The sequence below is a fragment of the Lytechinus pictus genome, chromosome 13, assembly GCF_037042905.1.
Source record: "Lytechinus pictus isolate F3 Inbred chromosome 13, Lp3.0, whole genome shotgun sequence".
In the NCBI taxonomy this organism is placed as follows: domain Eukaryota; kingdom Metazoa; phylum Echinodermata; class Echinoidea; order Temnopleuroida; family Toxopneustidae; genus Lytechinus; species Lytechinus pictus.
The window spans coordinates 27,888,881-28,023,138 of record NC_087257.1 but is presented as its reverse complement, the minus strand read 5'-3'; the positions used below and the strand labels follow the sequence as shown (position 1 = coordinate 28,023,138).

At 37.2% G+C, this 134,258-nt stretch overlaps 5 protein-coding genes and 1 pseudogene across 5 annotated transcripts; 2 read left to right on the top strand and 4 right to left on the bottom strand.

Moving 5' to 3' along the window:
• Positions 1-16,190: 16,190 nt before the first annotated feature.
• On the bottom strand, positions 16,191-29,201 carry LOC129275187 (uncharacterized). The gene is made up of 13 exons (XM_054911978.2): positions 28,747-29,201; positions 27,261-27,459; positions 26,011-26,161; positions 25,586-25,719; positions 24,409-24,547; positions 23,573-23,668; positions 22,844-22,974; positions 22,482-22,567; positions 21,552-21,705; positions 20,919-21,017; positions 19,741-19,899; positions 19,416-19,511; positions 16,191-17,906 (listed from the first exon to the last, which is right to left on the bottom strand). The coding sequence occupies exons 1-13, from the start codon at positions 28,857-28,859 to the stop codon at positions 17,844-17,846; spliced, it is 1,620 nt and encodes a 539-aa protein (XP_054767953.2). The 5' UTR covers positions 28,860-29,201; the 3' UTR covers positions 16,191-17,843.
• Positions 29,202-38,522: 9,321 nt separating this feature from the next.
• LOC129275188 (adenosine receptor A1-like) lies at positions 38,523-44,513 on the top strand. Its single transcript, XM_054911979.2, has one exon. It carries the CDS (start codon positions 39,769-39,771, stop codon positions 41,290-41,292), a length of 1,524 nt encoding a protein of 507 aa, XP_054767954.2. The 5' UTR covers positions 38,523-39,768; the 3' UTR covers positions 41,293-44,513.
• A 1,993-nt stretch (positions 44,514-46,506) lies between these two features.
• On the bottom strand, positions 46,507-58,163 carry LOC129275189 (SAP domain-containing ribonucleoprotein-like). Its single transcript, XM_064108146.1, has 7 exons — positions 58,064-58,163; positions 56,096-56,254; positions 54,273-54,352; positions 53,638-53,713; positions 52,884-52,955; positions 52,441-52,551; positions 46,507-50,883 (listed from the first exon to the last, which is right to left on the bottom strand). Exons 1-7 carry the CDS (start codon positions 58,085-58,087, stop codon positions 50,842-50,844), a joined length of 564 nt encoding a protein of 187 aa, XP_063964216.1. The 5' UTR covers positions 58,088-58,163; the 3' UTR covers positions 46,507-50,841.
• A 13,376-nt stretch (positions 58,164-71,539) lies between these two features.
• LOC135156399 (uncharacterized) lies at positions 71,540-83,872 on the bottom strand. The gene is made up of 4 exons (XM_064108790.1): positions 83,787-83,872; positions 79,019-79,118; positions 78,120-78,164; positions 71,540-76,981 (listed from the first exon to the last, which is right to left on the bottom strand). The coding sequence occupies exons 1-4, from the start codon at positions 83,814-83,816 to the stop codon at positions 76,884-76,886; spliced, it is 273 nt and encodes a 90-aa protein (XP_063964860.1). The 5' UTR covers positions 83,817-83,872; the 3' UTR covers positions 71,540-76,883.
• A 7,555-nt stretch (positions 83,873-91,427) lies between these two features.
• On the top strand, positions 91,428-101,881 carry LOC129274674 (aqualysin-1-like; annotated as a pseudogene).
• A 5,323-nt stretch (positions 101,882-107,204) lies between these two features.
• Positions 107,205-124,817, bottom strand: LOC129275191 (aqualysin-1-like). Its single transcript, XM_064108745.1, has 8 exons — positions 124,441-124,817; positions 119,577-119,717; positions 118,012-118,141; positions 115,526-115,638; positions 111,108-111,249; positions 110,574-110,758; positions 109,323-109,494; positions 107,205-108,095 (listed from the first exon to the last, which is right to left on the bottom strand). The coding sequence occupies exons 1-8, from the start codon at positions 124,549-124,551 to the stop codon at positions 107,956-107,958; spliced, it is 1,134 nt and encodes a 377-aa protein (XP_063964815.1). The 5' UTR covers positions 124,552-124,817; the 3' UTR covers positions 107,205-107,955.
• Positions 124,818-134,258: the final 9,441 nt, after the last annotated feature.

Here is a 134,258-nt window from a genome sequence, read left to right as displayed (position 1 = left end):
AGCGACTTTAAGAACAACTGGTGATCCTTTCTTACGCGCTAAACCATCGTCTTTGGCATGTATGGTGTATACCATTTACCAAAAGAAAGGATCACCAGTCGTTCTTAAAGTCGCTCTTATCTTACGAGCAGCTTTATGAAACACCCACCTGGAAGGCCAACTTGTAACCCCGGGGGGCCGGGGGGGGGGTGGGCTACTCGAATTATAACATGATGCCTATGTGCCACACCAAAGTCGAAAATTGGGGGCTCTGGAACTTAATCTTGGTCTTAAAATGGGGGTCTCCGGAATGGCTCTTGGATCAAAGATTGCTAAAAATGCAATGCTCTGGAACTGACCACATAAAAAAGGGGATCTCCGGAACTCATTAGATCGTTGGCGTAATTGGTAGCGGCTAGATTCATATCGGGCTAGCGCAAGCTAGCTGCGGGCGCGTGTGGAGCTTCGGGGCTCCGCCGCTATGGCTCTGCGCTGATCGAGCTCGCCGCTCCGACAAGCTCAGTACAGTGCTTCCTCTATACTAGCTTGCAATGCATTTTTGAATTTTGAAAATTCAAGGAATTTCAAGTAAACTTAAGAGGAAGATTTAGGAAATTTTACGGAAATCCATGGAAATTTGAGCAAAAATCCTTTACCTTTGCCAATATTACCTCTGCCATTCAAAAAATTCAAAAAATTTGTTATATTTCAAGGAAAATAAAAAAAATTGAATTTTAATAAACCTCTGGACGTCAGACTATTGAAACCACCGTATATGTAGGCTCCTACTTCTTAAAGTGTCTTTACATGCCGGTTGGTGCGCTATACATGCTTTTGTACTGGGCATACTGACCATAATATATCTATGCTACTGACTGAGTCTGACATGTTTTTATGTAAGCACGCACAGTGATAATATACAAATAATGAATGTTTATGAGTGCAATGGACAGAATACTTCATGAGGTGAAAGATGAAATATATAAGACTAAGTGAGTCCTTTCCATGCAGTCAGTTTTTACTTAACTGCAGGTTTTACTTTGCATCTATTTTCTTTCACCAAGATCATATAAATTATGATTATCAATCTTTTTACCAAAATTTGTATCTATGTGAGGACAAATTCCAAAACCACTCTATCATTCTCGGGGTCATATTCGTCATTCTTTGCAGCACTGCAAAGTATTTTGAAATTGTAGACGTATTTAAAAAAATGGTCCTTGGAATAATCATAGCTTATTAGCTTCATAAAATTACACATTAGTGGAGCGGTTATGTGACAAAAATGGCCAAGATGCTCGGATCTGGCAGAAAGTGTGAAATTTGGCATACAGGGGTATTTTTGGGCGCTGATTTCAAAAATTGCCGGCCCCAAGCGATTTGACCATCGGGTCGGCCGCCATCTTGAAATCCAAGATGGCCGCCATGATATATTATTGCAATCATTTTCTCGAGTTTTATATGAACTGCGGTATTGAAATTTGGCATATAGGCTTAATTCGGGGTGCTGATTTTAAATATTGCCGGCCCCAAGTGATTTGACCATCGGGTCGGCCGCCATTTTGAAATCCAAGATGGCCGCCATAAGAAATCATTAATATCATTTTCTTGAGTTTTACATGACATGTGACACTGAAATTTGGTACGTTGGGGTATTTTTAGGCACTGATTTCAAATATTGCCAGCCCCCAGCAATTTGACCTTTTGGTCGGTGGCAAAATGGCCGCCATCTTGAAATCCAAGATGGCCGCCATGATATATTATTGCAATCATTTTCTCGAGTTTTATATGAACTGTGCTAGTGAAACTTGGCATATAGGCTTAATTTTGGGCGTTGATTTCAAATATTGCCGGCCTCAAGCGATTTGACCATCGGGTCAGCTGCCATTTGAAATCCAAGATGGCCGCCATGAAAAATCATTGAACTCATTTTCTTGAATTTTACATAATATGTGCCACTGAAATTTGTAGTATATCGGTATATGGGTGAGTTCATTAAAAAAATTGCTGGCTGCAAGCTGGCTGCCATAGAAATATTGCAATTATTTCGTTCAGTTTTATATGATCTGCGGTATTGCACTTTGACATATAGAAGTAGTATGGGGAGCTTATTTCAATATTGCTGGCCCTCAGCGATCTGATCCCCTGAGTCAGGGTTATACGGGCGTAATTACAACTCGCAGGCCAAAGCTTAATTCTCCATTTTTAATTTTGATATTGCTGATTGACAAAAATGAATGAATATGATTGATCATCTAACACTGATTCTAGGGAGGGTAACTTTACTGAACTTCCTTATTTTAAATTGGGAAGATATATCACCACTTTGGAACTATTTTTATACTGGCGGAAGAAGTATTGCCATTTTACTGTCTCAAGTGATGAATTTGATCCTGTCAGGTGTAGTCTTCATAAATGCCGATTTATTTTTAAAATGAGCTCGTCGAGATGCCAGGTAAAAATGGCAGAGGTAATAATGGCAGAGGTAAAAATGGCAGAGCCGAAAATGGCACAGGTAAAAATGGCAGAGGTAATAATGGCAGAGGTAAAAATGACAGAGGTAAAAATGGCAGAGGTAAAAATGGCAGAGGTAAAAATGGCAGAGGTAAAAATGGCAGAGGTAAAAATGGCAGAGGTAAAACTGGCAGAGGTAAAAATGGCAGAGGTAATAAAGGCAGAGGTAAAATGGCAGGGGTTATAATGGGAGAGGTAAACATGACAGCTCTAGGTAAAATATGGCCAGTCTTAATTCCTCATGCAATGAATTGTCAAAAAGCCCCCGCTTGTAAAATCCTGAAGATTTTTCCACATTTTAACATTGGTAGTTTGGTACAGATCCATTTAAGCAAATGACGATATAACTGTCGAAAAATATTTCCGCTTGAGTGAGCACCACTTACTTTTGAAAAGTTAGTGAAAAATGGGGTGCTGGTTTGTTAAAAAGCCGAGAAAAAAAAGTTTCACTCCAAAATGAAAGGGGATTTGGTTAAGGGGGGAAATGACACAGAAAATTATTTAAACTGAATGAAGTTCTTTTAGGTCAGAAAAAGAATTACAACAAAACTAATAACAATTAGATAATAAACAATGTTTTTTCTTCTGTTTGAAAAATAACAGAGATTTGTATCAAATCTCTACATTTCAGCATACCAAGCTAATTACCAAGAGGATGCTGCTCATGGTGTACAAAATACCCAACAGCACTTCCGCTTCCAAGGGTTATGACCATCAAGCCGTTTATATCATATTGGATGCAGTGGTAAAGTTTCAGGGTCTTCTTTTATGCAGAGAATCTGAACCAGACGGTCTCCCTCGATCGACCTCAAATTGGTTTACCAGTCAAAACAAGATTAGTATTGATTTTCATAATCAGTTACATATTCAGTGCCAAGCCTGAGAACGCATGCTTATTGTCATTCAATTATTTAAAAATAATAGTACAGACGACATTACAAATAAGGACATAATATTTAACCACAATCATTCGTGATAATTTCAACGTCTAAGCTTTCTTCGCTATGTTCTCTATGTTTTTCCCTGCCCCTGTCTCTCCACCTCTATTATGTCTACTCTTCCTCATTTTTGCATCGGTAAACCTGGCAAAACTTTAGATATAAAAAAACCAGCCAGACAAAAAGCAATGTTATCAAATGATGAATGAGAATAGTGCAGTTTCATTTAGCTCCTGATAAATTGAATGAAAAAATATCTGTCGTTTGATTTCTTTTTAAAAAGTGTTCACGGTACACCTCCAACGAATTCGTAAATTGCATTGTTAGGCCGATGAAGACATAATGATGATGAAATGCCTAACCGTGACATGCACTTCTTAATGTATGTACATGCGGGGGCTTTTTGACAATTCATTGCATGGGGGTTTAAGACTGTATTTACCTAGAGCTGTCATTTTTACCTCTCCCATTATAACCCCTGCCATTTTACCTTTGCCAATATTACCTCTACCATTATTACCTCTGCCATTTTTACCTCTGCCATTTTTACCTCTGCCATTTTTACCTCTGCCATTTTTACCTCTGCCATTATTACCTCTGCCATTTTTACCTCTGCCATTTTTACCTCTGCCATTTTTACACCGAGCCGGTCGAGATACCCTTTTCTGGTCAGATATGGAATGTCAGACATATATCCTATCCACTGGTAGTAAACATTCAATTCTCGAATTTCATCCTTATTTTTTTTAGAGCGCCTCTTTAACACAAGAGTCTATGAGAAATGTTTTAGGCCCATGATATCTGAGTTGCAAAATGGCAGACATCTTGAAATTCAAGATGGCTACCTTTAAAAAATATTAAAAAAATCAAGTATCATAATTATAACGTAGGTATTATTTTGAAATTTGGTATCTGGGGATATTGAAATTTCCCCCAGTAATCTGTCCAATAGATATGCTGCAAAATGGCTACCATCTTGAAATCTAGAGAGGATCGACTGTCATGACAATTCATTAAAATCATTTTCTTGAGTTTTAAATAATTTGAGACATTGCATTTTAGACATACAGGCAGGTTTTGGCCTGCTGGTTTTAGAATATTGCTGCCCCAGTGATTGATCCACCGGGTCAGCTGAAAATGACCGCCACTTTAAAATCTAAGATGGCTACTACGAAATATCTTTCAAAAATGTTTTCCTGAATTATATATTACCTGTGACACTGTAAATTGGTACTATGAAGCAACAAGTGGAACGCCTCTGGCAGTCTCGCCTGCATTACGCAATTTAATATAGCAGCAGTGCTAACTTTGAAAACTACTATAAAATAATCATTCACAAAAACATCATTCATATAATGACATAATACCACGTTCATTGACCATAAATGACATTTGAACGGAGACTTAAGACTGTCAACTACACCCATGTCTACATTTCATTCACTCTATCCATAAACTTTCGAAGATATGATGGCACTTCAACAATTACCCCAACATGGCCTAAGTTTATTGACCTTAACTGACCTTTGACTTGGTTTTGTGACCTGAAACTCACAGGGGATGTTCAGTGATGCTTGATTACTGTTATATCCCAAGTTTTATGAACTAGATCCATAAACTTTCAGAGTTAGGATGGTAATTCAGCAAATAACCCCAACACGTCCAAAGTTAATTGACCTTTAATGACCTTTGACCATGGTCATGTGACCTGAAACTCGTACAGGATGTTCAGTGATACTCGATTACTCTTATGTCCAAGTTTCATGAACTAGATCCATAAACTTTCAGAGTTAGGATGGTAATTTAACATATACCCCCAACACGGCCAAAGTTCATTGACCTTAAATGACCATTGACTATGGTCATGTGACCTGAAACTCGCACAGGATATTCAGTGGTACTTGATTAACCTAATGTCCAAGTTTCATGAACTAAATCCATAAATTTTCAAAGTTATGATGGTAATTCAACAAATACCCCCAACTTGGCCAAAGTTCATTGACCCTAAATGACCTTTGACCTTGGTCATGTGACCTGAAACTCAGGCAGGATGTTCACTAATACTTGATTAACCTTATGTCCAAGTTTCATGGACTAGATCCATAAATTTTCAAAGTTATGATAATAATTCAACAAATACCCCCAACTTGACCAAAGTTCATTGACCCTAAATGACCTTTGACCTTGGTCAAGTGACCTGAAACTCAAGCAGGATGTTCACTAATACTTGATTAATCTTATGCCCAAGTTTCATGAACTAGGTCCATATACTTTCTAAGTTATGATGTCATTTCAAAAACTTAACCTTCGGTTAAGATTTTGAAAATAATTTTCCCAACATGGTCTAAGTTCATTGACCCTAAATGACCTTTGACCTTGGTCATGTGACCTGAAACTCAGGCAGGATGTTCAGTAATACTTGATTAACATTATATCCAAGTTTCATGAACTAGGTCCATATACTTTCTAAGTTATGATGTCATTTCAAAAACTTAACCTTAGGTTAAGATTTGATGTTGACGCCGCCGCCGCCGCCGCCGCCGTCGGAAAAGCGGCGCCTATAGTCTCGCTCTGCTATGCAGGCGAGACAAAAACTTGTATTGTATGTTAATTTCAAATATTGATAGATAATGAACATATAACACATAACACACTTTATCTGCCATTTTAAATTCCCATATGACCCATCATGACACAAAGGACATGATTACCTAGCTTAATTCTAAATATCGATTAATGTGGGGGAAAATAAGTACAATATGATAGCACGAATCAATATTCATGTATGGTATAACTGAGTGATGGCAATCCATTTATTATTGCTATCAATAATAATAATAATAGCCAATTTTTATAAAGCGCTTTTCCCAGAATGGCCCAAAGCGCGTTACAGCATATTATTACCCCGGTCATTGGATTCATTTCAATCCCGCACGAAAAGTGCACAATTTCCACTCCCTGGGGAGCATTCCTTGCATTCATCGCAGCCTCATTATGGCGCTGGCAAATTCAAACATACAATATCTTTCGCATCCTACCGGGTACCCATTTAGCACCTGGGTCGAGAGTGGCAAAGTGTGGATTAACGCCTTGCCAAAGGACGCTAGACCGCGGTGGGATTCGAACACACGACCCTCTGTTTACAAGGCGAGAGTCAGAACCACTACACCACGGCTCTTCCACACTCAATCATTTATCAATCATTTATATGTTAGACGGTTGGCAGTGAATCTTACATATCTCCAGGAATTACTTTGGAACGATTCATTTGATAACCATCGTGTGACAATGGGAGCATGTTCGCCTCACAATCGGGAGATCGGGAGTTCGGGAGTTCAAGCTCCGACAGCATCAGACCAAAAGATGTTAAAAGAGGGGAGTTGGCGGTCAACGAATTAAAGGGGAAGTTCACCCTGACAAAAAGTTTATTGAAACAATATCAGAATAAATAGTGAAAAAAATATTGAAGGTTTGAGGAAATTCCATCATCATATTTTAAAAGCTATTGGAATTTCATTTGGTGTATTTGTGACGTCAGATGCAAGCAGTTCCTCCATGTTTCTTATAGTACAAAAATCAATGAAATGTAGCCTCCTCAAAATAAAATGTTTTTTTATTGAACCCTCAGTATATCAACAAACAAATTATTTCACATCCGCTCCAGAAAGAAAAAAATTACCCATGATGAACCATTTATGCATTTTATATCACACAACATAATGGGGCAGCTGCTCGTACAATATGACGTCACAAATCAAAAACTTAAAATTCTAATATCTTTGATGGATCCACCAATATCTTTTTTATATCATATTTTCTTGTGTTTTTACAACAAACTTTTCTCCGGGGTGAACTTCCCTTTTTACGGGATAGAGCAACGTCCAATGTGGCGCTGCTAAGTTGCTGCCGGGCTCACGATCTCCAGTTTATGGGCAAAATAAATTTTCGGAGCATTTCTGTTACTGAATTCTATTTTGAACAATAAAATATATATCATTATCATCCATCATTAATATTAATTTCATCATCATCATCATCATACCACTATATAACCATCTGTACTGCAAGTCTGGAGCAGTTTTCTTTATGTCGATTTGTAATAAAATATTGCAATTATTGGAGCAATATTCTAAAACCAGCAGGCCAAAAACCTGCCTGTATGTCTAAAATGCAGTGCCTCAAATTATTTAAAACCAAGAAAATGATTTTCATGAATTTTCATGACAGTCGATCCTCTCTAGATTTCAAGATGGTAGCCATTTTGCAGCATATCTATTGGACAGATTACTGGGGGCAATTTCAATATCCCTAGATGCCAAATTTTAAAATAATATGTTACGTGATACGAGATAAAGTGATTTTTTTCAATGATTTTTTTTCATGGCAGCCATCTTGGATTTCTAGATGGCTGACATTTTGCTTCTGACTCAGGGGATCAGATCGCGGAGGGCCAGCAATATTTGGAATAAGCACCCCGCACTCCGGCGATATGTCAAAGTGCAATACTGCAGATCATATGCAACTCAAAGAAATAATTTACAGCCTCTCAACAAAAAATGATTGTTCCGGATGGTTATTATTCAACCAAAGCCACTTCAAATGTGTAACTGCAGAAGATGCTAGCTGGTTTGTGTATTTATGGTGCTTCATACTTACGTAACATCTATATCAGCAATTAAGGGTGCCAAAGTATTATAATCCTTGCAACGGACAAAGATGTGGTTGTGTTGAAATTGTTTTCAGTGTCAATACAATGGGTTTTACTCACCGTTATAATGTTGTATATCATTCAAACTTGGTAACCATATTGGAATTAAAATAGCATATATTTATTATGTTTTTTTCATTGATCAAGGATGCAAAGATCAAGTTTTTCTCCAAATTCAAAGTGTTACAGGCATGGGCGGAAATCTGTCCCGAAAGGTAGGGGGGACAACAGGGGCTGATCCAGCCTTCGCCAATAGGGGGGGGGGGGCGAAAACATTTTCAGTCATATGTTAATCCCCGATCGGCAGCTCGAAGGTAATTTTTGTCTGTTTCATTGAAGGAGTAGTCCTCATGGTCACTTTTTAGCTTTATCCTTATAAATCAACATAAATATATGATATCATTGTCCTTATTTATATAATGCGAGCGCGAAGCGCGAGCAATTTTTTTTGGGAAAATTTACGTATTTTTTCCCTAAAATTTGAACATTCTGGGCAATGTTTGTTATCCTGAAAAAGATGTATATACAACTAAATATTTGCTACGACCGCGAAGTGCGAGCAGAGGTTAACTGATGGAAAAGGTACATGTTAAAGACTGCTAATTAGCCATGAAGACGTTACATATTTCAACAATCAAATAACGCGAGCGCGAAGCGCGAGCTGAAATTTTTTGAAACTTTTACCTAAAGACTGGAAATTCTAAGCACTTTTTGTAACTTAAACATATAATAGGTATATAACTAAACAATTCATGCGAACGCGAAGCACGAGCGGAAGGTTTTGAAATTTAGACCTAAGAACGAGACACTGTTCATGTTTTGTAAATCATGAAAAGGATGAGTAATTGGGGTCTTTCGTACACCCGGTCCTTACATTAATAAAGCGAGTGCAAAATGCAGCCAGAAAATGTTCATATACGTTTAATTTGAATTGATCGAAAGGGTACTTGTTAAGGACTGCTTGCACTTAGCCATGAAGAAGTTACATATTTCAACAATCAATGCTAGCGCGAATCGCGAGCTGAAAATTTTTGACATTTTTTCAAAAAGAATCGAAAATTTTAATCAATTTTTCTAATCGTGAATAATAATAATGCTCAATTCTTGTATAGCGCATCGCACATAGCATAGCATGTCCCTATGCGCTTAGTGAACAGGGTAGCTATATAATTAAACAATTGATGTAAGCGAAGCTTGAGCAGAAAAATTCGAGATTTAGACCTAAAAACGGGACACTCTACTCATGTTTTGTAAATCATGAAAAGGATGAGTAATAAGGGATCTTTCTACATTAATAATGCGAGCACAAAGCGCGAGCAGAAAAATTTTGATATTGTGATCTGAAACTGGATAATGATTTAAATAGAGAACAAATAGAATATCTGAATAAACATGAGCGTGTTTCAGATTTAGACCTAGAATCCCGGCATTTTACACATCTATCAGCGAGCGCGAAGCGCGAGCTTAAACTATTTGATATTCCGATCTGAAAAAAAAGAGTCAATTTCAGCTATATATATTTCAAGCATTTTGTAGGAAAATTGTGAGGTGGATATGGATCACACTTAATAAAGAGCTAATATTTATCATTATTATTTGAGTTTTGACATAGGACCGGGACATCCTTAGGACAAGTCATATGAAAATGATGACTATCTTCCTATTCCTCTTACTAAGCGCAAGATGAAACAAAAGGGAAAATTTAATCATTAAATTGATATCTTATTTATTAATGCATAATGCGGGCGAGAAATCTGATGATATTATGGCCTGAAAACTGGACATTTCAAGCACTTTTGTAATTAGGAATAGAATGCATCAGTTAAAACATTTTAACCATCAATGCGAGCGCAAATCGCGAGCCAAAATCTTTGATAAACTGTCATGAAAATCAATATTGAGACATACATAAATCGCCAATCAAAATACGAGTAGCACTATCTGCTACGTTTTGACAATCAGACTTGAAAAGGGATATTTTCAAACTAAATGGAATACACAAAATTAATAGGTACTGAATAAATCGAATTTTGCGAGCGCTCAGTGCGAGTAGAAAATATATAATATATGTCAATATTCAGACCATAAAAGCTGTAACTTTTACAGATCACTTTTTTAAAAATCCGTTTGTAAATCACACAAAATAATGAAAGTTTGATTTCCGAGGTGAAATGTATAATGTATATTGACTTCCAAACATGATATTTAAGCTCCATATTGAAAAATCACCTAACAGGCAATGCGAGCGCGAAGCGCGAGCGAAAATTGTATATAGTGACATGAAAGATTCTTTTTATTTTCCAAGTTTTCCCCTCATCTTATTTTATTCACTCTGGAAAATTTGACAAGCAAAAAAAACAAAGGTTTTCGCCCAAAATGTAAGGTCATTTAGTCCAAAATACACGTATTATTTCGAATGTGAATGATGCATTTTTCTCCATCATAAAAGACCAAAAATAGTAGGGGGACATTTGATATTGTGTACCCCCTACTATTTTTGGTAGGGGGGACACGTCCCCCCTGTCCCCCCTGGGATTTCCGCCCATGGTTACAGGCCATCCGTAAGACTTGAGCAAATTATCTTTCATGGCGGCCATCTTGTATTTCAAAATGGCAACCAAACAGGGGTCTGACAATAATCAGTGCCTAAATATATGCCTATATGACAACTTTCAGGGCCAGAGTTCATATAAAACTCAAGACAATTATCATTGCTTTTAATTCATGGTGGTCATTTTGCCGAAACCCAGTGGTTACATTGCTGGTGGCCTGCAAAAATCAGTGCCACGTACTTCTGTATGCCAAATTTTTGTGTCATATATAATGTAAAATCCAAGAAAATTATTTTGATATGGTTTTTCATGGCAGCCATCTTGCCGCTGAACTGATGGTCAGATCACTTGTGGCTGGCAATATTTGAAATCAGCACCCCAAAATAGGGAATCTATTTATTGCCAAAGTTCAGAGCACATGCAAAATTCAAGAAAATGATTTTTAGTGATTTTCATGGCGGCCATCTTAGATTTCAAGATGGCGGCTTACCTGGTGGTAAGACTATTTGAAATAAGTGCCCTAAACTACACCTACGCTGTATATGCTAAAATTCAATACCATAGCTCATACAAAACTAGAGAAAATTATTGCAACGATATTTCATGGCGGCAATCTTGGATTTTAAGATGGCGGCCGTTTTGCCGCTGACCTGGAGGTCAAATTGCTGGGGGCCGGCAATATTTGAAATCAGTGCCTCAAAATACCCCTATATGCCAAATTTCTGTGTCACATGCCATGTAAAACTCAATAAAATGACATTTAATGATTTTTCATGGCGGCCATCTTGGATTTCAAAATGGCGGCCGACCCGATGGTCAAAACGCTTGGGGCCGGCAATTTTTTAAATCAGCGCCCAAAAATACTCCTGTATGCCAAATTTCACACTTTCTGCCAGATTCGAGCATCTTTTTCACATATCTACTGGACTACATCGGATCTGCAGTTAGAGTGCAGATAATAAAAATCACCTTATACCTACAGCTGATTTATCACCTGTTTATCCATGGTGACGTCAGCGCGCTCAGTATAAAAATATGCACAGAAACATAACTGTGGAACGTCCTTAAATAAATCAATACTTTGTATCCTTTCACTAATAGTATGAACATGGTAGCAACAATGGCAAGAATAGTCTATACCCTAATTCCACCTTGTTTATACTAAGACTAAGTGAGTCCTTTTCCTGTATGCACTCAGTTTTTACGAGATTGTGTATTTTACTTTGAATTTATTTCTTTTACACAGAGCAAAGATTTAAAATTGATGTTTTTTAATGTTTTAAGCTCATCCAAAGATTATATAGGGAATCCAGTAATTCATTTATGGATTCAGTTATGGCACAATAAACCAAATGACCTGAATGGAAGAAGGAACATAATACAAAGTTTTGAATCTGCTCTGCTGCATGTCTGCATCATGAGGACTTCACACACTGTATTGAAAGTGAGCTGTGAAGTGCATTGTTGCCAAAGCTATTCAAGGGGAACGTTTTAGGCAAGTCAAGTTCTGGTTCTTCTTTGTACCAAAGATCAGCTATTCTACATGCTCGGTGAAACCATGGACCTACCACAACATGGTGAAACAAAGTAAGCTCGTACCACCCAAGTATTGGGCGATTGGCTTGAAACATCAATTCAAGGAATTTTTTCTCCAAATTTAAGGATTTTTTTAAGCTCAAACCCCGGGGGCCACTTTCATTGACGATATCGATTGGATACCTCGGAATAAGAGCGTCAAAAACACTAAAATGAAAAAAAGTGTATATTTCGCTTGGAAAACTACGTGTTTACGATCCATTTTGCGAGGGTATAAAAAGAATAAAATGCCTTATAAAGGATGTAGAGTTTGCCCCAACACTAGGACTAGGGTCCGATTTGAGCGAGGTGTGTGGGGTGGTATACTAAACCCGATGAAAGTAAAGATTAAAAAGGACTGGGGGAAGGCTATCATGCCCCCCCCCCCCTCGACGCTTCGCGCGATATTTCTGATTTCGCTACATACGGGTATAGCAACGCGACGTCACGTGACTTTTTACGAGACAATTTCTTACCGAAAATAGCTAATTTTTATATTTCGTGTACAAAGTCTATGGGAGATGAAATTAATGAAAGGGTGATTATTTTTCGTCCCAATTGGTCTGCTTAATTAATTTAGTTGTTAAATGGTCTGTAATAATTTCCATTGAAAAAATAATGAAAAACAAAAGATGAAAAACACAGAAAAACATACATTCTATAAACAAAGAAATACATAGGGAAAATTTTGGCTTTCGCAATTTTTCTTTGTGGAAACCATGCAAGACCGTGGCAGGTTATGAGTTAAATAAGATTTCAAAGATGACATCTGCAAAAATGAAGAAAATTTGAAGAGAAATTGGGTGTTACATGTGCAAATAATGTTTTTTTATGATCAATTTGCATATTCTATTCATAATAAATATTTAAAAAAAAAATCAGATTTTTTAAACACTAGCTTGTTGTTTGTGGTAAAGAATGTGCGTGCCAAATTTCGGTGCGATCGCAGCCGAGATCAGAAGGGGGGGGCATCATACCCCCTCCAGTCCTCAATACTTCTCAAATAGCCCAGTCCTTTTAGGGTTAAGCTGACGTATGTGATCACGTCCGTGGCAAACTATCTTTGTACTTGTTTTGGGATTCAATTCAAGGAATACATGTCAAGGGTATACCGTATACCTTGTTTCCAAATATGTTTTACACGCCAATACTTATGCATTTTCAGAACATGGAAAATGTTTAGAATGCTTTTCGAAACCGGTATTGTCACGCATGGTATCCACTCGTCAATGGAAGTGCCCCCCCCCCCCCCCGGGGCTCAAACAATGAATTCCATTTTTTTTGTGGAAGCACTGACTCAGCTAGTAGTTCATGGTGCATGGGCGTACGTTGGAACGAGAAATCACAAAAATGAGAGTCTCCGGAACGGGAAAAATAGGAATATATGTGGCTTTCAGCTTGTTAATGCTCTGGAACGGAAATTTAGGATGAAAGTTGGGGTCTCAACCGTGGCACATACGTATCATACATACATTTATACTAAGTACCCCACCCCAGGCTCCCGGGCTTGTAACGTCGTGAACACTTTTTTTTTCTTCACTATACTCTTACCTTAAACTATTCTTCTCGACAAGAACTCGATGTGAAGTCCTTTGGCCTGAATCTCTTTTTCGTGTGAATGTTTTATTCGAAGGCTCTGCCTCAGTCGACACATCCGAACCCATCTGTAATTAGGACACCCACTACTAGTACTACTCTCTAAGATTCCAACAGCAAGTCCTTCATGTACCCATTCAAGAATAAGTATAAGATATCCAGCCTGACTATCGAATGCCTACCAAGACCTCTGCAGTCCTATGTTTATTTTAAGCCTCATATACTCCAAACAAAAACAATATTTCTCTTTTTTGGGTGACGAGTAACCTTGGACCCATTGGGTACAGGTAGGCAACAACTGTTATTGTGGTTGGTTTACAACCGCGTAGCCAGGATTTCATTTTGGAGGGGGCGGTAAATGCACGCGAAGCGTGCCAACACTTACAGAGCGCGCTCCCTAGGGGGTGGGTGCAGGGAGGGGAGTTTCCCCCTCCCGCGCGAAGCGCGAAGCTTTCGGTGTTTCTTAAATTATAATGAAAAGGAGCCGTCTCTCCTGTCTCTAGTACCTATATCAGCTCCAATTCAGTTGACTATATTTTGATTTGGAACCTTGTTTTTAAAAGTGATTGTGAACGCACACAAAGGGATAAATGGAGGAAATTAAAATAATATTTACCCGCGCGAAGCGCGAAAGCTAAAGCGTTTTATCAAGTTTTTTTCTAAAGAAAAGGGTACCGAGATAAGGGTATTCCCTAAGTTATACTGAATGCTTCCCTTGGAAAGATCAGATTTGATTACAACCAATTTAGCGGCAGTGCATATCTTTAACTCGCAAAACAAGAAGGGTATATGCCGGGAGGAAGATATTTCTCCCCATGCAGAGCAATGAAACTCTGAAATTTCAAAGTGCGGACGTTTCATCAAATGCATATATCTCTACGCCATCGGCTCTAATTAAATTGATTTTCTAAGATTATTGAACTTTATTACAAGGAAAATAGTGCGCAAAAAGTTGAAACTTCTGTGATTTATTGAAATTATATAAAAAAGGATGATGTATAAGTTCTTTGATTTATCCTGAAGCGCTTAATTTTGAATGATAAAGAAACTCAAGTGTCATTCAAAATTTCAAACTGAGGGCGCAAAACAGGACAGGAGATGAATGTGCAGGGAAATTTTAATAGAATTTGATTTAAAAAATATTGTACTTTTTTTTATTTAATATGACACGAATTTTATACCTTCCTCTTTTGAAATTAGGAACCTGTTTGCCCCCAAATTATGATTGTTTAGTAATGTGCTGAAAAGCGGGAGAAGTGGCCTATATGGAGGTGACGGCAGAAATTGATATACAGATTTTACCCGCCCGAAGTCGACCCGACCAGAAGTTGCGCCATCAATTTGAAAAAAAAAAGAGATAACTTCATATACTTCGGCCTAACCTTACTCTTATTCCATGTCCTAATGTATACATTTGAACTTTAACTGGCAAGAAACACATAGCTGAGGTCGAAAAACAGGGTTAGAGAAAGGGTTAGGAAAACAAAGGAGAACTGCAATATTGTCATTTAACCGCCCGCAGCGCGGAAGCAAAATTCATATATATAAATTTAGAGCAAGAGTGAAGGAGTTTCTCGTTTGAGAAAAAAATAGAGAATAAAAAGAAAAACCCACAAAGCTACCTTTCTTCCCTTTTTTTTGGGGGGGGGGGGCGAACGCCGCCACCGCCCCCCCCCCCCCCCCCTGGCTACGCGCCTGTTGGTTTAGCAAGTGTGCGCCTAACAGCCTGCACGCTAAAAAGCTATGAATCCAGTGACCGGGTCATAATAATTGTAAAGCTCTTTGAGCAGTCGTAGATTGATAAAGCGCTTTATAAAAGCCAATTTTTATTATTATTGCATTGAGGCCAAATGGCGACAATGCTCAATGTTCATTATTCCTCTTCCGCAATCTTCTACTTTTTCTTCCGCCAAAACCTCATTCTTTTATAGAGTTTGTGGATTCTGTCCTGGCCCCGTTCCTCATCCAAACTCTTCCGAATTTGGTAGGAATGTTGTTATTCTTCCATATCTCCATTATCCTGCATGCTACAGACTACTAACAACCTGCTTTCGGTTCTATAAGAGCTGCTCTTTCATCTGCTAACATGTCCAGCCCTTCAAAATGCCATCTTCATGCCCTAAATTGAAATCTAAAATAGTCTTCCTTCAAAAGCCAAAATGGAATAATGCCTAAGATATTATTTTGTTCATTTAAGCAGGGGATATAGTTCAGTCGACTCAAGATATAAATGATGTAAACAATTTTTCGGCCTGCCATAATTTTAGCACAAAACTGGAATTCAGAATACGGGTAAATTAATCGAAAGGAAAAGTCAAGTATAAGATATTATCATTTTGTCTTACATAATATATCATTTATTGATGAAAGTTGACAAGAATGTGTTTCGTAAATTAGAATCCACTTTTAACTCTCTCTCTCTCTCTCTCAGAAAAAAAAAACAACAACAAAAACATATCAATTAGAAGCTGTTGGGACTTTTTCTCGCATTATTAACCATGCAGGAATTTATGTTCTCTCAGCATATTGCACTGTTAACAGTGGATCAGAGACATGGACGATCTTCTATGAGAGGGCGCTCTTCACTTCCGAATAAAAAGGCAATTTTGTTGTCAAAAATGTGAAGGTAAATGTTTTCACTCCAAAATTAAAGTGATGAGGGAGAGGGTGCTTCAGCATCGCTGCACCCCTTCCCATGGCCCTGCAGGACGCGGATTAAGGTAAGCAATGTATTCAAGAAGAATGAAACCCTTGGAACAATTGAACTTGTTTGAATAAAAACCATAAAAGTTGGAGTACAATTAGACAACCAATGAGCATTTGCAAAAGTCAAAATTACTAATTCTATGAAAATCCTCCGAAAGGCAAAAAAAAAAAAACCCGAAAGATTTGTGATGTCAGACTAATACAGCAATATTCAAAACTGATTGAGAGATGTGCTTACACGGCCATGACATAAAAATGAAATAACTATAAATGTTGCGAATACATATTATTTTGTCGAAATATACAGGTTTAAAATAGAAAAGCCTCAGTGGATGCATAAAAACATGTCAATGACAAGCAAACATAGACATATACTGATATAAAAAGTGGTAAAATTACCTTTTAAAAAACACATTGCTATTAAGAGCCCATAATTATCCATGAGACGGTCATTTAGAAATACTGAAATTGTTATGGTTTTGAAATTCTTTTATTAGTATGCATGGTAATATAGGAATTCTCTTACGATATTTCAGATTCAGAATTTGGCGAATACTATGATACATGTGTAAAATATCGTTTTACATGTACGTGATATACAATAATACTAGTAAGCGCAAATAATTATATATAATTATATTAACTACAATTATGCAATCTTAAGAAATAAAGTAAAAAATTTGTCTGGAAGTCATATCTTGTTAATATTGTGAATCTTAAGTCCCAGTCTCAAACCATTAATTAAATTCTGTACTTATGATCTGGAAACAAAATTACAAAGTATCAACATTTTCCATGTTATTCACAGTAGACGCCAGATTTAATGAAGATATTGTTTCAGTATGGATTGACACCCCCGCCCCCCCAAAAAAAAAAATATTCACTTCCAATGAGGTAGTAAAAACAAAGTTCTGACGTGATTGGAGGAACATTACATAATTCTGAAAATAGTACGATAGTCGAGGACTCCAATAGCAGACAAGAGGGAAAAATCGGCTCTAATAATACTTTTGGCAAATAACGTCAGCTCTCTATCTATTTCCTTCATTTCTGCCTTCTCTTCCTCTTCCTATTTCTCATTATTATTCTCGTCCTCTTCTCCTGCTTTTTAAACTTTGGGAGTTCATGGTGATTCCTTGGTAAAGTTTTCCCTAGTAGCTTTATTCTTTTGATACACGAGGAAACGTCTGCAGTCCACGACGTCAGACTTTTCAGGATTTTTTGGACACCCTGGACAATTTAATACTTCATGATGAATATTTCAGGATGTTTCCCTCACAATCTTGTTCCTTTGTTCTTCTGATACTTGAGGAATGTCTGGAGTCCACGACGCCCTTGCTGATTAGACAAATTGAGAGGAGGGTAAAAAATACAGAAATTAATTAAAGCAGGGACAAAAGGGTGATTGAGATGAAAAGTATGAGGAGATAGTAAAGGGAGGAAGTGAGCAAGGAGGGTGTGATGTTGTGTTTTGTGTAAGAGAGAGAGAGAGAGAGAGAGAGAGAGAGAGAGAGGGGGGGGGGGGGGTGGGTGGGTGGGAATATAATTATTGGTAAACTTTAGTTTATGAATGTATCACAGTAAGCTTACAAGCATTGTCAGCAACCCATAACACAAAGAATCGTAGTTAATATTGCCAATTGAAATTTCAAATGGTGATTTTGATTGGTTCATAGTGTTGATGCTGAACAAAATGCACGTAGTAACTGCTACTTGGACTGAGTTCGTGTTTTAGAGCCGAAGAGGCTCGAACATCATGGATATTGATGATGTGACGTGGTCATAACTACATACTGTCGGCGCATATTACCATAGTCATGTAGTGAGATGATGCATATTTCTATAACAAGAACAAAAATATCAAAAGGAATTATTCAATCACACTATATTTTTTATACCAGTATAGGCGTCATATCCATCTCGTTAGAGATCCTTAAGGCGCGCAAGTGAAGGGAGAGCAAAAAGAAAAGGATCAGAAATCGTTGATAAAAGGAGATATAGAGGTAAGTTTTTAGCTTAATCTTAAGTGTTTCGATACACTTGCTATTACCATGATTATGGATCTCTTGTGGGAGAGAATTCCATAGCGAGGGCCCAGGCATAGATAATAATAATAATAGCTGGATTTATAAAGCGATTTTTGCCTGAGGATACAAAGCACTGCTATTATTACCCTGGCTTTAGCTCGAGCTACCATCACCGGCGCTCAGTGCATGCAAGGAATTACTCCTGCTGGGTACCTATTCACCTCACCTGTGTCGAGTGCAGCACAGCGTGGATACATTTCTTGCTGAAGGAAAACACACCATGGCTGGTATTCGACCTCACGACCCTCTAATTCAAAGGCGAGAGTCAGAACCACTAGACCACGACGCACCCACATAATGAATGCCCTTCCCTCAACTTTTTTGTTTTGTTTTCGTATGTACATGATACGACTGGAATAAAGTAAAAATTACAATTCAGATGTTCAGTGTTTACATGTTCAACGCCTAAAACACTTATGCTGCTATAATGTATTAAGTCTTTTACCAAAAAATTCTATGTGCACATAATGTCTGTCTATACAGGACTTTTTATGCAGGACCATGATGAAAAACAGTGTCCTGATCTTGTTATCCTTTTTAATTACATTTGAATAAGGATATAATTCACATCCTACCGGAAAGAGGGTGGCAATTATTGCACTAAAGTGTCTCTATATACAGAAAGAATGTCTTGAAGACTCGAAATGAATGCATTCTTTTTCACTAGATTATCCATTTTATTCTGACGCTTGTTTGATACAAAAATAATATCTAGGACATTGAAAATGAAAGTACCATATAAAACCAAATACGTGATTACCTCTACTAAGAAATCCAGGTCTTCCTTCGCTGGTCTGAAGTCTAAGGATTTGACATACACGGTATTGATAAGGACTGTTCTTTCAATATCATGGCCCTACATATGAAATAATAATGAAAAAACAGCAAATGAAATACAATTTTCAGAACATAAATTAGATAACAATTACATCTCATTCAATGAACAAGGCATTGTTCTCAGTTGATATTGTTTACTAAAATCCTTTCACTTTTTTTTTTATAATTGTGTACACCATTGTCCTCTTTTCAGTAGGTCTACCATTACATTTGCACAGGTGAGAATTTTAATAGGAAAAGGGACTGACCTCTAGGAAAGCTCTTTTTACATTCATGAGAAGCATATTGAAGATACCAGCGAGATACTCAGTCGTGTTCTTGATCTCATGATGTCCTGTTCCAATGTGATGGGTTTGGATTCCTACGCCTTCCTGCTCAGCTAAAGACATCAGCTCGTTGAAATCGATCTAAAAATGAAACAAATTCACGATAACCTGTAATGTACTTTCATTATCCCTCATGTCTGTATAGGATCAATGTAACACAACGGGATTTGCGAAAATATATGGGAATGAATATGGCGGAGGGAGTGAGCTGGGGCATCGCTATAGTGGAGAAAAGATCATTAATAATAATAATATACAAAATTTATAGAGCGCTTTATACAAAAGTTTCAAAGCGCTAAGAAAGAAGGGGGGAAAATACAAGATATCTCAGAAAAAGAACAACAAAGGAACTGAAAGTGAAAACCCCATTACGAAACATTTATTATACGTACAAATAAAGAGATAATCGCTGAATACACAACTTAAATATAACGGGTCGATAATCATGTATGTAAATTTAAATAATCCTAATAACTAAGCTTACAATCCGACTTAAACAATCTGAACACAATATGATAATGCAAATTAACTAAGGGGGATAATTTCATACAGAACACAAAAGAAGCAAAAATAGGCAAGTGAAACTTATTAAAAGAGGTGGGTTTTAAGGAGGGACTTAAACAGTTCTAACGATGATGCCTCACGTACATTAATGGGAAGATTGTTCCAGAGCTTCGGGGCAATAACTGAGAAGGATCTCAGTTATAAAGATAAAAATCTCATAAAGATAAAAAATTCCGTTAAAACAGAGCATTATTACGAATTGAACCCGATTTCTTCATTCGTAGTCAGAGCTGGCTTCCTCTGATAATAATGTATAGAACTTCGTTTTCTCCAACATTCGAAACCTTCAGAGAATCATTTAAAAACAAAAAAGGGGGACTTTGTGTTCCGAATTCGGATATTAGAAATTTTAGTAAGCTTTTTGTCAGGGTTCTGAATCCAGATTAGAAAACGTGTAATCTTGTACAGTTGTATGAGTGACTGAAACTAAAAGGTATATAGTCTATAAGTTATGTGGTACGTTTCTTTCGAGTCGTTCGAAAACCAACAAAAGAAAATGGTGAAGCTTTGCATGAGTGATGATTTCATAAACATACCTCCCCATCAGAATTGGCATCAATACTGGCAAATATTTCCTCAACAGTCAGGTCTTCGCCGAAGAGAACCCGGGCGTGGTCAGATGTGAACTCTTCATTCTAAAAATAATGAGAGACGTAATCGAAACATTTATAGGAAAATAGAGTATCGGGTGTGATATACTTTATCAACAAAAATGAAGAGAAGAAATTAAGAGAAGAGAGGAATCACAACTTCTTGATTAGTGTCACTTCAACATCATACTCGTAGAATGTGACTTAGAGAGTAAAAAAAAAAAAAACTTGACAGAAGATAAATGAAAGATACAGTCCTTGCCCTAACACCGAGACAATTATGTCATTCTAAACCATTAGCCATGTTTCGAAATTTATATTTTTAATCCCAACCGAGCAAATGTAATGGTTCTTGTTCTTAAAACGAGGCTTACGATATTAGATAGTTCATATCCGGAGCTAGTAATTTGGTATTGGCATGCTTTGTAAATCCGGACCATATGCCTTCAGGAAAAGTGATTTCTGGTGAAATTTACATGAAAGAATGTTTTAGATATGGTTTAACAGTCCATTTTCAATATTGTCTATGGATTGTTACTTAGCCTACACAAATTTTTATCATATAGACCATATACTTACATCATTGAAGGCTTTCATGAATTCATTCTTTTTAATTGTGGTTCCTCCCAAACAGTTCTGATCCAGAACTTTGAGAAACCTCGTCATTGCGTCTGTCACGAGACGATGCTGTTTACAATTCAATTCTCTCTTCATTTTCACTTTTTGGTGTGCTCTAGATGGAATAAATGTTAGTTACACAATACAATGCATAAGAGTGGATATGAAATGTATCTGTCATCAACACGAACGAAGAACTTTCTTTTAAGGTAAAAGAAACGACTGTAGTCGGCATTGGTTAGGTAGGAGACTGCTGTAACGGATTTACAATTTTTGTGGCCTGCTACAATGGACCCGCTACAGAAAGAGCTCTGTTTGAATACAAAGAATCGAGCTCAAGTCCCATTTACAGAGCCAAGAAAATTGAACTGCACCAGGACGAAACCACAGAAAGTTACAAAAACCGGAGTCACACAGGCTTCTAGAAAAGAAAAGAAAAGATACAAGAGCAGAAGAGACCAAAACCAACTTGGTTACTTTTTCTTTTGATATCTTCGTTATTTTATTGATAGTGTTATATCTGCATAGTATTGCACAGGTCATAATTATGTAAGAAACGGGAATAGATGATTCTACTCTCGCCTGACAATATGCTCCCATTGCCGTATAAGAGGCGCACCATTAAGACGAATGATAGTGACAGATGTCGTACAAGCACAGCAATTCATTCTCATCATTCTGGTTAATTTCGGAAACTTGAAAGCATACATTCGTCTTTACCATTGCGTCGACAAGGGCTTCCATCTAATTACCCCTAAATAGGTGGCACTCGAAATCGATAATGTCCAAGCATAATAAATTTGGTGCTTCAACCGAATTTGAATGTTAATCAATGACTCCCTTTGATCCGAATTTTCAAAGGACAGTCAATAAAAAATAATAAAAACTCACCTGGCAAGTTTTGTGTCTGGTATAGGTGCTATTGGTGCTTCTAGGTCGGGATTGGTCGCAAGTACGTGGGTATCATAATCACTGTACTGTTGACATAAAGAGAGAGAGAGTTAGGAGGTTATAACATTTGAGACTGCATGTGTGGTAGATCTTTGGATTATTCAAGAAATCAGGATAATTAGGCGTATGAATCCTAATGCAATATACTTTTATATTTGGTTATCTTGAAATACAATGTAGCTTGTTTGAGAATACATTCTCGGGAGAAATATGTGCTTCTCCAGAATTGACATTTAGTTTGCATTATTCTGTTTAGATAAATACGAACAAGCAATATTTACAAATAATGGTGTCAAACTTACTATGATCATGCCAAATGTCTTGTCGTTGAACATCCCAAATCTCTCTTTCTTGGTGAGAAGCTTGGCTGCATCCTCCAGGGGTTGCATTCTCTTCAAGAGAGAGTCTTCAGGTTTCATAGAAAGCCACCATCCTATCAGAGAACGAAATAAATCATATCATTTCTATGAACTGTAGTTAGAATTCACAGTTTTCTTTAAAGTGACACGGCGATATATAAGAAATACTATTGATCAATCATCGTGACTACCGCTAAAGTGATTAAGGCTGCCTAATTCTGGTTTACTCCGATGACGGCCTTCTTCCCGTTCACGAGTAAACAAACTTCTATGACATATGCGCTTGGAGTGCTTTCTAGACATGCTAGAATGGCGCTCGCTGAGATTTTTAAAGTGTCGTTTCGTGGAATAAAAAAGTTGCTTCCAAAGTTATCATTTCTAATTCGTTTCCCCGTTTGTAGATAGCCGAGAGATTCGATTATTTTACAACCTTCCCTAAATAATATTTAAAAAAAAAACCTTTGGCCGTTTCGCTGTTTGTAAGTTGTGACCTATCACACGACTGGGAATCCTTTCTCATGCTTAAATGGATCACTACGTTGCTGATTGTATTCTAAGAACATGTTCCAATCTTGGAAAAGTTGTAAGAGCAGCTTTATGAAACACCATTACCCCCTGATCATTATGTATTCGGGCTGAGTGCGTCAATGTCGGAATAATGCATATATTTACCATCAAAACAATGAACTGGATAGTTACACAAAACACCACCGTCGATGTAGAGATCAGTCCGGCCCATATGTTGTCGCTTAACAGGAACGAATACAACTGCATTACGAAATTCGAGAAGAACCAACGACAATAATGAGATTGATATAAAGTGTGAAATATGAGCTCATATGCTTCCAATAATTAAAAAAGCGTGAAGTGTGTGTCGTATTTGTACTTGTAGTTTTCATTAATTCTAAAGATTTACTGTACTTTAGGTTAAAGTCTCCTACGTTTTTTTTTATTACCTCCAATATATTCGGGTTGTACGTTAATGGTGAATGTGATTCTTGACTTTCTCGATTGTGAGTCTCTCTCGCTTGCGGTTTTAACTTGGCTTGAATGCTGATATATAATTTAATGCTCTTGATCAAAACGCCATCTCTTCATATTCACATATTTTCTTGGGGGACACCATTTTATTATATTTACATATATCTTTGGGGTTGTATTTAAAGTCCCGAACGATTGCATGATAGAAAATACATATTAAATAACCGTTATCCTAATGTGTCATCATTTTCAAGTACGTATGTGGTTTGTGCGTTTTCTACATCATTATTTACATACGCTGACTCGCACACACCCATCCTTAACGTATACCAAGTCCATAGCCAAGAGGGACCCCCGGAAGAGAGACTGGTGGAGTCGAGGGGTTCGAAAGCAAGAACAAAAGGGGAGGGGTGGAAAAGAGAAGAGAAGAGAAAAAGGCTAACGACGCCACTAAATCAGTACAGGCACAAACATACATAAAAGTGTATATTATGTAGGCCCTAACCGTGAAGCCTTCTATTCCTTACATGGAGCAGATATTGACATCCTCACTGCTGTTCTAATTGGCATGTTCGGAGTAGTCTTGACGTGGCAGTACTCCTCCATCATTGTACTTAGATTGGTCACCACTACACATAATTCTTTCCCATTCTGATCGTAAAGGTCCTATGATAATGATATGAAGAGGAATACAAGGAGGACATGAAGGAGGGCTATTAAGGTTAAATCCAATTTTTAGGGGTTGGTGCTAAATAACATCCTGTAACTAGAAAGCTGAATATATTTCAAAAAGAATTAAATACGGGTTCTAAATCAATTTCAAAGACCCGTTTAAGGAGCAAAGATAAATTGAATGATTTTTTTTTTGCTTTGCTTTAGTGAGCACCTATATAAACTATCCTTAATTACCCCCACATTAAAACAAATAATTGCACATGACTACGTACAATTATTTAAAGGATAAGAGAGTCATCGTATGTACTTCAATGAAATCTTAAAAATGTGAATATTACTATTACTACTAATCGAACGCATCCGAGAATGAATCAACAATGGTACGCCAGGCTTCGCGATCTGACATGAGCGCTGTAAATAAATCATGTAACAAATTATTTGTATCTCTACATAATTAAGTAATCAACAAAATTTAAAGGTGTCTGTCCTCTGCTTTTATGAGGGAGGCACAACAAAAGTACATCAGTAATAACTTCCCTCTTACTACGGAAACCATGGAAACAGTGATGAAATCTCATATTACATTAATCATGTTGGTGGAGATAGGTGGACGGTCTCCTTATATTTCAATAATATATTGAATATTAGGGCTCCACTAAGACGTATAAATCAGCAAAATATGAGATTAAAAGGGACAATTTGGTGCTTTACACTGTAAAAATATTTGGTAAAATTTTCAGCTCGAGGTTAATTGTGTGTCCAACTAATTTGGGGGCAGTATTTTACCCAATGCAGGAAGCATATTGTCCAGTAAGGTTTAAAAATAAACAGCACCTACTTTAGAATGGGCACAATCTTCACCACACTGGATGAATAAACATGCCCAAAAGGAATGCCCAATGTTGGTTGGACACACAATTACCCTCATGGAGCATTTTACCCAATATTGCAAAGAGTAAAGTAACTTATGTATTACATTTTTATGTGCATATCAACAGTTGTTCAAATCTACCGTTTGGGCCAACGAACCTTGAAAGTGGCGTTTTCGTCTCCTAACTTTTCAGCAATGGCCTCACCAAGCGCCGTGTAGAAAAACCTCCCAGGATGCCATCCCATGTACCTATATAGGTTTGGCACCAGGCTTAATTTTCCACAACTTGCGTCTTTAAAGATTAAAAAATTATGAATTGAGAATAAAAATGAAAGTTGAATGATTACTTTTCTGTCCACAGGTTGGAATAAAGGTCCTAATGCATATCACAATATTTTTTTTTTGCAGATTTTTTTTTCGTGCGAAGATTCTTATAATGTGTACGTGAGCGAACTGTCTGCAAATCAAAATTTCTTGAAATAAACTTGTAAATGCAAAGAAAAATGACATTTCGTCATGTAAAAAGTAAAAATCTCTTTCCTTTATTTTCAATGTTTATTAGATCATATTTCTATGTTGTTACCTAAGAGATCTGCAAACTGAGGTCCGTCGTTCACAACGGATAGAAATTTGCTGGACCCATGGCCTATGGCAAGGTAACATGCTGTCACGGATCCTACGCTGGAACCGGCGAATCGGCGTATCTTGCACAAGACATTGAGTCGTTCCATTTCCTAATTGACGAATAGAAAAAAAAAAAGAGTATGGGAATTAATAGAAAGTAGTTGTAGTAGTAGCAGTATTAGTATTAGTAGTAGTAGAAGTAATAATTATAGTAATTGCTTTTTCAAAAAAAGTTACAAAGCGCTTAGTAGGAGTAGTAGTAGGCCTAGTGATTGTAGAGTAGTATACTACTCTAGGTGAAAAAAAATAATGTTCAGAAAATGGTACAAGCATGAAAACTGGTTTTTCAATGTTTCTCCTCTAAGAATTAAACAAAAATGGATTCACAACTGATTTAATGCATTCAATAGTCATTGCTGCAACTTATTGTAAGGGAGTCAGACACATGTATAAAAATAAGGAATGATAATAATTTCATGTAATAAAAAAGTGGGGACACAGCCCACCTAATATGCACGACGACGTGCTTTTAACTATTTTAATTAATTGCTAATTTCTAGAATTCAATAACCTCGTTATGTGTTTGATGAAATTTTCAGCACTTTTGTCAGTGAAATTTACTATATATACTTATTTCCAATTTCAACCAGGTTTACACCTTTAAAGCCCCCATCACACTTATTCCGAATCAAGCAGAATTGGCCTGAATGAAAGGACTATTGTTTGACCACCAGTTTCTCATTTAAATCTACTTCGAACACCGTTCGAAATTATCCCTCGAATGTTTTGAACATGACCAAAACCTTCGGGACGGCCAAAAGAAAAGACAAAAATATTTCGAATGCACTCAGAATGCAGTCAGGATATTTATAATGCACCTAGAATGTCCAAGAACGTAGCACGAATTATCAATCTGACTCCATTGCGGTTCATTTTGACTAGTGTATGATGATACACCTGGTCAATTTACTGAATTTCAACTCCAGTTTGGTGAATTCATAAGTTCCTCCCAAAAATTTCTAAATTTTTTGAATATTTTTTTCTTTCCAGCTTCTGCTTGATTCCTGCTGATTCCGAATAAGTGTGATGTGGGCTTAAGAGTAGAAGGAAAGTGATAGATGATCCACGATAGGCTGCGTGTGGTTTTCTTTCGTCGCATTTTACTTTCCAATACCTTTACCAGTAAAAGAACAAGTAGCTATTGCTTACCATGATGGCGCCAATGTATGCATTTCCCTGGCTTCCGCCGCCTTCCAGCACGAGGTTTTCATAGGGGAAATAGATATCATCGTCTTCAGAAATACTTGTTAAGGCACCAGGGTGAAGGCCGTTGGCGGACTTTGTTGGCTGACTGGTTGTAGTTGATGCATCGTGTTTTTTCTCTAAGACAGTTAATCTTCTTTTGAATCTGATGTAATAAGGATGAATGCAAAAAACAAAGGAAAGACTTCCATATGTCCCCTCCACTAATTAAAAAAAATAATTCTCCAAAACCCCCTTCTTTCGTTCTCTTTATCTTCTTTTTTCTTCTTACTTCCGGTTGGAGCTTGGATTCGAACCTCTCGCTGCTGATCAAGGCATCTCCAGTCTGTCGCCTTACTCACTGAGCTAGCAGGAATTGTTGAAAGCCATGGGTTTCATAACGGTTATCGTGTGTGTGTGTGTGTGTATTTGAGTTTTGTCAGACGTGTATCTATCAGATATGATTATTTACGTCTGGGACCGACCTTTAACGTCACCATCCGGAAGACGTTACCAGGGTTCAAACCTCGAACCTCTGCATCAATTTGTAACTTCCCCCACAGCTTGGATTACAGGCGCACGCCACGACGCCCAGTTAGTTATCTTCTTCTTCTTCTTTCCTTGGTTGGCAACCAGTCAGGATTGACTATTATTGCCACAGCTTTTGTTCATTATTAACAGCTTATTATTTTTTTTCCTTTTCTTTTCTTATTTTTTCTTTTCTTTTCTTCTGTTATTCTTTTCTTGTTATTTTTTTTTTTCCTTTTATTTTTTCTTATTTTTTTTTCTTTTTCCTTTTTTTTCTATTCTTTTTCTTTTCTTTTCTCTTTTTTCTTTTCATTTCTTTTTTTTCCGTTTCTTTTCTTTTGTTCTCTTTTTTCTTTTCTTGTTTCATTTTTCCTGCATTTTTTTCTTTTTTCTTCTTCTTTTCTTTTCTTCTTATAAAGACATATTTTATTTTTGTCCTTTGTATGCGTTCTGTTTCTTGCAGGACGTTTATTACCGATATTACGACTAGTCTACTCTCTAAGAGTATTGGGTATTCATTTTTCTGACTAAATAAACCGATGCCGTTGGGAATTACACACACTCGAGATTTTGACGGAAAAAAGCCATGTTTTGGTATGTATCCAATTTTTCCTTCCTAAATCTCTTAGATATATGTTAGATAATTCTTAAAAAACCTTCTCCATACTTTTTTTTTTCAATTTTAGTGAAGGGGACATATGGAAGTCTTGCAAAACAGGAACAAAAAATAACCTAGCTCTTTGTTGACGATTTTTTTCAGACCTTTCACTATAAATTTATCACAGGCTTTCCAGAATATGACGGTGCTGTACTAGTTGAATATAAAACAAAAAATATAAACTTTTGATTCCTTGTTGAATAAACAACATGGTACATGTAACATCTTGAACAATATTTTTGTTTTGCTTCACTATTATACTCTTACCTTAAACTATTTTCCTCGACAAGAACTCGATGTGAAGACCTTTTGCTTGAACCTCTTTTTCCTGTGAATGTTTTATTCGAAGGTTCTGCCTCCGTCGACACATCCGAACCCATCTTTAAAATAGAAATCAACCTTGGTTTGGGACACCCACTACTACTCTCCGAGATTCCAACAGCAAGTCTTTCATGTACCCATTCAAGAACAAGTGAACGACACCTTAATTGACCTCTGTAGACCTATCACAGACGTCCGTTGGCTTTTTTTAGGTATGCCTCAATAAATCCAAGCATAAAATACAAAATAAATCTCCTTCTTAACATTTTTCAAAAGACTTACTCATCAATGGCAATAGTATTGACCGAAATGAAGGGATTTTCCAAATGACTGAACGATACACATGAAAGAAAAGCATACAATGAAAGCAAACGCGGGATCAGGTACGTCATTGTGGTGAACATGGTGAAAGAGGATGAGCTTGGGGTATTGTCCCCTAATCATACGTGAATGTAGGGAGTATCAGGGGGCTTTTAACCATGTTAGTAACCACCTGGTTAAGCTGTCTTGATATCATTGATGGTAAAATTGATGATGATATTGATATCATCACCATCTGAAAGACCTGATAGAGAAATGTTGATGAAATGTCGGGTTATACTTATAAAAATCATGCATGGTGAGCAGGGATCCGAACCCCGGATCTCTCTTGTGTCCATTCAAGCGTCTTTTGACCCCTCGACCAGGCCTCCTCAGTTTGTAGGGGCGTCGTAGCTGGCCTAACCTATGCGCTGGCATGAGTATCAGTGAAAATGCCAGATAGTAAAAGCATATTATACAAACTAAATTACCGGACGGGATATTTTGATTCTAATTCCAAGCTAAATGTTTGAAAATTTACATTAAATAGCAATTTTGTTGATTTTTCTAATTCTATTACCTCAAAGTTAAACACCTTTTGTTACTTGGATAAATCGACTAGTGTTTGGCTCTCTGAGTCAATCGTAATTAGTTTTCTTTCAAAAATGAACATGCTATTCTCATGAAGAGAAGACTCGGATTTTATCAAAAAGTTCAAAATAAACTATTATGTGTTTCAAATTAAACATCACTCATCAGGCCTCTGTGAGCCGGATCTGTGAGGAATGCAAAGTCATGAACGTTTTTGAAACTACTAATTAACGTTATATTTTAATTTGTTCAAAATATGAAAAGAGAGACGCATTATGTTTAATAAACTGAAGATGAATGACCGACTCTTTAAACAATGTTAACTAACCCCATCATATACTTGAACTACTATGTTTTATATGCGACTAACCGTTTGGTTAGCTTGCATGCCCTCTTTCACGAGCAATTATGTAGCACGTTATTAAGTTTGTCATTCTTAAATTTTTATTTGGCGAAGATATGTAATTTTGTAGGACCTACTAATAGGTGGATGGGTGACTATTTTATATTACTAATACTACTACTACCACTACTACATCTTCTACTACTGCTACTGCTACTACTACTGCTACTTCTACTACTACTACTACTACTACTACTACTATACTACTACTACTACTACTACTGCAACTACTACTACTTCTACTACTACTACTACTACTACTACTACTACTGCTACTACTATATATACTGCTGCTGCTGTTACTACTTCTACTACTACTACTACTACTACTACTACTACTACTACTACTACTACTACTAATACTACTACTACAACTTCTACTACTACCTCTTTTAGCATTCATCTTACAAATTTAATGATTGGACATCACAACTCTAAAGACACAGATTATATCATGGTAATTTTGATAGGGCACCTTATATTATTAAATGTCCATGTCAACCCGCAACATTATAATGAAAAAAAAAAATCGTTTTACATCCTCCGTAGTATAAATGTTTTATGAAATACGCATTCATGGTATGATCAAGCAATGATTTGGAATAGTGATAGATGTATTTGGCATGATATACCACAGCTAATGACAGACTGTAAATTAAATAGTGTATACCCCCATCAGTACCGTGTCTCTCAACACCTGTGTCTCTTCCAACATCTGAGCTGAAGGAAATCCTGGAAATCATGTTTTTCATGCTTCTTGCAGTGTGATCGACATTTGTGTGTGTGTGTTCTTCCAAATAATCAGACTTTCCTTTTTTCTCTTATTTTCTTTTCCATGTTGACCTTAATAAGTCATAAAAGGGAAAGGGCCACATGACACATTAAAACAATTTTTATATACACCACTGTCCAAAAAATCATTCAAAATACCCCTTTTTTCAATTCAATTCAAAATAACATTTATTTTCTTCCATTTTACAGATTTCGAAATTTTTCGTTAACATTAATTAATACAAAAATCAGTTTGTTATGAAGAATATGAATGTGTACATGTTAGGCTTAAAGAAGAAGGCGTATACCATAAAAGCTGAGGTTTGTGGCGGGATAGACATAAATACAATTCAATATACAATACAAAGGAAAGGGCAGAGAAAAGGAGGGAAGGAAATGGAACGAGAGAGGGAGGCGTGAGCGAGGAGGTGGGCATGAATTACTAATTAAATTAGAATGCTCAACAAATGTATCAGTGGGGGCAAAATATAAATGCCGCAACAACAATTGTCCATGGTTCATATTATCATGTTATCTTAAAGTCAAAAGGAAACGTAAGATGGAAAATATTCATATATAGGATGACAGAAGCAATTTTTTCATTTTATACTTAAAGATAGTTGTCGATAGAGATTTCTTTTTTATGCAATCCGGAATTTTGTTCCATATTTTGGGGCCAGTATAACGAATGACCAAATTACAGTAATAAAAATATGGCAAGATTAAAGAGCAATAGAATGTACGCAATATAGTTTTAGGCAAGTAAAAACTTAGGCGATGCATTATTCCAATATCATTTGCAACCTTGTTCTCAATTTAATTTATGTTAGGTTTCCATGTTAAATTACTATCAATGGTAACGCCAAGAAACCTAGTATTTTCAACTCTGGGAATAATTTGGTTGTGAAGCTTTGCCACTACATGAGTAAGATCAATACGCCTTGTGGAGTTACGGAATATAATGTAATTGCATTTTTTTTAATAGTTAATAGTAAGCTTTGCACAAAACCATTTACAAACATTTTTTAGTTCAGTATTTACAGTTTCACACAAGTGATAAAGATTTTTATCAGAATAAACAATAATTTTTTGTATCGTCGGTGTATATGATAAAGGAAAGGAGATTTGACGATCGATAAATGTCATGAATAAATAAAATAAACAACAGTGGGCCAAGTAATGACCCTTGTGGTACTCCACATTCAATTGTCCTAAATTCAGACTGAACGGAGTTATAAATGATGCACTGTTTACGATCTGAGAGGTAACTAGAAAATAGGTCGAGGGCAATGACGCCTTCACGAATCGCACTTAGATAGTGCTCAGGAAGATTTGAAATAGGGTTTTGTCATATCTGTAAAACATGTATCCCATCACACTTATTTTTTATTGTTGTTAAAAGAGTTTTCATTTTATTGGTATTGTGCTATATTAAATTAAGATGATAAAAATACGTAAGAAGAAAAACTCCACAGGCCCTTATCATACGATAAATACAGTGCATTGTTTTTTACTACAAAACACGAACTTCATTTACTTTACCGGTATTGGGCTAATGGTGCTTGCCTTACCGTATATTATAAGTGTTTTCAGTGATCACGTGATGTTATGTCCAATGAACAGAATTCCTCGATATAAGATTCCTCGAAGGATTTTCGCTTTCGGCTGATACGTCTGATCCTATATTGACTGACTATCTTTACCTTAATATAACTTGGGCTTTTGAGGCACACTTGCTTGCCCAGATTCCATTTAAATGGTTCATTAACGATTCAGTAAAGAACTAGCTAGTACTAAGTTTACAAAATGTTATCGGTTGCAAACAACTAGCATGACCATGGGAGCATTTTCATGAGGAGTGTTGCCAGTGATTTTCTCAGACTTAGCTGCTCTCCGCCAATCAGATGCAAGGATATTCAGTAGCTTATAACACCGTTCAGTGGAAATCAATGACAGAAATCTTCATGAAACACTCCCAGATCGACACACAATTCATCTTTGCATGTCGCTCGAAACTTCAATACCATGCAGCGCCATGCCGTGGGATAGCCCTCTGATGACCTGAATGGATTTTCGAGTGCTGGTACTCTATAATGAAAAGAAAATGATTCGAGACTCTCATGCTATTGTGAATAATTCATATAAGAACCGGATAGGATGGAAACCGTGGCCTGTCTGCAGGGTGCGAGTGTTTCTTGTCGATGTTGGCGTATCCGGGCGGCAAACAGGGGCAAAGTCTGCCCGCTCTAATAACCAGCAGAACCTTGTAAATACCCATGGCCCCTACAATTTTTAATCAGTGACAAAAAAAAACAAGACGGACGAAAGAAGGAAAATGGTCATACAGCCTCTTTTTCCTGCAGTTGAATATGGGTATTCGGAAATATCCACTTCCTAGCTGACTCAAATGAAAGTTGGTGATCTATAATAACTGAAGATCATACGAATCGATAAGTCATTGGACACACTAAGAAATCCCGGTGCAAATGGGGTGTACGATACGTGCGTACACCCCTTAATACCATCGAGGTGCAAGTTAGCTCTTATGCGAGAGTCCGTGTCTGTTGTACACCCATGTACTCTTTGTGTGCACCCCACCAGTCTTGCTGATAGACGTATGGTATAGATAGAGTTGATTTGTGATCGAAGATTACCCGAAATAACAATGCACCAACGCCACACTTTACCTAAGTGAAATGATTTGTTAAATATTTAATATTTATGTGATGATAATTGTTTCAAAAACACATTTGATTACACCAAACAGTAAATTGAGCTACTTGAATCACAATTATCAGCACAAGTAAAAAAAGAATCGGATTATGTCTCTAGAGACCTCGTCTGGTCTCAGCGCTTCTCGCTGGCAGAGCGGGAAGAATCTTGACTACAGATAAAACGAGGCGAGTTCGAGTCCCAACTAAGGTAATTAAAAAATCGATACAGAAAGTGAATAACATGGGGTAATAATAATTGAAATGTAATGTAAAACGCTGTATAACTGTAACTATTATTAGTTTATTGTAATTAAAAATTAAACTACCTAAGCCTCCCTTTATGATAGTTCCACCCCCCCTCTCTCTTTCTATTTCTCTTTGCCTATATCACTCTCTCACTCTCTTCCTATTTTGTCTCTCCTTGTTTTCTCTCTTTAAAATTTGAAAAGTCATCGGGGGTGGGGAGGGGGTAGCTAATCCGCCCCACCCTTTTTATTACCACTACTGGTCAATTTTATTCCGAAATGGAATGCAATGCCATAGGGCGTTAGGCCATTATCATGATTATGCCACAATGAACACTTTCAGTCATTATAAATTGAATAACTAAAATATTGATATGAATCGAAATAATGATGTCTCGTTAACAAACAAGTATGAGGACTCATATTATTACTATCAATACACGATATTACACTTCTACGCGTTGCATATGCCGAACAAACATGCGCATCATGCTTAACGAATTACATGCATTTTGAAAAAGAACACACCAAATTAATAGCAATAAAAACAATCAAAAATAGAGCAAAAATGATAAAGGCAGTTATCTTTCAACACTATGCCTTAATATTGATAATACAAATATATCAGGCTTTGAGTAAGTATAGCAGGAATTATTTGTGTGAGGTTGGACTGGCATTGCTATTTTAGTAATTAATGTATATATTAAACGAGAACTTACCTGAGTTTGATCTTCATTTTATGAAGTAACGGAGAGTCTATAGGGATTATTATTTACGAGCAATTATTTATTACATTATTTACGAGCAAATTCGCAAGTAATACATAATTTTATTGTCAATAGATATAGGCCTATACAAGACGCACACTCTTACACACACACACACACACACACACACACTCACTCACTCACAGACACACACAAACGAGAAAAAAAGTATGTTTTCATTGCCGAGCAGGTTGAACTTTGCGAGCATTTTGATACTGAGGATGAAGTACATGTATAATATAGGAACCTAGACTATAGGCGAGGTTCAAACTTGCACCCCCAACCACCCGCTGCGGGTCTGCGCAGGCGCAGTGGCGAGTGATAGGTGCAACTATGGTTACATGGGCCTAATTACAACTTGCAGGCAAAAGATATTCATTTGAGCCAACCCATTCTCAATTTTTAAATTTGATATTGCTGATTGACAAAAATGAATGAATATGATTGACAATCCAACACTGATTCTAGGGAGGTAAACTGAACTTCTTTTTTCCAAATTGGGAAGACAATATCACCACTTTGGAACTATTTTTTTTACTGGCGGAAGAGGTAGGGCCATTTTACTGTCTCGAGTGATGAATTAATGTTTGATCCTGTCAGGTGTAGTCTTTATAAATGCCGATTTATTTTTAAAATGAGCCGGTAAAGGTACCATGATCTGGTCAGATATGGAATGTCAGACATTATTCCACTGGTAGTAAACATTCAACCCTCGAATTTCATCCTTATTTTTAATGATTTTTTTAAAGTGCCATTTTAACACATGGGTCTATGGGAAATGTTTTAGGCCCGTGATACCCTATGCTCGAATACTCGCTCTGCCTTCCTTTTCCGCTAAGTTGCACCTTTCTTGCACCCCTATTTCTTAGTGTGTAACCCGTAATGACTGATGGATGGTGGCATTAAAAATCAATGTCAGAACAAGACACCTGACAACTTCAAAGTATGAAATGATTCCGTGATCTGAGCAAGTTACTGCAAGTGAAAGTAAATTATGTAAATACAAGGAATAAACGCCTTATGAAAGGTAAAAAAAAAACCAAACAGATAAACAGGCAACGCCGTTAAATCAGGTGAAAACAAATTCTCAGACGAACACAAAAGACAAATAAAACCAAAGAATAACGTCCAAGGAATGAAGAGAAAACAATTAATTAAAAATCTTAGGTTTATATAGGGCATCAAGTGTGGGATTGTAGTTTTTCTCGAGTACGTGTGATGTCGTAACTGTTTCCTCGAAAGAAACAGCCATTAAATGGATTTTATTTGCTTTTTGCGGATTTTAATAGAAAACCCTCCAATGTTCTGATGTGGTCAACCGGCAGGGGTAGATCCAGGATTTTCCAATGGGGGGGGGGGGGGGCATTTTTGTACAGAAATAATGGCAAGCCAAAAAGAAAATGCTTTCACTTCCGTATGCACGACATATTCCCCTAAAAATATAGTTTGTGTCTCTCAAGGGGAGGAGGGGGGGGGGGGCGGACCAGATATGCCCCTTCCTGGATGCGCCAGTGTGAACCGTTATGCTTATTTACCAATCTTTCTTTCACCAGTTGTCATGATGAAGGGGTGACTCCATAGTGTCTTATACCGAGGGAAGATGATATCAAAGTGACATATTTCTCTATTAGTGGATAACGGGTGTATACTCTATGTCAAAGATTTCTTTATTTTCATACACTCCTTTCTTCTTTCTTCCATATTCTTACCATTTTCCTTCTTTCGTCCGTCTTGTTTTTTTTCTCACTGATTAAAAATTGTCGGGGCCATGGGTATTTACAATGTTCTGCTGGTTATTAGAGCGGGCAGACTTTGCCCCTGTTTGCCGCCAGGATACGCCAACATCGACAAGAACAGAACACTCGCACCCTGCAGACAGGCCACGGTTTCCATCCTATCCGGTTCTTATATGAATTATTCATAATAGCATGAGAGTCTCGAATCATTTTCTTTTCATTAGAGAGTACCAGCACTCGAAAATCCATTCAGGTCATCAGAGGGCCATCCCACGGCATGGCGCTGCATGGTATTGAAGTTTCGAGCGACATGCAAAGATAAATTTAAAGAGGAAATACATGATACTTTAAAGAAACATTATAGTTTCCCTTTTCCTTTTTCCTTTTTTATGTATAAATTTACGCAGGCATTTTATGAACTTATAAGGCTTTTACAGTGGCGGCTACAAGGAATTACGTCTGTAATAGATGGGGGGGGGGGGGGGGTGGAATGCCTAGCGTTCTTTTTCCTCAATCAAATTATATGGGTAGTATATAATTATTTAAGGGACATAGACCTCTCCTTTTGATGCTATTATTTATTTTCCCTTCTCTAATCTCAATTCTTCCATTTTGTTTTTATATTTTTTTCTCGAATTTGTCATTTTTTTTCACTACTTGAATAATCATAATTATATCGGGGCGGAAACCCCTGAACTCTGCCTCCTCGTGTAGTGCCGCCCCCTAGACATGCTAGACTTGCTAGTATTTTCCGGCACCAACCTCCATTAAAATCCGAATGATGACGGAGCAGAACTAACTGAAAACAACCGAAGTGGGTCCGGTGTCTATTATTTGAACTTTGCAAACATCTAACAGTAACAAGCGAGGTTAAACTGTCAACGTCGAAGGGCATTCAGACACAAACTAATGACATTCGAGGGTTCTTCGACATGAACTAGGGCCTATATTGTCTTGTTTGAATGCTTTTGTGGACACTGTTGATTTGGTTTCAGTTTTATATCGTAGGCCCTATCACAGTGAATAAATGAAATGATGTCCACAACATGTCATGTTTATGAACGGGTACATAATTATTTATCAAAACGATCGATATTAAGGGGAATACGCAGTAGATGCGTATATCTGGAAAGGGGTAAACGGGGGGGGGGATGTACCCCTCTATTGAATTTCGATAATATAGTACCGTGCATTTCCCTCCCTCTGGAAGTAAGAATTAAATTAATTCTTTTTTGAGGAAAGACATTTAATTTGTGTATTACTCGATTGATCGATGGACCGAAGTTGCACCAATTTCGAGTGATATTTTTTTTTTAATCCATACAGATGTGTAGGCTACTCAATAATAATAACTAATATATTAAATAATTTGGTCGCATAATTATGTAGAATCAATTTACACTATTTGAGCAAGTGACCATATGTTGAATTTTTATAATGTTATATTTTTTTAAAGGATACTGCTTACTTGTGACGTCACAAAAAGCATTGATATTTCGTTCACGTTCATTGAGTAGCACATCGAATCGTGCACACCTCAAAAGCGTAGTATTGATTTATTTTCAAACAAGGCGGTAACATCCCAAATACGTGTACAAACCGCTTAGAACACATTGCGAATAGATTTTTAAACCTAAAGATAATAAACATCAGGTAAAAAAATAAGGAAGTAGGTGAGTTCATTGGATATATATAAATATATGGATATCGCGCTCGGTATATATATACGTCAGTATTTTACATTCGACATCGAAATTCATGCCCCATGGGACATAATCCTTAAGAAATAGGACTTGAAAAAAAATCTTGAGATGCTCTTGTGGTTTGACTGTCCTTGACTTTGTTTTCATGCTGAATATTGCAGGCTGTTTGCCTTCTTTCTAAAAAAAAAAAAAAAAAACTGAGACATTCTCTCACAGTGACATATGGTAATCGCGGTAATATAATCGTTTCTCGGAGGGCAATGTTACCACTTAGCTATTCTCAGCCATACGTGCTTTGGATGGAATACATATATGCCAGGCTTTTTCTAACGATGAAATCCAATGCAGTCTTCAATCTGCATCTGTGACGAACTGATTATCAAACATTGATCAACAACCAAGAAAAACGCTCCAATTTCCACGCGGAAGTGTTTTGGGAGCGACGAACGATCATATTGGTCGCCGTTATCAAACATATCCTACATTAGAAGCGCGCTTAGCATTTACGTATACTATATGCTTGTTGTTTGTCATTGGCGTGGGAAAGATGTCTACTAACATGACTAATGATGCCCATTATGTACCAATTGGTTGAATAATATCGACGATTGCGATTTGTTTGAGAGTCACGAAAAGGAATATTACCTTGCCTATCGTGGACATAATTTTGTCATCAGTGCTTAATCGATGAAGTAATATATTTCCTATCTAGAACGCAGAAGGGAACGAAGCGATAACGAAGAGGACACCAATTTGACTATTTGCTCCTTATATACGTCTATATTATCATCGGGTAGCGATAAATCATACTGCATTGATCGTTGGTTCACGATGACTCTTCTCCAAACGTATACATATCTTTCTTCAAGAGTGATCTAAACTTCAATCACGAGGATAAACTGTGGATAACTTATTATAAGACTGAACTGTTACTGGGAGATTTATAGGACCAGAGATTCAAATTAACCAAGAAGATCGGCCCATCGGGTGTGATTTATAGGCGGTTGATAGATGGACCGGATATCGTGTCAAACCAATGACACCGATTTGAAGAAAATGTGATAACGAGTGAATTATAAACTATTCCTAACTACTGTTATTTGAATATATGAATTAATACTGAACTGAAATACAAGTTATTAACGGAATTTAATTAAGTGGGATATCCTATGGTTTGAAATATGACTTGTACTGTATGCCAAGGTAATTTCTTCTCAGGTACGAGTCAATTATTAAGAAAAAGTCGGAAAGGGGATACTAAGAAGGAAACAACTAAAAACAAAGTCAATCTAGATATGCACTCAAGTCTGAACAGGTACTTGAGTTTTCAAAGAGTGATTTAGCAATGTGATTTTGACTAGTCCGAGGAAATTAGGAATACTTGGATATTCTCTGGTTTCAATCTTAATTTATTCTTGGTGAACAAGGACAATCACTTACTTGTGGAACTACGAATACAGAGCTACGTCACATGTGTTAATTGGACAGGTTTTAATTTTCGACGTTCTTTGCAGCGAGCAGTGGGATTGTTCAAATCGTCTGAACTTTACAGGTTACATAATTGTCTATATTAACTGCATATACCCGAGTTTTAGTAGAATATTATTGTCGAACACACGTGCGGAAGATTAATTGCTAAACACCTTGTTTAAATAATCGCAATGTTTGATTTCCTTCAAAAGTTAATTAATGATGATCTGATTATATCAAGGTCGTTGCATGTACGATAAGGTCAACCATGCCCATTGATAATCAACCTTTAGCCTCAGACGTGATACTCAGTACACAGGTGGCATCCGTGGGAGAAGTTAACCATGATAATACCACCGACATTACAACAGGGTTCTCCACCATGTCAGCCATCACCGAAGCAGGATCGACAGTTGACGAAACATTCACTTTTCCACATATTCCTCTTGGACAGCCCGTCGTCGTAGACTTGGGAATCGGTTTTGGTCACTTAGAAGGAATTCAATTCAAGATCGCAATTTCCCTTCTGACCATCATTGAAGTTTTGGTGATTGTGACGAATATCATCGTCTTGATGACGATACGACGACATCGTCAGCTTCGCACGACCACGAGTATGTACATCATCAGTCTAGCGATCAGTGATCTGTGCTGTGGGTTTGGGATGCCTATCGGGTTGCTCGCGAAATATATCCCAGATATTTTCCTACATTCCTTGTATATTTGCATCATGCCATTCTGTGTTCTGCTGACGGTGCTAGCATCCGCCGTTTTGAATCTCCTCGCTGTTTCAATAGACCGATATATCGCTTTGAGGAATCCTCTACGATATACCGCGATCATGACCAAAAAGCGTTCCAGGATCATCATAATCAGCGTGTGGATATTCTCCTTCATCATCGGTTGTTTGCCATTTGTCTGGCATAACAAGGAGACATACATACCCCACAGCAACACTGGATATTGTCAGTGGTACAGAGTTGTCAAAAGAGGTTACATGATAATGTATACAGTATTAATCTTATCTATCCCGATAGTCACAATAATTGCACTGTACATCCAGATATTTTCTATCGCCAGGAGCCATGCAAAGAGTATCGATTCCAGAGCTCGAGTCGCTGCACCTTCAAGGGCACCAGCACTACCATCGATTACCGATACGTCAAATGTGAATACCACTGTGTCAATCCCGCAGCAAGGAATACTTCGCAAGAAACTCTCAGACACTGGAAGCACCTTGTCTACATCGTCTGGAAACTTGGTATCAAAGCTCAGTTATGAAACTCGAGTCGCGTTCACTATCGGTATGATTGTGTTATCATTTGTCGTCTGCTGGTTACCATTGACAATATCTCTCTTGCTAGGTGTTTTGGGCGAAGGGAAATGTAAGGTTTCGCCTGAAGTCCGCGGCTGGCTAGGTCTTCTGGCGCTCTTAAATAGCTGTTTCGATCCATTCATCTACAGCATCAGGACAAAAGATTTCCGACAAGCATTTTGGGAGCTCCTCACGAAAGCAAAGTTCAGATGTGTGAACCGAGTTTGTGTCCAGAGAACAGACGAAAATGATCGCGAAAACAACCGCGTATCAGGTTACCCTATGGTTTCCCGCGGTTCGACCGCCAATGGCATCTCAATAAGTGGTGCAACTTTCAATGTTACTAATGGTAATGATGTTGGATGTCACACGAATCTTAAAGACGGTTCGTGTGTTGTGAAATCGTGCGACAGCGTGATGACACTGACAACTGAAAGAACTGAATCCAATCAAGAATTGAATGGTCATGTCTATTAATTGGCATATTTCTCAAATGTATAACCACAATTAGTAGCAAATGTATTCTGTAAACAGTAAACTTGGTTAATGTGCAAATCAGTCAAAGTACATTCGATGCGCATCTTCGGGCGGCTGGTGATCGCAAGAAGAAAACAATTTCCATACCATCTTTTACTTCCCAAACAGTGTTGTAGACCTGTATGAAAGAAGCAGGAATACAATTTCGTCACCTTTGAAATGCAAATGCTGCAAAGTTGACTTAATTTTGTATTCCTGATATGTTGGATACAGGTAATATATGTTTGACCTGAAATATGCAAACACTTAACATATCTATTTATTTTTAAGAGCTAAGGAACTTATATGGGAACTGCCTAAGCCCGATGTTTTACACGAGTCGGTCATATTTATAGAAACGTAGCCATATGGTGTCCATGGTTACGATACGTTTCAAACGAATTACTCAAACGAATAATACTCAACGAATATTCAAAGGAATGTAAAGCCAATGTGAAAAAGAACATTCTCTCTACCAACTGTTTTTTATTACCCATCTTGGCCAGACACAGTGAGTTGTGTATAATCATTTACATGTAATTTATTTGATAATAGGTCATCAATATTATCCATAGTCATTATGAAATGGAGAGAAAACGAGCCTAAAACCCAACTACAGTTAATCTAAAAGAGAGCATTAAAATCCGATAAAGAAGCCGAGAACTGTCAACCTATCTTGATTTAACCAAAGCACTTAATGGAACCTATGGCATTTATGAATTTTTAAAACTTGCGATCATTAGACGGTCATTCGATAATAGCTGAATTGTTAATTTCACCGTGAGAATTTGTATATTCCCATGTGTCATACACAATACAGCCAAACGATTAAAAAGTAGTTCGGTTTTTTTTTTTGGAATTCATTTTAGATGAGTGATCCATATTGAATCAAACTCTCAAGCGAGAATGGACTTGGTAGTAAATGAGCATTTGATGATAATATCGTAAACGGGAAACGAGGGAGTAGTTCAAGTTCTCTATCATACGATCGCTGCTGACCAATAAGATAAGCATCAGTTCTAAGTTGCCTAATTGAGATTTGCATGGGCAGTGTATTGTGGGCTAATCATGTTAATATAATATTAGATAAATATCAGGGACACAAAATTCAAAATTAACAGCTTCACCCATTTCTTCTTTCATTTGAATTTCATTTTTGTTTCAACACGACCTGGATCATCCAGAGGTTTTTTGTTTTGCGTGTTCCGGTTATTGCAGTCAAATTACAAATTTTGACCTTGTAATGGAAACAATATTGACCAAAGTGGGATAGAAATCCATATTATCTATATAGTAATAAATATATAATCTACAGTTAAAACCATAGTATGCAACGACTTTTAAAAACGTATTGGAATATTGGCTAAATATCAGGGGCACAAAATTCAAAATTAAGAGTTTCACCCCGAACCCACTTCTTCTTTCATTTGAATTTCAAATTTTACAAGATGCCCTAGATCATTCATACATTGGTTTTCCTTTCATACTAGGGTGTTCCAATCCGGGTATTATATACAATTACATTACAAATTTTGACCTTGTAGTGTAAACGATATAGACCACAGTGAGATCGAAATCTAATTCATAATTCTCTTATAATGTATGCCTACCAGTATTTTGTAAGGGGGGGGGGGGCAACCTCTCACCTAGATATTATATATATATATTTTATTTCAAATGATTGATTTGCAATTAGTCGCGTAGTGAGCCAAATATTTTAGGGGGCACAACATGGCAAATGAGGCAAAATTTCTAGTGTTCCTCTTAACTATTTTCAGTCCACCTCCCTCTGTTTTTTCTGGTTTTTTTTTCACTCCTTCTTCTTTCGTTGTTTTAGGAAAATATTTTTTTCTTCTATTTCTCTTTCTTTTTCTTGTAACATATTGATATTAAAACAAGTTGACAACTACTTATAATTTTATCAATAGGGAAACTATAAATTACAAGCTCTGCTGTTTAATAGTTTGCCCTTCATATCCTCATCTTATTGATATATCTGTCTCCAATCTGAACGTTCAATTGTATAACATTTATCTTATTTATTATGAATAATGGTGATGTATTGTATTATTTTATTACTAATGATTTACTGTCTTTTGATGGACGTTACATTGTATTTGATATTTTATGAGATATGAAAATATACCAAACTGAAACTGAAACTAAAGTCAATGTCGGGGGTAATCAAAGCGATCAAGCATTTTTTAAAATCTCTTTTCTTAATAATGTTAATAGAAATCTGATATTGTGATAGATTTTGCTGTACTTTTCTTTCCCCCATCTATTCGCCAGTATCCATTTTTTCATAATACAAATGAGAAAAACATAAATACAAGAATCAATACTAATAAATCATTAAAAAATCATTATAGCAAGGGCTGACAAGAAAAGAAAGTGTGCTATTCATTTTTCCCCTCCACTTTTCAGAATGTCTGAGGGTAACGGCAACGTTTCAAACAGGGGGATGGAAATACCCCCCCACATGCCCCCCTCCGGTGTCGTCACTAGTATGATCAATTCTAGGCCTACCTCTACAAACAATCAACTCGCTTCATATTCAAAGTAAAAATAATCCCGTTGATTGTCCTGTATTATTCAGACATCCTTCGCTGAAATGAAACCTATGCTAAAAAAGATCTCGCACTGATAGTTATGACTTAATTCTAAAGACTTTTTTGTGTACTGTGTGGATTAATTTCCTGGTTATTCTATCTCCATGTTCGAATACCATTCCATGAATATGTAATTGTACAAATTCATTGGAATATCAGACTGATATATTCTCCATGCACCATGTGCACTAAATGTTAAAAGGAAGTTATAGTGTAACGATCACAATGTTTTTTGCAGAATTAGAATTCTCGTGTTGTATTTTTTTATAAACATCTTTGACATCTTTCGGCTATGTCAAGCACAAGATGGATCTACGTTTCTGAATCGTAACCAATAAATGCAACATATACAGTTTTAACATTTTTGCTGCATGTTCAGTTGTTCACCTTGGGAATGTGTACTTCATTTTGTAACATGATATTATCCTTATATAGCATTACTAAAGTTGAGTGCAGTTTTTTATTACATGAAAGCTTAGTTCATCATGTTTATTGATTGTATTATCTGATTAGCTACCTAAAATATTTGATGTATAGAGCTGAAAATGTGTGTCTGAATAAAATAAGTAAATGCAGATTTTATCGTTTCCTTCGTACTGTGTATTCAAGTTTTTGTATGAACTTGCCCTAAATACAATCACACCATGTAGACCTAGTTGGCATTCTCCCTTTTCAAATTTCAAAGTAGGGTCTAATAAGTAGGCCTATATGTCAAGGGACGCGGAACGATATCGAAGTACAGTCGCCTAATTTTGGTTGAAATAGCCATTACTATATGAAACAGGCAATCTTAACAGACAATGATTCAATATCGTCAACAAATATGTTTCTGTAATTTCAATACACAAATCGTCACCAAATATATTAATCATCGAGCTAATCCACCTTTCTAAGGTATACATGTATGTTTTAGATAATTCACTAATTATATAGTTCTGTTCAATAAGGGGAATTTCCTTATTCCGATTCCTAAATCACCATTGAGCCAAGGATTATTTAAACATCTAGCACATTACATAAAACGTTGCAATTATTGTAAATTTGCCAGTATTTTAGCTGAGCACTGTTACCATGGTAGTTGCCATAGTGACAGAGTTACAGTAGTTGTAACTCTTTATGAAATGTGTCCCAGGATCTCCCTTCATCAAATACTATAAACTGTTTACATGCGTTGAAAGGTACGTGCACACAACAAAGTAACTTTTCAAATATCCAAATTAGATTCCTAGTTGTTTTCCTGACTTCTGAGAAGGCCAATATATTTAATTTTAATGGATTTGATTTCAGGTTATATTGGCCTTTTTATCCCCAAATGGACTCGTCAATCCCGGATCACTCATCGAATAATCATTAATTACAATGATTATAATTATTATTGACCATCGTGGTACCTGAAATGTGTGACGCTGTGGGTTATTAGATGGGCGATTCCTTATTTGTTTTTACCTACAGACCTTTTCTCATTTTATAATAAATGTTTACTTTCAAACACCAAGCATTCTAAATTTCACAAGTAATTAGTGAATCCTTTACGAGATTGTGAAGAGGTTTGAATGCCGTTGTCAAGCGTCATTTCCGTGTGCTTTAAAACGTCATGTTGAAACTCCTGAATAAACAGTTAAAGTGGGTTAGCGTTCTCTTTCCCGCCAATCTCACTCACTCTAAAGTGTTTTATTTGACGTGCGCAATGAAAAACTGGTCATAAAATGGTCTTGCCATGATAACACGACTTTCGCATATCTATAGCAATATCTTCATCTGGCTTTAGAGACTTTAATTAGAGGAGTTTCATATTTCAGAGAAGTTATTATACTTTTTTTTCATGTGGGAAATACGAATATGGTCATAAAATCTTGCAATCAAGGATAAAAGTAGATTTTTATATTTTTTAAATCTACGAAACAAATATCCAAGCTTTTGTTCCGCAACGATGCCATTGAAACAACCTGCAGAGCGTAAATAAATTCAGCAATTTGCCATACTGAGAGAAGGATCAAAGTTCCCTCTAGAAAATAATGTATTCTACGTAATTGCATTATTTGCATCAAACTGTGAGACCGTTTATACTCTGCTCATTACTCAAGTTTCTACATCATCATCATCATCGTCAATATCATCATTATATAATCATCACCACCACCATCGCCACCATTATCATCAATCATAATCATCATCATCAACACCATCATCACCATCAATACCATCATCACCAATACCATCACCATCATCACCATTATATAACCACCATAATCATCAATCATTACCATTATCATCATCCTCCTCCTCATCATCATCACCATCATTGTCATCACCATCATAAATCATTACCAATACCATCACTATCATCAGCACCACCATCATCATCATCATCCATAACCTATTTCAACCTCCTGTTATACTCCTTTCTATTTTTTTTATGTTCATGAATTAGCCATTCTCAACTTTTAAATACAATTCAAATTTGGCTTCAGAGTCTGGAGATGGGGAGGCCTTTGGAAATTTGGTTGCCACCCACCATAATAGTAGTTTGCTTTGAAAAAAAGGAGACATCAATACAAATAAATTGGTTTTTAAAAGTCAATTATTGCTTTACTTGATCACTTTTCCCTTAGAATAACACCTTAAACATACTCTACCAAGTTTATGCGACTCGTTGCAATAACAAACATACCTAAAAATGGTTCAAAATTGCCAGATATTACAATTGGTTTGTACATCACACAAATGCGAGGGGAGAAATGGGTCACATTCTAAACATAAATACAAAGTAGAATATGTGAAAAATGTATTTACAAGAAGGAGCAAGTGTGCAAATTTAATATCTAACTTTTTACAGATAAAGTCTACTTGCACTTCAATACTGTTTTTTATGTTTCATCGGGGGAATGTTTAAAAAAAGAAGATATTTCCAGACCACTATGCAACACTTCTTTAACAAAAATGTGAACACCTTTTGTGGGGGCGAGATAGACATGTCAAATTAAACCTAAAATCTATGCAAACACAAATTCCAATCATCACAACATGCTGAGGAGAGATCTCTTTGCAAGATAAACTGCATGATTAACAGAATGTGTATGGATGAACAAAGACCTTGCGTATAAAATAGAAGACATTACCCACTATTACTATGTTATGACTTATGACTCACAAGCAATATAATCTTAAAGAAAAACAAATTAAGAAAGCAAACAAACATACACCACTTAAGCACATGTGCAGAAGAGGGGGTGTTTTTGTGTTATAACATGGAATTTAAAAATAGAAAAGAAAAAAAGAACATAATCACATGTTTTCAAATTTATGGATAAAAAAGTTCTCATGCTTATAAGTCTAAAGATCGATTTATAATAATAATAATGTTTTATTTACCCAGGGTAGCCACTTCAAACATAAGACTGCTCTTCCAGCGGGCCCTGCATAACATGATATGTTATTATTACCCTTCTCCAGTCTAAATGCTGAGCGCCAAGCAAGAGGGCAGAAGGTCCCATTTTTATAAATCTTTGGTATGACTCGGCAGGGGATCGAACCCACGACCTCCCGTTCATGAGGCGGACGCTCTACCACTGAGCCACCATGCCCGGTTTGGATTTTAAAGAGTAACAGAATGACAAATATTCAAATTTCTGACTTTGTGGCATTAATTGCTTGCATCTTCCCTGACATGTCATGCAATATAAATTGAATTTTAATGGTTCATAATGATTAAATATGTACATTTGGAAAGAAGCATCTCTGCACATAATAATGTGCATGATTATGTCATGGATGCACATTAAAATTCAATTTCAATTTTCTCAGAAAATGGCACTTTCTAGAATATATTCATTATTACATGTATATACTGTAATGAAAAGTAATCAATCTGCTTGCATGTGATGTAACAAAATAAGGAAAATCCATATCTACATTAACTTACTCTTATTTTCTCCAATTTTCTGGGTTTGTTTTTCCTCATAAACAAGTTGATAAAAGGATGGGACTTTCTAAATACATGTTTTTTCGTCTATGAATTTACACAAATATTCACAAATACATACTGAAACTGATAGCACTAAATAAATTGCAGCTTCTACTTTAAAACCATTTTAGTTCTTGCTTAATCTGATGACTGAAAGTGATGTTGCATCCTTCAATTCGTGATAAAACCTCAATAAAAAATGGTGAGAATTATAGGTCAGAGACAGTAAAGAGAAATGGAATATGTTACTGAAATAATGATAAAAATCATAAAAGGCGTGTATATAGTGCAGTCTATCTAGAAATAATATTTCACAAGGTGCAGTATCATTACCATGGTTTTAGCTTAAGCTGCTGTTAACTACTTTTCTCTACATGGAGTTCTTGGGGCAGTTTCGGAAAGACGTACAATTATTGTCAATTTGCCATTATTATTAACTTCCATCGCAACCTTGATTGTGATTGGCTGCTGAGCCCTGCTACCATGGTATTTACCACTGCAGGATCCAGGAGGGGGGGGGGGGCAAAAGCTGTCCCGTGCTTGTCAAATGCCCCCCCCCCCTTGGAAAATCCTGGATCCGCCCCTTGTATTTACCATAATGGCAAAGTTACAATAGCTGCAACTCTTTATGAAACAGGCCTCTTATCGAGACGACCAAATACACACTAAATTCTATAATTTGAGAGAATAGAGCTCCCATACAACCAAGTGAAATCATACTAGGTAATTTACATAGGGTATAATGTAATCAGAACCTGATACAGCACCACTCACGAAGGAAAAGGACATCAATAAGCTCTGCTTCTTTTTCATATCTTCTGTGTTACAATAAAATCTAAAAAGAATCTAATTCCCCTAACAGGTGTTCTATTACAAGTCAATCATCCAAATTGGATGAGCTTTCCTTTAGGAAACAGACAACACTGAAATAAACACTTTTTTGAAGTAAAGGAAGTGAACTAGAATGGAAATAATATTGTTTCCCCGAAGCAACTGTTTAGTGCTAGACAATTCCAGCTTGTGGGTATGTCATTTGACAGTCTTGAACCATCATACTGTAAGAAGCACAGTGTTCAAACAGTTCTTTCCAAGCTTATCAAGCACATTAAACATTCACTTACTATTTATATGGCCCGTATTCTGAAGTCGGGTTTAACTAAAACTCAGGTTTTAAGTATGGGAAGCCATAAGTATCAACATTTTTATGGAGTTGTATGTTTCTTATGTTTACTGTGCTCTTTCTTGATTCATCGATGGTGAAGACAATCATCTATACTTCCTAGACAATTATGAATGATTTGAGAGCCAAATGAGCTGAAGTATGATATCTCTACCGTTAGTGATTTATGTAACAATTGGCTATCCATACTTAAACCACAACTTTAAACCTGAGTTTAAGTTAAACCTGCGATCAGAATACGGGCCAATGACTCTACAAAATTCTATTGGATGGTTAGAAAGAAAAAAAAACACTTTGTGTGATGTAACTGACAGGACACAAGTGCATTTCTTCAGTTTTTTTTTAAATGCAGGATGTAACTTGATGTTAAATGTTTCTAATAAATGCAACAAGAATTATTTGACTGCTGTGTAAGTAATGATCAATTGAAATCATCAGGGTCCAATAGCACAAAGGTAAGTGATTAATCGTACAATTGATTTTTATGATTGACTGTACATTGTAATCAATGCAATCAATCATAGAAAATTGTCCTACGATTGATTGCTAAGCTTTGTGTTTCAGGCCACAGATGTGTCTGTTACATGGCACTACCTTTCTGTCAATTGGACTGCACTGATAATAGAGTACCATGGCCTGTGTTCTGGGGGATGTTTCACAAAGATTTAATTATGACTTAGAGTCACACTTAAATGCCTAATTGCGTGCGTTTTAAAAGGCAAGACCGCATTGGTCAGATCATGCGAAGAGGATGCACACTACTGCGTATTGATCAATTAGATTGCGTGTTACATTTCAGATACGCGTCGACATTAAGTGTGACTTAAGTCATACTTAAATCTTTGTGAAACATCCCCCTGGAGAGCATTTCATGAAACACATCATCGTGATTTTCAGTGACTTTTGTTATAAGCTACTGAAATCCTTGCATCTAATTGGCTAAGAAAAAAAAAAAGTCAAATTCAATGAAGATCAGTGATAATATGCTTCATAAAAAACTCCCCAGAGTGGTCTTACTCTGTGATGAAATTATGGGGTGCTTAATACATCAACACTGCATTTACATTGCATGTTTCATATGTTTACCGTGTTCTTTCCTCATGCCTTAATGGTGAAGAAACATTTATACTTATCCCCGACAATTATGAATGATTTGAATGTCTACTAACTTGATAAATTGACCCCCTAGTGTTTGAGATGCAATTGGCTTTCCATAGTTAAACCATAGCTTTAAGGGGGGGTGGCACCTTTTAAGAGATGTCTACAAAAAAAATTCATCTAGGCCAATCGTTTCATCAAAACAGGAAATAGGCAAATTAGCTAATTGTATGTACAGATGAAACATTTCAGATCCTCATGGCTGCCTTTGACCATTCGCACCTTGCATTAAGTCAGCGTGTCAACCCAGGTATTGTCACCTTTAACGTCAGCTGCACTCTGCTTTCGAGGAACTCATGCTGTAATGAGTTTCAAAAATACCAATGCTCTTTCCATCGGCAGCACTATCAGAGTGGTACAGAAGTTTTCATGTAGAATTCCACATAAATACCTTTACTGCAATGGCAGGATTGACATGAGACCAACTACAGACCATTATGACCCGAGCCCAAAGATCTCTTGGTTCTGAATCGGTATGTTGGTTTCGCCAAGGGACAAAGGAGGTGGAAGAAAGATCTACACGATGCTGTACAAACGATAGGACACGTTGAAAGGAACATGGTAACAAAGAATGCTGAATACTTGACGCAGTTCTGTTATGCCATCCCAAACCTCTCTGCTCTCTTCAGTTTCTTGGCCTGGTGGGTAAATAAAAAGAAGGACAAAGAAACATAACATTAGTGCATGGACAAAAAGTAAACAACAAAACTGAGAGTATTTGCAACAATCAACAGAGATCTGTCTGAAAAAAAAAACATCATGGCCCGTATCAGCTCTATAATGAAAGAAATGTCATGTGCATGTTTCCCTCTTTAACCTGCTGTTTCAGGTCTACACACAGTCTTGCTGCTAAGGTGGAAGGAAATATACTTTATCTCTTATACAGATAAATTTAGTGCAAGAATCCAGCTGCACTTCATGCAAAAAAGCAAAACTTGCTAACAGAAATTCTATTATGAGGAATTAAAAGCTAAATCTAGTGGACAAACTGCATTCCACTTTAATTCTTTGTAATTGAACAGTTGAAACACTTTTAGTATCCAACCTTATGTACCTTTTTTCAGAAAGAAAAGTATAAAATACTTGGCATGGCTCTATGTATCCTATTCATGCCATCTGTCTTTCTCTTATATTCTGAATGTGTACAATGATGTACTCATGAAATGTGTCACGGCACTCATGTATCCTGACACATCATTAATATGTCAATTATTAATTGATGAAAACATGTCTTGTGTCACTTAACACATGATTAAAAACAATGGGACAATAAGAATGAAACTTTTTTTTTTGGTTTTGTCAGTTCATATTACATTGAATATTAACTAATCGATGGAAAAAATTATATAGTAGAGCAAATCCTTTGTCAATGCAAACCAATCATGATAGTTACTTTAGCTTTCCCAGATTCGATTGTACCAGTCTCTTTATGGGTTATGAAAGGCCTCTAAACTGCTGTCAACTCATTATAATCATTGCTTCAACTTAACAAATACAAATGGTTTTCTCCCTTCATTTTGTTCTCATATTATTCTAGTCATTAGTGTCTTTCGGTATAAATGATTAAAAAATGTAGGTTTAATCCTCAACAAATTGTAGTTGATGTCATGTACTCATAGTTTAAATAGAAACATGCCAATGATTAATCTTCTTTGTTTTTACTATTGTATTGCCATTCAATCACAAGTGATTATTAAAGAGAGTTTAACCCTCTGGGAGCTAAATTATTATTTCAGATTAAATCATTGTCATTTAGTGCAATTTTGTTGTAATTTGTCAAGATTTGAGAGGAGGGGCAAAAAACATCCCCCCCCCTCCCCGATGCTATGCAATTTCAAAATAGCCCAGGCTTTATAGAGTTAAAACAAGACAAAAGAGCAAAATAAATATTGAAAACGTATAATGCATTTTTTTTAATGCAATGTTGAAATTGTTGGCATCCCATAATTTTGACACAGAATAAGTTGAGTGCCTACGTTAAACCAGACTTCAGAAAACAAGTCGTTGAGTACAAGGGATCACCCGTGTCATCAAACTTTTTATTTCATTAACACAAGTGTCTATTTTGGTCTAAGACTGTCTGAAAACCTTCTCTCAGAAGTTAAAGTGGTTTAATTGCTGGTTGGTCACAACTGCCATTATTCTCTTATGAATCATATTAATTTCATTAATCAAATACAAACAATCTTACATACCTCTACATCATCACTCCCAACAGCACTTGTCTTTGCTTTTGAACCTGGTGCCGAGATGGTCACTGCTCCAAATCTTTCTTTTCTTTTCCGTATCCTCTCTGATTCCTCTGTCTGTGGGAGATACAAAAATGTGTTCATCTAGCTTTAATAAATGCATCTGAACTGGCAGAGCTCATAGGCAACATATCGAATAATAGTTGTTTCAATTGCTATCCTCACAAAAACATACAATCTATGATAACCAAAATCTTTGAAAGAAATTTGAAGAACCATTCAAAGTGATTAAGGAATGCTATATAAATATAAATGTATAAAGTTACACAGCTATTGCTCTTTGTGTGCACGGTGTCATTTACTTGATAAACACTACTGCCGGTACTTCGGTGGTATGATAACAAACAACAAAATATAAGAACAAAGTAATAATCACACTTATTTCTTACCTTTACTGCTGTTGGAGACACTGATTTTCCAAAGCGCTCTGCTCTCTGTTTCAGTTTATCAGAATTTACAGACTAGGGGGTGAAAAAGAAGTATATTTGGTAACAAATTTTCTTAATTCAATGAGATAGTCAATACTTGTGTCAAATTTGTCAGAGTTACTGACAGCAGAAATTCAGCGAACCATATAAAAAGTTTAACACATTCCATTAACTGTAAAACAATGGGAGGGGGCGGGGTAGATAAACACCCTCAACATCTTCTGTGATCATTCCTCCATGATCCAATTTCCAAGCCGCTAGCATACATTTTTACTTTTAAGTCTCGCACATCTTTAATAACCATTTTCGCAATATTTGGCATACCACACTGCAAAGCTGCATGCCTTTTTATACCTCTCAATACCTGTATGTTAAGACTTGTGCGAAATTATTCTTTCCTTAATTTCTCCAAGGAAATATGATAAAAGTTGTGATAGTATTTCTTTTCGAGATTAATGTGTAGATTAGGATTAAGCTGTAATACAGTTTAGGCAAGAGATTACATGTGCAGTTTTCCAAAGAAGCAAAATGTTGCTGTCACAACAAATCTATGTAACCGTCAAGAACACAGATGAGACAATCTTAGCAAAACCCACATTAAGAAAGAACAATTACAGCAGAGTTACCACTGAATAAATGTACATGTACTTGGCTGAAGAGGGCAGCATAACACAATGGGTCTTTACTTGGATCAATTACTCCATGTATAACTTACCATTGATATCCCTTTTGAAGTTGGTGTTACTGTGGCTGTTGGCTTGGCTTGTGATCCCGGTGCTGGCATTCCAAATCTATTCATTATTAAGAGACATTAAGCCAATTAAAAATATTACATATTCAGCAATAAATGATTGAAGTAATCAGGCAGGCCCTCCAAAAACTTGTTTGGTTGAACAGGACTGACCCACCCCATAAAATTGGTCTGAGCCGGCCGGCTCTTCTTTTTTGGAAGTAATTTAGAGCCAAAACATTTAAAACATTACATTTAAAAAGCTGAAGCCTTAGAATACATAAATATAACTTGCTTCCAATATTAGTGATTTTTGAGATATCCTCCCCCCTCTTTGTTTGTTTTAGTGAGATCCTTACCCCCCCCCCCCCCTTTATGGGTTCACACAGTCACACATTCATTTCCATAGTTCTCAGACATTTCAGCATAAAAACGTTTATACGACTTGTTGATCACTACAAATTTTAATCATAATCGGTTACACAATAGAGCAGAGTCTGATATCCTGCCAGCATGGATGGACAAATTGTGATCTTGCTCACTCAAAAAACAAATATAACAATGATTTTCCAGAACATTTTCATGATTTTTCAGAAAATAAAATACTTTCTAAAGTCTACCTTTCTGCTCTTGCTTTCTTCTTGTCTGCATCTGATAGTGAAGCTGCAACTCCAAACTTCTGAGCTCGTAAAGCCTTTTTCTTTTGTATTGAGAACAATAGAGGGGAAAACAATTGTAAATTAATGTACACACCATACATGTATATCACAACAACTTCTCCTAAATCTATGAATAGGTTAATAGGCCTTTTAGCAGAGATGCCAACCCTGACAGGAACATTTCAGTATTTTAAAGCTAACAAGTGGAACGCCTCTGGCAGTCTCGCCTGCATTACGCGATTTAATATAGCAGCAGTGCTAACTTTGAAAACTACAATAACATAATCATTCACAAAAACACCATTCATATAATGACATAATACCACGTTCATTGACCATAAATGACATTTGAACGGTGACTTAAGACTTGTCAACTACACCCATGTCCACATTTCATTCACTCTATCCATAAACTTTCAAAGTTATGATGGCAATTCAACAATTACCCCAACATGGCCTAAGTTTATTGACCTTAATTGACCTTTGACCTTGGTTTTGTGACCTGAAACTCACAGGGGATGTTCAGTGATACTTGATTACTCTTATATCTCAAGTTTTATGAACTAGATCTATAAACTTTCAGAGTTAGGATGGTAATTCAACAAATACCCCCAACATGGCCAAAGTTCATTGACCTTTAATGACCTTTGACCATGGTCATGTGACCTGAAACTCGTACAGGATGTTCAGTGATACTTGATTACTCTTATGTCCAAGTTTTATGAACTAGATCCATAAACTTTCAGAGTTAGGATGGTAATTTAACAAATACCACCAACACGGCCAAAGTTCATTGACCTTAAATGACCATTGACTATGGTCATGTGACCTGAAACTCGCACAGGATATTCAGTGGTACTTGATTAACCTAATGTCCAAGTTTCATGAACTAGATCCATAAATTTTAAAAGTTATGATGGTAATTCAACAAATACCCCCAACTTGGCCAAAGTTCATTGACCCTAAATGACCTTTGACCTTGGTCATGTGACCTGAAACTCAGGCAGGATGTTCACTCATACTTGATTAACCTTATGTCCAAGTTTCATGAACTAGATCCATAAATTTTCAAAGTTATGATAGTAATTCAACAAATACCACCAACTTGACCAAAGTTCATTGACCCTAAATGACCTTTGACCTTGGTCACGTGACCTGAAACTCGAGCAGGATGTTCACTAATACTTGATTAACCTTATGCCCAAGTTTCATGAACTAGGTCCATATACTTTCTAAGTTATGATGTCATTTCAAAAACTTAACCTTCGGTTAAGATTTTGAAAATAATTCTCCCAACATGGTCTAAGTTCATTGACCCTAAATTACCTTTGACCTTGGTCATGTGACCTGAAACTCAGGCAGGATGTTCAGTAATACTTGATTATCATTATGGCCAAGTTTCATGAACTAGGTCCATATTCTTTTTAAGTTATGATGTCATTACAAAACCTTAACCTTAGGTTAAGATTTGATGTTGACGCTGCCGCCGCCGTCGGAAAAGCGGCGCCTATTAATAGTCTCGCTCTGCTATGCAGGCGAGACAAAAATCTGTATTTTGGTGAGGAAATAAGTAGCTTCAAAGAAATACCGTAGGCCAACTCATAAACGGAATCTTAAGAAACCAGTATTTTGCATGAAACCATCAGTATTCTTCTCATTGTTCAGTACTGGATACTGAAAATTAGTACTAGTTGGCGTCTCTGTTTTAGCCCCCCCTTCTAAGGTTTTAACCATGATAGTTAACAAATGCGTGTATCTCCGATCTATTGCTTGATCACTCTTACCTCGACATCTGATACTGGTTTAGCAGTAGGTGAGATAACCTTCTTGATTTCAGGTGCTTTGACCTCCCTTTCCACCTCCTCCTCCTCTTCTATTTCTAATTCTACTTTTCTTGTGACAACAGCTTCTTCTTCTTCCCCTATATCTCCAGCATCAAGGTCCTAATGAAACATGTAGAAATGAGGAATAAATATACTCAAAGGTTTTGCTTTACACAGGGGATAAGCAAAGATGAGAGTCAATGATGTCTTGATGTCAAGAAATGTATTGTGAAAATAAGAGAAAATTAAAAATACAATAACTTTCATTATTTGATGTTCAATTTCAATGAAACTTGCAGTGAGAATGCATGATTGATCTTTCTCTCTTCATTCATAAGGCGGGACGTCAATATCCGGGAGGGGTGTGCAAACGCGTTTGCACGCCCTCATTACTTTTCATGCACGGGCTTGCACGCCACGAAGTTAATGAGGTTGAATTTGCATATCAATAGAGCACCCTTGCGATCATCGCGGAGTGACATAACGAGCCCGTGCAGTCGCGTTCTGGCACTTCTATTGTTCCCGGGCATTGGGATGGCAAGCCTAGAGGAATTTATTGGCGCGTGTAGAGAAGTTCCTTATCTCAATTGTTTGCCGTGAAATGTTGTGAGGGTGCAACTACTAGTACAATGAATGACGATGTGTGCCGTAATTAATTGGTTGGAAGGCGTGACAAGTATTCAAAGGGACAAGAACCTGGACGCAAAAATTTTGCTCCGGCGAATCGCTTATTCATGCTTACACCTTCGTCACATTTGCTATACGGCGGCCGTACGGCGAGTCAATAACAGCCGTTTTAACATTTTATGTACGAGCTACATAATGTGGTTTGTATAAAAATGAATAAAACGGCTGCATTCGACTCGCCGTACGGCCGCCCTAGAGCAAATGTGACCAAGGTATTAGTACCTGATGATGTGAGCTTCCAAAAATATGTATATAATTCCCGTAAATTCCTGACAAAGATGGAAAGGGAAATAAATTTAGTTTTGGCTACCAGCGGAAGTAAAATGCGATCCGTCAAAGCGTTCGATCAACCGCGGCGACCGCGCACAACGTCTACAGGCGCTGGACCCACTGAATCAGCTTGCAGAGCTCTGTTCGCTCCTGAAGATGTGACTACAACCGTGCCTATAACAATTCCAAAAGCGCTGACAAATACGGCCGCATTGTCACTTGTACTTGATTCCTCCGAATTAGTCCTCAGAAAAGTTTAGTCACGACTCAGTATCGTTCTTGCGGTATACCCGCACGCTTAATATCAGTTTGATAGATACCATGTGCGCGCAAGCATACACAATACAAGGTATTTGAGGCAGAGCTTTGCCGCTATGAAACAAAATTCTCTTTACGCTACGTATAGCTCCAATAGCTCTAGCTTTTGCAGTAGCCTACGCAGAATTTTTGAAAGGTAGAGTTCGAGTTCAATGAAAATTTGACAGAGGTTTTCACTCCCCCCCCCCCCCCATTAGGTCTTTTCATAACAAAAAAATTACAAGCAATTTTTTTTTTATCTAAGTGGAGGGGGGGGGGGGTGAACTCCTGCAACATTCCCTGACCTTACCTCGGTCATTAGTGGGTTTTCGCCCAGCGTCGTACGACGCTATCTACGACGTAGAACGATCTCTTTGTTCGTGCGTCCGTCGCGCTCAACTCTCGCTTGTAAGCAGTTTCGCAAATCGCTGAACGCGGCCGGATCCACCGGCTGGCATGGTTGGCATGTAATGTTGACACGCCAACATGTGCATTGTATATGTTCCTACTATGTGCACACAACTGGCAGTGCCATGTGTCTTGCAGTCGCGTCGTCGACCGAGCCATGCAACGGCTTTTCAATCATATTTCAATAATCATACTCGTTTAAACTTCTACTGTAACATTTTGAAATTATACTTAGCTTGATTTTAGTATAATTGAAATGGTACTCACCGAAAAAATCGCATTCGAGTCCATGTTTTGAAGCTTTCAGCTATCAGTGTAGTCAGAGTAGAGTACAACATGTGCATGCACGCGATGGGCGAATGTGTTTACATCGATCGGCTCAGCTTGCTCGCTCTACAAGCGATCTGATTGGCTGTTGACGGCTGTTGACAAATCCTACGTTCTAATGCGGACGCCCGCTAATTTGCGGAAGAACCGTCCGTGATTTGAGCTCAAGAACGCTCGGGCCTCTGTTTCCATGAAAGTTGGCGATTTTTGCACACGTACGTTCTACGTCGTACGACGCTGGGCGAAAACCCACTAATTTTGTTCTATGACGGCCGTGCGGCGAGTCAAAAACAACCGTTTTAACATTTTTTTGTTGTAATAGCTACAAACACGTGGTCTGAATAAAAATGGATAAAACAGGTGTTTCCGACTCACCGTACGGCCGCCGTAGAGCAAATATGACCGAGGCATTAGGAACGCAAAATAATGAGGATGGAAACTTGGATAAAGCAATGTTCATTATTCAATATTTGTTATGACTTCTCTTAATATCATGAAATGGCTGAGCAAATTACTTGTATATTTCTTAAAATAACTCAAAATGATGAAGAAACGAGTATTGATTTGAAATTATGAAATGATGAAGATTGACTTGCATTTTTACATTATAAATTTTTATTTTGCTTCTCAAAAGGGGGCATGGACCGACTGTGCCCCCCCCCCCCCGCCTGCATCCTCCAATGCTCATGGGTACTAGCATTCGTATTTATGCATACAACTTATTGAAATCCTCATCCATTCCCATTTCCCAGTCATGTTCTGTTCTTAATCTCCTTTGTTATTCGTTCTTTGAGTAGTTCGTAGTGGTCAAGAATTTGTTTAAATTATTCTCAAGACCCCAATGCACTTGATTTACTTCGTTTTAGGAAAGATAACTCTTAAAGTCCCTTTGAAGCTTTGAAGTGAATGCCCCGGAGCGACTTGAATGGGTTCGATTAACTACACCGTCTCGCATGTGTTGCGAACAAAGAAGGTGTGAAAATTACAATTAACAACTAACAATAGGAAGAATCCGTTTCAACTGAAGTTACGCAACGATCTCTGATAATCTCTAATTGTGCTTTCTTGACCCCAATGAATCCTCCCAAACCACATTGTCCAATGACGGAACTACTACAAGTAGTCAGCGTTTGTGAAAACGGAATGATGATCGAGGATGATATAATGGTGATGGTAATAATGATGTTGGTGATAATGAAGAAGGATAAGGAGGATGAGGATGAAAGCGGTGGTAATGATGACGATAATAACATTTTTTTGTTTTTTAATCTATAAACATAATAATGATGCACCCTATGAACAAAGGATATATCCTCTGCTCCGCCGCCCGCGGTGATGATTTATTAATGTTTTATGATGAATGTATTAATGTTTTATGATGATGACGGTGATAATGACAGTGATGAAGGTGCTGAGATTAATTATGATAATAATCCTAGTTTTGATGATTACAATGATTATGATTATGGCGATTGTGATGGCATGACAGTGGGGGAAGGGGCATGCTTGTCGAGATTGAATTTCATTTGAAAATTAAAGGTATGTCCTAGACTGAACAGTTTCATGAGTGTTTCTCACCAAGGCGAACTTCTACTTCAAGCTAATTACGGAGCTGCAACTCTCTTTAGTTGGTTCGCGATTCGACCCATGAACCTCATATACAGAGAACGAATGATCAATAACCAGGTAACATAATTGTATACGATGTCAATTATGGACGAATTTTTCTCCTTATGTCTTATTTATCGTATGGTTGACATCACAATGAGGCAAAATTTGATTGCATGGTGACTTCTTTAAAAAAATCCTAAGTTTGGGATTTTTAAGGGGAAGGTAACACTTATGCTGGATTTTCCCCAACAAATATGATTTTTGAATCTTGTAAGAATGATGGTTGAGTGAACAGGAATTGTAAATTTAGTGTAGCCTATTCATCTTGTAGACCTAAGCAGTGTGTTTTGTGAGTCGGAGTAATGTGATGGTACCTGTTACAAGCGAGAGGGCGAGATATGGTAAGACTTGGTTGAAAGGGCATTCATCATCTTTTTGTCATTTTACAAATTAAATTCTTATGTATCTCCACCCCCCCCTCAATTTCCCAGACCCCTCTCACTTCCTGGATGGTAGCCTATTCAAAACTTATTTGCCACTGAAGTGACCAGTGGCTGATAGTCATTTTTTTCTTCTTTTTATTGAATGATTACCAAGAAATTGACTTGATTATAATTTATGAAATACTTTATTGAAAAACTGAACGTTTGATTGATTACATTGCCCACTGAAATAGTTGATTTATTGATAAATTGTTGATTGATAGGAAAAGTTGATGCCCCAATTATCATTAATTAATTATCATTAATTAATTAAATTAACATTCTGCTCTGGACTTCACACGTACATGACAATAAAAATCAGTCACTCAACAGAAGGGGAGGGCGAGAGAGAGGGAGGGGGGCTAAAATGTTCTGTTGACCCTTTTCCCATCAACCTACTTCTCCCACTTACGTCAAATCTCACCCCCTATTTTCCTGACTCCAATGAACACATGACTGATTACGACCCTTTATGTGATAATCGCTTCTCTTCAAGTCGGATCTGACTTTTAGATAATAGATAATCTACACATTTTCGTTTCACGAGTCTTATTATGGTATCGGCAAAGTGAAAATAAAAGATCAATACAGTCGAGCCATAAGAGAAAAATTACGAGGAAATTAATTACGTGCAAGTCAAATATCTTAAGAGTTCAGAAAATTTTGAATACAATTAGAGCCAGGGGAGGGGGGGGGGACTTACGAAATAAGGTATACGGGGATGTGCCGCTGAAATGGGTCGCTCTTTTGGAAGAAATCTCCGGGAAATCTCTAAACATGGGGTATGGTTTTATGCTGGAAAATCCCTAAACATGCATGGCCCAAATTTTTAGATACTTGCTTTTAGATACATGGGTTCATGCCCCCAATTTTTGTCTCGCCCACCGGAGGTGAAGGCGAGACTTAGGGATCCAAATGTCGTCCGTCGTCCGTCCGTCACAAATCTAATGACACATAACTCCACAACCGTAAGTCGATTTTCAACCAAACTTGGATGGTAGATGGACTTGGGGGACCTGCATGTTATGCTGCAGTCAGAGGTCACCTGGTAAGGTCAAAGGTCATTTGCAGGTCAACCTTAAAGTTTATGTACAAGGCTCTTATGACAAGTGTTATTCCATCCCAGTCATTTCACAATGAAGTTTCGATATAATTCTCTTGCGTGCCCTCGCAAATCACGATATTTCTGGTCATTTTCATAAGTGGGCGAGACACAAAATTGCTTTTGCCTTGTTAGATATTGGCCTTAAACATGGGTCCATATTCTCGAATTTGGGGCGATAACCTTTTTTGGTCAAGTTTTAAGCCCTAATAATGCATATCAATTCCTTTCATAGGAAAAGCGCTCCTCACAATTTCCGTATATTTGGCACCGTTTGATACGCGTACCGCCTTGACCGAACTGTGCGAAGTCTGTGTGGTCTGTGTGTAGACGATAGACCGGCCGGCCCGTAAACACTATTTCTTGGGAGTGCATAAACTGTCATAATTTGGTTTATTGTGACATAATAAAATTAATCACTGTAATCAATTAATCACTGGGGGAAAGGATTAAAATGGTACCCACAAAATAAAGGGAAGTACACGAAGTGAAATTTTGTACTTTTTGCATGTCATGGATGAAGGGGGACATCCCGATAGACCGCGGGTCCGATAGACCGCGGGTCCGATAGTCCGCGGGTCCGATAGACCGCGGGTCCGATAGACCGCGGGTCCGATAGTTCGCAGTGTGTGTAAAATTATGATCAGATGTATCAAATGTCATCGAGAGGTCCAAAGGTCAAATGATACGAGACCATGGGGTTCTATCAGGTGCGGATCCATGGGGGGCCGAGGGGGAACTGCCTCACCCCTAGCTCAAAAAAAAGAGGGGGAAGAGGGGAAAAGAGAGAGAGGAAGATGGGAAAAGAAGAGAATAGAAAAGAGAGTAAGGGGGAGGAAGGAAGAGAAGAAAAAGAGAAAAGAGAGAGGAAAAGAGAGACAGAAAAGACGGGAAAAGGGAGAAGAAAAAGGGGAAAGAGAAGAGAAAAAAAGAGAGGAGGGAAAAGGAAGAGAAGAAAAGAAAGGAGAAAGGAAAAGGAGGAAAAAGAAGAAGAAAAAAGAGGAAGGAAGAGAAGAATATTTAAATAGAGAGGAAGATGAGAAGAAAGATAAGAAAAAGAGAGAGAGAGAGGAAGAGGGGAAAAGAAGAGAAGAAAAAGAGAGAGGGGGAAGGAGAGGGAGAGAAGAAAAAAATTAAAAGAGAAAAAGGGGGAAAGGAAAGAAAAAGAAAAAAGGGGGAAAAAGAAAAAAGCGGAAGAGGGAAAAGAAAGGAGAAAGAAAAGGGGAAGGAAGAGAATAATATTTAAAAAGAGAGGAAGATGGGAAGAAAGATAAGAAAAGAGAGAGAGAGGGGAATAGAGGAAAAGAGAAGAAAAAAGGAGAGAGTAAGGGGAGAAGGAAAAGGAGAAAAAGAGAAAAGAGAGAGGAAAAGAGAGAAAGAAAAGACGGGAAAAAATAGAAGAAAAGTGGGAAAGAAAAGATAGGGGAAAAGAGAAGAAAAGGGAGAAAGGAAGACAAGAAAAAAGAGAAGAAAAGGGGGAAATAAAGAGAAGACAAGGAGAGAGAGAGAGGAGGAAGGAAAAGAAGAAAAGGGGAGAGGAAGAGGGGGAAAGAAAGAGAGAAAGAAAGAGAAAGGAAGGGGATTGAGGATAAGAGAGAGAGAAAAAAAAAAAGGAGATGGGAAACGAAAGAGGGAGATGTTGACCCGGACGTCGATTTGATGTTCGAACTATAGGCGGCGCCAAAATAACATTCGAACTATGGGGCGCCGAACTGATGTTTGAACTGGGAGGGGGGGGGGGCGCGAAATTGATGTTCGAACTATGGGAGCGCCGAATTGATGTTCGATCTAGCGGGGCACCATATTGATGTTCGAACTATAGAGGAGCGCTAATTTGAATTTTGACCATAATGCGACAAATACATGTTTCAGAAGGGGGGGGGGGCAAAGTTATATTTCACATGGGGGCGCCAAGTTTATGTTCAACCGAGGGCGCCAAATTGACCTTGAACTTAGGTTGCTTCATGCAAATTCATTTTCGACCGGGGGCGCAACATTGCTCGTATTGCCTGTTTATAGTGAAATATATGTCCTGCCCAAAAAGCTTAAATTAATGCGGCTGAATTAAAATATCCCGTTTTTACGATAATTATAATAGACAAAAACAATGTTTTCAAGTTTTAAGTCTGTTTAGCGAGATAGATATCCTGTTCAGGGTCACAAAAAGGGGTTATTATCAAATTCAGCTCGCGCTACGCGCTCGCAATATTTCATCAATGAGGTATGCATCATCTGCATCAATCCTACATGTAAGTGTTAGTGTTCTTCAAGTCAACATACATAGGCCGATCCACGGGGCAAAGATTTTGCCCCCCCCCCCCCCATGGTGGCGCAAAAAAAGGGTAAGAAACAGAAAACGAAGAGAAAAGGGACAAGCAATTAGAATAGGAATTATACCTTAGTCCTTCTTAAGTCAGTATATAAAAAATTGAGCTCGCGCTTCGCGCTGGCATCAATACATTGTTTAGTTATATACGCATCCCGACCTCGCAGTTTTTTTTAAGAGAACGAGAAGCACAAGCTGAAAATATTTGATATTCTAACCTGACAACTGAAAATGTATTTTTCATTTTATCATTATAAAAGTTTTCAGCTAGCACTTCGCGCTCGCATTAATTTCTTAATAGATATGCATCGTGTTCATCATAACAACTACTAACATAGGCGAATCCAGGGGGCCCGAGGGCCCCTCCCCCTATTGACGGAGCAAATAAATTGGGAAAAAACGGGGAAAGAAAGAAAAAAAGAAGGGGAAAGATAAAAGGAGGAAGACGAGTGAATAAAATAAGGTCAGGAGAAGACTTGAAATTTTTTTTAAGTATTTAATGTCACTATATTAAAATTTCGCTCGCGCATCACGCTCGCATTGCCTGTTCGATGAGATACATATCTCGGTCAATATAGGCTGATATATAGTTCAAAAGATAAAGTTTTGAAGTCAATATACAAAACATAATTCAGCTCGGACATCGATCTTTCATTTTTTTTGTTTTATTTGCCAATGTTTTTTTTTTAAGTGCTCTGGAAAATGTCCGTTTTATGGTGTGAATCAACATTTGCAACATTTTGTGCGCTCGCATTATTTGCTATGTAGGCTAACCTTTTGCCTTTTTGTATTTCATATAAGATTATCTAAATATTCCTTTTCAGGTGTCTCGATTCTAAAAAAAAAGAAGGCTTATGCTCACGCTGTGCTCTCGCATTTTGGTGAGTTATATACACCTATACTGTATATTAATTCTATAACAAACTACTTAAATCCCCCCCCCCCCCCATTTAAACATTTCGGATCGCAATGAATCCTATTCATGATTATAAAAATACTTAACATTTCCAGTTTTCAGGCCACATACACTGTCAACAAATTTCACACACTCATTAGGCTTATTAGATTAATAAATATGAAATAAATTTTTTATGAATTCATAATAACTAAATTGTCCCTTTTTCATAAATAAATATCGACACGTTTTAGGAAAAGAAATAGAAGATAGTCATCATTCTTATATGATGACAAAATATCCTTAGGCTTAAAATGTCTCGATCCTAGGTTAAAATAATAATAAAATATCAGCTCACGATTCGCGCTCGCATCATTTATTTAGTGCTATCCACATCGACGTCACAATTTCCCTATATACAAAGTGCTGTAAATAGTGCTTAAATTGACTCATTTCATATCGGAATTTCAAATATTATTTTCAACTCGCGCTCTGCGATCGCATTATTGATTTTCATGATGAAAAATGAAATGTATTCAGAATGCAGATTCTGTCTAACTCTAAAACACGCGCACGCATGTTTTTTTTTAGATACGCAGCTTGATCTTATTCAAAACGTACTAAAATTATCCAGTTTCAGATCAGAATATCAAAAATTTTCTGCTCGCGCTTTGCGCTCGCATTATGAAGACACTAAAAATTACCCATCCTTTTTCATGATTGACAAAACATGACTCGAGCGTCCTGTTGGGGGGTTTGAAATCTCATCTTTTTAGGTTGGAATATCAAAAATGTTCAGCTCGCGCTTCGCGCTCACATTATTTAATCGTTGAAATATATATCGTCTTAATGGCTAACTGCAAAACGTCCTTAACAGGTCCCTTTTCGACTAGGCCAGAATGCATATTTAAAGGTCAAGTCCACCCCAGAAAAATGTTGATTTGAATAAATAGAGAAAAATCAAATATGAATAACGCTGAAAACTTTATCAAAATCGGATGTAAAATAAGTTATGACATTTTAAAGTTTCGCTTATTTTTCAAAAAAAAAACAGTTCTATGCTCAACTCAGTGATATGCAAATGAGAGAGTCGATGATGTTACTCACTCACTATTTCTTTTGTTTTCTATTGTTTGAATAATACAATATTTCAATTTTTATGAATTCGACAATTAGGACCCCCTTGCTTGAACCACAAAATGTTAAAATAATTGAATTACATGTGTTCAGGGAGGAATGAAACTTTGTTTCACATGACAATGACGAGAAAATCAAAATATTTCATATAATAAAATACAAAAGAAATAATGAGTGGGTGATGTCATCGGTCACCTCATTTGCATACCGACCAGGATGTGCATATAAATGTTTTGAAAAATTAAGCAAAACTTTAAAATGTTATGTGCCATGTTAACTTTCTTTTTTTACATCCGATTTTGATGAAATATTCAGTGTTATGTTTGTTTAATTTTTCACTTTATATTCAAAGCAACTTTTTGTTGGGGTGGGCTTGTCGTTTAACACTTCTGATCGCGCTTCGCGCTCATGGTAATTATCTAGTTACATAACGCGTTCTGTTCAGGTTCACAAACATTGCCCAGAATTTTCAATTTTCTGGACAAAATACATGAAATTTCATTTTGTTTAGCTTGCATAGGGCTTATGAGATTATTACACATTTATGTTGTTTATAAAGTAAAGCTAGGAAATGACTGTTAGGACATGGGCGTTTTGCCCCCCCCCCCCAGAAAAAAAAAGAGAGAAAAGGAAGGGATTAGGATGAAATATGATATTATTTTCCAAAAATTATGTCAAAATCTATCACAACCTTGTATTTTTGTAATAAAAATGTCAGCATATTTGCTTGCTCGCTTCGCTCACTGGAAACTTCTTATTAATTTTATGCGATACGCCATATCGAGCCCCCTCAAAATTGTGGGCTCATTACGCCACTGGAACAACCCCTTCAAAGAAACCAAAAAAAAAATCAACATTGAGCGGCCGATCGGGGAAAATATGGGTGAAAAAATTCGCCCCCTCATTTGCGGAAGCTGGGTCCGCCCCCGGAATTAGGCTTTCAGGATAAAATACATCAAAAAAAAATCAGATCGCGCTTCGCGTTCTCATTGTATATTTAGGCCTTGTGAAATACCTCAAAGTGTTTTTGAAAATAAAATCTCAGATATTCTTTAACTTCTACCCCCCCCCCATTTCATTGATATGTTGTTATCTTGGTGCCCTCTACAAAAGTTCAACAAGACCCCCCCCCCCCTCGTGCACCCATGCTGAATAAATACGCCACAAATGAGGAGAATGAGTCGATTGCTTCGTGATTGCATTATTCCCAAGAAGCTATCATTAATATTATTGAAGGCTATTCTAAAACAACTAGCAAAGAAACTACAGCTCCCGTTCACACAATATTCTAGTAGGGCCTACTCTCGTGAGAAATTAAACCAAATTGAACCCCCCCCCCCCCAAATCGCTCGCGCTTCGCGCTCCCATTGATATTTCATTATTATATTCATGGATTTTCTTTTTTAAGAACACATTAAAAGAGTGGTCTTTAATTGCCTTTTTAAAATGTGATTATAAGATAATTCAAAATCCATTTAAGGCACTTAAGTTAGCCTGGCTGGAAGGGAGTGGGCGCAATTTTTCGAAAAGTACACATGGGTGCCAAGAATCAGGTCAAATTTGGGCCCCCCTTCTCACCAAATCCTGGATCCGCGCCTGGGTTCTATAACAATAACCAAATTAGGGCAATCATCCACTGACAACTTCTTCAAGGAAAATATGATCCCCATATTTTAGAAATCCGGGGGGGGGGGGGTAACAGTCCCCGACGATAAAAATATGGGGATAATATTTTCCTTGAAGTAGTTGTCAGGGGGCGATTGTCCATTCGGTCATCGTTATAGAACCCCATGGACTCGTATCATTGACCGTTTGACCTCTTGATGACATTGGATCTCACTATATCCTGATCATATTTTACACACACCGCGGACTATCGGACCCGCGGACTATCGGACCCGCGGTCTATCGGACCCGCGGTCTATCGGACCCGCGGTCTATCGGACCCGCGGTCTATCGGACCCGCGGTCTATCGGACCCGCGGACTATCGGACCCGCGGTCTATCGGACCCGCGGTCTATCGGGCTGTAACCGGATGAAGACCCTCATTAAAGTATTGCATACGGGTGGACGTTTTTGTGCATAGCTTATTTTGTGTTTGTAAATGGTATTCCGTTCTATAGTCTGAATTCTTAACCTTATATCAATTCTTTTCTCTCTTTTGGGGATTTTGTAGATTAGCATCTATATCCTGTATTTTATGTTATTAATAGTGTTATGTAATCCAGGCCCCCGCTCTCGCTTTTAAAGGGGTCGATGGGAGTCGATTTAATTACGTTGTGAATCTATTGTTCAAGGGATGTGACCCCCGGCCCCCCCCCCCCCCTTCAATAGAATGACATCACGAACCAGCAGCAGTGGGCCTTGAACCGATTTGTCTATGCTTATTTATGTTTTATAAATAAATTATCACATACAAATCCTTTACATCAAATGTTCGCCATAAATTACACATCAATGATAATTGATAATATTTACTAGGCCAATATTTACATAAGATTGAAGTGATCAGGAAAAAAAAAGAGAAGCCAGAGTACATTTCATTAAAACAATATCATACTTTTACTGTAGTCATTTACATCACATTGCATGCCTATATTTATTTTTATTATAATGTGATGTTTGTTTTTAAACTTTGAATAAATAAACTTGAACTTGATTTTGATACAGCGACCTGAATGTTTTCATAATTTTATATGGCCAACCTCTCCTTCCGGCCCTACCGTTCTATTATGTTTCTTCCTCCCATTACAGATCCTCTTCCTCTTTTTCTCCCTCCATCTCGAGTAATCACTTTCTTCCTTTCTCACTGACAATAGGGAAGGGGTGCAGCTCCGATCGCCTCCGTACATCGAGAGGTACACATCGACAGGGCAAAAAAAAAATCCTTTTAATGGAGACCACCCTGCTGATGTCCACGTTTAATGAAGTGCATATACTTTCACAGTATTGAAATTTCAGAAACTTTTTAACATTTGCTAAGATTTGATGTACACGAGATGACACTCAAAACTTCTTTTCTAAAATCTTGTACCATTATTTGAGAACTCGGTGTAAATACCAATAAATCATGTAATGGACCTCAACACTCTTCATGTAGTCAGCATGTTCGATTGATACACGTTTGTAAAAAGTAAAACACACACATTAATTATATAATTGATTTATTTGTTTTCTCATGTCTTAAAGATAAAATAGACCTATGTTTTTATCATAAAGACCAGCCGCCATTAACAAATTTAATAAATATCATCCCGTGTCTTTTCTTTGATCGTGTAATGTTTAGAAACATAGCTGCTGCATAATTAGTGTGATTCATTTTTGTTTTGTCAAAATTATCTCATCGGCGATTCCGTTAAAAATGCCCTATAATGGGACCTAGAGTTACATGTATATTTGTATTTTACGTGCATTAAAGACACCGACAAGCTATGAATCGGCTTGGAGAAGACATGCACGCAACTATAATAGAGTCTGTAACCATGGACCTACTAGTACACAGTAGTAACATACAGACAATAGGTGGTTTCAGACCGCCTCGAAGTTCGCCAGTTCCAGGTATTCTCTGATCGGGAAATTTACCCCGATCAGAAAATACCAGGTATTTTGGCGGTCTGAAAGCAAACTACGCGTAATATCCCCGAAAGAAAATACCCGATAAATAGTAGGTACTTGGCGAAATTACGAGAACTTTCGCGGGGATTTTTCCAAGGTCGTGGGTATTTTGGCGGTCTGAAAGCAAATTACGGGAACTTTTAGCCCAGCGTGTCGTTGGGTGCGGCGCCGTGCATGGGTTGCTGCTGGGCTAGTGATTTTGAATTTCGCGCCTTGCTGCTTATCAGACCATACTGCGCATGCTCGTAACTTCAGGAACTTATCCCGAAGGGTATGTTTCAGGGCGGTGTGAATGCAGGAATAATTAATGGGTATTTTTCAGCCTAAAAAAGTTCTCGTAATTTAACGGGGATTCTTGTGATCGAGGCGGTTTGAAACCACCTAATGAGGCATTCAGCATGTTCAGGGTTTCACATTCAAACCGCTATACGCAATCTATAGCATAACTTCAATTGAAACGGATTTTTCCTATTGTTAGCTGCTTTGTGATTTTCACACCTTCATCCATTGTTCTCAAAACGTGCTAGACGGCGTAATTGACCCAATTCAGGTTCAAGGGGTCGTTATATAGGATCGTTGACTTCAACCAAGGACCTATAGATGTACAGTGCAGGCACATTATGGCCCACTCTAGACCGTTGCATGAAATCACCCGAAATATCTTAAATATTCATGAATGCATAATGAGGGCGCGAAATCTGATGATATTATGGCCTGAAATCTGGACATTTCAAGCACCTTTGTAACTATAAATATGATGCATCAAGTTAATATATTTAATCATTAATGCGAACGCAAACCGTGAGCCAATTTTTTTGATAAACTGTCATGAAAAGGGGATTTCAAGTAGTTTGTTGTATAATCAATACCCGGGGGGGGGGGGCCACTTCCATTGACGAGTGGATACCATGCGCGACCACGGGGTCTTGAAAAGCACCCTAAATACGTATTTTCCATATTGTGAAAATGCACCCCTTAACAAGTATTGGCGTGTGAAACCCTACCCTTAACAAGTATTGGAAACAAATACTATTGGCAAGTATTCCCATAACTGAGCCCCTAAACAAGTACAGCGATGTATTTTCCATATTCTGAAAATGCACCCCTTAACAAGTATTGGAAACAAAACGATGCTCTTAACAAGTATTCCCCGAAATGAACCCCTAAACAAGTACAGAGATATTGTTATGTCACGCGTCGGTCGTCGGTTTTACCTTTTATATAGACACCATTATTTTGGTTTAGTACGGCCCCACCTTCAACACCTCGCGCAAATCGGACTCTAAACACGTAGTGTTGGGGCAAAAAGGACATCCTTTATAAAACATTTTGATTTTGTTTTATCATCCCCGCATATTTGACCCTAAACACGTATATTTTTCCGAGCGAAATAGATACCCTTTTTTTCAATATTTTTGTGTTTTTGACACCCTTATCACGTTACGTACGTAACGTGCCCTATCTTGAAAAAGACATCCTTTTTACGTGTTTTTTTGGTCGCGCATGGTATCCACTCGTCAATGTAAGTGGCCCCCCCGGGAATCAATATTGAGACATACATAACTCGCCAATCAAAATGCAAGCGTGCAGCGCTAGCTTAGGCGCGATAGCTCAGTCGGTAGAGCGGGGGTTTCGGATTCCGGTGAACCGGGTTCGATTCCCAAGTGGTGCGCTAGTGCCCTTTGGCAAGGCATTTATCCTCATTACCAGGTCCCTCGGAGAGGACCTTAAGCCGTTCGTCCCCTGGTTGCTTGCTCACAGGCATTCGTGCTTTCTTAGCAGTCAGGTAAAACAACCTCGGTATAACCTTGATACGATTTGACAATCAGACCCAAAAAGGGATATTTTGAAAATTTATGGAATGCACGAGAATAATAGGTACCAATCAAAATTCGCGAGTGCGCAGCACGAACAGAAAATATTAATATTCAGACCATAAAACTGACATGTTTACAGAGCACTTTTTAAAAATCAATTTGTAAATCACACAAAATAATGAAGTTAAATTTCCGAGGTGAAATGTGTTTTGTAAATTAACTTTCAAACTTGATATCTAAACTCATTGAACAAGATATGAAAATCACCTAACAGGCAATGCGAGGGTGAAGCGCGAGCGAAAATTGTATAAAGTGACATGAAAGATTTTTTTCCCCCAAGTCTTTCCCTCATCTTATTTTATTCACTCGTCTTCCTCTTCTTTTTTCTCCTCTCTTTTCCCTCCTCTTTTCCCTTTTTTCTATCTTTTTTTGCTCGTCCAAGAGGGGGGGGGGGGGGGGGGGAGTCCCTCGCGCCCCGAACCGCCTATGCTTTACGGAAAACAAGGTATCATAACGAAATGCATATAGAATATATTTTAACCTGTTGTCACCTTCAAACAATCTTAAAAGATGTCCTGATAGATCGCAAATAATTATGAAAGGCTACCAACTGACTTCTATTTTGTCTTATTTACGTTTCCAACTTGTCGAGAAAATGCATCTTTAATATTTCTTAACGGAGAACAATTAAGGGATCATAACGAAAGGCATATCAAATCTATTTTGTCTTGTTGACCCCTAAAAATAATTTTTAAAACATGTCCTGATAGATCGCACACCCATCTGACATGTTTTTGACTTCTATTCTGTTTTATTTACGTTTCCAACATCGTCAAGAAAAGACGTATTTAATATTTCTTAACGGAGAACAAGGGATCATAACGAAAGGTATATATCAAATCTATTTTAACTTGTTGACCCCTCGAATTTTTTTCAATCATGCCCTGATAGATCGCACACCCATCTGCGATGTTTGTGACTTTTATTTTGTTTTATCTACGTTTCCAACTTTGTCGAGAAAAGACGTATTTAATATTTCTTAACGGAGAACGAGGGATCATAACGAAAGGTATATCAAATCTATTTTAACTTGTTGACCCCTCGAAAAATTTTCAATCATGCCCTGATAGATCGCACACCCATCTGAGATGTTTGTGACTTTTATTCTGTTTTATCTACGTTTCCAACTTTGTCGAGAAAATGCATCTTTAATATTTCTTAACGGATAACAGGGGATCATAACGAAAGGTATATAAAATCTATTTTAACTTGTTGACCCCTAAAAACAATTTTAAAACATGTCCTGATAGATCGCACACCAATTTGAGATGTTTGTGACTTCTATTCTGTTTTATTTACGTTTCCAACATCGTCAAGAAAAGACGTATTTAATATTTCTTAACGGAGAACAAGGGATCATAACGAAAGGTATATAAAATATATTTTAACTTGTTGACCCCTCGAAAATTTTTCAATCATGCCCTGATAGATCGCACACCCATCTAAGATGTTTGTGACTTATTTTGTTTTATTTACGTTTCCAACATCGTCGAGAAAAGACGTATTTAATATTTCTTAACGGAGAACAAGGGATCATAACGAAAGGTATATCAAATCTATTTTAACTTGTTGACACCTAAAAACAATTTTAAAACATGTCCTGATAGATCGCACACCCATCTGAGATGTTTGTGACTTCTATTTTGTTTTATCTACGTTTCCAACATCGTCGAGAAAAGACGCATTTAATATCTCTTAACGGAGAACAAGGGATCACAACGAAAGGTATATCAAATATAATTTAACTTGTTGACACCTAAAAACAATTTTAAAACATGTCCTGATAGATCGCACACCCATCTGAGATGTTTGTGACTTCTATTCTGTTTTATTTACGTTTCCAACATCGTCGAGAAAAGACATATTTAATATTTCTTAACGGAGAACAAGGGATCACAACGAAAGGTATATCAAATATAATTTAACTTGTTGACACCTAAAAACAATTTTAAAACATGTCCTGATAGATCGCACACCCATCTGAGATGTTTGTGACTTCTATTCTGTTTTATTTACGTTTCCAACATCGTCGAGAAAAGACGTATTTAATATTTCTTAACGGAGAACAAGGGATCATAACGAAAGGTATATCAAATCTATTTTAACTTGTTGACACCTAAAAACAATTTTAAACATGTCCTGATAGATCGCACACCCATCTGAGATGTTTGTGACTTCTATTCTGTTTTATTTACGTTTCCAACATCGTCGAGAAAAGACGTATTTAATATTTCTTAACGGAGAACAAGGGATCATAACGAAAGGTATATCAAATCTATTTTAACTTGTTGACCCCTCGAAAAATTTTCAATCATGCCCTGATAGATCGCACACCCATCTGAGATGTTTGTGACTTTTATTCTGTTTTATCTACGTTTCCAACTTTGTCGAGAAAATGCATCTTTAATATTTCTTAACGGAGAACAAGGAATCATAACGAAAGGTATATCAAATCTATTTTAACTTGTTGACACCTAAAAACAATTTTAAAACATGTCCTGATAGATCGCACACCCATCTGAGATGTTTGTGACTTCTATTTTGTTTTATCTACGTTTCCAACATCGTCAAGAAAAGACGTATTTAATATTTCTTAACGGAGAACAAGGGATCATAACGAAAGGTATATAAAATATATTTTAACTTGTTGACCCCTCGAAAATTTTTCAATCATGCCCTGATAGATCGCACACCCATCTAAGATGTTTGTGACTTATTTTGTTTTATTTACGTTTCCAACATCGTCGAGAAAAGACGTATTTAATATTTCTTAACGGAGAACAAGGGATCATAACGAAAGGTATATCAAATCTATTTTAACTTGTTGACACCTAAAAACAATTTTAAAACATGTCCTGATAGATCGCACACCCATCTGAGATGTTTGTGACTTCTATTTTGTTTTATCTACGTTTCCAACATCGTCGAGAAAAGACGCATTTAATATCTCTTAACGGAGAACAAGGGATCACAACGAAAGGTATATCAAATATAATTTAACTTGTTGACACCTAAAAACAATTTTAAAACATGTCCTGATAGATCGCACACCCATCTGAGATGTTTGTGACTTCTATTCTGTTTTATTTACGTTTCCAACATCGTCGAGAAAAGACGTATTTAATATTTCTTAACGGAGAACAAGGGATCATAACGAAAGGTATATCAAATCTATTTTAACTTGTTGACACCTAAAAACAATTTTAAACATGTCCTGATAGATCGCACACCCATCTGAGATGTTTGTGACTTCTATTTTGTTTTATCTACGTTTCCAACATCGTCGAGAAAAGACATATTTAATATTTCTTAACGGAGAACAAGGGATCACAACGAAAGGTATATCAAATATAATTTAACTTGTTGACACCTCGAAAAATATGTATCACCAATAAATATGAGATGCTACCAACTTCTATTTTGTCTTATTTACGTTTCCAACTTTTTCGAGAAAATGCATCTTTAATATTTCTTTACGGAGAACAGGGGATCATAACGGAAGGTATATCAAATCTATTTTAACTTGTTGACACCTAAAAACAATTTTAAAACATGTCCTGATAGATCGCACACCCATCTGAGATGTGTTTGACTTCTATTCTGTTTTATTTACGTCTCCAACATCGTCAAGAAAAGACGTATTTAATATTTCTTAACGGAGAACAAGGGATCATAACGAAAGGTATATCAAATCTATTTTAACTTGTTGACCCCTCGAAAAATTTTCAATCATGCCCTGATAGATCGCACACCCATCTGAGATGTTTGTGACTTTTATTCTGTTTTATCTACGTTTCCAACTTTGTCGAGAAAATGCATCTTTAATATTTCTTAACGGAGAACAAGGAATCATAACGAAAGGTATATCAAATCTATTTTAACTTGTTGACACCTAAAAACAATTTTAAAACATGTCCTGATAGATCGCACACCCATCTGAGATGTTTGTGACTTCTATTTTGTTTTATCTACGTTTCCAACATCGTCGAGAAAAGACGCATTTAATATCTCTTAACGGAGAACAAGGGATCACAACGAAAGGTATATCAAATATAATTTAACTTGTTGACACCTAAAAACAATTTTAAAACATGTCCTGATAGATCGCGCACCAATTTGAGATGTTTGTGACTTCTATTCTGTTTTATTTACGTTTCCAACATCGTCGAGAAAAGACGTATTTAATATTTCTTAACGGAGAACAAGGGATCATAACGAAAGGTATATCAAATCTATTTTAACTTGTTGACACCTAAAAACAATTTTAAAACATGTCCTGATAGATCGCACACCCATCTGAGATGTTTGTGACTTCTATTTTGTTTTATCTACGTTTCCAACACCGTCGAGAAAAGACATATTTAATATTTCTTAACGGAGAACAAGGGATCACAACGAAAGGTATATCAAATATAATTTAACTTGTTGACACCTAAAAACAATTTTAAAACATGTCCTGATAGATCGCACACCCATCTGAGATGTTTGTGACTTCTATTCTGTTTTATTTACGTTTCCAACATCGTCGAGAAAAGACGTATTTAATATTTTTAACGGACAACAAGGGATCAAAACGAAAGGTATATCAAATATATTTTAACTTGTTGACCCCTCGAAAAATATGTATCACCAATAAATATGAGATGCTACCAACTTCTATTTTGTTTTATCGACCTTTCCAACTTTTTCGAGAAAATGCATCTTTAATATTTCTTTACGGAGAACAGGGGATCATAACGGAAGGTATATCAAATCTATTTTAACTTGTTGACCCCTAAAAACAGCTTTAAAACATGTTGTGATAGATCGCACACCCATCTGAGATGTTTGTGACTTCTATTGTGTTTTATTTACGTTTCCAACATCGTCGAGAAAAGACTTATTTAATATTTCTTAACGGAGAACAAGGGATCACAACGAAAGGTATATCAAATCTATTTTAACTTGTTGACACCTAAAATCAATTTTAAAACATGTCCTGATAGATCGCAAACTATTCTGAGATGTTTGTGACTTCTATTTTGTTTTACTTTCCTTTCGTCAATTACATTTCGTCATGGAGAACGGGGGTTCATAACGAAAGGTATACAAAATATATTTTCACTCGTTCGCCCCTCAAAACAATTTAAAAGCATGTCCTAATCCGCCACCGTTTTGCTTGCGCGACTCTCGTAAACACGGATTTTTTTTTTTAATTGGTACTTTGTACAGGAAGCTAGCCCCAGGCATCCCCTATTCCCCCCTCTCGTAGATCCGCCCGCACCTCACGCGCTGCATTCGCTGCAAAGCTTCGCTGCAAATGTTGATCCGACGTGCACGCCGAACACTGACCTCATTTTATGTGAAGTGTACGCTGGCGCGCTGTGTGTGTGTGTTGTATGTGAACCTGCACTATTCAGTGTATTCTCGTGCGACGCTCCGGCGGATTAGCCAATAGCGATCGAGATAATAATTGCCCCGTTCCCCAGCGTGTACGGATTATGCAAATTAGCTTTAATGTAGAATATAACGGTACTTCGTACTAATCTCTTGGAACTCCTTTGCACACTCTCATTATGGAACAATGGCTATGCACGCGTTGGAACGCATTTGGGGTTTTGACGCCTCGCCTAAATGTTTGTTGGGTGGACCATCCCTCATTTATGTCCAAATGCCTGGTGCAAAGAATGTTTCTGCACTGATTGTAGATCACAATTCTGTACTATTTCAAAGTGATTAAGCACCCGCACTGAGGCAAAGATTTGTAAACTTGTCGATGAGACTCACCTCATCCTGATTTAATAAGTCGTCCACGTCATCTTCTGCTGTAAGGACTGAACAATACAAGAGGGGAAGTTATTCAAGGGATGGATTCACTTTGACAATTATACTATTGACAAATTTGCTTCTAATGTATACATGTATTGTATCATGTTTAATGTACATAATACACATGAAAGTATACCTGTATGTAGCTTTTAGATAAAACAACGTTCCAGGTGGGTGTTTCATAAAGCTGTTCGTAAGTTAAGAGTGACTTTAAGAACGACTGGTGATCCTTTCTTGTGGTAAATGGTATATTCATTGGCGACGGTTTAGCGCATAAGAAAGGATCACCAGTCGTTCTTTAAGTCGCTCTTATCTTACGAACAACTTTATGAAACGGACCCCAGGTATGAAAACATAATAAGGGTTACTGTGTACTGTGGTTGTAAAACATCAGAGAAATCATCAAAACTATGGTTTGTATGCTAACACTATGAAGTGGACAATTAAAATGAACATCCACTTTTAAACATGAACATGTAGTTTGCAATAATATTAATAATAATATAATATTCCGCATTTATATAGCGCTTAACACATCGGAACGACGTATCTAAGCACTTTACAGATATATTATTACCCTGGTCATCGGATCCTTGCATGTCCGCATACAAGGTATGCACCTTCTCCACCCTTGAGGAGCATTCCAACAAGAGTTCCAAGACTCAATTGCTAGTCATACTACATAGGCTTTCGCATCCTACCAGGTACCCATTTAACACCTGGGTGGAGAGTGGCAAATTGTGGATTGACGCCTTGCCAAAGGACGCTACGCCATGGTGGGATTCGAACACACGACCCTCTGATTTCAAGGCGAGAGTCAGAACCGCTACACCACGGCGCTTCCACAATGCTGAGCCGGTTCTGGTTTAACCTCAAATTTTACCATTATGATTATGGTAGCAGCTCAAACAGTGATTTGGATTCTGATCCTTGATTCATGACAACTACATGTACCTGCTTTTAGTTACTACATGTACTTGCATTTAATAAGGAAGTCAGTGATAATGGGGTCATAACAAAATACTATGCCTTTTTTTTAATTAAAACGCTACATGTAGGTTCCAGTACTTGGTGTAGGATATCCCAAATATATAGAAGTCACAAATAAATTGAATTCACAATGGATAAAAAAAAAAACCTTACCATCTGGATCTACTTGTCGTTCATTGTCTAAGACAGCTTCAGCACCTAAATATGAATATAGAATGAGTTAGAAAGACAGAAAATCTATCAATCAACTTCACACTAAAAGATTGCTCTACAAACTTTGATAAAGTTGCACCAATCATTATCATCTCAAATTCTACTCAAGTCAACACGGGAGAGGACTGGAGTCAGGTTTTTTGTTACAACATACTGCCTAAATCTGTAACATTGAAAAAATTCAATAAGCTTTAACTTTGCAGTGAATGAGGATTTTCTGGTCCTCTCTTTTACTTTTCCAGGGCTCATTTGATCATTCCGGGGGCCAAATCGCCCCGAGCTCCCTACTTTTTTTTTTACTGCCCCATCAGATAAAAAAAAAATCCACCAATGAAAAGAGTCTTCATGTATGTACATGTAGGTTGTTACTAAGCATTTCACCTGAAAGAGTTTTTATATTGCAAGATAAAAAAATGCACAAGGGTGGACTTTGGAAAGAGTGAAGAATTATCAGTGGGCAATGCAAGAAACTTGAAATAAAATCTCAGTCTAGCAACTAATAATTTGTAACAAATTATCAATATTCTTCCATAACAGTGGCATAGATTTACTACAGACTCTGCTAAATTTACTTTCTTGTCCTCACAAGAAGAACATTTTTTTTTAGACCTGACTTCATGCAAACGTGTGTTCTAAGTCAAATTACTGCCAAAGCTCAGCAGATTCTGTGGATCCAAATTATTACAGGCAGATCCACCTGTATACAGGTCTACATTTGAAAATGATGATAATATGGTTATGAAAAAAAAAAGCTTAATTTACATGTACAGTCAATATTTGAAATCAACATGTGCATGTTAATGGAGCACAAAACTGTGCAGTATATATAGTGCACTTACCATCAACTTCAAGAAACTCTGTTAACCTTTCCACCAGTTCAGCCTTGTTACCCTTTGAGCTAAGGCCCTTGTCGGTGAGCTCTTTCCGTAGCTCTGCAATCTGAGAAAGAGACATTGGAGAGAAATTGAATCCAAATGCATTTCATTAAACCCATCTAATTCTTTGGGCTCAGTGGCATAATGATCCAAAACCTTTGAGGGGGCTCAAAAGGGGGTATATGGGGTACATGTATCTCTTAAATTAATATAAATTTGCGAATGAAGCGAGCAAAAATTTTGATATTTATAATTTAAAAATCCAAGTTTGTGATAGATTTTGAAATTATATTCAGATAATGTCACATTTTCTCACTTATCCCTTTCCTGAAAAAGACCCCCCCCCCCAGCCCCCATCTGTTCCCCAGTGTTTTTGGCTGCTATCTATCATAGCTATTTTACAACCAAACACCGACATCTCAACAAGTCAAGTTTCACAACTATCAAACAATCTTGTATTTACAAAACGCAGACCGCTAAAATGATCTGAGATTGCGGCCAATGCCAGTTTAAAGGTCAAGTCCATCCCAGAAAAATGTTGATTAGAATAAATAGAGAAAAATCAAACTAGAATAATGCTGAAAATTTGATCAAAATCGGATGTAAAATAAGAAAGTTATGGCATTTTAAGTTTTGCTTATTTTTCACAAAACAGTTATACGCACAACTTAGTGACATGAAAATGAGAGTCGATGATGTCACTCACTCACTATATCTTTTGTTTTTTATTGTCTGAATTATACAATTTTTCATTTTTTAGAGATTTGACAACAAGGGCTAACTTGACTGACCCATATAGTATAAAAATAATTGTAATTCCACATGTTCAGGGAGAAATTAATCTATGTTTCACTTGACAATGAGGTGAAAATTCGAATATTCAGTATTTCATACAATAAAATACAAAAGAAATAGTGAGTGGATGACGTCATAGCCTCCTCATTTGCATACCAGCCAGGATGTGCATATAACTGTTTTGTGAAATTAAGCGAAACTTTAAAATGTCATAACTTTCTTATTTTACATCCGATTTTGATCAAATTTTCAGTGTTATGCTTGTTGGATTTTTCTCTTTTTATTCAAATCAACTTTTTGTTGGGGTGGACTTGTCCTTTAAAAAATTTGGAGTTATCAACAGTTTTTAAGCATATTCCAAGCAAATTGAGTTGAATTAGGGTATAAAAAAAATGAAATCCAGCTAGATACGATGCACTCAAGGGTTCATTACATGCCGCCGCGCACAGAAAAATCAAGCCATATAAGTCGTGTGTTGTGGACATCAAAAGTGGGATTGCAGCAAGCGTGCCCCACTAGTTGGAAATCCACTGCCAAATGCGGTTCATGGTGCGAGGTTAGTATACTAATACTAACCTCACAATACGTGTGAGTGGATACGATTCTGCCATTGGATTCCCCTGGAAGTTAGCGACAAGAATTATATGAACATGCGGTGAACAAATTGTTGGTTGCCGCAGGCAGTTTGGTCACTATGTCAGAACAATGAGGTCGACATCGTAGCTGTTCGTGATCGCGATATTCGGAATAGCGGTGGGTATATTGACCTTGAAATGTATTTGAGAGACTTGCTATGAGTATGACATTTGCTAACAATTTAAGTCAAACGAACATTCGTTAACGTTCGTTACTGGAATACTGGCGCCTGGCCTGGGCTGTGGTGGGCGTGGGTAGCCAGGAGGCTTCTAGAGATTAAAAATCATTTACTAACGTAGGCTTACTCTCAATGAAGCCAGCCTGCCAGGTCTTCCTTCTCATTCACCCCAAAACCTGAAACTTTCACCCCCGAGATTTCTACTTTTCTTCTAAAAGATCTAGCCCTAAATCATGTATGGTGAGACTACCACATATCGACCACCTCTTTTGAAACCGACCACCTTGCGCGCGTTAAAATTATTGCGTATTACAAACGATACGCGCGGGAGAGTAGGCGCAGTGTCCATAGAAACGGTAAGAATCGATTTTACGAGAAAAAAGAAGCAACAAAAAGTAAAAATTTAGTAGAATTAATCAAAATTGTATTGACCAGACCCAAACCCCGCTGAAAAACCAAGAAATCCGATAGGAAACAGCTTTAGAACAAATATCCGTCGTCAATCGTCGAATCATGTGCCGGAGCTCGCAGTGGAAGTAGCGAGACGATCATTAAGCATGTTGACATCATTAGAACTGATTTGGAAAAATAAAAATATATTTCGCCACCGTGAAAAGAATCGGCCGTAAACTTAGTGTATCGCGGGTGGTCGGTTTCAAAAGACGGGTGCAAATGAGCAAATGTAAAATCGTCGTATTCGTTGTTCGTCGATATATACGCGGATTGAATCGGAGTCGCCGAGCGAAACATGGGAATCTGATCTGCTCAATTTTTTGCACAAATAAGACAAAAACTGGGTAAAATTGATGAATATTTTCGCAGATATGATGGTTAGAAGATTAGGTGGTCGATAAGGGGTAGTTCCAACCATACATGGGATAAAACTTCATTTCCGACATTTCTACCCTCTCGTTGTTATTTTTAAACAAGAATTCATAAAAAAAATGAGAAAAATATTGTGAAAAGACGGAAGAGACTTGCCCGATGTTTACACCGCCATCTTGTTTCCTATTGTTCTTCGCCAACGTTACAGAACGCACGCGTCTGTAACGTTGGCGAAGAACAACGTTACCCGTTAGTAAATGATTTTTACTCTCTAGATTAACTAGAACTTATAGAAGCCTCCTGGCTAGGCGTGGGGAGGGAGATCTCTGGATCTGGATGTATACGATGCAGGGCCCTTCTGGGCATAAACGCATCGGGTACTTGACCTGGATTTTGCCGGGACCGGCAGGTGCAATACACCGGGTGAACACCCTACTCTTTGACGAATAGTGTATTGGTTTTAACGTGCATAGGTTGTACCTCTCCTATACACGGGACCAACATTTGCGTCCTTTCCGATGGACGGAGTGTTTTCCAACTGTATTCACACCTGCACTGAATACAGTGGTGAGGCACGCTAACACACAACGCTATAGCATCAGACTTTTTTTTGTTAGACGCGTTTCGGCATGAGCGGGACTCGAACCCCTCACGCACTTGTTCACTGCAACCACCCTGCCTGTGGGGAATCTACAGGTTGGACTATGGCATGCCAATGCTGTACAGAGCACACACTTTAAAAAATGATTAAAATATCACTTTTGTGACCAAAATTACTAATTTCCATACAGTTGCAATTTATTATTCATTAGTAACTTGGAATAATTTTTGTATTCACTAGAGCGCTCAAAAACTTGAATTTTGGGCATATTTTTGTGTACGCCCTCTATTGGTGGAAAGTAATATGGCAAGACAATTTTCATTTTTTCATCTCTATTTTTAATTAAGAAAAAATAATTTAAAGAATCAAATTTACTTAAGGGCCAAGTTGTATGATAAATAGGTGTAATGGAAACTGTTAGTGTAAAAAAATCAAGCATTTGTCCCAAAGAAAAAGAGAAAATAAGCCGAACATTGCCATCCTTATTTTGCCACACATGGAGATATAACTGAGAACAAGGTTATATCATAACCTTGTTCATTGAATGAGTGCCCTCACGTTGAGATCTACGATCTTATCCGAAACATGCGCTCTAACTAGGGTGTCTGGAGAAAAAAATTATTTTTCTTATTTCAAGAAAATGTCACATTTTCTTTGTGAATTTGAAGAGAAATGACCTTCAGACTGACAGAAATGTAACATTTTTGAAAAAAATCCAATTATTGGCTGCAAAAAGGAAGAATGAAATTAGGTAAATTTTCAGCATTTCTCTGCCATAGACTGTGTAGTTAAGAAATGGACACACACAAATCCAAATTTTTAGCTTCCGAGAGCTGTTATAAATTTATTATTAATGCCAAAAACTTGTCCATAAAGAGTCGAATAGGATTTTTATGCTCTATCTGATGGTATGATTTTTATAAAGATTTGGAAACCAGACCACAATGAAAAATTGCGAAAAAGTGAAAAAAATTGTGCAAAACAGAAACTTCATTTTCCCATAGAAAACGCATGGAGAAATGGCAATCTCAACACACACAAAAATAAGGGTTTGCAATTTATCTCTAAATCCTGATTTAAAATGATCATATAAACTTGTCCTTACTGTCAAAAGAAGCCCCTGAATTTTCTCTTTCCATACATGCCAAACGCAAGTTAATAATCAATTCAGATCACATTTTTCTAGTAGCCTGAACTTCCCCCAAAAAATGTGCCATATTTTCCCCTAAATCAGCCTGTTTTATGCTGACACTTTTCAGTGTGGCTTCAGACACCCTACTCTTAACCGACTGAGCTACGCTGCCTCTTGAAGTCGGCCAGTGCGGACCTCTGTATTAGCACCTTCCCAAATTCACGATAATGCCCATCCTTTTCAGTAATATGGCTTCAGGCCTCTAGAGACTACCCTACTCCATGCCGAAGGCGGAGCGGAGATTTAGGTTGAGAGCGAGGCCGATAGAGAGAAGGCGGGGGATTTTTTGCCCACGTCATTTTGAATATGCGGGACTACGTATAAAACTTTACAGGACCCATCTTCACATTTCAATAATTAACACCGCTCAAAATAAAGTACAACAAAACAGAAACGTCCACAACATCAATATCACTCATTGAAAGTATCATGCACATCACATATACCCACAAATATGAATAACTGGCCCTGAAGCAACAAATAAACAATCGAAAGCAAAGCTTACCTTCAGCTTTTTAACTTCAATCTCCGCCATTTTTTCTGTATACCGCCCTCTGCAGCCCTATGCAGAGTATATTTCGGAACAAAGCGGGATGGGGCACTGCTGTAACATTTTTTTTTTGCCAGGAGAGAGAGAGGAGGTGATTTTTGTTTTACTTGATTACTAAAAAAAACATGAATGTTTGTAAGCAAGCAACCAGTTATAAAACGAATCGCGGCCTAGGCCGGTTTTACGTTACTAGACGGGGAGGGGGCGGTCCTATTAAGCTTAGATATTAGGTCTATATGCATTGTCTCAGCAGGGAAATGGCCCGGGGGGGGGGGGGGGTCACTCTCCACATGGACTGCTACGCACCCGTGTCCAGAAAAAGCGTCGAAAAGGGTCCCGTTTCAGGCACTCGGGCGTCGTCGACGTCTTCGGCAAAAAGGGTTTATTTATTTCACATATTTAAGGGTGGCCCAATCAGTACAAACACTGGTTTTCGTTGGGGCCCTTTAATTACAAAGTAGATATACATAATATATACAGATATAACAGATTCATAGATACATAGTTGCATTTCAGTACCATTTGCTGGTAAATTGCCTTTTAGGGTAACCTTTTCTCTCTCACTTTACGCCATTTAGGGTTGCTAATTTGGCTATTAAGGTGACGCCGTTGAGGGGTGCAAATATGAATAGATCTACGCCATTTAGGGTTGCACATTTGAGATTTGCAGGGGCGGATCCAGGAGGGGGCCGAGCCGGCCCCGGCCCCCCCTATTTTTTGACAACCTGCAGAAAAAGTGTACTATGGGAAAAACACTAAAGAAAAGTAGGAAAAAGGTATCATACCCAGGATGTGTAATTTACAACCTCGTAACGGCCGGCCCGACCCCGAAAGGAAACAAGAAAAGGGTGAGGGGAAGAATTGGAAAAAGAACTTTATATAAAAAATTTCGCTCGCGCTTCGCGCTCGCATTGCCTGTGCCAATGAATCCCATTCAAGAGGATTAAATGACACTTATATATCCAGATCTGAAATCAATTTGCACACAATATTTTAGCTCGCACATCAAGCTTTAATTATTTTGTTTGTTTTACACAAATTGTTTATATCAATATTTTCAGCTCGCGCTGCGCGCTCTTATTGTTTGATTTGTGAGTTACCTATCCTCTTTGAAAATTCTTACCAAAATTTGTCAAAATGCTCCTTTATCATGTCAGTATATAAAACAATTGAGCTTGTGCTTCGCGCTCGCATTTAATTGTTTGAGACACACAGCTTTTTCTGTATTTAAATAAAAACGCGCTTAGACTGTCCAGTTTTCAGGTCGGAATATCAAAGATTTTGAGCTCGCACTTCGCACTCTCATTATTTAATTGGTGATACTTGTATCCTCTTCATTAATCACTAAAAACAGTCCTAATTGAGTCCCTTTTCACGTTACTATGATAAAATTTCAGCTCGCGCTTCGCGCTCGCATTGTTTAGTTGGATACTTATCTTTTTCATGATTATAAAATCTCCTATATTAAGACCTCATGAGATACCTTATCTTGTTTATAACAATAAAAACTAACATATACTTAAAACTTCAGTCTCTAGTTAGGACTACCCCCTGAACCCCCCCCCCCCAAAAAAAAAAATCAGATTATAGCGGCCAATCGAGAAAAATGTTGATGAAAATATATTTCGGCCCCCCCTATTCGCGAAAGCTGGATCCGCCCCTAATTTGGGAGCAGACCTAAGCCATAAACACCATGAAGGGCGTTTTTTTAAGGGATACAAAATAAGCCTCGCCAGGGGCGTACCGTGGGTCACGGCTTTTGGGGGCAACAACAAAAATTTTGAGTCACTTAAAGAGCGCGCGAAGCGCACTTAGTTGCCAGGTATACTGACATAATAGAGACATTTTTAGGACCGTGCCATTAAACAGATATGTATCTCACTAATCACATAATGCGAGAGCAAGCTGAAATTTTTTGAAATTCAGACCTAAAAAGGACATTATAAGCAAATTTTTGTAATCATAATACATACCTGTCTCGCTAAACAAACAATGCGAGCGGAAAGCGCGAGCTGAAATTTTTGTATATATTGACCCCAAACAGGGACATTTTAAGGACTATATTTTAGGAATCCATTAAGAGTATACATATCTCACTATAGTAATCTAATGCGAGTGCCAATCTCTTGCTGATTTTTTTAGAATAATATACATCTAAACACATGAAGCACTTTTTGTAGTCATTGTAATCAAGATTAACATACGCATCTCACTAATCAAATATTGCGAGCGCGAAGCGTGAGCTGAAAATTTAGGAAATTCAGACCTGAAGAGGGACATTTTAAGGCTTGTTTGTAGGAATTCACGAAGATCATACGTATTTCACTAACAAAAATGTGCGAGCGCGAAGCGCAAGCTTAAACTTTTGCATATATTGACCCCAAACAGGGATATAAGGACTATTTTTTTAAGGAATCCATCAAGAGTACACATATCTAAACATAGTCATCTAATGCGAGTGCCAAGCGCATGCTGTTTTTGTTAGAATTTTTGGTATTCAGATCAGAAAAAGGGACATTTTAAGGACTGATTTTAGGAATTCATGAAGAACAGGCATATCTCACCAATCCACGAATGCGAACGTAAGCACGGACAGGAAATGGTTTATATTAAGATCTTAACTGAAATGGGGCAATCACTCTAAGTAGTCATGAAAAATAGAAGCATATGTCACTACATAAACAATAATAATTCGAAGTGCGAGGAAATATATTTGGTGTATATTGACTTGAAAACGGGATGTTTTAGTACAACAGGATTATATATCTTGTTAAACAGACAATGCGAGCACCAGGAACAATGACGACATAGGCCCTGCGTAAATTATTTTTCATAAAGTTATAATTTTTTTTATATGTAATATAACATAACATAATTATAACATGATATAACATTATAATTAACAATAATTTCTTCTTTCTCCCTCTTTTTCTCCTTTTCCCTTTTTCCCCGTTTTTTTTTTGGCCAGGCGATGGGGGGGGGGGGGGGGGGGGGGCACGTGCCCCCATGCCCCCCCCCCCGTAGTTACGCCACTGATCCTCGCACACGCCAGCCAGCGCATCACTTATGAGAGAATACCCCGTACAGTATACTCTCTAGTCTTACACCCGGCTGTATACTAGGCAGCACGCCTAGGGTTTAGACCTATTTTTCTATACCATTTTGTTTGATTCATACCGGGGATTCCTATATTGATTTGTTTTTTTCATTATCAAATAAAACAAAAAAAAGAAGATACAGATGTATGTATTTTTCAACACATAACTGGTATGGATTCCACTTTTTCAAGTTTTGATGAAATTGGTAAAACGAATGGTAAGTGATGCATCAGTCAGTCAAGGCAAGCATTATTTTTCACTTGCATTCATTAATTTAGGCTAAAAGATGGATATTCAAAGTGTCATTGAGAGTAAATTATGCTGGCCTTACTTGCAATAACTTTATTTTTTAAATGCCGAAAATTTAAACCTGTTGTATGTAACATCGATTTTAACATCAGTAATCAATATGGTATCATATAAATCAATTTCGATCTGTTTACGCCACTTAGGGTATCAGATTAGGGGCTTATCCCTGTTAACGCCACTAAAGGTGGCTTTTCTCATGGGTTACGCCATTCAGGGTTGCAAATTTAGTTAATGTGGTTACGCCGTTTAGGGTGCATGTCTGAGGTTGTCGGACACGGGTGGTATAGCAGTCCATGTGGTGAGTGACCCCCCCCCCCCCCCGGGGGGGGGAATGGGAGGTTCCCTGGGGAGTGTTTCATCAACATTTTCATCCGACAAGTTGTCAGATCTGACATCTTTCTCTGATGTTGATTGGCTGAGAGGTACTGTTACTATATGGTAACTGTCGGATAAAATGGGACTTGTCGGATAAAACGTCCGACAAGTCCTTTCATGAAACGCCCCCCTGGTCCCAGGAAAAGCAATTTAGACCGTCGGTGCTCCAGTTTTCTAAAACGGTAAACATAAAAAGGGAAAGATGCAGAGGTTCTCCAATTTCCGACTTGAGGAGGAAAAATACGAAAAGGAAATTAAGAAGGGTAAGCGAATTTCTTAATTTGAAACCGAGAAAACACAAACCATAATCATACAATAGTAACAATAAAAAATGAATGATAACAAAAAAAGAAACCGCTGTTTTGGTTCCGTTTCCGATCTTGTTTATCTGTTTTTCTGTTTGAATAAGAGAAAAATTAAGCCGATCGATTTTACGTTTGTTGAGAACGAGTGACATGGCCATCATTCCCTGAGCGGTGTGAACTTGATATGGTTGCTCAATTCCTGAGCTTACAAAGTCAAAAGGTCGTAACCACATTGATTTTCTTTCCAGGATTATTCGTGGAACCTAAGGGTTCCCAAGTCTACTGACGACCAACGGGGGAGGGGGGAGTGTACCTTTTTAAAATAAATCTTTTACGAACTTTTCAACGGGCAAAATTGCTCTAAGCCAAACATGATAAAAAAAGTGAAAGTGTCTTTCACTTTACTTCATGGACCTCCCTGTATGTCCGTCCACCCATTCCTTCTGTCCACTCATTGGGCCACACATCTGAAGCTCTGGGGATCACTGACAATTGAGGCGTATCTCATAATATTTCCACTATCATATGGTCTATCAGTTTGTTCCTAGATCTCAATTTATCATCTTACTAAATGCGTCTCTTTATTCATTTCGACTGCTTTACCGATGTTGACGTCGTATAATGACAACCACGCCCTCTAAATATGAATTGGCGCCTTTGACACAGTGCTAAGTGGCGTTGTCTTTGCAGTAATAAACTTTTATTTTTGTTTGTCATGTTAAGAACTTGCGTATCTAGAATTGCTATCATATCGTAAATATAGGATAATATCAAATTAGTTTACATTCAAATTATAGACATATCATGTAAAAGACGTTTTGATTTCATATGCTCCATATTAAAACACTTTTAGGGCATGTTTAAAATGTTATGCGTGTTGTTTAAGCACTCCAACAACAAGTTGTTTAATTTTTTAAACAATTCAAATCCCTTAAGATTTAGAAATGAATCTTTACGATTAAAACTAAATCAAAAATTCGATTGGTCTCTAATTACATTTCCTCTTGGATTATTTCAAATCCTTGCAATTTAGAGTGAACCTATTGACATGATTGTAACCCCCCCCCCCACTCTCTCTCTTTCACCCTTTCCCCTTTTGTGTCCTTTTCATTATTTTTATTTTTATTTTTTGCAAGGCCTAAACTTGAAAAATTATTGGGAAGGGCGGTTGCCCCCTACCTCCCTCGTGTCGCGTCGATCTTAAATCACTCTAATTCAATCACGTAGTCGTTGTAACAATAAATGGCGTCCGGTCTTAGTCTGTACTTTTTACGGGGTTGTATCTTCTCCTATTTCATAATCATCTTCTTTTGCCATATAATTTATTTGAGATGTAAACTCTTAACATAATTCTCATCCGTGAGGATTTTTACTTTGTACACTGCAAAAAACTACGGTGTTAATTTAACACCAGTCCGGAATGTACACTGCAAAAACTCTGGTGTTGATTTAACACCAGCCCGGAATCCATGTCCACACCAGAGAAGTATTGAAACAACACCAGTTTGTAATCAAATCGATGCTGTTTTAATTCTAATCGGTGTTGTATAAATTCCTATCTGGTGTTAGGCTAATACCAAAACCGGTGTTGTTTAACACTTCTCTGGTGTGGACATATATATATATTCCGGGCTGGTGTTAAATCAACACCGGATTTTTGCAGTGTATATATGACCACACCAGAGAAGTGTTGAAACAACACCGGTTTGAAATTAAATCGATGCTGTTTCAACACTAATTGGTGTTGTATAAACACTTATCTGGAATTAGTCCAAAACCAAACCGGTGTTGTTTTAACACTTCTCTGGTGTGGTCATATAAAGATTCCGGTCTGGTGTTAAATTTACACCGCAGTTTTTGCAGTGTAATAAAGTCATTGGATTACTTTACCATTGGTGGATAATGTCGACCCTATAAAAAGGAGCCATCCACTACCTTTTTTGTAGGCCTATAATTATTTACGAGTTTTTGAGAAGCTCCCCCTTTCGTTTCAGCCCGTCGCTTATTTGTAATTGCTGTTGGCTATTATTTTGAAGGAACGTACGTTAATGCCATCTTGAAGAGCCCCTGGTTTTTCCAGTGAACTGGCCTATTGTTATCCAAGGAGGTAAACCAGTGGCGTACCTAGGATTTTCCACAGGGGGGGGGCAAAACCGTCCGCCAAAAAATTTGACAAGCAAAAAAAAAAAAAAAAAAAAAAAAAAAAAAAAAAAAAAAAAAAGTCTTCAAGCTCGTCAGGGGGGGGGGGGGGGGGGGGGCAAAAAAGGTTTTTCAAGCCCGTCAGGTGGGGCGAAGATACGTCTTTTGCATTGGTTGTGACTCGTCAGGGGGGGCAGAGTGCCCCCCCTGCCCCCCCCCCCCGTAGGTACGCTAGTGAGGTAAACTCTTGCCGACCTCCAACCAACATGACCAATCAAGACGTTGAAATTAAAGGCTGATACCCATGGGTCGACACAAGTCACGAATCTATGACCCTAAACCCAGAGCCTCTCGGCGACGCCCCTCACCTTCAGGCCATGGTCTTGATATCAGTAATCATCATCTGAACATCACCACCCATCAAGAAAATGGCCTGACTGTGGTTGATTTCATTTTGAATGACAAATTACTTAAAGGTCAAGTCCACCCCAGAAAAAAAATGTTGATTTGAATCAATAAAGAAAAAAAAATCAAAGAAGCATAACACTGGAAATTTCATCGAAATCGGATATAAAATAAGAAAGTTATTGCGTATTACTTTCGCTTATTTTTCACAAAACTGTTATATGCACAACTCAGTGATATGCAAATGAGAGAGTCGATGGTGTCCCTCATTTCTTTTGTTATTTATTGTATGAATCATGCAATATTTCAATTTTACAGATTTGACAACAATGACCAACTTGACTGAATCAAAAAATGTTAAAAGAATGGTAGTCCCAAATGTTCAGAGAGGAATAAAACTTTATTTCACATAACAATGAAGAGAAAACTCAAATATTTCATAAAATGAAATACAAAAGAAATAGTGAGTGAGTGATGTCATTAGTCCCCTCGTTTGCATATCGACCAGGGTCCCGTAACACAAAGGTTAGCGATTGATCGTACGCTTGATTTTCACGATTGATTGTACATTGTAGTCAATGGAATCAATCGTAGAAAAATGTTCTACGATCATTGCTAAGCTTTGTGTTACGGGCCCCAGGAAGTGCATACTAGCGAAATTTTAAAATGTCATAACTTTCTTATTTTACATCCGATTTTGATGAAATTTTCAGCATTATGCTAGTTGGATTTTTCTCTTTTTACTCAAATTACCTTTTTGCTGCATGGGATGGACTTTTCCTTTAACATTGTGCACTATATAAGTGTTTGAGTCGCAAAAAACAAGTCATACCCGATTCTGTGCTTGTCAAGGTATCACTGAAAACACATCACCAAGTCTTGCTGCTGCTGGAAGTTTATTACTGAAGGGTTTTCCAGAAAGAGAGAATTTTTCAAAATGATGGTCCTTCCTTACTCTTGTGATTTTGGTGTCCTTGTTGGCAACCGGCATGGCTAGGAATGCCACGTTTTACAAAGTTGCTGAACCAATCAACGACCACTACATTGTAGTGATAAAGGTGATAATATATATATATTTTTTTTTTGGGGGGGGGGAGAGATGAGATGTTTCATATTTCAAATTTATGCCCAACTTTTTCATTGGGCTATTAAATATTTTATCGCATTTCAATATGGTTTATTGTCTACATGATGTGAATAAAAGAAAGTTATTTGAATATGTATTTGAAAAGCCTTTTGGGAACTCGAACATTAGCTTTCCCAAACCATCCGAAAATGTGTATCATTCATTGGTAAACTTGCACCGTTTCACGGTTTTGTTGATGTATTGTTTGTATATACACATTCATCCGATTATTGTGATTCTTTCATTAATGTTATAATCAATATAACCTTTGTTAATATTATTGTTGTTGTAGTGATTATTATCATTACTATTATTATTATCATTATTATTATTATTATTATTATTATTATTATCATTATATTATCATCATCATCCTCCTCCTCCTCCTCCTCCTCGTCATCATCATCATCATCATCGCCATTATTTTTATTATTATTTATTATCACGACCATTATTGTTACTGTCATTATGATTCATATATTCCTTGGTGTAAACATTATTCTTTTTTCTTCTACGTAGCCGGAACATGACGTGGTCCCCCTAAAAAACCTCATCCTACAATAAAGTTCAGGAATCTTCAGAGACTCCCATATCAAGCATACCTACACAACGGCCATTAAAGGATTCTCAGCAAAACTCTCCCAAAAAGCTTTGGAAAAGGTAAAACGGGATCTTTTGCGTAAATTCCTCTTTACTATGAGACGCCGATTGTACCAATATTATATAGAACAATTATTTGTTATATAATCATTATTTATTAAATAATAACTATTATTTATATATAATTTACATTTTATTTGTAAATAATTACTATTATATAAAATAACATTTCTAATTATTTATATATAATTCCAAGTAATACTTCATTATTTATAAATAATGAAAAACAAATAATCATTATTTATAAATAATGAAAAACAAATAATCATTATTTATAAATAATGGAATGTCGAACTATTATTATTTACAAATAATGAAGTATTACTTGGAATTATATATAAATAATTAGAAATGTTATTTTATATAATAGTAATTACTTACAAATAAAATGTAAATTATATATAAATAATAGTTATTATTTAATAAATAATGATTATATAACAAATAATTGTTCTATATAATATTGGTACAATCGGCGCCTCATACTTATCGGCCTGATGGCGTAGTCATGGTAGTGGTGACTTCAAAACCGTTACGCGGTCTCTGATGTTAACTTTGAGAGCAATTTAGATCCAAGCGAATAGTATTTAGTTATCTCGATTATTATAATCTAGATATTTCACTCGTCAATAATTCAACCATGCACGATATACTTTGGTTACATCGCCACCTTATGTTCACAAATGGGTATGGGTATTTTTTCCCCTATTGACCTTCCATGTCTGTAATTAGGTAACATGTTGTCTTTTTCTTCAAACTCACTTTTTATTACATATGATTGTCTTGCCATTTTGGGCCAATATAGAATCATTCATTTTGGGACTACGGTCCACGACTGCTATCCTAAGATGGCGGTGAACTGCCTCGTTTAAACCACCAAAGTCCATGGTTAAACCGTCAAGCGACATTAGATCGTTACTAATTCTGTGAGCTGACTTGCAGGCAACGATTGCTAGGGTTTTTTAAGCTCAATACATTGCATACTAATATTGATTGATAGCGTTTTTACAGACTTCAAACCACCATCTTTGATATTTTCCTTTCGATTTTTACTTACCATATTCAGGGGCGGATCCAGCTTTCGCCAATAGGGGGGGCCGAAAAATATTTTCATCAACATTTTTCTCGATTGGCGGCTATAATCTCTTTTTTTTTTTGGGGGGGGGGGGGTTCAGGGGGTAGTCCTAACTAGAGACTGAAGTTTTAAGTATATAGTTTTTAATTGTTATAAACAAGATAAGGTATCTCATGTGGTCTTAATATATAATGCGAGCGCGAAGCACGAGCTCAAATTCTTTGATATTTTATGTCCTTAGACCTGAGGATTCTGAGGAGATTTTATAATCATGAAAAAGATAAGTATCCAACTAAACAATGCGAGCGCGAAGCGCGAGCTGAAATTTTATCATAGTAACGTGAAAAGGGACTCAATTAGGACTGTTTTTAGTGATTAATGAAGAGGATACAAGTATCACCAATTAAATAATGAGAGTGCGAAGCGCGAGCTCAAAATTTTTGATATTCCGACCTGAAAACTGGACAGTCTAAGCGCGTTTTTATTTAAATACAGAAAAAGTTGTGTGTCTCAAACAATTATATGCGAGCGCGAAGCACAAGAGCTCAATTTTATATATACTGACATGATAAAGGAGCATTTTGACAAATTTTGGTAAGAATTTCCAAAGAGGATAGGTAACTCACAAATCAAACAATGCGAGCGCGCAGCACGAGCTGAAAATTTTGATATAAACAATTTGTGTAAAACAAACAAAATAATTAAAGCTTGATGTGCGAGCTAAAATATTGTGTGCAAATAGATTTCAGATCTGGATATATAAGTGTCATTTAATCCTCTTGAATGGGATTCATTGGCACAGGCAATGCGAGCGCGAAGCGCGAGCGAATTTTTTTGTATAAAGTTCTTTTTCCAATTCTTCCCCTCACCCTTTTCTTGTTTCCTTTCGGGGTCGGGCCGGCCGTTAGAGGTTGTAAATTACACATCCTGGGTATGATACCTCTTTCCTACTTTTCTTTAGTGTTTTTCCTATAGTACACTTTTTCTGCAGGTTGTCAAAAAATAGGGGGGGGGGGCCGGGGCCGGCTCGCCCCCCTCCTGGATCCGCGCCTGATATTCAGTTACTAGCCCGTGATGAAATCAAATACATATCTCAAGATGGCAGAGTTGAAGCTGCAACGGTAGCAGAATGGGGATTGGACCGGATAGATCAACAGAATCTCCCTCTTGATGGCAAATTTAGCTTCACATGTATTAAAGTGCATAATATCTGTGAAAATGGTAACAAGATCTTTCTTACTTTGGTATATAGGACCTTACAGTTGAAAGGAGTTCATACAGGAGTTGGATCAGACTGAAAGTCTGACTTTTCAATGATTTTCAGCATTTTTATTTTCATAATTTCCAAAGGATAATCGGCTTGCTCTTATATATCTAAGCCTACATTCAGACAAATATAATATGTATAATTAGTTTGAAAATATAGGCCTAAATAAAAATAAGAATGAGACATTTGTTAAAATGTATTGGTCAGTTGTTTAAATTGCCTTTTAAAACAAAAATATATTATGCTTCACCTCACCAACATCTGAACAAATTGATCGGCCTTTCGGCTGGCACCGTGCTGCAATATGCACTTTTAGTTTGTGGCAAAAATATTTCAAACAGACATGTTAACATTTATTCTGCAGCAAGACAATTCAATTATATATCCGTTACTCCACGTCGAGTTTATATTAATAGGGATGCCCCCAACATTATATTTCCCTCTATATTGCCCTCGTCTAGACTCGGGAAATATGAAACTTCTTTCGGGGAAATATATATGGTATCTCCCTGTTTCTCCCATCTATCTTATAATATATATATCTAATATAAATATTGCCATACCTCTCACCTATACAAACATCCCCTCCCCAATATCCCTCCCATCTTTCCCTCTTCAGGAAATGGGTCTGGGGTCAATGTCTATATCATCGATACAGGAATCTATCCACAGAGCAAGTACTTTGGCGGTCGGGCAAGTATCGCCTATATGACGCTGTTGGATCGGGGACTCATGTAAGAGATATCACTTTGTAACTCCTTTTCTTTTCGAAACCACTTCGTTTGCAACTAAATATGAACTTTTCGCAGAAGACCTACAACGCATCGATTCCTTTAAAAATGCAATTGAAATCACAATGGAGAGCTGATAAACTTTTGTAGGAAGGTTGGTGGACTGGGACAGCAGATCATTTTGTTTTATGCTCTATTTTCTGTCGCAATTTGTCCTGTTTCTAGGGTTGACGCAAGGTGTATTTGTAATTCATCGTATAAAGATGAAGACTTGATTGAAAGATATGAAAAGGAGAAGAATAGGAAAAAAATACGAAGATTGTCTAAATGAGGTTTTGATATTCACTGAAGGAGCAAAATTAACGCCACCTTATTTAGGTCGCCCATCATCCCGATGGCATCCGTGTATATAGGCTGACAAATTATCCTTTTTTCTTTTTAGGTTGTGATTACGTAGCAACTTCAGGCCAGCATCCTGCAGTAGCTTCCATGTCCCTCGGAGGCTATCCATCTCCGCCTATAGACGATGCTGTTAGAGGAATGATCAGCGCTGGTATCACCACAGCGGTGGCTGCTGGAAATTCCGACACTGATGCTTCAGAGTTCTCTCCAGCCAGAGTTAAAGAGGTTAGCGAACTTCTTTTCACAGTTTTGATTATTTGATTTTGATTTGTTTTAATATTTACCAATATATTAAAACGATGAATGTTTCTTCTGTCTTAGTAAGGAAACGTCTCTGGGACGTCTCTAGACAAAGTGACAAACCCTTTGCCGGACGGTAGCGGGGATGCTGCCGCAAAGTCTCCAAGACAGTCGTATAGCGCCGTTTCGGAAACATCTTGCTACAACTATGAAAACTCTCCGAGACGTCACAGCGACTACTTGGACACTTCACAACAATATTCCAGCAACTGTCGGGCATCATGTTGGTCACCTTGAATAGTGACCTCTCTGAGATGACGTAGGGACGTCTTCTTAGTTACACCGAAACAACTTTTATGTTTTGGAAAGCTCTCCGCGACTTCATGGTTCCAGAAACGTTGTAGAGACGTATCCTTGGGGTAGATGGGGCCTTAAAATATCCCTTTGAAGGTACCAGTGTTTGCTTAACGTTGGATGTGTACAGGGAGAGTGTTCCAAAGAAAAGGTGGACAGACGACTGAATCCGAACTTTTCGCATTTACTACGGAGAACACTCTCTACAACGCACCAATTCCTTTGAAAATGGTATATCACAATGGAAAGCTGAGCGACTTTTGTCAAAAGTTGGTGGAGCGGGACAGTATTGGACTCTCTTGACTCTGGATAACGACATATTTGCAATAGACCAGTTCTTAGTTACTTCATAGACAATGTTGGTCAAATGACCTTATCAGGGGCCATGGAACCGGGGGGGGGGGGGGGCTTCAGCCCCCCACTTTTTTCCAAAACCGTGTACAAAAACGTAAAAATGACCATATGAATGTGAATTTTAGCATGGTCAGCCCCCCACTTTTGGCTCAGCCCCCCACTTTGAAAACCGTTCCTTGGCCCCTGCCTTTCATTTCTTTCATTATGATAGGCAGATTTCAAAGCAAGATATTACGTAAGCTTGCCTTACATAGCAGGATGAAGAAATTGAATAGACGAGGTGACTAGAATAGCACACCAATGAACACTTTATGAAGGTATTTGTTGCATTCCTACTTTGAATGCATGTCATAGCATGTTGTACAATGTACTTGGCAAACTGTGAAATACCAGTCGTTGGACGCATTGTTGTTTTTTTGTGGATGTAAATGAAAACCGCAATTCAAAAGAATATATGAATAATCAAGACATCAAAGTTGGTGCTTATATCATTAGATTTTCAACCACCATGTCACTTTAGTACAAGTGACCTTCTTCTAGCTGGTCATGCGTAGAATCTTTTGATCATGCGCAGCAACCGCGTAGCCAGGATTTCATTTTGGAGGGGGCGGTAAATGCACGCGAAGCGTGCCAACAGTATAGAGCGCGCGAAGCGCGCTCCCTAGGGGGTGGGTGCAGGGAGGGGGAGTTTTCCCCTCCCGCGCGAAGCGCGAAGATTTCGGTGTTTCATAAATTAAAATGAAAAGGAGCCGTCTCTCTTGTCTCTCGTACCTATTTTAACCCATAATTCAGTTGACTATATTGTGATTTTGAACCTTGTTTTCGAAAGTGACTGTGAACGCACAAAAAGGGATAAAATGGAGGAAAATAAAATATTATTAACCCTGCGTGAAGCGCGGAAGCTAAAGCGTTTTGTCAATTTTTTGGCAAAGAAAAGGGTCCCGAGAAAAGGGTATTCTCTAAGTTATATTGAATACTTCCCTCGGAAAGATCAGATTTGATTACAAACAATTTAGCGACAGTGCATATCTTAACTCGCAAAACAGAGGAGAGGAAGGATGGGAGGAAGATATTCCTCCCCGTGCAGAGCAATGAAACTCTGAAATTTCAAAGGGCGGGCGTTTCGTCAAATGCAAATATCTCTAATACCCCCATTGGCTCTAATTCAATTGTTTTTCCTCTAAGATTATTGAACTTCATTACAAAGAAAATAGTGCGCAAAAATTTGAAACTTCTGTGATTTATTGAAATCATATAAAACAGGATGATGTATAATTTCTTTGACTTATCCTGATGCGCTTCATTTTGAATGATAATGAAATTTAAGTGTCATTCAAAATTTCAAACTGAGGGCGCAAAACAGGACAGGAGATGAATGTGCAGGGAAATGACATGAAGTTTAGTAGAATTTGATTAAAAATATTGTACTTTTTTTATTTATTTAATACGACATGAATGTATACCTTCCTCTTTTTAAATTAGGAACCTGTTTGCCCCCAAATTATGGTTGTTTAGTAATAAGCTGAAAAGCGGGAGAAGTTGCCTATATGGAGGTGACGCCAGAAATTGATATAAAGATTTTACCCGCCCAGAGACGACCCGACCAGAAGTTGCGCGATCAATAAAAAAAAAAAAAGATAACTTCATATACTTCGGCCTATCCTTACTCTAATTTCATGCCCTAATGTATATATTTGAACTTTTTAACTGGCAAGAAACACATATAGCTGAGGTGGAAAAACAGGGATAGAGAAAGGGTGAGGGAAACAAAGGAGAACTGCAATATTGTCATTTAACCGCGCGCAGCGCGGAAGCAAAATTCATACATGTATATATAAATTTAGAGCAAGAGTGAAGGAGTTTCTTTTTTGAGAAAAAAAAAGAATAAAAAGAAAAACCCACAAAGCTACCTTTCTTCCCTTTCCTTCCTTCGCTTTTCCTTTTCCCCTCTCTTTTTCCCTTCTTTTTTTTTCTTTTGGGGACGTTTTTTTTTGGGGGGGCGACCGCCCCCACCGCCCCCCTGGCTACGCGCCTGATGCGCAGAAAGGAACTACGAACTGGCTTATTGTTCGTCTGGTGTAAATCTTCGGATGATCTGCTGTCCCAGTCCACCAACTTTCGACAAAAGCCTCTCAGCTCTACAATGTAATTTTAACAGAATTTTCAAAGGAATCGATGCGTTATAGAGAGTGTCTCCGTAGTAAATGCGAAAACTCCCTAATAAAGCCCGGTTGCCTCAATGACATTTAGATGGGGTCCTGCATGGGGCTCGTTTCATAAAGGACTTGCAACTGTTGTAACTTTGCCATTATGGCAACTACCATGGTTGGCTGCTGAGCCCTGTTACCATGGTAGTTGCCATATTGGCAAAGTTACAACAGTTGCAAGTCCTTTATGAAACGGGCCCCAGATTAGGATATAATTAGATATAAATAAGACTTAATTGATCGGCAGAATTGTACATCGTTGGAAGAAAGCATACGCAAATTGCATCTGTTCATAAAAGCCTCGTAACTAATGAAGTTTAGCATACAAGATGTCAGAAATGTGCTTAACATATATTTTGATATATTGTGTATGATGCCGTTTTACCCCTTTCCTACCAACACCAACCTCGTCACTCAGGCGATAACAGTCGCCGCAACTGGCATCAACGATCGTAGGGCTGTTTTCTCCAACTATGGGACTTGCATTGACCTGTTTGCACCGGGTGTTGATATCCCAAGCGCGGCATTAAGTGGTGAAGAGATTGTGCAATCTTACAGCGGAACATCAATGGCCTGTCCTCACGTAGCAGGTAATGTTCTCCCAATAACCATTACGTAGGCCTAATGGGGGCCTAATATTGTTGGTAAAAGAGTCCAATTGCACCAGATCGATGGAAAACTTTAAAAATGCAATGTTAATGTTATATACCTCCTCATAATCGTATATTATATATATTTTTGTCATTTCATTTTATCATAACCATGATAACAGAGCGTACTTGTGTTAGTCATGCAACACAAGTACGTCAATCGTCAATCCACAATTTGCCACTCTCCACCCAGGTGTTAAATGGGTACCCGGTAGGGTGCGAAAGCCTATGTAGTATGCCTAGCAATTGAGTCTTGGAACTCTTGTTGGAATGCTCCCCAGGGAGTGGAGAAGGTGCATACATTGTATGCGGGCATACAAGGATCCGATGACCGGGGTAATAATATATCTGTAAAGCGCTTAGAGACGTCGTTCCGATGTGTTAAGCGCTATATAAATGCGGAATATTATTATTATTATTAACACAGCATAACGCAATCTGCACAGTAATAACACATTAGCATGGTTGAATGGCCAATTTTCAGAGCTGTTTGCTTAGCAGCTCACATCACACCATGATCATAGTTGAATCATTATACATGTATAGTGTCATGAATACTAAAAGTCGTTTTTAGTACTTCGACGATTCTTGTTATACAGTTATAGTTGTAGGCCCTATACATCCCTTCGTACCAACCTTGCCAAGGGGCTGTGCTTATACCCCACCCCTCCTCTTTTGTAACATATACGTTTTAATAATATCCTGGATATGGTTTCGACTACACTGTAAAAACTGCGGTGTTAAAACTGACACCAGTTGGTGTTAATAGAGGACCACACCCTAAGGTGTTAAAATTACACCCTAGAGATTGAGCATAACACCAAAGAGTGTAAATGTAACAACCAAATGTGTTGTTATAACACATATAGGTGTAAAACTAACACCACCAATTTAACACCGGAGTAAAATAACTGATGTGGTCCTCTATGTACACCGGTTAACACCACAGTTTTTGCTGGGTACATTACGGTCAAGTCCAATCCAGAAAATGTTGACTTGAATCAATAAAGAAAACCAAAAGGCTGAAAATTTCATCAAAATCGGATGCCATAAGTCATGACATTTTAATGATTCGGTTATTTTTCACAAAGCAGGCATATGCACAACTCAGTGATATGCGAATGAAAGAGTCGATGATGTCAATCACTCATATTTGTTTTATTGTCTGAATTATACAATAATTTCATTTCTACAGATGTGGCAATAATATCCAGCTTGACATTTTAAACAATGGTAATTCCACATTGGTCAGGGAGGAATAAAACTTTGTTTCACACGACAATGAAGAGTTAATAAAAATGTTTCATATTTTTGATTTATAAATAAAATACAAAATGAATAGTGAGTGGGTGACGTCATCAGTCCACTCATTTGCATACCAACCAGGATGTGCATATAACTGATTAATGAAACTACGAGAAACTTAAAAATATCATAACTTTCTTATTTTGCATCCGATTTTGATGAAGTTTTTAGTGTTAAGCTTGCTTTTTTCTCTTTTTATTCGAATATTTCTCTTTTTTTGGGAGGGGGATGATCTTGTACAACCTTTAAGTACCAGCTACAAAGACTGTCTGAAAAAATCATGAATAAATCACCAATCGTTATCGTTTTGTGTCTTTTTTAATTTCGTGAAACAGGAGCTGCAGCTATTGCTCTCTCGAACTCTGAAGGTAGACTGACCCCGTCCGAAGTGAAAACCAAACTCATCGATGACTCGACAAAGGGAGTGGTAACCGATGCTCAAACCGGTTCTCCGAATCGTCTCCTTTATGTAGCTTAAAAAATGTGATAATAATATTCCCCCGCAAGCTATTCAGCGTCAAGTGGAAAAGGATTGTTCCTAATTTTATGCCGAGGTATTACGGATAGTGGATTTGAATACATGTATATATAAAAATAAATAAACACTTGCATATTCATTATTTTCATATTGAATGTGATATAATAGTAAGTGCCTTGTGCTAACATGTTTGATATTTGTTACGTTTGTTGTTGTTTTGCAGTTTTTGTAATATATTTTTCACCTCTTCGGGTACTAAAGGTTTAAAGAACCCTGGCGCTAAAAAGGGTGTCGTTCGAATCATCTAACTATCCACTATGTTTTCTATTACTTTCTATTTTTATTAACATTAGCAACGCGCAGTGTGTTGTAAAACATTATGTACATTTAAAGAGGGGTCCACACTTTACAATCATTTACCCCTCGGTGGATCCCTTCAGTTTCTCAGAACTTTATGTTTATGGATGATTATTTGCTTATTATAACTTGTTTTACTTACTGTATGGAAATAATATCATGTATTGTTCCTACCTCAATTTAAATTGTTTGTATACGTTTCATTTGCAATTGTCATTCTAATTATTTACGACCATTTTACTTTGTTCTGTTGAAAATGAAATAAAACTAATTTAATTGAAAGAATGGACTATTGAAGATGATAAGTTATCCACCTTGGTTACCAGTTTACTTCCGTTGGTCTCTTTTCATTATAGCAAATAAGATACCTTATTTATTGTTTTGCAATTCCTATGTTTGTTTACTATTTTTACATGTTAAGTTCACTCCATAGGAAGAGGAAGAGAATAGAAATTAGAAGTGTAAGGCGTAAAAATGATCATCATTCCTGGGCCCCGTCTACACAGAGTTACGATTGATCCAATCAATCGTACCTCTGTGGAAATCCATCAGTGTCATTATTTTTTCTCCAGGAAATGTGCAAAATGTGCTTTGTAAACAACGGAGAACACAACGAACTGTCAAGAAATCAATGAGTTAATGGATATACATTCATATCTCGATTTTATTTTGAAAAAAAGCATGCATTTTATATGTTGACTTCGCTGGCTTCCATAGTTGCGATTGATCGAATTAATCGCAACTCTTTGTAAGACGACCCTGGTGGGTGTTTCATAATGAATTTTGTAAAGGAACGCAAAACTTCACGTACGACTGGTACATGATCTTAGGTACAAAGTCAGCTACTTTGGTACCACTTGTAGGCCCGAATTCACAAAGGTGGTTTCGTTTGAAACCATGGTTGTTAGAAACCGTGGTTTTTTAAAAACCATGGTTTCTAAAACCTGCGATTCACAAACGATGGTTTCTAAAACCCACGGTTTCAACAGTGGTCTCAAATGAAACCATGGTTTCAACAGTGGTCTCAAATGAAACCATGGTTTTTGTAAAACCTACGGTTTGAAACCACCTGAAACAGTTGACTCAAAATCATGCCGAAAAACCTCGGAAAAAACCATGGTTTCATTTGAAACCACCTTTGTGAATCGCAAAATCAGTAAAACCCACGGTTGAAACCATGGTTTTTGCAAAGACCACCTTTGTGAATTCGGGCCATAGTGTAAGAAAGGATCACCAATCATTAGTAACTTACGAACAGCTTAATGAAACACCCACCAATTCAGAACAGTATCCACAGTATGAACCTTACACGCCATATAGGTCAGAATGACCCGAATCTTATGGGATCACTCTCCGTTTTGGGTCTAAATGACTCGGAATAATAATATAGGATTTGTATAGCGCACGTATCCACCTAGTCCAGATTGGACCTTGTTGTTTGGAAGTGCCTTATCTGGACTAGTATCCACCTTGCTAGGTGCTCAAGGCGCTCCTATATTACCCCGGCTATTAATAAAGCTAGAGTCTACCGATTTTGGTGCGCACCGCTTTTTGAGGAATTACTTCCTGCCGGTACCCATTTACCTCACCTGGGTTGAGTGCAGCACAATGTGGGTAAATTTCTTGCTGAAGCAAAACACGCCATGGCTTGGAATCGAACCCCCGTCCTTCATATTGAAAGACGACAGTCTTGGCCACTAGACCATGACGCCCCAGGCACTGTCTGATGTGATCAAGAATGAGTCTCTCTCAGAAAACACGCGAATTTCCTTTTCTCTAAAGAAAGATCACTTAACACATGTGACCTTATCATGCTTATTACGAGTCCGGATCAGAGTATAACTGACTGAATTGAGGGTCGATCTCGTCTATGAAACGTAAGGACAATTAACCTTCAACGTTCCCCCATTAAATACCACCGAATATGGGCAATTATCTCCTGAAAATTAATCCATCCGGATCGACCAACACCTTAAGACAAATTACTCTTGACGAAAAGTGCCCAAACTAACGAACACGTTAAATAATTTACCATTACCCCCGGGTAATTAATTTTAAGAACATCCTAGTTTTGGGAGAAAATAATTGTCTCGAAAACAACGCACTCCATTAAAAAATATATATATAAAAAAGAAAAAAATTAATAATAAAAAAATGAAGAGTAACTAACCACGTTTACTGAGAAGGAAGGGGGTATAAACAAGTGTTTAAACAAGTGTTTAAACAACAAAGTAAATGACTGAAAGTTTAATATCAATTCTCCATAAATTAAACATGGTTGTTTAAAATAGGTTGACATAAGTTAAAAGGTGTTTCATAAAAAAAAATAAACAGAGTTTTTTACGTTCTTCTCCCGACTACAAACCGGGTAGGCAGTCATAAGTCATAAACTATGATGATGTTTACATCTATATGATATAAAAATATTAAGAGCGAAAATCTTAGGGGATATGCCTCAATTTTGACGTGTGGAAAGAAAGAAAGAAAGAGAGAGGGGGAGAGACAGAGAGAGAGAGAGAGAAAGAGAGAAAGAAAGAAAGAAGGAAAGAAAGCAAGAAAGAAAGAGGTAGAACCAGACAGTGTGTTTCACGAAGCGACTTGGAGCAAGCGCTGGTAGATGGATTATATTACCCCCCCCCCTCACCCCTCTAGGCCTGCTCTACGGTATCATACTCAGTTGAGTATTATGCCTTTGGTTCCTAGAATATATCTGGAAAGAAAATCAATCTACCTCTAAATAGACGACCTTTTGCCTTTATAAGCACAATAATGAATAACAAGTTATCAGGTTCACAATTACGGGAACATCAGGTCAAATTTAGTTCACTTATTCCCAAACAGGAATATTGACCTAAAAACACTCCCTTTTTCTGTCATTTTGATGAGTAAAAATCATAAATGAGAATTACATGAATAAGATAGGTGTTTGATCTTTTTAATAAAAAAAAAACGCCGGGAAAATGGAAATGATAGTTCTAGAATCGGTTGCTTTTTGTGCAAATGACTATTCAAAATTTTCTATAGCGGTTTCTTTTTTTTTTTTTCAAAAAAAGAAATTGGGGAAGGATCCCTTTTCTGTTTAAACCGTTATTCAGAAAATGTTTAGGTAATTTTCCATTCGGGAATAAGTGAATGGAAATCATCTGATATCTACTCCCCTCTAGCCGTTTCACAATGCTCTATGGTAGGCCGAAAGAGGACGTGTTAAAAATCGTAGCTCTCAATAAGTGCAACTATCTGTCCGAGGTCCACTTTTGAAAATTGTCCCGAACACGTCTCGTCCCAACTGCGTATAACTCTGCGACGTAAGGAGGATGTACAATGACACAGTAAATATATTAAAAATGCTCGTCAAATGACGAGGAGAGACCAACTGGGAGGTCTTTGTCGAAAATTGGTGGATAGGGGCAGTTTCGTCCTAGGTTTCGAAGCTGATCGGCGAAAAATTGCAAATAACAATAATAATGATATGTCCATTTATATAGCGCAGTTACTATGTGCATATACTCAACTGTGCCTTTGATACTTGGATCATATTTTTACCCCGGCTGTAGCTGAGCCGCCATATTAAAAGGCGCTAAAGCATTAAAGGAATAAATCCTACCGGGTACCCATTCACCTCACCTGGGTCGAGTGCAGCACAATGTGGATAAATTTCTTGCCGAAGGAAATTACGCCATGGCTGGGATTCGAACCCACGACCCTCTGTTTTAAAGTCCAGAGACTAATCCACTTGGCCACAACGCTCCACGTACGCTCCAAATAATATGTCGTCTGTCCATAGTCCAGGACGACACTGCTGTTTTGATTCACCAGTCCTCGACAAAGACCTCTTGGTTGTGCTTTGTAATGATCGGCAATTGGCAATGATACATTCTCTTTGTTCTTACCCCTATTGGTCTGTGTCAAAAGTTCTTTATGTCGCAGTTACACAAACGAAACAGAAATGATCAGAAGAATGTAATTTGTATGAAAGTGACATAGTGGTTTAATATTTAATGAGATAAGCACCAACTTTGATGTCTTGACCATTCATTTATTCTTTTGAATTGTGTTTTTCATTAGATCCACAAAAACCATCAAAACGTCATCACGCGAATGGTATTTCACAGTTAGCCAAGTATATACATTGTTATAACAACATGCTAATGCATTCAAAGTAGAAATGCAACAAATACCTTCATAGAGTGTTAATCTGTGTGCTATTGTAGTCATATGGTCTAGCAATTCTTGCATTAGGCTATGTAAGGCATTTTTACATACATGTAATATCTTGCATTGATATGTGCCTATCATAATGAAAGAAATGAAAGGTCATTGACCAACATTGCCCATGGGTAACTACGAAATGGTATATTATAATAACACACTATTGGTCGGTTTGTAGTCAGTTTCATTGGTAATACTGCGAAATAAGGGAACTGTGAGAATATTAATTAAAGACAATCAAATTCTAGAAAAGACAAATGGTAATAAGATTTCTTAAGAAGTCACCCTCCAGTATGTTTATTACTTGAAATTTGTAGCAAAGAATGTACTTAAAAGTCATGTACAATATAAACACATCCATGTATAGGTCTAATTAGTACTGTTTGTAGCTGATTTCTTGCTATAATGTCTGACTAAATTCAAACTGAGAAACAAAATCATTACATACATGTAAAATGTGCGACGTATTATCATCCATACTATACTCACTATTTTCGAAAAATCATTATAAAGCTTTTCACCTCTTTATTATGTATAACAACTTTCAAAAGAGTAGTATACACTGTAAATGAGGGAAAATAAAATGAATAAAATCTTGCAAATAAACAAAAACTCTGGCAAACAAAGTTAGGCTATTGACAATTGAGTTTTCTTTTATACCGCAGGGTCCTGTGTCCCGTAACACAAAGGTTAGCGATTAATCGCTAAATGAAATGGCCTATCAGGATTGCCGTTGCATGCGCAATTTGCTCAGTAGACTGACTAGAAACCAATCAGAATCAGTCTTTCAAATTAGCGATTACTTGCTAACCTCTGTGTTACGGAACCCTGGTCTCAAATTGTGAATCCCCTCCATTGATAACATGTGACCTTATATGCTCACATCTACCTCAGATATGTCAGATATGATTATGAAAATATTACATGACAAAGAGCAAAACACTGAAAATATTAAGGGAGCAAAAGGCTTACATACGCTAACAAAACATTGCTACGCATATGGGCATTTTCACGGTAACTGACGTTACATGGCACAATTTTACACACTTTTCATTGTGTGTATGATTATCTCTAAAACAACAAATGATGGGAGTTTGCTTTTAAGCAAACTCCCATCATTTGTTGTTTTAGAGATAAGCAAACTCCCATCATTTGTTGTTTTAGAGATAATCATACACACAATGAATCGTGAAAATGCCCATATACAAATGCGTAACAAGAATATGTCAAGTTCTTTTCGCATATACCGTGAAATGATATCTCATTCAGCAATAATCTGAAGATATATACGCAATCAAACAAAGCTAAACCTATACCCTGTATACATACATGTAACAAAAACATTAATCAGTTATATTTCGCATATAGTTGAATAATGTCACATGAATAATGAATGAAAAATACGATTATGTGATTACTGCATAACATAGAGCTTTCATCGCTAATTGATTTTATCAAAATCAGACACCAGAGAAGAATAACAATTAGCAAATATTATATTTTTACGAGAACATACTAGAGAAATAAAGGAATTAAACATTATATGAAATCCATGTGCCATATAAAATGCTTGCATGTATTTATCCTAAAACGGTTTTAAACAGTTGAACACTTTGAAAATTGAAGACCATCGGAAAAAATCTGAAACGAGATTACTACCTATACCACATAGATCAAGTGCACTAGATATTTAAAAGTAATCATAATTACTATTAAGATCATCATTTTATTCCAATCTCTGAACTCTGAAGAGTTCAAAGTACCATTGCTCTCATGGCTTGTGGTTTACAGCCAAGGGGCGGGGACATCGGGGAAGTTTTTGCCCCCCCCCTTCGTCACCCCAAAGAAAAAAAAAAAAAAAAAAGAACGAAATAAATGTAGAGTCACTAGTAAATAGCAGATATATGCTGACATAAACATCATAATCAGACTGTAAAATGCTTTTAAATACCATCTTTCGATCTTAAAAAATTATCTCATCTTATTTTTAGTTTACGTCCCGCCACCTCCCCACACCACACCCCACCCACTTAAAAAATAATGTGCCGCCACTGGTCTTTCCCCGAATGGCTAGGTTCCTAGCCCACGTACAGAAGACGGTTAGGAGAATCAGTTCCAACATCGAATACCGCTCCCTCAGTTGTATCTTCCATGAGTTTCGTTTTCAGGTCAGCAGGGGACAGTTCTTCGGCGTTAGCGAGAGCAATAGCTGCTGCGCCTATTTCAGGAAAGAAAGCGTTTTAAAAAATGATTAAAATGCAAAGTTCATCCAAACTATCAACTAAAGCTGAAACATGTTGATGTTATCAATATGCATTGAAGTAAAATTGTTTAGTATAACGTAAATATTCCTGATACCACGTCACTCTCAGTGTGTTCAAACATGTCTTCTGGTGGGTGTTTCATGAAAGTTGTCAGAATTGTCGTAGGGCCTTTTCACACGTGAATTTTGAATCATCATTGTAATGATGATTGCAATTTGTCTTTAGAGTCATCGGACCTTTTCACACGCTTACTTGAAAACTGTGTTTTGAATGGATTGGAACTGGAATTCACCTCCGGAGTAGAATTTGATTTCGTGATTGTGATTAGCGTTCGTCGTGATTCTAATCATGTTTTAGTTTGCTTTCACATGTGCTAAAATTTGTCATTAGCCTTATTTTTCACTGGAATCATCATTCAAATTACGATTTTTTACCGTGTGAAAGGATTGTAAATTATCAGTGCTGACTATTTCACTGAAATCGTCGTTTTTGCGGGCGTTTTTGATTGGCTGAGAAGCACTGGTCTCTGGCTGTTACTATGGTAACTGTCAGAGAAAGACAACTTGTCATTGCTGACAAATTTCATGAAACGGTTCCTAGGTCTCAAAATGTGATTCACAAGGTTGAGATGCTCGGGTGTGGATATAATTTCACTCTGTAACAGGGTGAGTCTTTTCGAAATGTTCAAATAGTGGACTACATGAGAATATGATTTGGTTTGATTTATTTTTTATTCTGCATTCGTAACACTCTTCTGCATTCATAGCATTTTAACACTGTTAAAATGCTCGAATTTTTCGTTCATTGTGAATGTGATTTTAGAAAAGTGTGCTCTTCGCTATGAGATACACTGTGGAAATGATGGCATTATCATTAATATATTAAGTGACTTGATACAAATGCAGTAGGTCAATACGAAAATATATGCCCATGTTGAAGCACATGGTTCGTTCGAATTCATACATGACATTGATGCATGTAGGAGAAGCCTTAATAAAATCCTAGCCTTTTGTATCAAACGGTGGGGTTATATTTCACAAATGGTATGCATTTCCTTTGTAAAACTAGGGAGTGTTTAGATTGGGTTACGCGACTACCCGACCCGACCGCGATTACCCGATGATAATCGGAACCAGTCTGTTTCAGCATGGACCTATTACAAATGATTTCAGCAGGCTTACCTGCTACATGAGGACACGCCATTGATGTTCCACTTATTGTAAGTGTGTACTCTTTTCCGCTTATTGATGCACTTGGGATATTGACACCAGGGGCAAACAGGTCAACACAACTCCCATAATTGGAGAAATAAGCCCTACGATCGTTGATACCTGTAGCGCCAACAGTTATCGCCTGAAACGGATGAAAGATCGTTGGTTTACAACACAGTAACACATTCAGCAGGTTAAGGCTTACATACGATCAAGGTTATGAACACGAAATTGAATCAAATATAGATAAAAATGCCTAAAAGATTGGGAAATCTTTGTCATAATGCATCAAAAAATGAGTGTAAGAGTAGGATTTTGGAATCACCAACATGGAAAGGAATTAACTGTATTACTTGTAGTCACAGGTTTGACACAAATAACTTTATGGGACAATACCAAATCAGTTGTTTTTTGTTTTCTTATGACATCTCGAAAGCAATCACATTGATATTATTTACAATAATGATAGCTGGATTAGATAGATAGATATATAGATGGTTTCAATTAAAATCAAGACATCATCCCGGCTAAGGCCGAATTGCGATGTACATGATGTATTCACAAGGTAATAATGACACACACAAAAATTGTTCAAACAATAACTCTGATAATTACAAAAAAATAATATAAAGCCCTTTTTGCCTAAGGATACAGCAGAGCGTTTCTATTACTATCCCAGTGTTAGCTGCACTAAAGCATTCGAGGAATTTCTTCCTACTGGGTACCCGTTCACCTCACCTGGGTTGAGTGCGGCACAATGCGGGTAAATTATTGCTGAAGGAAAACACGCCATGGCTTGGAATCGAACCCACGACGGCACGTCCCTCAGATTGAGAGACGTGAGTCTTAACCACCAGACCACAACGCCCCCACTAATATTTTTCCCAGAACAGAATTGAAAGTTACTTAGAATTAGATCTAGATCTAGATCTAGATTAGATCTATTTATCATGTTTATGCCTATTTTAGTGCCTGTATACAGACTGATTGCCGAATAAGAAACTTGGCTTTGACAAGCAAGCAGTCGTCTCTCCCTGCATTTTCCTTATGAAAATATGTATGAAGAGCTGTTCCCCGAAATAAATAAACTAAAGACACACACACAAACATGCAAACCCCATTAGAAGATGATTTTGCATAACCTTTTTTACATTTAACTGCATAACTTTAAGTCAGTAGAATAAACGGATGATGATGAAATCATGCAAAGCAACAACAAACCTCTGCGACTCTGGCGGGAGAGTAAAGACATGAATCATTGTTGGAGTTGCCAGCAGCAACAACTGTGGGTACGCTAGCATTGATCATCCCTCTGACGGCGTCATCTAATGCCTGCTGGGGGCCGCCTCCTAGAGACATCGAAGCTATGGCCGGCTTCACGGCGTAAAGCGCTACAAAATCACAACCTGAAAATAGAACAGGTGGATTTGGCTTTTAACTGGTCCATTAAAAAAAAGATCGGCCCTAGATCAAACAGGAGCCGCGGATTCCTGTAGATAAATAGTACTGATGCTGTTTTGAAATACATTCAAATCTTTCTTTTATTCAATCTTTACATTATTTTAACGCTTTTAATTGTCATGAGATTTTAAAGTTCACATTCAGGGAAAATGCATGCTCCCCAAATAAAGTATTAGTTATTTACAAACTGTGGTCATTTGAAACAATTGAAAGATGATATATGATTTACGTGTGTACATTTCTATTTGCGTGATAATGAATTTGTTTGGATTTGATTTAATGATTTTGCCTCACCTGCGATGACATCAGAAGTTGAACCACTTCCCTGGCAATTAAGAACACGTACTCCAAAGAGATTAACACCCGGGGCAACTCCAAATATCTCACCTCCTACGGTACCAGCGCAATGGGTTCCATGGCCATTGCAGTCTACACCCTACACAGACATGACAGATAATACAATTTTTATCAAAACTCTAGACAGTAGTCCTATTGATAGTATTGATAACAATAACGACAGCGATGATTAACATGAAAACAAACAAGTTGAATAACAGAAGCAACCAAGAACAAAATAATATGCAGTAAAGTAATAAAATAAACACGAGGAAACGAATGTGGGATATCAGTAGGAGAAAGGGGGGGAATACAACCACATAGAAATGTGATGAAACGATATCCTGACACGATGATTGTGATGCGATATTTTTTTTTATTTGCCATCAACTGAGGTTCTTTATTATTCGTAAAAATATCAAAAGATACAAGTTTTTACATTAACAAAATTCATATCATATCGCACAACAATATTTTACAAAAATACAACAAGTACAATAAAATATGCTACTTACACTACCAGTCACAGTTCCTCGGCCCGCTATCAACCGTCGAAAACCAGAGAATAATAGATTCAGTGGACTTAATCCATTGTTCTCCGGCTCCAAATGGCCAGCCAACAGCGAACCAAAAAAACATGACTGGTAGTGTATTCACTCGAAGTAAAAACGCATCTTCTGCCATTCAGTTTCATTAAATCTTTTCTGATTATACTTCAAACTTATGTAAAATCTAATTTCTGCTTTCAAATCTTTCAATAGATGGTGTCCATGTAACACATGTTTCTTTTTATCATGACATTCTTTGACATAATTCTTATATATAAATTTGGCATAATTAAGGATGAAATTGACGAGTTTTGTTTTTCGGTTGCCTTTTTCATATCCTATTATAATCATTTTGTCATTAATGTCAATATCAAGGTCAAAAATATTCCGAATAAGACACGAAACTATTTTCCAAAATATCCTTATGATGCAATATGATACGATATGATTATGGTATCATGATATGAAATGATATGATTTTGCGGATATAAAGAAAAGGGTACTAATTTGGTACAACTTTAGGTCAAAGGATCGGGGGTTGTATCCCCGTGTACTCCCTCCGTATTCCTGTCTAACTAGTTTGGTTTGCTCGTTGGCGATGTGCTAGGCAATAGCTCCGAAAGAGGTATACATGTATACATTAGGGGAGAGCGGGGCGAGTTAGCCCTCGGGGCGAGTCCGCCCACCACGTGATTTACCCCTTTGCTGTGATTGGATATAAGTTTTGCTTATTATGTAATGACAACCTATCCATAAGTAACAACACACGTTGACGAGAGCTCACATGCTTGGAATCTGATAAACTTACAACGAATTATACATTTCGAGGCCACGTAAGTAAACTAAAAAAATCAGATTTTTTTTCCCCTATGGGCACTTATGAATGCAGTTTTAGTAAGTTTTGTTGCTCGAAAGGTGTGATATTTAGCTACTGAAATATGCCTTTGATACATTGAAATACGTTGTACATTTTGTGTAGAAAAAGAGATAAGGAAATGGCTGCCCTTGGGGCGAGTTCGCCTACTTTGCGACGGGGCAGGTTCGCCCGGAGGGCGGACTTGCCCCACAGGGGGGCGAACTCGCCCCACTCAGTATGGCTATTTCTACCCATATGCATTTGTTTTTGGAAATTTGACGTTCATCATTCAGATGTCGCTTAATAATGTTAAAATACGTTTGAAACACACGGAATCTCATGTGAAAACCCCAATTTATAACAGAATTTCAGTTTTTAATCTCATTTTTAAGTGACAGGCAATTTTTTAGGGCTCATCAAAGTTCATGAGGAAAATTGTCCATAGATTTTTTTAATTTAATTTTTTTTAATTTGGTGCCTAGCGATTTACTGAATGTTTGTGTATTCTTATCTGGACGACAAACATGAATTTGAGTTTATTTCTTTACATAATCATTAGCATTGGTAAAAACGAATTTTAAAAGTACCTCAAACTTTATAAATATAATTCAGTATATATATATATATATATATATATATATATATTACTTTTTGGGGGTGGAGAAACAATGCTACTACGTTAAGGATGGTAGGAGCATTTAATAATTAGTGCAACATCTCATTTTTAAAATCTTCAAAATGTTCACTCTAGTGTTACTAATAATTTATAGTGAAATTGCTATCGAAGGCAATTAAATACAATTATCTGACTGGCAAAAGTAAGTTTTTGTTTTATGTGCTGTCATTGGTGTTATCAGATCAATCAGGACACAGATGATATTAATTTTAGTCAAGATAAATTTTCAGAGTTACAAATGATCAGGATTTGAAATGGAAGGTTTCGTCATAGAACTTAAAGAAAAGAAACTCAGTTGAATTGTATAGTGTATAGTGACACTTATAAGATAATAAGAATGTTTTCAAGTTGCTTGTTTCACATGATAGTTTCACTTCAGTGTATTTAATCAAATCGTTGAAAATGTGGTTGGAAGGCAATGACACTTTGTAATGGCAAAAGTAGGTTGTTTTTATCTGTTGTCACTTTTTGTCTACTTTTTACCCTGGGACATTTACCCAGTTTACGTTTTGAGAGTTACAATTGTTTTTAACAAAATGCCCCAGAGAGCATTTCTTTTATTCTTAATCTGATCGTGTTATTGAAAGAAACGTTCGAATAGTTATGATCTAAAGGTATTGTATCAGTTTCGTTGGCAGTTTTGTCTACTACAAAATTTTGTAAATTGGCGCCATGTTAATTTAACCTAGTTGCCACATAGGCCTATTTCCCTTTTTCATGTTTTTCTTCTCTTCGAGTTACTCGAAATCTTAATCACTGATATATCTGGATAAGGAAGCAGATACCTACGTTTTCTCTCAATATGTACTTTGTAGATAATCATTAGACTAAATCACCTAATTTCATTCACAGTGAAGACAATAGACATTAAAAAATGCATATTAGTGATATTAAAAATATTTTAAAGAATCCTCCATTGATACAAATGTTAGATGCCCTATTCAGATTCGAGTTAAACAAAATATTTGGAGCCTATTTTCCCACTAAAACAAAGTGTAGGCCTGCAAGTATTGTCAACTGTTACTATCTGTATATTTTCAATGTTTTTACTAAATGATAATAATCTCTGCTAAAGAAAAGAACAGGTAATTTTTATATTGTTGACATGCTAGCACTAAATTCTTCAAATTTGAACATATTTTTTTTTTGGAGGCTTTATATATTTTACGCTGACTGTTAACTGCTACTTTATATAGGCCTAAATAATAAAAAAAAATGCATATTGCCTTATATGTATTTTTTAAAACAAAACACACAAAAAAGTAAAATTTTTATCCATCGTTATGGCCATTTCGTAATTTATGTGAACTTACTATCATATCAAGGTTAATATGAATCATGTTTTAAAACTTCGTACAAAATAATGTCAGAGTTAATTTTTTAATAGACAGATATACCCATTACTGCCAGATTATGAAAAATGTATAGGTCTGTTTTAAACATAGCATTAATACACAAGCAGAGGAATTATCAGGCAGTGCACAAAGTAGCACTGAAATCAAACTATAGGGCCTAAATGCTTTCACTGCGTTGATGGGTAAAAAAGCTTCTTCTACCTCCGGAAAACTTCTTGTTGAAGATAAAATTACAAGTAGGCGTATTAGGGCCTACTCTGAGTTCATTCATTTGTTCCCATAATACACGTGTGTTATAACTTTATCTCGTTTCTTGTTGGCTGCTATTAAATAAATGTTTGTTACCTTTGAAAACATCGTTTTAGTCGTTTTATATATCACTGTTTTGTTATGGGCGAACTCGCCCCGCCCATCTGGCCAACTTGCCCCGGGGTGGGGCAGGTTCGCCCTGTAGCGAAGATTTTCTTTACAGCCTTTTTTTTTCAAAACCATGTGTATGTCCTCGATGAAAATAGGATATTAGGTAGATATTACCTAGGCCTTTTATAACTGATAAGACACGACCTTCCTGCTAAAGTACTGCTAAAGTAAGCACGGTTCTAGAAGAGCGGGAAAAAATGGGGCTGACTCGCGCCGCTCTCCCCTATGTATGTACCTTGAGTGATATAGGGTCGGGAGTTGTTTACCCTGTTATGAGAAGAGGACAAACGTTGTACTTCATTTTCGATCTTTGGTTGATCAGCGTAGTGGTAGGATTTATATTGTAAATTATATATCTTCTACGCCAATGTAATGACACTCACTTTCGTTTGCCGGGAGATAAATGTTTTCATCATCATGAGTTTCCTTTACCATCAAAAGTGAGTTGATTCAATACAAAAATAAGTTACTCTTCGTAATGAACATATTCGGTTAAACATTTATTTATTCATTATACATACATAAGCACCAGTTCCAAGTGCGTCAAATGCAATTTTCGCCCGATCTCCAAAGAACGTGCTCTGTGGATAGATTCCTGTATCGATAACGTAAACACTGACGCCAGAGCCATTTCCTGCGAAGTGAGCGAGAGAGGTGGATCAGAAATTAACCGGGTTTACGATAAACCAAAAGCATGGATTTTATTTCTTCATATTCTCGCTATAATAGCCGATAGAGATACAGAAAGACATCATTTATTAATCAAAGTGCCATTATTTCGCAGAACAGGGTATACAAGCGGTAAGGATATAAAACAAATGACCTTAACTAAGGACAAAAGTCACTTTCCGTCACCAATGCTAACTAGAAGTTACATAATCTCCCGCTTTGGAGATCACCAAAATACCAACACGCGCATGACTTGCATGACGGAAGTGCCGTGGCGCCTGTCGCCTTGTAATCAGAGGGTCGTGTTTTCGAATCCCAGCGGCTGACGCCCTTCGTCAAGGCGTTAATCCACACGTAGCCACTCTTCACCCACAGGTGGTTGATATGTACCATGTAGAGTGCGAAAGCCTATCAATTGAGTTTGGAAGCTCTTGTTGAAAAGCTCCCCACGGAGAGGGGAAAGTGTATACATTGTGTGTGACAAGCCAGGATCCGACGACTAGGGTAACAATTACAGCGCTTAAGGCCATTCCACACATTACGTCTGGTCCACGATCTGATCAACATTTTGCTCTTTTTCTAAAAATTTGAATGAAAAATATCTCTTTATTTGAGGTTCAAATTAGCTGTAAGAATACTAATATTGCAATTTTGGATGATTGCAAGTATTCATTTTTGGAGTAAGGGCCAAATTGGTTTCAAATCGTAGCCAATCGTATGGTTGCGATGACGTCATTACGATTAGATATTTAATTCGCTTTTGTTCTGATAAGGATTGTAGCATAGTCACAGATTTCAAAATGAATATTTGTAGGATAATTTAGAACTATACACAGTAAGATGTTTCATGTTTCAATATTAGATCAAATTCCAATACGTGTTATTCCAATATCGGGTCGGAGACCAATCTTAAGGTGTGCGGTGGTCTTAAACGATATCGTATCGATGTATGAAGCGCTATATAAAATCAGAATATTATTATCATTATTATCATTATTATTATTATCTTAACTATTATTAGTAGTATTAGTAATAGTAGTAATGATATAAGTAGTAAAGTAGTAGTAGTAGTAGTAGTAGAAGTAGTAGTAGAAATAGTAGTAGTAGTAGAAGTAGTATTATTATAAGTAGTAACAGAAGTAATAGTAGTAGTAGTAGTAGTAGTAGTAGTAGTAGTAGTAGAAGTAGTAGTAGTAGTAGTAGTAGTAGTAGTAGTAGTAGAAGAAGAAGAAGTAGTAGTAATAGTAGTAGTAGTAGTATTATAAGTAGTAACAGTAATAGTAGTAGTAGTAGTAGTAGTAGTAGTAGTAGTAGTAGTAGTAGAAGTAGTAGTAGTAGTAGTAGTAGTAGTAGTATTAGTAGTAGTAGTAGAAGTAGTAGTATTATAAGTAGTAACAGTAATAGTAGTGGTAGTAGTAGTGGTAGTAGCAGCAGTAGTAGTAGTAGTAGTAGTAGTAGTAGTAGTAGTAGTAGTAGTAGTACTAGAAGTAGTAGTACTAGTACTGGTAGTACTAGTAGTAGTATTAGTAGAAGTATTAGTAGTAGAAGTAGTAGTAGTAGTAGTAGAAGAAGAAGAAGTAGTAGTAATAGTAGTAGTAGTAGTATTATAAGTAGTAACATTAATAGTAGTAGTAGTAGTAGTAGTAGTAGAAGTAGTAGTAGAAATAGTAGTAGTAGTAGAAGTAGTAGTACTAGTAGTAGTAGTAGTAGTAGTAGTAGAAGTAGTAGTAGTAGTAGAAGTAGTAGTAGTAGTAGTAGTAGAAGAAGTAGTAGTAGTAGTAGAAATAGTAGTAGTAGTAGAAGTAGTAGTAGTATTATAAGTAGTAATAGAAGTAGTAGTAGTAGTAGTAGTAGTAGTAGTAGTAGTAGTAGTAGAAGTAGTAGTAGTAGTAGTAGTAGTAGTAGTAGTAGTAGTAGAAGAAGAAGTAGTAGTAATAGTAGTAGTAGTAGTATTATAAGTAGTAACAGTAATAGTAGTAGTAGTAGTAGTAGTAGTAGTAGTAGTAGTAGTAGTAGTAGAAGTAGTAGTAGTAGTAGTAGTAGTAGTAGTAGTAGTAGTAGTAGTAGTAGTAGTAGAAGTAGTAGTATTATAAGTAGTAACAGTAATAGTAGTGGTAGTAGTAGTGGTAGTAGCAGCAGTAGTAGTAGTAGTAGTAGTAGTAGTAGTAGTAGTAGTAGTAGTAGTAGTAGTAGTAGTAGTAGTAGTAGTACTAGAAGTAGTAGTACTAGTACTGGTAGTACTAGTAGTAGTATTAGTAGAAGTATTAGTAGTAGAAGTAGTAGTAGTAGTAGTAGTAGTAGTAGAAGTAGTAGTAGTAGTAATAGAAAAAACACCTACCAGTGAAACTGTATTCTCCAGTAAGAGGTAGGTTCCGTTGGTTGACACGGTCTAAGCCCCACTGAGCTACGGTAGAAGCATTGACTATACCATCTTGCGATATGTACTTGATTTCATCACGATAAAGAAGCTGAATTTGGTGTTTCAAAATGAAAGCCAGTCTTATATTATTCATGGAACCGAAAAGGGGTTACTTTCATGAGGTGGTCATCATAAGTTAAGCGATGACTGTCTACTTCTTTCGTGAATTACTAAATAAAACATTTTTTTGAAGAAAAATATTACTTTACATCGAATTGTCATGTATTGCGACAATTGTGTCGATGCTACGAATCACTCATTTATGTATATTTTATATGCAAATATATTTAATATATATATGTTCTATTCTTGAATGCAGGAAGGAAGTTTAAAAAAAATATTATTGATATCCTGTTTAAAATATACATATATTTAAAAAAGAATGGTATAAAAAGAACATCTAAGTATGTTACTCTCTACTGAAAGAAAAATCATGGATGGTAGCAGAAACATGCTACAGTTGATAATTATTGTTGTTATTCGTATCATTATTGTAGTATTGTAGTGTCATTATTATCGATATTATTATTAGTTTCTTGATAATATTATCACTAATATCATTATTATTCATGATATGAAACTGGTACGTATTAATGGCAATTTACGCACAAAATTAAAAAAGACGTTCACACTTTATATGAATGAGGCTTATCAATGGAACAATACCAAATGTAAGTCTAAGATGGTAAGCATCACCAATTCTGCAGCCCGAGCTCATGAATTATTAATATCTCTGTACGTAAAATCACACACTTTTATCAGACAGTTACCACATCAACAGTACTTCTCAGCCAACTAAAACCAAGAAAAGTTGTCAGATCAACTTTCAGGTCCAAATTGTTGATGAAACGCTCCCGTGAAAATGAAAAAAAAAGCGACACGTGCAGGCTCTGCAAGCGCGTTCGTCGACGGACCTTAATATGAATATTCATGAGAAGTTATAGGATTGGTGACCTGAATGACGCACACCACGAATGGGATCTGACAATTTCTGGACTCCCCTTTAGACCCGTACCTAAAATGACGTAATGGTTGGAAAAATATTCATATAAAATCAACGGTGCATATCTGAACAATTTTTTCATGTCAGTCCCACGGGAGAGCAGTAATTTGTCAATGCTGGATTTTATGGGAACTTGATTAAATGCCCAAGAAACCCTGTGAGCACTTTGACTGCAACCAAGTTTGCATGTAGACTGGGTTTGAGCCCCTGTAGCGCGAAAAAATGCTGAAACCCCCTTTTCATATTTTAGCGTTTGAAGGATATTGGATGAACTACCAAAAAAGATAAAGGTTTGGATGGTGTCAATATTAAGACTTATTTTTGGCGATTTTTTCAAATTTCATTTTTAATTACACATGAATTTATTGGGAAATAGTTAGTGGTGTGTGTCCTTATCGTGTTTACCATCAAATGTTTGAAAGTCCTGAAAGTAGCAAGGAGTTGGCAAAATGGCTGACGAGGTTGGGAGCGATCCCCTTACCTTTTCGAGAGCTCTCTGTGATAGTTTTGCTGAGAAGCCATTAATGGCCTTTGTGTAGGTGTGTTTGATACGGGACTCTCGGAAGATTCCAGAACGATCTTTCAGGATGAGATTCTTGATGGGTGCCACGTCATAGCCAGACTATTAAAATAAAACAAATAATGTCATCCGAAAATGTCTAAAGAACGGTAAAAACTATCATCAAAATCCATTTGAAAGCATAAAAGCATGAATTCTGAAGTCCATATTTAATTTAGGCCCTGGCATATTAAACATGTTAAACTTTGCGCCAAGGTAACGGGAAAACGTTTCCATTGAATTACTCTTGATCATTTAAGTGTGCTCTATACTCATACTTTAATCATGTTAATGATGAGGAAAACCATTGCTGTTGTTATCCCAGACATTTATGAATGATTTGAGAGTAATCAGAGTTGACAAATCAAAGTTATATAGTACAGACATTACAGTCGCAATTAGTTTGCGACAACTTCGTATTTTTTTCTTTACTTGTCAGAATTTTTTTTTGATGGTTCCGGAAATTATATATGGTGATCCTCGACCTCATTTTAGTTTTATAATCTTGATTTCTTTTCGAAAAGGAAAGTGCTTCCAGAAACGGCGGTGATAGCTGTCACACTCAATCTTTGCCACGATGCCACGATATTTAGACCATAATTTATTTCAAATTGAAACCAAGCTCAGAATCAGGATCAGTGCAAACATTGAAAACTAGTGTGCTGAAAATGCAATAACATTAGCTATTTTTAGTATACTATTTCAAAGTAAATTATGCGGGTCACAATTATGCCTATATATTGTGTTTAAATGAATAACATATCTTACAACGGAATATGAATTTTTAATTTGTAGTTATCACACACAAAAAATTTTAAACCGGTTGTTTTCTTGCCATACGACCGCCGTAGGCATGGTAGGGGAAATGTGACTGCGAAACCGGTTGTTTTCTTGCCATACGACCGCCGTAGGCATGGTAGGGGAAATGTGACTGCGAAACCGGTTGTTTTCTTGCCATACGACCGCCGTAGGCATGGTAGGGGAAATGTGACTGCGAAACCGGTTGTTTTCTTGCCATACGACCGCCGTAGGCATGGTAGGGGAAATGTGACTGCGCCATTCGTCTTGAGAATCATCGGACCTTTCACACGCTCACTCGAAAACTGTGATTTGAATGAAATGGAACTGGCCGCCCTTTCACCATGTTCACAAGGTAAAAATATCGTAATTTAATGATGATTCCACTGAAAAATTTGCCATGAGCCTTAAATAGACTCACGAACGCTAATCACAATCACGAATTCAAATTCTACTCCGGAGGTGAATTCCAGTTAAATGAAACCAAAATACAAGGATAAAATTTATCAAAAAGAATAAAATGAGAGGAGCATTCTAATACTTGTTTTTATCACAATCGGTTATAGAATAAGCAAGTTATGGAAGTTTGAAACTTTTGTTGTACTTTCTACGGGAATCCTCAAATTGGCAAACGTGCTTAAAAATTGCTGATTTTGTGGACAACTCTCCATTTGTTGTGTACACAAATTTTCAGATTTTCCTCATTATCTTAAAATTGCATTTTGCCTCCTTCTGAGCACAACATATGTCATGGTAAAATATAATTCACACCACATATGTCAAGGTCAGGAAGAGATAATGAGAAATATCTCAAATAAAGGGGAAAATCTGAAAATTTGTCCACAAAATCAGTCATTTTGAAGCACGTTTGCCAATTTGAGGATCCCCATAGAAAGTACAACAAAGTTTTCAAACGTCCATAACTCGCTAATTCTAAGTTTTAAATTCTTCCTCTCATTTTACTCTTTCCAATAAGATTGCTTCTCTTCTTGGGATTTGGTTTCATTTAACCCTAAAAGAACGGGGGGGGGGAGGGGCATGATGCCCCCCCCCCCACGCTTCGCGCGATATTTCCGAAACGCAAAAAAGATAGCGCCGCGAAATTTTATGACTTTTTTTTAAAGTCTCGCACAGCTTTTAAGACCTCGTGACTTTTACGAGACAATGTCATGCCGAAGATGGCTCATTTTTATACTTTGTGTTCAAAGTCTAAGGGAGATGAAATTCATAAAAGGGTGATTATTTTTCATTCTTATTGGTCTGCTTAATTAATTTAGGGGTTAATTTAGTTGTTGAATGGTCTGTAATAATTTCCATTGAAAAAACAATGAAAAATAAAAGATGAAAAAAACCAAAGAAATACATAAGAAATTCTAAAAACAAAGAAAACATTTTCTTTGTGGAAACCTTAAAATTAGAGTACAAAGATGGCATCTGGCAAAAAAAGGAGAAAATCTGAAGTGAAATTGGGTGTTAAATATGCAAATATTATTTTTCACAAATAGATTTGCATATTTTATTCAATATGAATAAAAATAATTTTTTTTTATACTGGCTTGTACTTTATGTTGTAAAGTATGTGCGTACCAAATTTCGGCGCGATCGCGCGAACGGCGGCCGAGATCAGAAGGGGGGCCATCATGCCCCCCCCCCCCCGTCCTCAATAAATCTCAAATAGCCCAGTCATCTTAGGGTTACGTTTCACTCAAATTACGGTACGAATTTGTCCGTGTGAAAGGTCCGATGATTCTAAAGGCGAATTGCAATCATCATTACAATGTTGATTCAAGATTCACGTGTGAAAAGGCCCTGAAATGTGATTAGCGTTCGTGATTATGATCACGTTTTAGTTTGGTATCACACGTGCTAAAATTCGTCATTAGCCTTATTTTCACTGGAATCGTCATTAAAATTACGATTTTTTTTCCGTGTGAAAGGGCGGTTTGTTACACCAGACAATGGGAATCCACACGTGACAAGATACAACACAAAAAACTTCTATACAGATGTGTTCATCAAGGTTGACTTTTCTACTTAATCGCATTTTGTCTATGGAACCTTTTATCATGTCTATCGGACGTCTAGACGGGTTTTATTTCGCTCATTCAGATCAGTGTTTTCCATAGCTTAAGAGGTGACCCTAAGAAGCATGACCAATGTATCAAATTCATCTTTGAATACCTAGACGATTCTAAAACCATGAGAACATTGCATGACGATTGTTTACGAATTCATATTATGATCTCCCTCGAATGCGGGCTCGAATGATTCCAATGTTTGGAAGAATAACACGGATCGAAAGAGATGTAAAAGCATGGCCCTGGGAAGCGGGGTGCTGGGGGCGCTACGTGCCTTGTTCTCCATAGGCAAAACCCCCGGGAAATCTGGTAGGTATGCTAAATTGCATAAATGTAACCAAAATTACTATCACTTTGTATTGAAAACTTTTTTTTATTGTCAAAGTTAAACCCAAAGTTAAAAAAAAATCGATCCCAGGAAGCTGGGTATGAGAGGATATTCTCACGGTTAATGTTTAAAGAATATTTCCTGGCAAAACGCTGCAATTGAAATTATAGCCATGGTAGCAGATACATTATAGCGAAAAGGTTTGGGAAAAACTGAAGAACAAACTAAAACACTCAGGAATCCTTGGATTCTTTTCGTGTCAGAAAATTGAAATGGGGTTTAAAATTACCATGTCAATTTTATTCCCGGACTCCACTAATCAGTGCCTATTCTGACGGGAAGCAGACACAGAGTCCATTTTCAAATAAGATGGACTTTTGGCAGCAAGATGAACACGACGAACACATCACATTCCACTAATCAATAAATTGTACACTTGTTCCATTTATATTCTTCTTAAAGCCAGTCTAAAATGAAAGGTAAAATAGTGTAATTTTTGTTTTATTATGTTTTTTGTATGATCTAGCCTAGCTCCCTGTCTTAACTTACAAATTTGATGATTGACTATCAAAAAGCCTGCAAAAGATCGTGAAATTATGTATTTTAAGTATTTTAATACAAATTGTTTGAGATCTTAAAATAAAACCACAATAAATCGGGCACCCCTTTTCAGTCCACAAGTCAGTGGAGGATTCAGGGGGGGGTGGGGGGCAACACATCCAGCCCGTGCCCCCCCCCCTTGAGAGTCATAGTCAGTATTTTAATGTAAATATACCGTTCATACACAAGTGTGCCCCCTTTTGAAAGTCTAAAACAATATTTGAATAGGAATATGTCGTTTATACACAAGTGAGAATCTTTTGTTTTTAGCTTGTTAATTTTTGTCAAGGGAAAATGTGCCCACCCCCTCCCCCGCTTTGGAAAATCCTAGATACGCCCCTGCCATATGCTCAAGCCAAAATCAGGGGCCTGGGAGCGATTTTTATAGAGGAGCGCTGGTACGCAAACAAATCAGAACAAAAGGGTTTTCACTCCAAAATGCGGAAGGTAACTTTGATTTTTTTTTATGACAAGCATAAAAAAATAGCTCTCATATGAAAGAGATTTGGGTCAAATCTACAGACATTTTAGGATACCGACCTAATTTTTGGAGGTTCTGCGTAATAATGTATAACACACGTAGCACCTCCAAAATAATAATGGGGAGGGGTGGTTCAGCACCCCAAGCACCCCCGCTCCCAAGGCCATGTACCAATTTCAACCCAAGTTCGTAGAGTTTTAGAAAGAGAATAGGACTAAACCAACAGGGCCATGGGAACAATAAATTCAGGGGTTCTGATGTAAATTTGACAATAAAAAAAGGTTTCAATGTAGGTAATTTTGGTCCCTAGAAATTCGACAAGCAAAAGAGGGGGGTTTTACTACAAAATGTAGGCCATTTTGGTTACATTCCTCTCTCCTTTTTGCCACACCTACCAGAATGCGAGGTGGTGCTGCCTATGGAGAGTAACGGACCCCCAGCATGCATCCCCGCTTCCCAGGGCCATATAAAGAACTGGTATTGCAATGAAGATGTTCTTACCTTCAATACAACGATGTAGTGGTCCTCAATTGGTTCATCAACCTTGTAAAATGTTACATTATGGGCCAAACTGGTCGCCAGAAAGGCAGTCAAAATCATCAAAACCAACATTTTTGTTCGAAATCCACCTCTTTGCCAAAGTTTAACTATCCTTCAGGGTACAGCTGCGATACACCGGGTTGTGATTTTAAATGTAAACAGCTTCACGCAGTGGAGTTCATAGAGTAGTGAATCCGTGCGCAAATGGTTTACATAATTATACTCTTATGCTACCAAAACTGAACCCGCCCCTCATCTTGTGCTCATCTTTTCAGTTAAACTTAATTTTCGTCAAGCTATACCAGACACACGCAGCTATTATATTTCCCCTCTCGAGTGCTTCATAACTGAAATCACAGAAGAAGAATAAAAGAAAAGCAAAGAACGCGTACCAAACATTTTGATAAAAATTAATTCTATAGCTATTCATCAATTTTGATGCAAATATTTGCCAGCTCAATGACTGATCCGCCTATTGTTCACATATTGAATACCAAATCTGTTTCTTCATGGATAGGTTACAGTCTTTATTCAGGGTCACTGGTTTGTGAAAGTCGGAGGTGGGTTTGTGAAATAATCAGTTTATCCATTAATCATAACATTGTTTCATTTAAAAACTCGGCATGAGTTTCCAATATCCGATATGTTTCCATGAAATAATGATTAAATTTCACCGTTTGGTTTGATAGCCATGTGTTTATTCACGCACACTAAGGATAGAGTTAATCTTCGAAAGTTTATTGTACTTTCGAAGATTAAAAGAGAACTCTAAGTTAGTGATGACATATTTTGACATCAAATTTAATGCAGGGAGAGTAAGGATAGTGTAGATATTACTAACTGAATCTTGATTGTGAATTAAACGAAATTGGACTAAATTTTATTTTCTTTTCATTTTCTTTTCATTGCAAGGGTGAGGAAAGAGAAATAACTTAACGGCGCGTTTGTTCCTATTAGGAATGCCGCCCCCTTGTGGGTAAAGCTCGCGCAATACTCCTGTGAAAACTGAAACTTTTATATTATTTTGCCCCAGGTATGTTGGGGGCCGGTGGTTGTGGTTTTGATATCTTTGTTTCTAGAGAAAAACGTTTGAGTCAAGGTTAGAAGTTTGTTCAGTTGTCGGTCGTAAAGAGGAATATATACCATGTATACTGCAAACGGTAAGAGATAATTACATAGAATTGAACAAACAGTATTATCATAACTATACACTGAAAATATTGTCAATATTGTAATTCACAATATTAACATGCACAAAACCGTATGCAAATCTATATATATATATATGCAAAATAAGTGAACCGGTAATATTTAACATACTCAAAGTTTCTTTTAATTCTTTTTTTTAATCAATATATTTGACATAAAAGGAAATATTGAAGGAAACTCAAATATGCTATGATATAATATCATTCAGTACTGAAATTAATCAATTCAAAGATATTTCAGGTCATGTTTAGTTTGATTGCATAAAAATGAATACTTTATAATGTTTATGTGACCATGGACCTACTACAATATTGGTTGTAGTAGGTCCATGGTGTGACTAAATGTCTTTCTTTTCAGTCAAAAAATATATTTTATTACCATTGTAATTGAAAAAGGTTTGAGTTTTCTGTGACCAAATGTCTTTCTTTTCGAGGTATACAATGTATACAAAAGTACAATGTAACCATTTTAAACTGAAGGATATTTCAGTTTATAAGCGCCTAGACGATGATTTCGCTTTTTATATAGCTTTGTTAATGATGTTATTGGGTAACTTCAACCCTCACCCCCTCCCCGAAAAAATGACGAAAAAAAAAAAATTAACAGACTGCAGGCAATTAGTAAGGCCATGTGCAAGGTGCAAAGACGACATCATTTTTTCTCAAAGAGAAACATTGGTTTGGCCTATTGTATAGAGCCTACAAAGTACGGTTCAAAATTCCATTCAATTCAATTCAATTGAAAAGTGGTCTTTATTGATGATCAAATATGTTAATAACAATCGCACATTAAAAAAACAGACGGAGCTGGAAAAGTATAAAAGGCAATGAATGAATGTAACATGATAGTGGTAGACAGGGGCGTCGATCCATTTTTCAGATTGGGGGGGGGGGGGCAAAATCATGAATCAACGTTCCAAAGGCGCTCGATCACACAAAACGAACAAACTCACCCACACACACCCCTACACCTCCACAAACATAGGCCTATATTATATATGTGTATATATATATATATGACTCATGAGAATGGGACATATATATCACCCTCACCAACAAATTAATGCGAGCGCGAAATTTTTTAGTATACTGACATGAAAACATGAAAAAGGTTCCTGTTTAGGACTGTTTGTAGTAACTCATGAGGGGGATAGATGCATGTATCTCACTGCACAGATAAAGTGAGTGCCGAGAGCGAGCTGAAATTTCCTTATATTCTGACATGAAAGCTTGTTATTCTAAGCATTTTGAGTACCATGATTAAGATGGGTATCTAGAAGAACAATAGATGCGAGCGCGAAGCGCGAGCTGAAAATTTTGATATTTCGATCTGAAAAAAAGGGTTTAATGGACGCTTTTAATAAAGAACAAGATATATATCCAACAAAAGATTATTGCAAATCGAAGCGGGAGTTCTTTTGAGGTTTAGAACTGAAAACGGGACATTCTATTCACCTATTTAATCATTAACGTATGGGTTTTTGCTACAGAAATGATGCGAGCGCGAAGCGCGAGCTGAAAGTTTTTATATTCCAATCTGAAAAGCGGTCATTTTGAGCACGATTTTAAATAAAGAACTAGTTGGTATCTCGATCTCGCTTGCTGATTTCCGTGTAACATTACAATCTTATTTCATTTTTAGTTGCACATGCGGAATTATTGGGGGGGGGGGGCAAAATGATATGTTTGCCCCCAATATTGTTATTGGTGGGGCGACTGCCCCCCCCCCCCAGGATCGACGCCTCTGGTGGTAAACTTGAAGGAGAGGAGACTGGCACTTATTTTAATGACAAAATTAACTGTATGGTGAGGTGGGGTGACAATTGTCCATTGCCCTTCTTAGTCGACACACTCATCTTTTTTTACTATGTTTACCAAAAAGGCAATTGACTGTTTTTAAATCTTATTTTTCTTATTTGACATTGTTGATAATTGCTTTTACGACGAAGAGATATGTTTGTATGTGTTTCTTCCGAGGTAGCGAATACGCAGAGGATGAGTTGAATGTGAAATTGCATTTGTTTTTGCACAGTGCCAGTCTTCTCTCCTCAAGTGTTGGTAAATTACTTTTCTGGCATTACTACTACTACTACTACTACTACTACTACTACTACTACTGCTACTACTACTACTACTTCTACTACTACTACTACTACTTCTTCTACTATTACTACTACTACTACTACTACTACTACTACTACTACTACTACTACTACTACTGCTACTACTACTAATACCACTACTACTACTACTATTATTGCTACTACTACTACTACTACTACTGCTACTACTACTAATACCACTACTACTACTATTATTGCTACTACTACTACTACTACTACTGCTGCTACTACTACTACTACTACTACTAACAATAATAATATTAATAATAATAAGGATAATAATAATAATAGTAATAATAGTAATAAATAACAATACTTATATTACTTTGATACTATTGTTTTCAATTGATATATTAGAAAAAAATACTCTCGCACTTTGCGTTCGCACCCTTCAGTTCATAAGATATATCTTTAAAACGCGATTACAAAATGTGCTTTGTATCATGTAGCCTGCCTTTCCAGGATATATTACCAATTTCAGCTCGCGCTTCGCGCTTGCACTATACATGTTATACGGTTCACGAATTCCCAATCATACCACACCGCATTCAAATTCCTTCCGACGGGCCTGGGGCCATTGACCACTTCCTGCATCCCCCTCCAGTTTCGCCTCCGCTTTATGTACTCATCCTGGATTTACTTACCATTTTGAGCTGGTAGCAATAATTTCTTACCCATTAAACCTTTTCGTGTCTTATCACATAAAACATGGAGAATACATGGAATGGTATGTGAAAATGGAATAAAAGAACATGTACGTGATTGGTTCATCTAATCTTATCACGTGGTCTATTGTAATAATGGCCGTTTGCATTGCACTGGGTTACGTAATTCTACGATCGTACAGACCGTTGGTCAAAGGTTCGGCTTATACTATTGTTCTGTTTGGTGGATTACTGAATCTGTGCGACTTTGTGAAAGAATTGAAAGATGGCCGACTGGTTTGACTTCGACACATAGCAAGGTTCAAGTGAGCGCTGGCGGCGCAAACAGTATTAAGTGATATCATATTTCTCAATTCCGAAGTGCATACTTAACATTATGAACCCTATTAGCATGATTATAATTTGCCATACACAATCTAGATCTACATTCACAGTACAGACAGCCGACCGATGGGGAATCTTAATTCTACTTCTACTTCTACGACGATACTCAGCAGGATCCATAAGTCAGGATGTAGTGCTAAGCCTAAGGAAATGTCTTGGGTGCTCATCTGCAGTGCATACTCGTTGGTGCTTTTAAAACATTGTGCTGTTTGTGCAAGTAAAAATCTACTTCCTTGGTTTAGATGTTGGTTGGAAGCACCCCCCTGAAGGCCTCCAATGAGGGGGCATCAAGGATGGTTTTGGGAAGCGCATTCCACGCAGTCACTGTCCTGGGAAATGATATATTCTAATGATATATATAGCGGCATTGCTGCGAGAACAACACCCTAGGAAAACGAGTGTCGTGTTGAGATTCATCCATTGTCGAAACATTGTCATAGCGGATTTTTTTTCCAAGGGGGGGGGGGGTTGGCAAGACGAGTAAAAATGTTCAAAGAAAATCGAACGCGAGGGAGCGAAGCGACTCATGGCGGCGTTTTTGCACTTTCTAAAGTGAAATTGAGGATTTCTTTTTAGATTTTTGGCAATTTTTTGAAAAAAATTTTCAGTAAACAATGAAATCCTTAAACTCAAAGGTAATTCAATTCCAAAAGCTAATTTACTAATTTAGTAATGTCATTTAATTTTCTAATTAGGAATACTGAATACAATCACATAATGCACAACCTATGATGTTTTTATGGAGAATGGGGCAATTGGGAATTTTTGTTTGTATTGGAACGGAAAATTAGATCAATGGAAGTTTGAGAACTAATGGAAAATAGAAAAAGAAGTCTATGAAGTCGAAATCATTAATACTTATTGAGATCCTCCCATCGGCAATCCGACCAGTATTTTTTACACAAGCACCACTCTTCCCTCTGTAATACACTGCTAAAAGCTCAAATGTAGACATAAATTGGAGACTTGGACCAGCTCAGCCTATTGTTCAGTGTAGAATAAGACCCTAGGCCATTTAACAAAGTTGGGTCAATAACATATTAATTATGAGAAAAAATATGAAAAACCGCTCTATGCCTTACCCTTCTCTCCATTGCAACAGGGATGAAGAAGTTGGCAATTTTTCCACTCCTTCATCTCCTCTTCCTTTTCTCTCCCACTCCCACTTTCTCTTCTTCATCGTTCATCATCATTTTGGTCCACATTCTCTATATCTTGATCATCTTTATTAAGATGTTTCACTGGATTGATTTCTAATTTTAATCCGTAAGGAGATAGCGATGGTGACTTGTGATGTATAAGCCTGCGAGGTCTTATGATTGAAATAATAGGTTAAGAGGACACCTAGTACATGTAGTATCCCCCCCCTCTCTCTCTCTCCTTCCCTCTGACTCGACATCAACCTGTCACTCAACCCAACCATCAGCACCACTCGACCGTGCCTCTATGACGTCATGCTGTTAGGAAATCAAGAGGAATCCCCAGTCAAACAGTGGGACTTCCACATCGTCATCGATCGTCTGCATCGTTACATGAAAGTAGAAGATATTTCTTTGACACTTACAAATTGAGTAATTGCATGTGGACGAGTATATGTGATTATTTCCAAGATTTGTTCAGAAGAAAAGTCTGAGCGAGATCGAGTTAAGCACTTTCATATCTACAACTTTGTTTTCTGTTCGTCCACCCCCCCTGACGCCAACCCTGGATGTTTGTTCAATAACAAATTATTATTATTATGATTATTATAAACTTGAGGCCCAGCAAACACTATGCGATCCCATGCTACACATTTTTTTATAAATCCTATTTTGCATTATGTAAAAGTTCTAAGAAGAAAGATCATGTAATTTTAAGTTCTGCATAATGTTAGGAATATTAAAATTTTGCTTTGCGGCAAGCCCTGTGGTCGGAGAAAAGTCCAAATCAGCTTAAAATCGCAGCCGATGATGACGTCATTACGATTAGGATTTGAATTTGCTTTTATTCCTACAGGGAGGCTCGAACTATACTGAATTACGATTTCAGTAGTCCACTATTGTAAACTCTAATCGCTAAGCTTTTATTAGTTGGAATGTCCGTATCAAATGTTATTACAATTTCTTTGAAATTCGGAACGCATTGTGTGTTCCGGGCTTAACAGCTTTGGTGATCATGAATTTCATAATTATAATTTAAAAGGTTCCATGAATATCAATATATGAATTCGTAAATGATTTACGAAAGAGGGAAATTTCAAATAATAAACACAAAATAGATGCATCGGGGTCAACATTGTGTATACTGTCGATGGCATCCATTAAAAGTCTTTTATGATAAAAAAGTCAAATTTGAAAATGACATTTTTTCTTCACTTATTTTTAGCATTTTCAGCGTTATACTTAGTTTCCAATATTTTTTAAAACTTGTCTTTCCTGTCGAATCGATCTTAGAACCCTTCATACCCCATCAGAATGAACGCTTCTGCAATTTTCTAGCATGAAGACTGATGACACATTCCCTGTGAAAAGTGTCTGGACACCTCGATTAGCAGTGAGAAAAATCGAAACAGTCAGACCCGGGACGGTTACATAAAGAGCTGCGATCAAACACAACTAAAAAAAATCAAACGCAACTTGATTTCCAACCAATCAGGAGCGATTATTTGAGACTTGCGCTTATTTTGGGGAGTCACTTTCAAACGCAACACTCTCTCTGCAACGAGCCCCGGTTTGACTGGTCAATGAAAACATACATTGTTTGCAGCAACGTCATAATATCCGGCAGGTGTTATGAAATCAATATCGCAATGTGTTAGATGAATAAGAGAAAGGAAAGGGAATAGCTAATGGCACTGGTGCTAGCGGATAGAGAGGCGGGAAGACCAAAATGGTTGAAATACTAAGGAGGGAAATTGGAAGACAAAGAAACGCATAAGAGCTCCGTCAACGTGTCAACTTCCATAAGGGGTAATTCGACTCCCTGCTTCATTTCGCTTCGTACACGCCTCTGTGATCAGATAGTATCAGAGTCCTCTGGCGTCCCATCCGATGACTGAAGGGGGGGGTAATCAACACCCCTATCACTTGATTCTCCCCCGTTCTTTGGAAGGTAACATAACCCGAATGTTATGATACTGCCGTCTATGCAAGCATGACGGGAAAACATAATACATCCTTCGCCAGTGAACCCCCCGAGGGACGGGAGAGGATCGAATGCAGAGCCGGTAGAATAATGAACGAAAATCAAACTCCCAAGGGTGATCGTCTCGGTGGTGGTGGAAGATGACTTACCGTTAACGTCGTAATGAACATTTTCATTTTAGTATTTCATACTGTCTTGATACCGATATGAAATAGAGAAAAAACACTGATATAAAAGTCGAAAAGCTATGTATATGTAGCAACAACCAAAATACTATGATCGGATGTAAGATAATGTAGTCACTCAAAATATTTTGTGTTGTAAAGTAGCAACGAAACAGGCAGATAAACCATAAGAAAACCTACAAAATCTAAGAAATTCGGGATGATTAACGCTTAAAACATTGTTTGTGTGCGTTCTGACTTTTACGAGATATGATCACAACTCATCATGAACATGATAACATTTCTCCTTTTGTCTTTCATGGTACAATGTCACTGCATGCATTTTTTTCAGTCAAAGGTAGCTTGAAATCTGTAATGCAAAAAAAAATTGCTTAATTTTTATCTTTTCAGTCTTTGTGTTCAAAGGTCTTCCTGTACTTTGTGTATTATTATATTTTCGCTACTTCTCTTTCTTTGATGATTCCGTTGATTCATATACACCCCTTTTTTTCAACAATTTCAACTAAAATATTTTACAGAAGCCGGATCTTTACCTAGGCCGGGTTAAATGGATATTACATCAAAGATATTTTACGAATGAAAAGCCTTGGTTTCTGATCCTTTGAATTCACAAGGGATAAATTCCATCCATAACAATCTGACCTAGATACCAAAATCAGTTTTAGGAACCGTATATTGCTTTCTTTTTGTATCATGTCCTTTTTACCGCCGGTGGGGAGGATTTCCATCTCATAACTCGACAGATTAAAGTAAGCAGATTAACCATGAATATTATCTTTAGTGCTTCTCCTGTTTCATGGTTTGATTTCATAAAGCAATACCTTAATCCTAACCTTGACATCTCCCGGGAAATCAACATGAGTCTCGAAAATTATTTCTCCAAATATGATTTATTAACTCCAAATTGCACCTTTGTGATTTTCAGGTGAATCGAGATAGGAGAAAGGGAAATGGGGACAGTAGCTATAAAAAGCGATGACTGAAGATGTAAGGGACATGTTCCTTTCAACAATAAGACAAAAATATAGGATCAAGGGCTTGCCAAGGGTTATAGGAATAGTGGAAATGCACATGACACCACCCTTCTTCCTGTGTAAGGTTGCCGTCAAGAGATTCGAAAGACAATCCTTTGCAATTGAACGGTTTACTTGCACCGAAATGAAATACACCAGTGCACAATTGGATTATATTTTCAAGGCAACTTTAGATCTAGATCTTAAATATTTGAATTTAGATCGTTAGCAATTTAGGAATGTTTTTTAGGATTTAAGTACAAAAGCCGATTTTGGTTTGTTTTATATATATTTTTTGTAGAGTGAGTGAACATTTCGCTCAGTGCAACATGTTCATATCTTCCAGAGATAACCGAAAATATCTGCAAATACCCCCACCTACGTCAACATTATGTTAAGCGCTTTCCGTCTGCTTTCAATGAAGACAAGGTTTGGATCAAAGTTGCAATCCTGCCTTAGTGCACGATTCTCCTACATTCTTTAAAATTCTCCTATGAGTGTATGTGTGTGTGTGTGTGTGTGTTATCTTCAGTGAATTGGTTAGGATAACTCTTTTAACATTGTACGTGGACGAAGAATAGAGTGTGCCTTCTGTTTGATCCTCCAATGAAAATGTGGAGAACTGTCAGGAATCAAAATCATTAACACAAACCAATCTTTTTCCAAGATCATTGTAAAATCCTGATAGTAAAGTCGTTCAATCGATCTTTAGGGAGGGGGGGGGGTTAAAGGGCACAGGCATATTGTAATCAAGCTCTTCTATATCATTGCGACGGCTTTTTTATCGCCAAAAGGTATTTAGTTGCCAACCCTATCAGCACAGCAGTAGCATGGGTATGATTCACAGATTTTGATAGCCAGAGGGCATTTTCTTTAAGGCATCGATCGCACTTTTAGATAGAACCGCTCTACTGAACGTTCTACGGTGACTCAAATGTAGTATGACACTTGCATCGAGATTATCTAGGCCAAACAAGGCATTAACCTGCTTCTAAATATCAGATCATAAAGGTTTAAACAAATGTGTGCTGAACTCATCATTAATATTTTCATCATTTTGTTTCTAAGCTTTATTGTC

What these genes read in the sequence shown, in the direction of transcription:
- LOC129275187 (XM_054911978.2), bottom strand. Translation starts at nt 28,859, where the DNA reads ATGGGTTCGGATGTGTCGACGGAGGCAGAACCTTCGAATAAAACATTC. An exon ending in ACGAAAACGCCACTTTCAAG is followed by an intron (nt 24,548 to 25,585) that starts GTTCGTTGGCCC and finishes TCATTATCATAG; the next exon opens with GACCTTTACGATCAGAATGG. An exon ending in ATGCCAATTCTGATGGGGAG is followed by an intron (nt 19,900 to 20,918) that starts GTATGTTTATGA and finishes TTTCATTTTTAG; the next exon opens with ATCGATTTCAACGAGCTGAT.
- LOC129275188 (XM_054911979.2), top strand. Translation starts at nt 39,769, where the DNA reads ATGCCCATTGATAATCAACCTTTAGCCTCAGACGTGATACTCAGTACA.
- LOC129275189 (XM_064108146.1), bottom strand. Translation starts at nt 58,087, where the DNA reads ATGGACTCGAATGCGATTTTTTCG. An exon ending in AACCAGTATCAGATGTCGAG is followed by an intron (nt 54,353 to 56,095) that starts GTAAGAGTGATC and finishes TCAATACAAAAG; the next exon opens with AAAAAGGCTTTACGAGCTCA. An exon ending in TTGGGAGTGATGATGTAGAG is followed by an intron (nt 50,884 to 52,440) that starts GTATGTAAGATT and finishes TTTACCCACCAG; the next exon opens with GCCAAGAAACTGAAGAGAGC.
- LOC135156399 (XM_064108790.1), bottom strand. Translation starts at nt 83,816, where the DNA reads ATGGCGGAGATTGAAGTTAAAAAGCTGAAG. An exon ending in TTGAAGTTAAAAAGCTGAAG is followed by an intron (nt 79,119 to 83,786) that starts GTAAGCTTTGCT and finishes TCTCTTTCTCAG; the next exon opens with ATTGCAGAGCTACGGAAAGA. An exon ending in ACGACAAGTAGATCCAGATG is followed by an intron (nt 76,982 to 78,119) that starts GTAAGGTTTTTT and finishes TGTATTGTTCAG; the next exon opens with TCCTTACAGCAGAAGATGAC.
- LOC129275191 (XM_064108745.1), bottom strand. Translation starts at nt 124,551, where the DNA reads ATGTTGGTTTTGATGATTTTGACTGCCTTTCTGGCGACCAGTTTGGCC. An exon ending in AACTTCTGATGTCATCGCAG is followed by an intron (nt 110,759 to 111,107) that starts GTGAGGCAAAAT and finishes TTCTATTTTCAG; the next exon opens with GTTGTGATTTTGTAGCGCTT. An exon ending in CTCCCGCCAGAGTCGCAGAG is followed by an intron (nt 109,495 to 110,573) that starts GTTTGTTGTTGC and finishes CATCCGTTTCAG; the next exon opens with GCGATAACTGTTGGCGCTAC.